A 144,179-nucleotide genomic window follows, 5' to 3' on the forward strand; every position below is an offset into this window, starting at 1 on the left:
AGCGTGCCTTGTTTTTTATTTCACTATGTCTGTAGTTGACAAATGTGGCTTCATCACAAAATCTTTTAAATGTTTCCACTTTGGGGTTCCATTGAGGAGCTTTCTAGAAAGTTGAGGGTGTTTTAAGCTTCCCTTTTATGCTAAGTTCCAGGGTGATACGTATCAGGGTAAGGAAAAGGAGACAGTCTTGGTGTCAGGCATTTAAAGTCAGCATCTGAATTCCAGCACACGTCATCGTGTGTTGAGAGGCGATGTTGGGAAAAGGGTCTGATTTCCTAAAATATGCAATGCATCAAGTGCATAAATTACAAATCAGAGCTGAGGGGTGAGATGCTTTAACAGGGGTGGTATCGATACTCTTTCCAATTGGAAGACACGGAAATTCTATCCACACATAGGAAGGCCAAGGGTGATCGACTTAACCTTGTTTTTGTAATTTTAAAGCTGGTTTTGGTAGCTGGGAAGCTTGCTGTGTATGTGTTTATCTTTTAATAGTGTCTGCTTTTACTCTGTTACTTCTCGCTGTTGGAAGCATGTTCAGGATCTTTGTGGTGTCTGATGTTGGCATTTGGGGAAAGCCGGCCTTAAAGGGAACACTGCCCTATGGAATGACCCCCGCCCCATGGTGGCTGAGGCATCCGGTGATGGGTGGCCTCTCTCCCCTCCTGGAGAAACCTGACATTTACAATGGGTTGTATTTGTTGGGCAAAAGGCGGATTCGTTCATAGAGCAGGAAAAACCTGTTGGCAAAAGGTCTTCCACTAGTTAGGTGGTTTCTTTGGGGGAAATGTTTCTATTTTGTAATTTCTAGAAAGCCAGAAAATGGGCTCTGGTTTCATAGCCAGCATTTTGTTAAAATGCCACAAAATAAGGGCTATCGAGAGATTTTTACCAGTTAGATTTTCGTTCCCCAAATCTTTTAAATGAAGCCAGTGATTCCCAGTTCTCAGCACGTGGCCCCACTCAGGGTGGAACGGCTCTGGAAAAGCCTCCCAAGCGCGATGGCGCTCTGAACCCCTCTGAAGGCACGTCCTCCGCAGACACTGTGGCAGGCAGGACGATGCAGACCTGCAGGTTTTTTTTTTTAAGAAGCTTTTAAACAGTCATACAGTTGATGTCGAGAGCGTCAGTTGCCTCGTTCTGAAGCTTCATGAGGCCGAGTGTGCACACTTGGACTTTAGTTTTGCTCGCATGCGAAGAATCGTGGACCGTAGCAACCTAAGGGGCACCATTACAAGTCACTGGGGACAGTCCCGGGGAGCAGTTCCTTTGGGCAGCAGAGAAGAGACTGAAGCCGTGCGCTGTCAGGCACTTGCGGTCACACCGTTGGCTGGAGTCACCAGTCCGCCTGGGACGCACATGTGACTCACGGTCACTGTTTGAAGATAGAATACAGCGGAAGCTCATTGTGTTCGTAACGTACTCCACAATGGCCAGTCTAATCGCTATCTATTTTTTTATCCAGGGGCTTAATTAAATGATGTGACGAAATGATGTATGAGAATTAAGACAATGAAATTCTTTATTTCCGGGTGGAAAGATGTATCGGATGAGATGTATCTGTTTAAAAAAGAAAAATTATCACCAGAACCCCCTTTCCCATCTTGCACTGTTTGTTTTCGATCGGGTTTAGGGGAAGAGATGTTTTTTCTTAACTGTCTACTTTGTTTGAACACTTTTTTTTTTTTTTTTTTTTTTTTTGTGATTCAAGTGCTGTTTTGTGTGTTGGGACCAAACAGTTGTCAATAAACTTTACAAGCAAGCATCTAGTCTGAGTGTGCAGGTGAGTGTTTTGTTGGGTGGAGGGGAAGGATCACAAACCAGTCCAGTTCTGTCATCTTCATTCGGGGTTCACCCAGCTTCTCACCCCTTTCTAGAAGCCGAGGCGTTGAGCACAAACTGGTCTGACGCTTCGGAGGCCCTTTTAACTTGGTGTCCACCTGGCAGGTGACCGGATATCGGCCCCTCCTGGTCAGGACCCTCCGAGGTTTCCAGCCTAGTTCCAGCTCATCATCACGCCTGGGGAAAATACTGTGACCACAAAACGCCCCCGTTTTAAGACGGATAAGTCCTAGGTCCCTGCACCCCGGGACCGAAATCCACTTTGCAGGCTGCTCGGGTCTCAAACACTGCCAGCTGCGCTCCTGGAATCAGCCCCTCAGGAAAAGACTTCTGTCACAGACCGCGTTGCGAAGCCCTTGCCGAGACGCCTTGCTGCTCAACCCCTCGTACAAACACGAAGGGGCCTAGAAGAGACTTGCACGTTTGGGGACATTGCTTCTTAATAAAGTGCAATTTTCCTACAGTTCGGCATTAAAAAGCTCTTTAAAACCCTGGGCAGTCCTTTCAACACATCCCTCACGGTGGCAAACGTTTGCAGAAAAGCTCCAGCTGCCACCGTGCCCGCACCCTTAGAGCAGCACGGAGTTTCCTGCGTCCGGACGGGCGTGAAGTGGGGCGTTTGCACGGGTCTTGGTGCGTTTCCCATCTGGTCCGCAGATGGTAGCTTAGAAGGTGGCTGGCTGAGCAAGAGCAGCCCTGTGCCCGGTTGTGCAGTCGCCTCGATCCGGCCCCTCTGTCACAAGGGGCAAGCTCGCGCTTCGGGTCTTCTCCGGTTCCCAGCTGCTTCATGGGCAAAGACCGAATCATCCCTGCTCCCTCCCTCCCACGGCAGCGACCTTCGATAGCCTCCATTTGCTCTGCGCTCTGGGGCTGAGGGAGGAGCAGGAACCCTGACTCACTGCCCCATACACCAGCAGTCAGGGGGCCCCCACCACTGCTGCACTTGACCTTGCACCCTCCCACGTAGCTTTACGTCAGGTTTGTACGGTAGCTGGCCCGTCTCCCAGCTGCTGATGTGATTATAGCATCAGCCTCATCCAACTGGACTATGGGGAGAGATACAGAGAAGACAGATCCAATTTGCTTGTTTGAATTAATACTTTCAAGGCCAAGTGCAGAGTCTTTCCCAGGAGAGTTCTAGTTTCTCCCTGGGAGGGAGGCAGCCCTGGAGAGCAGCTTCGGTTGGAACATTAAAAGAATCAGTTGCTTTTGGAATGAATTTGGTAAATTCTAGAACTGGTGAGGAGGAGAGAACCCTCACTTTTCAGGTGGGTAGGATGAGGAGGTCTCGGAGATGGAGGGCTAGAGCCTTCCTCAGCAAGATGCAGAGAAGAATTCAGGTTTTCTGGGAAGAAAGGACTTGGAAATGGGGACTTAAGACACAGAGGAGGAAAAGGGGGACAGACGACTGCAGGCGGAAGCCTAGGAACTGGCTCCCAGAGGCGCCCCAGGCTGGCAGGGCAGATCCTGGCCACACCTCTTCTGACCGCTGCAGGCGGCTCACATGAAGGCCTTTCCCCCTTCCACCTTTGCCCACAAGTCTTCCCAGATGCAGGGCCTGGAGCGGACTCTGAGCCCTGACCCCAGCCAATCCTCCCTCATCCTCCCCGCCCCCAACTGAGGGCCCCAGGTTTTTTTGGCTGTCAGCCGGAAGCCGCCTGCAAAGCCTGGAGGCCACCCACAGTTCCCCCAAAGCAGCAGCTTAGCCCATCAAGCCAGCAAGGAGAACCTCCTCCTGTCTTCAGAGAGGGAGCCTTACATGATGGAACCTAACCAAGGGGCTGACCTCCCATCATCTTCACCAACTTCCATTGGTTAGAAGAAAGTCCGGGCCCTGTATCCCAGGCCATTCGTATTTGGTGACTGAGTGAACGGCTGATGTAGAAGGCCTGGGTTAAAGGTTTTGAAGGCCAAGAACTAAACTTCAAAGCTGCAAGGGCCCTTACGACCAACTAGTCCAACCCGACATCTACCCCCAACTGAGGTTTACAGATGGGGAGAGCGAGGCTGGAGAGGCTGAGCCACTGCCCAAGTCACTGCCCATGGCACAACTAGGCTGGGGGCCCTATACAGCTCCCAAGTCCAGCTTTTACCGAGGCCCCCTCACAGAGTTGCCAGCACCGAGCCACGTGCGGGGACCCCGATGAGAGAGACGTGGGCCCTGCCTCCCCAGTAGCAGCGAGTCTCTGGGGCTGAGTCAGGAAGACCCCTTGGGGTAGTGGTTCTCCAACTGGAGAGGACATCGACTCACCAGAGCAGCGCATATAAAAGGCGGGCCGTCTGCCGAAACCACCTCCCTGGGCTCTTCAAAATTGTCAGGGTCGTGCAAGACAGAAACGCCCGAAGGAGGGTGAAGGGATGCGGCAATGGGGAGCAACCCCCGTCCCTGGACCAGATCTCAGACAGGGGAGGAGGAGACGCACCATGGTGGAAATGATGGGGACGAGGAGCGAAATGTAGATACTGGGTAACAGCCCTGTGTCTTTGGATGCCAGGGACTGGTCTGTGACCCAGAAGAACGAGCCCGTGTTCTCCACGCATGCCGAGATTTAAGGTGACGCCACATCATGTCCGCAATTAACATCATTCGAGAGAGAAAGGGAGCGAAACGCCAGCAATCAGTGACTCTGAGTGAGAGGGCGGATGCAGGGATTCTTCGTGCTATTTTAAAGACAACTCTTTGGTGAGTACAAAATCATTTCAAAAAAAAAAGAAATCACCTTAATACTGTTGAACAAACTCCTGGACTCTGGAGATTAAGATATGGGGCAATTGGGATGGGAGCTGGCTGGCCTGGTGCCCCCTCAATTCCTTTGCACACCATGAGGCCGGGCTGTAGGATGGAGAGAAAAGGGGGCCCAGAGCACTGAGTCACACCAGGGGTCTGAGTTCTGTCCTGGTTTGGGTGAGCTTAGCAAAGACCTGCCCTTCTCTGAAAGCCTGTTCTCATTCTCTAAAAACCAGTGGACCCTTCCCCCCGCGCCCCAACTTCCCAGCATCCATTCTCTCTTTTTTTCTGGCACAACTGGGCAGATAATCCACTCCAAACCCCTGGCCCTAGGGTCAGCCTTTGGCCCCCAGCTTGGCTAATTAGAGAACCACACCCATCTGCTCCAGCAAGCCATCCCAGGCTGGACGTGTGATTGTTTAAGAGAAGACCACAAGCCCCCGATAATGTCGCTTATGCTAAGCCCCATGTCACCAAACCCAGACTTAACTTCGGTGTTGCCTCTCCCGGGAATGACACTGAGCCATCGGCAGAGGGAGGGGACAGCCGTGGGAAGGGCTGCCAGAGGTGGGGAGAGCTGGCGGGGCGCGGTCAAGGTCGGGTGTGACTGTGGGACCGTAGCCCAGGGACGGTGCGGACGCCTTGAGGAAGCTCGTGGAATGCGAGTCACAACTTTCGTCACATGGCAGTGTGGTCACATGTCAGCCCACACTCAGCTTCATGAGCGCGGGACCCAGGAAGGCCTTCTTCACGCTTTCTTTCCCCTCCCAACCCCCAGCCCCAGGCCCTCCCAGACCCTCAGCAAACCTTGGGCAGCCTTTCGATTCCACGGCTTCTTTAGACTTAACCAATAATAACCGACTTTACTACACGCCTTGTTCTAAATGCTTCCCATGTGTTGTCTCCTTTAATCCCCCTGTTGCTCTCCCCATTTTACAGGTCTGGGCGCTGAGGTGCAGAGAGGTGAAGAAACTGCCCAGACGTACACAGGGAGGCATTCCACCAGGGTTTTAACCCAGGCAGGCTGCTCCAAGCCGAAGCCCTGGTCACTTTCTCGATTCCTTTCCCTCTTGCTGGTTTCGCTCAGACTTAACCCTGGCGAGAAGGCCTCCCCGTGCCCTCCTTTTTGTTGTCCATCTCCCTCACCAGAAGGCAGGACCAGCCCTGTCTGGTTCATTTCTGTGTTCCCTCGTGCTTGCCACTGGCAGAATTAACTAACTCAGTGGAAAAATGACCTGATGTGTGCTCCTCAAGCCAGGCTTCCTGAGGGTTTTGCTTCAGCCTCTGATGCCCACCCAGCTGTCCTGTTGCTGACAGGCATCCAAGTCTTGGGCAGGTTGTAACTGCTTCTTCTCAAGCTGCAGAGGAGCTGAGCTGGTGAGCTCCGGCAGCCCAGGGCTGCCCAGGCACCCCAAAATGGAAAGGCTTATAAGAGTCTCAGCGGGGGTGGCTCTGAGACACCTCTAACTGAGTACAGCTCAACAAGGAACGGGGCAGGGATGCTGCTGAGAAAGGAGAAAGGAGATGAGAAAGGAGAAATAAGCACCCTGGGCTTGGCTCTCACTCTGCTCTCGGACTCAAGTCCCAGCTCTACCACCTATATCCTGTGGGACCGTGGGCTACTCACTTCCCCTCTCAGAGCCTCAGTTTCCACATCTGCCAAGTGAGGGTGATGAGCCCTCTCTCCCTCCAATGGAACAGTGAGTGAGGGAATGTTCCCCTGCCTCATGCATCTGGCTTCCAGGCCAGCGCCTTGCTGAAACTCCAACCACATTCTACTGCAAAGTCCTGTGAGTCCTTTGCTTAAAGTTCTTAAAGTCGCATGACCACTGGGTCAGGTCGGATGCTGTGGAGCACACTCCTCCTTGACATGGACCCGTGTTCCTTCTTCCTCCCTCGATGCTCCTACTCAGTTTGTTCCCTTAACGCAAGATGACGGTGCAGGGGAATTGTAAACTAGGAAGCAACACACCTGGGAAGCTCTGCATTTTAGGAAGGTCGTTTTGGCTTCAGAGTGGTGCATACATAGACCAGAGAAAGGGCTCGCAGGGAATCTGAGTTCTTGGCACCGGGAATAATGTGGAAAGGTCCAGGAGAGAGGTCAACAGAGAACGTGGCAAGAAGAACCAAAGAACCCAAAGAAGCCTTTTGTGACCCCAGCACAAAAAGGGATCTGGGCAAGCAGGTGGGTGAGGCCAGGGGTGTAGGAAGGAGCCAGGTCTGAGAGAACCTTTAAGCCACATGAAAGAACATGGATTTTATCCTAAAGGCTGTGGGAAGGGTTTCGAAGAGAGCGACGATTGGGTTTGACTTATTCAGGAACTCACCTGGGCGCCGTGTGAATGACCAGCGCTAAGGAGGCCAGTTAAGACGCTACTGCGGTTGACCAAGCAAAAGGTGGTGGTGTGGACAGATTCTAGAGAAGTTGAGGAGGTAGACACTGAAGACTTAGCAATTGCGTGGATGTGAAGAGGAATAATCAAGGGCAAGTCCTAATCTTGGGCAACCGGGTGGTGGCATTTCCTGAGATGAAAAATACAGGGGAAACTGAGGCAGTTCGGGCCAACTTTTTCTTATAGGGCCAGAGAGTAAATATTTTAGGATTTGCAAGACACATGGTCTCTATTACAACTACCTCAACTCTGCTGTTGTAGCCCCAAAGCAGCCATAGATAGCACATGCACGAATGCACTTGGTTACGTCCCAAAAACTGGTGGTGGGCCAGTTTGCTGACCCTAAACTCAGGACATGTCCCATTTGATGTGCCTACTCTGGGTCCAAATGGAGGTCCTCAGGAAGCAGTCAGAGGCATGGATCTGAGTGTAAGAGAAAGGTCTAGGATAAATAGAGAACCCAGGATCAGCCAGACTGTAGATGGCCACCTGAGACCAGGATGGGAGAAGAGCAGAAAGCCGAGGGTCAGGTCCTAAGGACAAGGAAGAGGCCCAAAGACTGGAGAAATGTCCTTCCGAGCAGTGGGAAGTACACCTAGCTAGTGGAGCTTCTTAGAAGTCAAGTCAAGTGCGCGTGGTAACATGATGCAGAGAGCTAGGACAGCTGGGGGCTGATGTGTGTCAGCTGGATGTAAATGGAGGGAGCCACATATGCCACCCCAAAAGATGTCTCTCTGGCGCATGGATGATTTTGAGCCAAAGGCCATTAAGAACCAGCAGATGCAGGGAAATTTCTAAATAGGGGGCAAGAGCTTACCTTTTGCAAAGGAAATTTCCATTTACCAAGAAAATGTAAATTTCCAGTTGTGAAACACTTTTCCCTCTCCCGTATCAGGAAGAGGAGTTCTCTTACCAGTAGAGGAGGCAGGACTTGAATCTGCACAACAAACCTTACTAAACAACCCTTGTCCTCCAAACTTCTCCTGGTCACCTTCCCGTGACTTGCCTCCCCAGCCCAGAAATGCCGACTCCCTCCTCCTTTGTTTCAGCTTAAGACGGTGCACACACCCGAGCTCTAACCACCTGTCTGTGTAACTCATCGCTGGGTGCTTCCTCGTGTACACGTGCAGTGCACGAGTTATTAAACTTCTCTTTGTTTTCCTCTTGTTATTCTGTCTTTGGCCAGCCCATTTACAGGGCCCCGGCTAGAGAATTCAAGATGGGTAAAAAAATAAAATAAAATAAATAAAATAAAGATTTTTCCTCCCCTACATAATTAAATGGTGAGAGGGGTCTGATACAACAAGAGAGTGGCAGAAACCGGATTAAAATAGGTTGAGAAAGGAGCTAGAGATGAGAAAAACGGAGATAGCAAGATGATGGACGAGTCTCGAGAAGGCTGTAAAGATCTAGAGAAGGGAGTGGTGAGAAGGGAAGATGGGATGGAGGGCCGTGTGTTTTTTAATGGAAGAGTTTCGTTTAAATGCTGATGGGAAGAGCAAGAACGATGGTGGTTACAGGGGGCGGGGTGCTGAATGGTGGTGACCTTGCCTCACTCGCCCATGAGGCCTTGGACCGCCTCCTCATCTATGAATTGGGGTTGTGGAGTTAAGGTGAGAGCAAACAAGAAAATGTGCACGCGCGGCTCAGTGCACAGCACTGAGCTCTCGACGAACGCTACTCCTGTTGTTTTTCCGCCGCTCCCCTCTGCCCTTCCCTGGCTGCCAAGAAAAGCAAGTCTGGGTGTGAGGGTGCCTGAGGTGTGCAAGGTTTCCCAGCCTGCCGGCACCCCTGGTGACCTGGATGCATCTTGAATTATCACTTTCCTCTCCTCTTCTGTGAGAGTCTAAAAAAGCGTTGGTTATTGTCGTTTTATCTTTTAAAAAAATCAATAGCAGAAACATAAGTGAGGGCTACTCCGGCGCTCCACAGACGTACCGCGGGCAGGATTTTTAGGAGGCTTTTGATCTTCTGCCTCTGGGATCAGTGACTGCTCTGTAATTGGTCTGAGGTCAGGTCTTCCAGACCCACATTTTTCACAGGCAAGGGAGAGTGGTAGGCCCTCTGCACCCCAAGTTTTTATTGCAAGAGCAGGAAAGCATCTGTGTAGAGGGTCGAAACGCCTCCCCCCAAAATTCATATCACCTTGCTGTCTCAGAATTTGGCCCTATTGGAAATACAGTCTTTGCAAAAGTTTAAAAAAAAGAAAAGGATTACGATGAGATCATCCTGGATTACGGTGGGCCCTAAATCCAGTGTCTGGTATCCTTAGAAGAAGAGAAGACACAGACACACATACGGAGGAGAAGGCCCTGTGAAGACAGAGGTAGAGATTGAACCACTGAAGCCAACGATTGCCGGGAGCCCCCAGGAGATGGAGGAGGGAAGGAAGAATTCTTCCCTAGAGCCTTCGGAGGGGGCACGGCCCTGCTGACACTCTTATTTCAGACCGCGAATCTCCAGAACCGTGACGATAACTTTCGGCTACGCCATGCTGATGGAGACAGTATGTTATGGCAGCCTTAGACGTCTCTTACAGCCTGGCTTGGAGCTTGGTCTCGGGCACTGAAGGGCACAGTGTCCCCTGAGGCCAAGGCGGCAGCACAGGCGGTGGCCTGAGAGAGCATCTTCCGCTTCAGGATGGCAGAAGAGCAGGTGAGGCTGGGACGGAAGCAGAAACACGTCTGAGACCGAGTGGGAGGGGCCATCGAACCGAAGACCCCGGGGGCCTCGATTAGAGAGAGAGAGAGTGTGTCAGTTCTGAAGCTGCTGTGACTTGAGAGACATTCAGATTTACTTCTGACTTACAAAATTTTTTTTTTTTTTAATGTGACCCATTAGTGGCCTAAGAACTTTACTTTTAGGAGTTTCTCTTAAGGAAAAATCAGAAATTCAAACAAAGATTTATCCCCAGGATGTTTATCGTGATATTGTTTATAACACTGAAAAACTAGAAACAGCCTAAATGTCCAAGAATGAGGAAATAGTTAGATAAATCGCAGTATATCAAGAAGATGATTACTAAGCAGCCATTGTAAATATTTATGACGAGTGTTTAATGTTTACAAAGAGCTTTTAATGATGTGAGAGAATGATAATGATACGAAGCTAAGCGAAAAAAAAAATGAAAAGAAATCTGGTTATACAATGGTACAATATGATGCCAACCATGAAAAAAAAAATGTACAAAAAAGAGTGAAAGCAAATATGCCAAAATGTCAGTGCAGAGTGGTCTCTAGCCGGAGGAGTTATGAGAGTTTGTTTTTTTTTTAAACCCAAACCAAAAAAGTTCTTTATACTTTCCACACTTTTAAAATGATTTATCATGTCCATGGATTACTTCCATAGTCAAGGAACAAGTAAAAACTTTAAAAATGCCGTGTACATGGTTTCCACTTTTATTTTCTTCGATGGATGATTGCACATCAGCAAACCTTGCGTTATGCTAACTACTGACGCCAGTCACGACACACACACACACGCACAGAGAGGTCACATGGGCTGTGCCGAGCTGGCTGTAGCATATGTACATCATGTTACCCGGGTGGAATTGTTAGGCTGGTTGAAATACACCACCAAATGACGGGACACGGTAGGGTGAGGCCGCCTCTCCCGCCCGCCGCGGATGTTCACGGAGGTCTGTGCGTTAGGCTGGTGAGTGGGGTCCTGCTGGCATTCCTTCCGGTGGCCCCCGGTGGGTGAAGAGCATCTTGGGTCAGCATCTGCGCTGGGTCCCCTGCGTGTCTGTCTTTGCCTCGGCGTTGGAGCCTCCGGCTCTCCGGTACCTCTTCTGAGCAGTGGGTGTGCTCCAGCCCAGGCCCCCATCCCCTCTGCTCCGAACACCTGGGGCAGCCATCACAAAGGAAGGAAGAGCCAAAAGCAAATGGGCACGCTCCTGGTGTGACCCGTGCCCAGACACAGGAGGGGAGAAGTGGGAGATGTGACCACGACACCACATACAAGCTCAGTCTTTACAGATGGGCCCTCTGTGTCTCCAAGACATGTAGGCTATGTGGAGCCCTCCAGGGCACAGGCCCTGGGAAAGGACAGACGAGGGATGGGAGCTGTGCCCGTTGGGGGCAGGCCTGACGGCAGAGCTAGGAGAGTAGATGGGGATGTGTCCAACGTGGTGCTAGGTGGTTGAAAAGTCACGACTATACACACCTGGGGACCGTGCCCCTCTCCCAGATCATTCACACAGTGGGTTAGACACAGCTAGATAGAAGTGGAGATATACTTTTTCGAGGGAGGACCTTTTCCTGGTGGTTGGATAAACAGTGAGACAGACTCCTGGGTTCGGCATGCTCTGGGGAGGGCCATGCGACGGTGAGGGACTCCCTATTGCTACACTCTGTACAGGGCGACCGGGCCCGCCCGCCGCGCCCACGGCCCCTGGCGGCAGTCACAGGCTTGCCTTCAACCCCTTCCGCCTTTGAGAGCTCTTGGGCCCCAGTGAAAAGGGGGCTATGAAGACAAGTGGGTGGGAGGGGGGGTCCCCGTGGCCCCGGGGGGCACCCCAGGTGAGGGCTACATGATATTGCACTGGGTGGCCCCACAGCAATCCTTGATGAGTGCCAGCCCGGTCTTGGCCACTGTGGGCTTGCTAGGTGGGGGCTCTGCTTTCTTCTCGGCTCGGGAGCCTGCAGCAAGGTAGGAGAAGCACAGAGGAAGAGAAGGAAAAAGGGAAAGAGGGAGAGGTGAGGTAAGGAGAGCCCTGACCAGTTGCAGCCCCAGGCCCATCCCAACCCCTAGCCAGGCCTTGCTTCAACTCCACAGGTCAGGTGGCAAGGAGAGCTAGCGTGAACTACGTGTTAACTGTTCCCATTTTCCTGTGGGCCAACTGGCTTTCTCTCCTCAGCTTCCAGCCACAGCTTTTAGCTCTTATCCTATTCAGTTCTCCTTGGCATTGTATCGGCCAAGCCTATCACGGGGTCTGGCATTCAAGAAGTAGTTGGTGAATGAATAAATGGGAATTTTGTTCAAGTCACGTTAGTCTGAGGGCTCGTGTCTTTTAATTCTGGAAAACGCTCAAACGGTATCCTTTCAGATACCTCCACCTCTCATTCTGTGTTATCTCTTCTTCTGAAATGCCTTATTAGATGCAAATTGGACCTTCTTATTCTATCTTCCATATTTCATAACTTCTCTTTCATATATTGTCATCTTTTTGTCTCTGTGCTGTGTTCTGGGTAATCTCCTCAGCTCTGTCTTCCAATGTATGAATTCTCCCTTAGGCTGTGTCTCTGTGTTCAATCCATTGAGTTTTTACTTTAATAACAATTTTTTAGAAAGCTATTTGTTTGTTTTTAGAATTTTTAGAAATCTAATTCTTTCTTCACAGCTTCCTGCTATTTCATTTCATCTCTTTAATCATTTTAAATACACTTATTGTCTTTTAGATAGTCTGTTATTTCTGGTTCTTGGGAGGACAGACATTCTCTTTTCTTTTTGTTGTATCTTTTGACTTCTCGTATGATGGTTCAATTCTTCATGAGTTTTACATTTTTATTAAGAGCTCATCTTCACTGGGGTCATTTTATTTGTGGACCATGTATTATGAAATGCTGAAGGGCCCCTTTTGAACAATTCTGCATTTGCTTTGCTGGGGTCCCAGAGATTTTACTGATTTTAGATTGGTTTTAATTGTTCAACTTGGGATTCCAGTGCCAGATAAGTTGTATAAATTTGGATTCCACACCTGAACCCTTGCATGTGGTATAGATTGCTGTTTTGATTTCTTGCCAGAATTCTTTTTTCTATTTACACAAAATTCAAGTTTCCTTGCTCCTTCTCCATAGTGTTAGGTGGAGTTTCTAATTTGCCTTTTATGGAAGAGACAGTCCATCGAGGACACTGGATTTACACAGGGACCACATACCAGATGATTTTAGGGGCCTGCAGAAGGGACTATGGGTCTTCTCTTTATTCCTCCCCATACCATACGACTGTGCGTTTCATGTGATGTTAACGGATGATTAGGGAATACTGTGTTCACAGCTATAGTCAACGGTAGCAGCTCTTGGGTTTTGTCTGCCTAGCAAGATTTCTAGTCCCTTTTATTCTGATAACAGCCCCTGTCGCCGTGGTGACACAGATCTGGCCAGTCACAGCACCCCAGCCTCTTGGTAACAGTGCTGGGCCTCGGAGATGGGAACACGATCCAAGAAAGGCCAGTCAGAATCTTTCCGAGATTTGTATACTTAGATACCAGGAGAGAATCGATGGCGTTGCCTGGCTGCTGCGAAATGATGGTTCTGAGGTTCGGGCCCCGTAGGAGAAAACGAAGCTAACACACAAAGAAGGGCGGAAACGAGAACTAGAAGCGAGGGTTCTGGCGATGCCCAGCCTCAGGAGCCCTAGTTCTTTTTTTGCTCTTCTTCTGACCTCTTTCCCCCCACCCTTTTTTTTTTTTTTTTTTTTTTTTTTTTTTTTTTTTTTTGCTAGGGATAGTTTAAATTGGGCATCCATTTCTTGTAAGCAATAGCAGCCTCGCTAGGTTAACAAAGAGATGACAGCTCCTTGACACCAGGACCCATGATCAGTTTAACATGCTAATGAACTTTAGCGCCCTCCATAGAGAGGATTAAATATGAAACATTTCCCAAACTTATTTCACACAGAACTTTTTTTTTTGCTCTGAGTATCTCGTGAGGCTAATTTTCTGAGAAGCATCCTTCCGGTTCTACCCTCCCAGAACTTCCAGCTCCAACAGAGGCAAGAGCCTTCCTGAGCCTCAGTGGCCACCCAGCTCTTTCTATAACATGCACCAAACTGCATGATTAGAGAATAACAGCTGTTGCCAAAAACCAGCTACGTAGTTTGCAGAACCCAGGATTAAATGAAAAGGTGGGGCCTCTTGTTCCAAAATTCTTAAGAGCTTCAAGACAGTAAGAGCTGAACAGTACCCTCCCAGGTGTGGGGCCCTGGGCACCGGCACTGCCCGCACACTGATGAAGTCGGCCCTGCCGGCCGCCGCCCCGTGCTGGGGTTTGATCTCTAATAAGCGTTTTGTTGTGCTTTCTCTGGATCACAGGCCTCTTTTAAATTTCCTTTTTTGTCTTGGATGGGAGGAGGGGAAGAAATCATGTGCGCACTTACTGGCTGAAGATTTGGTTACTTTGTCTAGAGGTTTTAACTTGATTCTCAGGAAATCGGCCATTTCTTTGTCTTCTTCCTGCTCCCTGTGAAGACAGACGGGGGAAGACAAGAGGAAAGTACAGTTAACAAGAAGCGAATCAAGGAACCGAAGACATAAGTCAGGAGGTTAAGTGTGTGGGACCATGTAACAGACTTTGTGGATAATGCCTTATGTTGTATATTATGCATGGATGTGGCATGGATGTTAGCATGTGTGATACATGAGCGATGAGTGGATGTTGTATGTTATGTATGGGTGGTACGTGTGTGTGATGTGTATGTGGTATTTGTATGTTGTGTTTGATAAACCTGCTCTGTAGCAGAGAGAGACACATATCTCACCAACGGAGTAAATGCCTACCTGAGGTATGGGTGAGACCCCAGGGAAGAGGCAGGGACATTACAGGATTCTCGCTCCCTCCAGGGGGTTCAGTTAGCTGGGCAACACCTCTCCTGATGCTATATCCTAAAGTCACTCTAGATACCTGTGCTCCCGTAAGATAGGAGGCAGGTCTCAGAGCGCAGGTCACCTCAGCTCTTCCAAGGGCCACCAGGAGCAAAGACAGTGGGCCGAGCCTGGCTGAGTGAGGCACCGTGCACCCCGGGGGCCTCAGAGGACCCAGGGAGACAGACAGAATAAAGAAGAAGTAATCTTCTGGGTCAGAAGGGGCCTCGTGAGCCCCTCTCCTTGTGGAGGGCTCCCAAGGCTTTGCCAGGACAAAAATATTCAAGAATCAACATTCGCATCTTTCTCGTGCTCAGCCTCCTCCAGGGCCCCAAACACATGTGGCTCCAGTGCCTGTGGCTCTGCAGACAAGGAGGCAGGTGCATCTGCAAATAGGAGACCTCAGAGGGGCTTCAAAGCCACGAGAGAGAAGGAAAGAAAACACTGGGAGGCAGAGAGGGCAGGCAAGGAAACAAGTCAGTACAGGGGGCAGAGTTTCTATAAAAATCAGCAGAAGTTTCTAGAACTCAGGAGGATGTGTAGGAAGTGCTGCTGTGTGTTCTTTATTTTAATCTTTCCCTGGCCACCTCCTCAAATGACCTTCAATTAGACCCGCAGGCCTTTGCAAGGCTGGATTTGACTTTCTCTTGAATATGAAAAGGGTCCTCAGGCCAGAATGGGTCCTCAGGGTTCATCTGGCTCCAGCGTTGTGGGTGCGTGTGCCGAGGCCACGTCCCTTAGGCAAGGCTGTGAGTCCCAGGAGCAGACGATGGTTTAGGTAGGAAGCTGAGGGCGGTGCTCCAGGCGGTGTGTGGGCGCACGCCACCCACTCACCTTAACCGCTCGACCTCGGCGTCGTCCACCAGGAAGTCTCTCTTCTGCACCAGTTTGTGGATCTTCTGGATGAGCTCGTCCTCTCTCTGCTTCTGAAGCTTGGTTTTTTCTTTTTCTGGAAAGAAACAAACATCGGCAAAGAAACAGCTGAGTAGAGCTGTTGAAAGCACTTCAGTCCGTGGGGCCAGGGGGTTGGAATCCTGGCTCTACCATTTCTCTGGGTGGGTGAACTTGAAGAAGTCACTCGACCTCTTCGAGCTTTCGTTTCTTCCTCTGTAACACACACCTAGTGAGGCTAAAGCATGTTGACGTTAGTCGATGGCTTAGCATAGAGCTTGGCCATGCGTGGCAAGTGCTCACTAAACGGTAATGATGCTCGAGCAGAAGGCAGAGGGCTCAGAGGACTCTGGGGGCTCGGAGGAGGGTGCCAGGAGGGAAATACTCCACAGCACGGGTGAACCGATCCGTGAGATGAAAAGCATCCGCGTTGATGCCGCGAGTCCTGTCCCAAGTACCTGGGACTGACGTTGACAATTTCCTCTAGATCTGGAGGCAGAATCAGAGGTGAGGGGACTATAATATTTGAGTGAGAGAGAAAATAGGCTTTTCTCATTAACCACAAGGGGAAGCGGAAAAGGGGGCGGGATTTCTGGCAACGCTTGGGATTCCTGGCCATTGATGGTGGCGGAGGGGTATCCTGTGGGCCAGACTCCCCAAATCATTCATTGACACCACAGAGCACCTCCCAGCCCTCTGCAGGTGAGTCAACGCAGAGTCCCGACTCGCCAGGGTGCCTTGCTCCCCCAGCTCTCTCAGGCGGTCTGGTCCATAAGGACTCACAGGGCCAGCTTACAAGCTAGTTCCCTACCCAAGTGGCCACTCCACTGCCCAATACAGCTCACCTGCTTGTGAGCGTCACTTACTTTTCTGCCGGCGTCTCTCGCCCGCCTGTAGGCCCCACTCGCCTGCTTTCACGCCCCGCCCACCTGCCTAGAGCCGCTACCACTGGCTTGGTGATGTGACACTTTTCTTCCCATCATCACCCACCTACTCGCCGATGAGAACCGCCAGCTTACCCTCCACTTGCTGGCATCCCACACCTGATTCCTGCCATCTCCATGCACCTGTCAGTGTGACCCTCCACTTGCTTCTCATTTCCTCTAGCACACCTCCTCAATCCAGGCCACCATCACCTCTCCCTGGGCCACGCCATGGCCTCCTAACTTGTCTCCCTGAACTGGAGCCCCTATCCCAACTGGGAGAACTCCCTGAGGAATCAGACAGCCCTGCCTTGACACCCCAGCTCCTCCCCTTCCTAGCCGTGTGACTCTGGGTACAAATCATTAAATGCCCTCCAGATTAAATATTTACTGAACCAGGTACAAAAGAAACGACTCCTTATTTAATGAAGGAAAAGCAAATCTCACAGCATAAGTGTGCAAAGGCAAATGCTTAATAAATTGAAAGCTGTTATATTTATATTCTCATAAGCTTTACATTTTCACCTAATCTAGTTTCCTCAGCCTTGACGCTACTAGAATCTGTGTTAGGTAATTATTATGGGGAGTCGTCCTTTGCACCATAGGATAGTGAGCAGCATCCCTGGTCTCTATCCACTTGATGCCAGTGGCATTTCCTCCCCCAGTTGTGACAACCAAAAATGTCATCGGATTGCCCAAAGTCCCTTGCGGGGCAAAATTGCTCCTGGTTGAGAATCACGACCTTAAGCCTTTCAAATGAGGGAGATACGATTTCCATGCCCAACGAGAAGGTGCCGTGGCCACTACAGCCAGCTCTGAACATCTCTAGCTTGAAGACAATGGTGGCGGCGCTGGAGTAGGGGGTGAGGCATCTTGGCTTGTCCTGGAGAAGCGCTTGGTGCAGCAAGGGCCTTGGGTGTTCTTTCTGACCAGTCACCCACACCCACCTTCCAAGAACTGGTGAATTATTTTCCGACCTTGGCTGGCAAAACATGTTATTTTATTTTATTTTTTTTTTTTGGTCGTTCAGTGCTCTCTTTCCTTAATGCTTTTATTGATGTGCTGCCCAGAGCATCATTTCTTTCCCTCCTAAACTCAGCTACATCTATCTAGTGATCCAGGGAACACACAGAAAGACTCTTAACAAGGAATCAGGGGAGAAAGTGGGGAGAGGTTGAGCAGGAACGCAGGAGAGGAAAGGAAACGTTGTTGATATCTGACTTGCCGCACAAAAGCGACCGGGACGGTTCCGGAGGAATCCGTGGGACTGGCGTTCAGGGCCTGGGCTCCGTTGCTCACTGGCCCTATGACCTTGTAGCCCGCGTTTGTTGCCAGGGCAGCTGACGGCATTCCTCATGTGGGGCTGCCCCTACGCTGCAAGGTTCAGCATCCCTGGCCTCTACCCAATGAGTCAGTATCAGTACTGATCTCACCGTTATTTAAACTTTCAGTATTTTGCTCATTGGGAATTTTTGTATGAATTTTGATATTTTAACCCAAATACCTGTTGCACTGAAATATTATTTATCCTGATTACTGAGTGGTATTTTGTGTGTGTGTGCTCCAGTTGAGTGCCTTGTTCTTCTCAACCTAGTCCCAGTCCTGGTCATGAACCCCCATTTCCAAAGACCCCCGGCTCCCACCCATTTTCACATATACTTCAGAGGCTGCCATGTCCCCAAGGGGAGCCATTCTGGCCTGAGGTGGCCTTGGCTGGCCTGGTGGCCATGCACTCTTGTCTCCTTTGCCTCAGTTGCTGCCACAAGTCCTGCTGAGCCAACAACGGGCTCTGGGAATCCTTTTTCCTAAGTGGGAGGTGTCAACACATGCTGGGCCCATCAGAGTCTCCTGGAAAGTTGAAAATTGGGTCAAAGAGGCCCTGAGAGTTGAGGTCTTGTGTTAGCCCATGTGCTAAGGGGGGAGAGAGAGAGAGAGAGAGAGAGAGAGAGAGAGAGAGAGAGAGAGAGAGAGAGAGAAAGAGAGCCAAAGAACATTTCCACAGCATTCTTTTTCTTCCTCTGGACCCTTGTGAGGTTGGGGCGAACTTCATGCCTGCATGGGATAAATCGTATTACCCCCCTCCCCAGGTTTCACGTCTACCCTACTTGGAAATAGGATCTTCGCAGACGTCGTCAGTTCAGATGCGGTCATATTCATCAGGGTGCGTCCTTAATCCAATGACTGGTGTCCTTATAGGAAGAGGAGATGACAGACACATGGAGAGAACACCATGACGACCGAGGCGGAGTTTGGAGTGAGGCTTCTACAAGCCGAGGATGGATGGAAGCCCTCGGAAGCTGGAAGACGAAGGAAGGCTTCTCCTCTAGAAGCTGACACTTTGGTTTTGAACTCCCGGCCTCCAGAACTGGGAGAGAACCAGTTTCTGTCGTCTGAAGCCGCGAAGTTTGCGGGGATTTGTTACGGCCACCCCGGGATGCAAACCCAGTGCCCAGGGGTTGCAGGGGGTCTCCGCCGCCCTTCCTGTAATTGCCTGTTTGGTGCTTCCATCCACTTGGGTGGGTTTCATACCTTTCAACCAAACCGTTCTTCAAGGGCAGTGGGGGCTATCATATGACCGAGTTGAACTGGCCACAGCCACGTGAGGGGCTTTTATAAGTGACCAGTGCCAGTGCCCCACACGAATTGAATCGGAATTTCTAGTGGGCGCATCTGGACTTGACTATTTGTCCCCTATTTAGTTATCCTCTTATGTTTGACATTTTACTTTCCGTGGTACCAGTCTTATTAAACATAATTTACATATTGTACCGTTCGCCATTTCAAAGTGTTATTCACAGAGTTATGCAACCATCACCACAATCGAGTCTGGAACATTTTCGTCAACTCCAAAAGAAATTCCATACCCATTAGCCGCCGCCCCTTTCCAATTAGGGCTGTCCCCTCGCTGTGTCTTCCCGGGGCCTGCGCGGGGCCTGGCACATAGGACATGCTCACTAAAGCGGTGGCATCTGAAAGTTCTGCTGCCGTTGCACACACCGCCGTCGGCACGGGAATGCATGGCGGGGGGGGGGGGGCCTACGCTTTGCCTTCGCGATCTCGTGTTACGACACGGCACGGTCACAGCCACCACGGAAGAGGGGCATCGCTGGCGCCGTTTTACGAACGAGGTATTTCAGGCTCAGAGATGTTACGTCGTTCCACGAAGGTCATCCAGCGGCTTGTCACTGGACTCTCATTGAGATAGGGAGCGACTGGGCCACCCCGCCCCCCATCTTTGGCCAGAGGATATTTGGCAATATCTGGAAACTCTTTGGTTGTCACGACTGGGAGGGCGGGGGCGTACGACGGACATGCAGTGTGTCTAAGCCAGGGATGCTGCAAAATCCTATAACACACAGGACAGCCCTCCTGTGCCGACGGGATTGTCCGGCCCCAAATGTCCCTAGTGTTGAAGCGTTTAGCACAACGCCCTCTTCTAAAGGGCATTGTGCTGCGCTTCTGGCTCAATAATAGGTCTCCGTGGGGTGTCAGGCGATCTCTTTCTACCAACCTGTGAGAGCCTTAGAGTGGAGAATTACGTTCTGCTCATCACTGCATGCCTAGCACCTAGCAGCGGTGTAGCCTCTTGAGACATATACCCATTGAACTGACAGAATAGCAAAAATATTCAAGTAAACAACAACATGCGGGGGGTGCTCATCTGGCCTGTGCCGTTCTTTGCCAAGGCCAAAGGCGAGGTTCTCGAAACATGTTTGTGTTTGTTCACTCAATAAATCTTCCTCTTAGCACCTGCCAGGCCCTCATTCCTATCCTTAAGGAGCATGGGATTCTAGAGAGGGACAGATACGAGTTAAGAGGCAATAATTTGATAAGTACTTTGATAAGAGTAACCCCCTGGAGGGCACTGAACCCAGCCCGGATAAGCATGGAAGCCTTTCTTGGGAGAAGGAGCCAAATAAGCTTTGACCTGAAGGATGGGTAGAAATTTGTTTGGTTGATGATGATGATGATGATGATGGTGATAGCAATAATTTATTAAGCACTTTCTATAGGATGAGAAAGTAGGCACTTAACATATTTTTTCCTCCATCAATCCCATGACAACCCTATTAGGTAGAATCCACAATTATCTTAGTTGACAGATGAAGAAATCGAGTTTTAGTTAACTAACTCGCTCAAGGTCGTGTCATTAATAACTGACAGGTCTAGGTTTGACCCTAAAGTCAGAGCTTGTCATCACCAAACTCTACCTGTTCCCAAGCAGGATAATAATAGTGATAATTGCTAATATTTCCTGGGCTCTTACGTGAGCATGGATGTCACATTAAGCAAGTGGATCGCATTGTTTTCACTTACCACAATGGGACTTACATCCAACAAGTTAGGTACTATTACCACCCTGTTTCAGAGGAGGAGAAATTGAGTGTCAGAGAGATAAAGCCCAAGGTGAAGGACTTGACCTGGCTCTGCCTGCCACCAAGCTGGGTTTGAATCATGTGATCAGGGAGCTCTGCTCTGTGAGGACGAGGCCATGCTGAAGAGATCTCTGTCTGCCAGCGCCGAGGGGTACAGATGGAGCTGGCTGGGGCCTCTAAGCAGCTGCTTATCAGAGGCGAAGTCCCTAATGGTTACCTGGGATGGCGACCAAGTTCTGCAGCTCCTGCTTCAGGTCCATGATGTCATTGCAGAGCTGAATGTCATCCATCCTGGGGAAACAGGACACCGCGCGACAGCGGGTTACATTGGCAGAACATGCTACGTCCTCAGCACCACCCCAGTTTCAACAAAGAGAATGTAGGGGAGGGAGTTGGCCTTTGCAAAGGTCACGCAGGCTCTTTATAGAAAGTTTTTTCTCCCAAAAGAAGAAAAATAAAGACGGCCTGTTTTCTCATGGAGTGGAAATGGCCAGTCACTGTTAATACCTTGATCATGTCTCTCCCGGTCTTCACGCACCTCGCGTGTGTGTGCGTGTATTAGCGATTTGTTATTAAAAACATTCGAACATTACAGAAATTCACAGCACATATAGATTTGTTATTAAAAACATTCGAACATTACAGAAATTCACAGCACATATAGAGAAAATCTCCCTTTACTCCAGGTCGGCGCATGCAAATCTTCTCATTTTTAACGGCTGTATACTCCTCCATTATGTTGCTACACAGGGATTTATGTAACGGTTCCCCTATTCATGAATATACGAGTTGTTTCCTGATACAATTCTAGGATAAATTCCTGAAAATAAATAAATTCCCAGAAACACAATCGCTGGGTTGAGTACCACAAACACGTGCATTTTAATAGGAATTTTCAAATTGCCCTCCAGAGGGATCGTGCATGATATTTCTACCAACAGTGTGTGTGCTGCAATATTAACTCATCCTACTCAAAACGGCCATTGTGACAGCTGCCTGGAATCTCACCAAGTAGATTTATTGGGGTCATGTAATTATGCCTTCATCTTGATTACTTAGGTGGGTTTTTCAGGCTGTTTGTGCTGATTTAGCTGCTGTAGGATGAACAGGAATGCGCGTAGCCTTTTTCTTCAGGTTGGATTATTTTGGGTGGGGGCTGTAGATTCTCAGAAGTGGGTCCACTGAGTACAAAGAGCTCAGCATGCGTATGGCCGTTAAGACATGTTATCAGATCGCTTCCCCGTGGTGGGTGTGTGTGTGTGTGTGCGTGCGTGCGCGCCTTCATTATACACACCTTTATTGAGCATTTACTATGTCTGCCACCATCATAGGCTGCAGGGACTCAGTAGCCTCCCCTGACATCATGAGCTGAAATTTAGGCAAGGGAGACAGGGGAACACAAATACAATGGAAAGTCGGATGCTACAAAGGAGAAGAGTAAAGCAGGAGGGGGGGTGGCGTGGGCCGGTTTGGACACACTATGCCACTGTCCCCGGAAGAGACGGAAGGACATCTTAATATTCTCAAAAGGCTCATCTGTGTCCACACAGTGCATGGGGGTGGGACCAGGCCTAGGAATCGACTCGTCTGAGTACACTGATCCTTCTACTTCCTTCCATAGCGTCTCCATCAACAACTTGGTCTGCTGCCTCCACTCAGAAGCTTGGTGGCCCCTGCCCTTTGCTGGTCAGGAGCTGCCCACGTTGTTCATTTCAATCCCAGCGTCCCAGCTTCCAGGACCAGTGGCAAGGGTGTCTCACTTCAGCCTGCGTCTCCTTTGGCCCGAGGCACTCACACCATTTGTCAGGCCCTGTCCTGGAATGTCCTAGCAAGTGGCAGCTGCCTCGGATAAGCTTGGGGGTTTGCGAGAAGGGCACAAAGTGTTCCCGTGGGTTCCTGTCTGCAATTGTTCAACTCGAGGGGCTCCGGGACCATTTTCCGCAATTAGTACGGAGATCAGGCTGCGTCGGTGGTTTTTAATGAGGACAGTTTTGGTCCCCAGGGACACCGGGCAATGTCTGGAGACATATTTGGTTGTTACAACCGGGTGTGTGTAGGGGTCGCTACTGGCATCTTGTGGGTAGAATCCAGGGATGCGCAGCCCCCTCAAGAGAGAATTATCTGATCTGATCATGCTAAAGATGAGAAATCCAGGGTCATAGCCACAGAATTGACACAGGTACCCGACTAATGGTTTTTGAGAGATGAGAGAAAAAAAAAAAAAAAAGATGGCCAAAGAAACAAAAGAGAGACAGGTAGTGTGAGAAGCGAGAGTATAGACACTAAACGGTTCTGGTTCCAAAGGGCTGCACACCAGTGATGTAATGTCTCTCAGTCTCTTCCCTTGTCTTTCGAATAGGAATTTTAACAGTACTTCTTCCTAGAATTATTACGCATGTCAGGCGCGGAGCACGTGCCTGGGACACACATAGTAGTAAAATGCTTGGTAAACGGTATCTATTATTCATTGCTATTAGCTGTTAGAAAGAAACAGGGAGGAAAAGAGAGAAAACGCTGCCAGACGAGCAGTCTCTTTGACGAGCGGAGCTAACGTGTTCGACCTCGAAAATAAATAAATAAATAACCGTCGCCGATTATATTCTTTTCTGCGAAAGTTTTAAATGACACTCTAATCTGACCGTAGACCAGATCCTCGGTCGCTGGAGAAATTTTGGGAAATACGAACACGTTCGAAGAGGGAAGCTGAAATTGTGCATTGCCTCGGCCCACACGTACCCAGTCCCACGAGTGTTTGGCTGGGGGTTTACACCAGTCGTCCTCACACCTGTGGCCCAGGTGTAGTGGGCTCACCTTAGGCGGCCTTGGCCCCCTCGCCCCGTGTCTGTAAATAACCACACTCAGCACGATCTGCACCGTCCCAAACCCATGCGAAGCCACCACACGTGAACGAGTGAGGTGGCATCATTCTTCTGAAGCCATCATGGGGAATCATGCTGTGGCACCCTGCAGACGCCCCTGTGGTTTTGTTCAAGGTCCTCTCTCGCTGCCGGCTTCCCACCTCTTCTCCTTCTCTCTCTCTCCCTCTTCCAAACACCCGGCAGGCAAAGGAGGGCCTTCCGGTCCCAAATAATTCAGCTCTATTCTTCAACTTACAAACCCCGGATGGAAAAACCAAATCCTGGTGGGAAGGATGGGAAGAGGGAGGGAAGTCTGGTGGTAGAGATGCAGCTCTTGCCGGAGACGTGGAACCCGTATCTGAGTCCAAGCCCCTCACGAATCTCCTCTATGACTAAAAGAAAAACTCTGTTTTTCCATACACTCTACACATCTCACACCAAATATGTGGAGTTTTCCACACCAAGAAATTCTCCAGTCCTCAGTGGACACCATCTGGGTATCTATACTCTAACTCAGTCCTGACGCTCGCTGCCCGGAGTTAACGCAGACCCCACAGGTCAAGGGCTCAGTTCTACTTGAGACGCCGATCACAAATCCAGGCCACCAGGAGTACCCTGACCCACTCGCTATGAATCGGGGGTTTCCATGACCTTCTCTTAGGGCTCAATAGTGTGCTGGAACTACTCACCGAACTCGGGTAAACGTTTACACACGTTTATGAGTTCATTATAAAGGATGCTACAAAGGATAGAGGTGAACAGCCTGATGAACAGGAACACAGGGCAAAGTGTGGGGAAGAGTTGTGGAGCTTCTGTGTCCTCTCCGGATGTACCACCTTTCCGGCACCACCATGTGTCACCAACGCGAAGACCTCCAAACATCAGACTGCAGGCATTGTCACGAGGCTCCGTCACGTAGGCACCATAGATTATTAACAGTCTCCAGTCCCTTCTCTCTCCCCGAGAATGGGGGATGACTTTGGAAGTTCCAAGCTTCCGATCACATCTTGGTCTTTCTGGTGACCAGACACCATCCTGTAGCTATTCAGAGGTCCCGGTTCCTTGTCATCTCATTAGCATACGACATTTACACACCCTTATCACTCTGAAAATTCCCCGGGTCTTAGAAGCTCTTGGGTCAGGAACCAGAGTCAAAGAACAAATAGAACAAAAAAGATGCTCCTAGCACTGCGATCACTCAGGAAATCACAAGAGTTTCAGGAGCTCGGTGCCAGAAACGGAGGGTAAAGATTAAATATATTTCTTGTTATACCACAATGACTTTGGGCAAGACACTGCCCTCCCCAGACCTCTGTTTCCTGGTGTATTAAATGAGGGGTTTCGGTAATCCCTGGAGTCCTGTTCTGTTAGCGCGCAGTGGCATTAATGTGCTTTAGACCCAGTCGAAGCTGAGCGTGGATCTCAGCTCCACCATTTATGGGCTTTATAACTCGGGCAAGTCCCTTCACTGCTGTGGGTCTCACCGTGGAAAGGAACAATACGTTTGCCTTGGGGTCGTATGAGAATAAAATAAGCTGACGTGTGGGGAGCGGGCAGCCCTCTGCTTTGTCCATACATAGTCGGCACATAGGAAAGGGTGCTTCCATCCCCCCTCCACCCGGGGCAAGGAGGTGACAGCTGGGCTGTCAGCTGGCAGTCACTCTTGAGAAATCTCAGCCAACATGTCTGCGTCAAAGAATGAGTCTCGCTTTCGTGCGCTCTTTCGATTTCCTCACACCTCATGGCACTGAGATGATGAATGTGCACATCCGTTTCGCGTTCTTGGATTAATGAGCCGCAGTGCTCTCCTTGGGGGAGAGTAAGTGTTGAGACATCTCCAGGGAGCCCGTGAGCTCAGCCATCTCTCCGCATCACGCTGGGGACCAGGGGACCCGGGGGATGTCTGCCACGAGCTCAGGTGACACGTCTCGGAAAGGGGCGCCTTCGGGAGGCATCGCTGATGACCATGCTGTCTGTTTTCTCCCTGTGACACAACCATGGTCTGTCTGTGTGTCAACTGGCTTCTCCCTTGGTTATGAGCCGGACCTCACTCCTGGGTGTGACGCTGTTCTCAAAAGGTCGTCACCTCCTTCGAGCACGAATTATCCTCCTCTTAGCCCGGGGTTTTCCAGATTGACTGTTTTGATTCGTCTTAGAGAAAAAAATTACTGACAATACAAAACTCATCACGCTGAACACTTGGGGTTTCTGCCCTGTTCTGTGTGTATTATCAATTAAAAATTTACCTGAAAAAAAAAAAAAACCTCACCAACAATATTGTTTAGTGTTGCTTTAGATCTAAAAGGGTACTTTTGGTCTTTGAAAAAATTATATAAATATTCTATAAACATGGCCTCCCTGTAAAAAGGCCGAACAATACAGAAGTATAATCACAGCTGGCACTTGTTAATGTTTTTGTAATATCGGCACTAGGCTCTGGGCCAAGTATTTGACACGAATCATCTCAATTAACTCTCACAGCAAACCTTGTGAGGTGAGGCTATTATGATCATTCTCTGGACGGTGTTAGGAGCTGGCTCAGGGCACAGCGTAAGTGACAGGAACTTGAACTCACACCGGGAAAATGAGAGTCCCATGTCATGGCTGGAGATGAGAGCGGTTTGGGGGAAGGCATCTCTGCTCAAGGTGCCAGTTATGGGAGGGGCATGGTCTGGATGGTCAGGGAGGAGGGTACCAGGCACCCAAGTGGAGCAGTGCGATCCCATGTTGCGAACTGTAACAGCAGAGTTAAGTAACTGAGACAGAGATCATGTGGCCTGCAAAGTCTAAACTTTCTACTAGCTGGCCCGTTAAAGAAAAATCTTGCTGGGCCCTGACCATCAGAAAGAACCATGGAAAGTTCTTCTATGGGTGAAGAAAGTGGAATATCGATCATCGATTCATTAATCTGCTGACTCATCCCACAAATCAATCACCCGCAGAACACTGAGCACCTAGTGTGTGCCGGGCTTCCTGACTTGAGTTTCACTTCCAAGAGACACCACGAGTTGAGGCCTGTGACCAAGGCCACACGGCGAGGCCGCAGGGCTCTCACGGGCCCTGCCGCTGTGACCGAGCCTACACCCTCCTTCTTCCCTGGACTCCAGCAGGGAGTTGGGCTGTGCCCAGAGCACACGAGGTCGGGCACCAGATTTCCTGCAAGCACCTGCCAAGGCGACCTGGTAGGTTCTGCGGCAGCATTTGTCTTTCTTTGCATCCTTTACTTCACCGAAGGAGATATTTTGTGATTTTTTTAGTCCTCTAGAGAGAAGTGTCTGTTCAGGTCCTCTGACCATTTTTTGATTGGATCATTTGTCTTTTTGTTGTTATTAAGTCGTAAGAGTTCTTTTTATATTTTGGATATTAGGCTCTTATCAGAGGCATTGCTTGCAAATATATTTTCCCATTTGGATGGTTGTCTCTTTACCTTGTTGACGATTTCTTTCGCTGAGCAGAAGCTTTTTAGTTTGATGTTCCATTCACTTATTTTTGCTTTTACTTCCCTTGATTTTGAGGTCAAATTCATAAAATCCTCTTTAAGTCCAAGGTCCGTCAAGTCATTTTTAGTGTAAGGATGCCCCATGCAATATTTGGAACATACGTACACTACAAGATGACCCATTGTTCATCTGAAATCCAGATCTGTGTTTTCTCTGGCAATCCTATAAGAAGAGAGAGGCCAGACTTTCAAAATCAGCCTCATTTTTCTAAGCAAGTGTTAGCCAAGAGGCCTGCTCTGTGCTGGCAAAGGAGGGGAGCCTTCTGCAAGCCAGAGTGTTTAGAACAATGCCCAGTCTCTTAGCTTTGTTCCTCTCCATTCCTACTGAAGAGCTCTCTGTTGACACGTTTCTAGTGATGTGGGAGTTTGAGAAGACCGCAGTGAGAAGCTCCATGGAGAATTAATAAAAATGGCCAGTGGGCTAATGGGAGTAGAAAGTAGGGGACAATTTGGGAATATATATCAAGAGGCTTGAAAACATTTAAATGCTTTAGTGATCTCATTTCCTAGATTTCATCCTAAGGAGATAATTAAGGGTACCACAACGATTTAGCTATGTATGATATAGCCTAGTTTGCAATAGCAAAAAACTGGAAGTAACCTAAATGTCCAACAGCAATAAAGGATTGTTTAAATAAATTATGATATATATGCACAACAAAATTCTACACAGACATTTAAAAAGATGCTCAGAAAAGATGTTATTGATATAAGAGAATAAAGCATATTTTAAGAACCTGGTTAAGAAATATTGATCCAATTTTGCAAAGGATATATGCATAGGAAAAAGACAGCAAAACTCCACTCAAACTACTACAATGAGAATTGTGAAGGAATTTGTATTTCTTCCATTTACTTCTATTTTATTTTATTTTTTACAATATTTATGCATTATCTGGATAAATTTTTTTAAGTGTTTTTGTTTTAAATTACCATGGGACACCTCTTTACTTAGAGGAGAACACGGCCAGTCTTGAGTCAGTGTGGCCACAGCAGAAGCCCCTCCTTGCCTGTGGCTTGTCAGCCTCATCTCTAGCCACAGAGCTCACATCAGGGCTAGCAGCCCATCTGCAAGCTCATGTGAGTCCTCCTCTGCATCGTTCAAGCCTTTGCTCCCTTCAACTCCCTCTCCCACCCCAGAACATCTTCATCTCAAGACAACCCTAGCATTCCCTTCTGGAGCCTTCCCGATGTTCCCAGACTAGATCGGATCAGCTCCTCTCCATTCATGCCCAGCCTCCCGATAATCATCTAGATGCTTGTGTTTCTCCCTAAACTGACTGTGCATTGTTTAAAGGACTTCACTTCTTCCCTCCGTGGTCCTAGCACGTCACTCGTGCCTGACACATCACAGTAAATATGCAATGAAGAAAGGGAGGCGAGCTGGCAGCTGGGCATGGAGTACACACAGTCCTGGATTGTTGTTGAAACAACGTCTCAAGACTACAAGTGGAGGTGGAAATTTTTCAAACCCCATGATAGAGACTCCATGAGGGCAATAGCATCTATCAAAGCAATGAGTCACCACCCCCACCTCCCAAGAAATCCAATTAAATGCTGTAATTCAAGTGATCGTGCTTTGCATGCTGCTATCAATACGGTTTCTATTCTGAGCTCTCTCAGCATTCGGGCCCTCCTGTGCCTTCCATTCTCCAATACCTGCTGAGTTCCTGCCGGTACTCTGTCTCCTCTCCCAAACCTTCCCTCCCTGCTCCCACATCCATCTCTCGCTCATGCCGACACTAACAAAAGCTACCATTCACCTGAGCAGTGGGCCTCATGCTATCTCGTTTAATGCTCACACTTGATAGGGAAGGTATTATATTCTCAAAATGTTACAGAAGGTTCAGAGAGGTTAAGTGAATCGCCCAAGATCACACAGCTGGCAAGGAATGAAGGCAAGATGTGAAAAAAGACAGTTTGACTGCAGAGCCCCAACAATTGCCACGACAACAAACTGACTACAGGTGCCACCCAGATACACCAAGTTGCCCACTTCCGCCCCAGTATCCCCATCCTTTGCCCCATCGTCACTATCAGGAGCCTTTTTAAATGCTTCAACCTAGGCGGTTCCAAGGTGTGGGCTTTCTTGGGGGATGGCTTTGGCCCCGTCCCATAATTTCCATTAGCCCTCAAAACATCTCTATGTTTTAAAGATAAGCAATGGCATTTCCCTTAATTTTGCATGAAGTACAAGTAAAAGACCTGGTAGAAAACCATGCTATTCATATTGATCTGCACCACCCAATCTCAGTAAAAAAACCTTGGGCCTGCTACTGCAAAAGCAGCTTTCGGATCAATCCCCTGATTCTTCCTTGTGACCAGATTGCTGGCCCTAAGCCCCTCCTATACAGGAATTATAGTGCTGTCATTCCTTACAATGGAGCATCTAGACATGAAGGGGAAAAAAAGCTTAGAAATGCAATCTGTAAGCCCCAAACCCCAGGAAAGGCTACCCAGCCCCTCTCTCTACTCCTTCTGACACAGACCATGGATTGAGCCATCCAGGGGTTTAGCCCAGCTCCTACCAAGGCCCTAAGTATGAGCTATCTACACTCTCCACCCACGATTCCCATTAGACTCAGTGCACCATCAGAATCAGATCTGCTTTTGATGATAAGTAAATTAATTTAAATCCATCTCATGTTTACTCAGCACCGCTGATTAGTGTCCTTCTTTGTATGGGAACAGGATCCTAGGGTTTGGTGAGCCATAAAGAAACAAGAATCCTCTAGAGGATACCCCAAAGCTAGAACAGGATTATAATTAGTGGTGCTGCTGGAAAATATTTCACAACTGGCTGGAAGTGGGGAAGGACGTAAAAGCCTTGGTTTGTATCATCTGACAAATTCCATGGTGTAAATACTCCCAGCACGGCAGGTTTTGAACCACCAACATTTTAACAATGGGCCGGCAAGATTCCCGAAAATTTAATATCACTAACTGGAGTCGATAGGTGGGCAAATTTGGGGGTGCCTCTTCAATATCCTTTAAGTGTTTATTAAACATTTATTTAGAAGAGAAGCTGAACACTGTGAGAAAAAGATGACCAGTGGTGGTGATGATAATGATGATGATGATGGTAATGATGGTGATGATGATGATGATGATGATGATATAGCTACTATTTATTCAGAATTTACCATGTGCTAGGCGTTAAGTGCTTTATACAGATTATCTAAATCTATCCTTATAAGGATTATAACAACTCTTCAAGGTAAGAATCATGTGATCATCTCTTTTACAGATGAAAATCCTACAGAATCACACAGCTAGTTCAATGGTGAAGCCTAGCTGCTAATCCAAGTAGTCTGACTTGGGCGCCCAAACTAAGGCAGCATGATGCCTCTCCCTCATTGTTCCACGAAATTCAGCACTGATACCAATTCAGTATAACCTGCAGATAGCAGGACACGCCCTCCTTTAGAAGGCTGTTTAGAGACCACCTGTTATCATCCACACATGACCCTTGGTGGAAGGAAGAGGCATCTTGCTCCTATAATGGATGAAAGTTGGGATTTTCCATGGCTCAGTATCGAAAACTCTAGTCTTGGGGGAACCATTCATTGTGTCAGTCATCATTAGAGAAGTTTAAAAAGGGAGCACCCCTCCTTCTCCAGGATCGGCCCGCTAGAAGCTCCTGCCCAAGACCTTGACCACTGAGTGAATGACACAGAGCTGTGGTGCCCGTGACAATGGCAGTGATGTCCTGTGGCCAGACTCTGGAGCCCTCTTGATTCCTACCCATTTTCCACACCTGGCCCTTCAGACTCTCTTTGGTTCTGTGAGCTCCGATCCCAACCTACCCAACCTCTAGCCTTCCCACAAGTCCTCTTTTGTGCCTTAGTCAGGTAGAGTTGATTTCTGTTGCTTTCATCCAAGCACTCTGATCAAAACAAGCTTCTCTTACAAATGGCACCTGCCAACCACACAAATCCCCCCTCTGAGGAAAAAAAAAATCGCTGATGGGGACAATTTTCTCCATCTTATGTCACTTTAGTGAATCTGAAGTACTATCTATGGATTGGTACTTGGCTAGCTTGCCCCTCAATTTAGTTCCAGACAGAAAAATATCAGTAAGAGGGTATTAGAAAGGATGTACTATAGGATTTGGGCTTGTGTTGTGTGCTTTTGGGGATAGTTTAGAGAAAGAGGGCATTTACTCTGGAATGGATATTGTTGGGAAGTAGAGTGGTCCTCTGATGGGGCATCTTAATAATTCTCACCTATTAAGTGAAGGTGAAGAAGCAGCAGTCACTCATATAGACCAAGATACAGAGATGCTCGGTTGTCTTTTGTGGTTTGGACAATGTTCACATCTTTATTTGCCTTCGGACACACTTGTGAAGCAGTCTTTTTGTTATCTTGATTGATCACAGTCTCAGAGCCTTCTATGATGCAGGCAATAGGCAAAATTGTTGATGTTTAACAGGAAAACACTTGGGCCTCTCTGTGAGTGCCGGGCCAGCTCCTGGCTGCCGGGGGCTGCTTTTCTCTTTCTCATAGTGGAAGAACTAACTTACATACTTCCTATCTCCCCATAAGTAATTATAAAATCTTTGATTCCAGGGACCAGTCCTACCTATTCTCATCTTCCCTGCAGTGCCCAGTGCGATGTCTGGCACACAGAAGTTCTCTGCGAATGCTCACTGAACTAAATTATGGGCACAGGGAACTCTCTGGGACCTAGTGCTATGATGATCATGCTGAAGCATATTTTCAAAATTTAAAAAGGTGACTCATACGAATTGGGAATTTAAGCCATTCAGGAGGGAACCAGTAAGATGATAAAACCTCACTCCCAGAACATTTAAGGAACTGGATTCATGGCACTTTTTAATAACAATCTTAGAATAAAAGTGCTGGAGTAGGTAGAAAGCTGGTTAACAGCCTCTCAGCAATAAAACCATCACCTTTAGGGTTAGCTTTTCTAGTGGACAAATATATACAATTCATGGAAATCCCAAATCTGTAGTTGGCTCGGCGGAAGTGCGGATGGCCCAGGAGTTGAGACTGGTATCTGAAGGGAGGGCAGTCTTGTGGGAGTGAGCCCTGAAACGTATAGGATGAAGCCCTAACTCCAGATAGATAGTGTCAGGATTGAACTGAATTACTGGATATCCAGTTGGTATCGGAGAATCAGAGAATTGGTGTTGAAAAACGACACATATTTGGTGTAGGAAGAAAACCACCTTTGGTGTCAGAATGGTGATAAAGTTCATTTCTATATCGGGACCCACAAAACGGGGGGCACCTCGGGGGCCTGGCCCATGTCGCAGATCTAAAACTGTCACCCCGCTCTCACACCTGTCAAGGAAACTTAACTCGCACCGATCGCAACCCTCCAGCTCAGCTGTGGCTTCCACTCCACATAGGGCCTGCGAGCCTCATAAGGAGAGTCTCAGCCTCCTAGCCAATCGCGCCCTGTTTCCGTGCAGTTGCTCTGTAAAACTCGCTCTTGCCCAAAATCCTTCACGAAGGGTGCTGCACTGCTTGTGAAACACTGCACTCCTCCAACCCACGGGTTGTTGCCCCTTGGATAAAGGACATCAAACTCATTACTAAATTGTTTCGGTTTTTTGTCATTTGATGGTGGTGTCAGAAAACACCACGCAAAGTTTCAGAGAATTTAAGTACTATATCCAAGAGCACACAGCTGGCCAAACATTTCAGCCGAGACACTGACTCTTATGCAGGCGAAGCCCTGGCTTTTGATCACTGTATGTGCTGCCTCTGGCTGCACTGATTTGATTCCTTCCTACCACCTGCCAAAGGGGAAGTCACATGTCCCTTGCAAGACAGAAGGCTCAGTGTGGCTAGGTGAGTGTTTCCTAACCATCAGCATTTGCATATTGCCAAAGCATTGTCTGCCATGTCTCATGCCCTCTCCGCTGTTATTTACTCAATATTTTCCTTTACATTGATTCTTTATATAAAAAATTTTAATATGAAACTTTTCATAGCACTAGAAGTAAAAAAAAAAAAAAAAACAATATTATTTCCTTAAAAGACATGAAAATAAGTTATTAATTAATGTTTTCCCAAATACTACCTAAAATCAACCTGGTGTGTACCCCAGGGTAGGGAAAACTGGACCAACTGACTCTCACCAGGTCACAGAGCCAAGATCTCAACCCAGGTCCCATTTCCGAGTCTAATTCTCTTTCCGCCACAGCGGGGATCCTTTGGTCGGGCTGTGTTTCTGGTCTGGTATGTTCAGGGCACAAGTGGAGGGGAGGGGTACTGGAGGTTTCTCAGGATGGCTCGTGTGACTGAAGGGAAAACCAAACAAAGCGATGGCAGACAACAGATGGCCAGAGGGCTGACTCCTCCAGGCAGGTAATAATGCCTCGAGCAAGTCCCCCTGAATTCAATCACCAGAGCAGCACGGACTCAAGTAGACCTACTGTAAATTGTTCTAGGAACAGATGGGATTCCCCCTGCCAGAACAGCTCAAGGCCAGTTACGGCAGGCCTAAGAGACCACGAGATCCTTGGAAACCTGGGGTAGCAGTGGATGATCGCCATCTTCAAGGAGGAAGGAGGATGCCAAGTTCCCTTTTCATGATATGGTACAGCTCACTGAACTCCACGTGGGGGAACCTCAGGTCAAGCCAAAACATCGGGTTATTCAGAGGTTTTTTCTAAAGTGCTGCTTTCAAAGTGAAATTTAGATCTCATTTTATAAGTGAACAATTTTTGTCTTGGCTCAAATTCTAGCTCCAAAACTTTTTCATAGGTTGAGGGCTTACCCAAGAATTCTCACGGCTCATACATAAGGAGGGGTACTTAAAGGTAGAGCTGGTCTCTAAGTTCTTTTCCTGCATTATCTCATTGAATCTTCACTCCATCTCTACGAAGTATGAACTGTGATTGCAGTACTTGTACAGATGAGGGGCCCGAGGTTTAAAGTTTGTACTATTGTTTAGTGGTAGAGCTGGGAATACATTTGGCACCACCTGGATCCAGAAACCACCTTTATTATTATTACACTTTAATCCCAAGACCACTCAGGGAAGAAGCTCAGAAATTCCATGTCTTCCAACTCTTGGCTTCCTCCCTTGATTGCCTTAAAAAAAAAAAAAAAAAAGACCACGTGTTGGGTTTTAGAGGTCAAGAATAGGCGGTCAACGAAGTGAACTGAAAGTGATAATTGCCGAGTGATTATAAATTCTGCTTCTGGTTATGAGCTTTCAAAAAGCTCATCATTATAATTTTCTTAGGAAACATAGCACCAGGTTCAATTAAAGACTTAATCAATGGATTTCGATAATGGATGTGATGACGAAGACAACAGATGGCATCTATCGCCATGGGAGACCACAGACATATATTTCATTCTGATTCTGATTGTGATTCTAAGCTACAGGAGGGAAAGGCACCTATTGCTATGCAAGGCATCGGGCCAACACAGGGCAGATTTTATATCTTCTATCTGAGGCCAATTTTAATCAAGAAAAAAGTGTGAAAAGTAAGATGAATCCTCTGTAAGTAGCTGATGGACACCAGGGAAGAGGCAAGGGGATGTCTGTGCAATGGGAGGTGAGACGGGGGGATCATCCCAACTGCTCTGAAAACTCCCAGTGGCCGGGCCATACCCTGGACCAATTAAATCAGACTCCGAGAGTAAGACCCAGGCATCAGCATTTTCTTTTAAAGCTCTCCAGGTGATTCCAGTTAGGATTCCTTGACTCCCGGTGAGTCAAAATTAAGAACCAGTGGTCTTGGGGGAATGCCAGCTTGGTGCAAAATGGACACGTTTCACTGCCTCTGGCTGCTGTCCATCAGGACTCAGTCAGGGAAGCAGAACCACCTGAGCTATGGGGCGAAGGATGTGTTACAGCAATCAGCACTTCCACAACCATGGGAGGAGCTGGTGTGGTGAGGAGCAGCACAGTCACCAGCAGGCTGCTCAGACCAGTCGGGCACGTGCAGCTGGCATGACGGGGCTCCAGACGGGGAGCAGGTGGGCGGGTCTATAGGAGGCTGTTGCCTTGTCTGCCAAGTGTCTAGAAGATGTGGCGCTGCCAGGTTAGTCAGCAGGGCTAGTGGGTCAAGAAGTCAGGGCTGGATGGAAAGTAGAGGAGAGTGAGGACCAGCTGGAACCTCTGTGACCCTCTCCAGTTACCTCCACATCTAACCATGGTAGTCCTCAAAGAATAAATACTGCTGCTTCCCCTCTGCCTCTCAGACCGCTCACCTTTAACCTGGAAGCAGGCAGAGAAAGGGATTCTGGGAAACAGAATTCTCAGAGCAGCTAAGTTTTCCATAGAACATTCCTGCACAGACTAGATGAAATAGAAAGTTACTCAAGCTCGCTCGATAAGAAGGTAGTTTAATAAAGGTGCAAGGAAACGAGGGGAAATGTTATTACCTTAACAGCTAGCACTCAAATTTATCTTGGGGAAGAAACAGTTTTTTTGCTCAGACTCGTACCTTGACAAATACCTGGGGTAGTGGACCCTGAAGGCACACCACGGCTTCTTAGAAGAGGGTGAACCTGCTATGCATAAAACAGGGAGAGGAATGTGTCTTCTTGGAATGGAGGGAGTTGAGATAAAGGAGAATAGCGAGGAAGGTGATGAGACTGGGCCCTGTGTGTGGAAAAAGGCAAAGAAAAAAGGAACCGCCTGGCACAGGGTGGTAGAAAGGACCCTGTTCGCCTGATGTGTCAAGTGTGGATTTTAACATTGTTTGCTGTGAAGGGCTCAGTGCGACCCTTGTCCATGTTCCTTAGTTCTATGACTCCTCCAATGACCTGTGGGAACAACAGAGGGCTTTTTGTTTTGTTTTGTTGCTATGGAAACTGGTGAAGCGTATGAGTTTCATATGCGCATGGCTTGGGGATACAGGACCCAGGAAATCAAGCCTAGGTGCCAAGGGGACCTGAGAATGGACATCTCTGGAAATTCCGCAGGGCGGATTTTAGATTTCTCCAGGCTGTGGCAACATGGGTGGGGGGCATTTATTTCTCCAAGGGTCTGGAGAGGGTCCGATACTTAGATACAGTGTCTTATGGACAGGCTCAGGTCAGCTGGACTGCCTGGGACTGGAATAGGAATGCCAAGGCCAGGTTCATTCTCTGCTTTTGGGGTCCACGGTTTCCTTTGTTTGCTACTCTTGAGGCATCTGTGCTGTCTGCCTTCCCTCCAAAGACACCCACTGTTTTGGTTTACAAATCTCCCAGCACCTAACTGGCCAGTCTCCCTGTAGCCCAGGAGACAGACTCTGGTTGGCCCAGACTAAGCCAATCTGGACCAATCAGCTCTGGCCTCAAGGAGGGGCTTGAGAGAAGTGGGAATCCTCCCCACTCCCTCCCCTCCCCCACCATGACTGGGGCTGGTTCTCTAAGGAGGGGAAGTGGGTGGGGAGGTAATGATTGGCACTGGGTGAACACAGCAGAGTCAGGCCCTGAGGTCACCTGCGGGAGTTAGAATCCCAGCCTTACTAATTCATAGCTAGGTGATGTGGGGCAAGTCTCTTAACGTCATTGAAACTCAGTTTCCTCATCTGTAAAATGTGGCTCATAATAGTGTCTGCCTCATTATAGTATCTGCCTCATCAGATCGCTATGAAGATGAGATCATATAATAAAAAGTATAGCACTGTACCTGGCACATACGAGTTCTCGAGAGACGTCAGATACACTAAACGGTTGACCACAGCATCTCAGCACCTGCTCTCCCACCCATCGCCCATCTGTAGCTTCCGTCTACCCTGCATGAGTCACCCAGCTTTTGTCTCCTCTCCTGGACTTCAATGGGGCAGAGCCCTCATCTGTAATGTTCATTGCCGCATTCCCCGGACCCGGCACATGGTAATTATGTCACAGATGCTCGTCGAATGAATGAACGAATTCATAAATGCTTGAATGCTCTCAGGTATGGAAACTCATGACATCTCAAGATTCCAACTTTTTATAGCTCCAAGTCTTTGGAAAGGCCTCCCTCATGCTGAGATGGGAATCTGATTCACTGCGGCATCTGTGCATTGCTTCTAGTGGCACATGAAAGAAAAATAAAAACTCCCTCCTCCACAGGACGGTCCTTCACGTGTTTCAAGACAGATCTCCTTGGGCCCCTTGGGCCTTCTCATCTCCTGACTTACCTCCTTGTCATGGCTGAGACCTTCGCTCCACTCTCCAATCTCCTCCCTTCGCCTGTGCCCCTCTTCAAAATAACCTACTACCAAAATCCAAGAGCCTGGGCCCAATGTCCGCTTTTACAAATGCATCTGTTAACTTCCAAACTCGATTTCTTTCTGAAGGAAAGCAATGTTTAATGAGCACTTTACATTGTGGTAGGCACTGGGCTGGGCGCTTAAGATACATGATCTCTTTTACTCCACATAACTTCTCTTTGAGATATTGGATGCTCTCTCATTTGAAAGATGAGGCAATTGAGGCTCAGAGAGGTTTAGGTATTTGTCTGAGATTACACAGCCTGGATATGGCAGAGCTAGAATTCAAATCTAAGTGTAATCTAATGTGGAGCAAGTGAAGGTTTCTCTTTTTATCAGAAAGTAACCCCATCAAAGACTAGGACATCTTTTGGCAGAACCCCAGTCAGGAGTGTCTTAGATTGACCTAATCTAATTCAAAACCCCTGAGGATTATAGGGAGCTGAGGACAGAGGATCAAGAGTGGGCCAGAATTCCAGGAAGAAAAGATCTATGTAACTGATCACTCAGCGAATAGCAGCCTATTCAATACAGTTAAAGGGGTAAATAAAGGTATTGTCCTAATGAGCGACTAGGGCCAGCCATGTTTGTATAAAACCAAAACCCCAAGGCATATCTGGCAAAACTGTTTGGATTTTTCCCCCCTTCCATTTCTCTTTGAGCACCCTGTCCCAGAAATATCCAGAGAGAGCTGGGTCTTATCTGAAGAGGAATGTGGAAATGAAGGCCTGGCAAGCTTTATCTGATTCTGGACTAGACTAGACGCAGAGCAAAGAGCTGAGCCATCAAGTGAGACCAGCAAGCGATAAGGACAAGCTCTTCTCAACCTCTGCTGCCACTCAAATCGGCAATTTTCCGGAAACAAAAAATATATATATATGGGAAAACCCTTCACTGTCAGGCCAATGTACAAAGAATAATGACAACTCAACTCAGCGGAAGATGAAGCAATGCATGTTCTCCACACAGGATGCGTTGCCTTCCCCTCTGCTCAGCCTTGCGGTGGCCATCTCTGTCACTTGTCACCAGGAGTCCGTCTCTAGGCTTAGTGCTTCAGCGAATTGCCATAGTCACCTAATGTGGTCGGCTGAATAACGTTTCTCAAAAATATCTACATCTCGTCCCTTACATGGCATGAGGGACTTTGCAGATGTGATTAAATTAAGGATCTTGAGGATGGGTGGTTATCCTGGGTTATCCAGGTGGGCCCTGACTGAGACATTTCAGTGAAGGCATCAGAAAATCATACTCTCTACCCACTGCTACTTCTTAGCATTTTTCCCTTTAAAATATGTTTGTGTTCAACAAGACAGATACTGTATGAATGCCTGGATATTGTATTTGTTAGTTTTACAAATTTTGACCTTCACATAAATCTTTTGCGCAACATCTTGTTTTTGAGATTTACTGGTGTTAATGCTCGTGGCCTATTCTTTTTTCGCTGTTGTATAGTACTCCAGAGTGTGATTAGAGCACAGCTGGTTTGTCCTTTTCTATTGCTGATAAACCTTTGAGTTTCCAGTTTTTTGGTCTTACAAACAAGGCTGTTACGAACATTTTGGAATGTGCCTCCTGATGTGTGAAAATTTTGGGAGCAGTGCTGCCCAATAGAACTTTCTGTGATGGTGGATATGTCCTACCAAAACGTTTGCTTTCCAGTGGATCCCCACTAACCACAGCTGACTAATGAGCATTAGAAATGTGGCTAGGCCTGCATTTTAAATTTTATTTAATTTTAATTAATTGAAATTGAAATAGCCACATGAGGCTGGTACCTACCCAATTATATAGACCAGCTTGAGGAAAAATGCCCAGGAGAAAAAGCGTTGGTTGAATAGGAAGTGCATGTTCATCGTTACTAGGTAATAAAGTGCCCAACTGTTTTTCCAAAGCAGTGAGCCAATTCCCTGCCCTCTTTATCAGTCTCCTTCAACCCCCTAGGTCTGTGCTAGCCAGATAAAGTATTCAGACAGAAATTTCTGGGAATAAACAGGGCTGTATTAGTCAGAGTTCTCCGGAGAAACAGAACTAAGAGGATTCCTAAATATATGAAGAGATTTATTATCAGGAGCTGACTCATAGGATTAAGGAGACATCCCAAGATCTACAGTTGGCAAGCTAGAGATGCAGGAGGGAGTGCGGTGTACATTCCGGACCAAAAGCCGGCAGGCTCGAGACTCAAGAAGAGTTTGATTTTTCAGTTCAAGTCCAAAGGCAGGAAAAGATCGATGCCCCTGCTCATGCAGTTAAGCAGGCAAAGTTCCCTCTCACTCAGCCCTTTTGTTCTATTCAGGCTTTCAACTGATCGGATGAGGCCCAGCTACAGTGGGGAGAGAAATCTGCTCTTCTCAGTCTACAGACCCGAGTGTTAATCCCATCCAGAAACACCCTCACGGACTCACCCAGAATAATGGTTGGCCAAATGTCTGAGCACCTCATGGCCCAGTCAAGTTGACACATAACATTAACCATCACAAGAGTTCATATGATGATTTCCCTTCCAGCTCACTGGAATGCAACAGTTTCAGAGCAGATCCTTGGAGCCAAGAGAATGAAATAAATTTATGGTAAGACAGAGCTCCGGGGAGAAGATTTTCTCTCCTGAAGCTTGCTCTGATTGAGAAAGGCATCTTGGAGCAGCAGATGCTGGTCCAGTGGGAGACATGTCTTTCTTCAACATTTATTTGATCACCCCAAATCCTCACCCTCATCCCAGTATGCTTAGGAATTCAGGAGGGTCCTCGCAGCCAGAGGCCTCACCGGGAACATTCTCCATCCTCTCTGCTCTCTCTAGTCTCTCCACCCCTTTCCTCTTCCCTTGAGGCCTCCTCCCTCCCTTCCACCCCTCCTCCCCAATTCTTCAAATACGTTGCATATTTTGTCCAAGACAAAGCGCTTTTTACATTTTCTTCAAATGAAGGCATCTCTTCCCACCTCATATGTGCAGTGGCTCTGGTGACAATGACCTGTTCTTAGGAGATGCTATTTAAAACCCAGAGTACAACCGGAGTGACGCCGAACTCCCGAATACCGCTGAGATGTGTCAAGTTACATAAACACACTTGCTTCGTTTTGCCCTGGGCTTGAAGCTTTTCCTAACAGGCTTCAGAATTATCACCTCGTTGGAGGGAAAAGAAAAATGCAGGTATATAAATTTTTTTATAATAATAATTAACAATAGTAAAAGTCAAGGCCCCAGGGTAGAGCCAGACTTGATGGTTGAGAGCCACTCCCCAGCTTCTCATGGAGAGGAGCACCTTCTGGGCTTTCTCTGGAGGTGACCAAGCCTTCCTGATTCCCTCCTCTCCCGCACAGCACACTGTTAACAGTTAAAGGAGGGAAGTGGATTTCGATTTTGCTTACTTCCTCGAAAGAGCCGCCCACTTTCACATATGTCCTCTCTTTTCATCCCTTGCTACGACACTCCCAGGGAAACGTCGCTGTCCCATCATACAGGTGGGGGAAACTGAGGATAGAACAGGACGAAAGACCCCCTGCAGGCCACACAGTTGGTATGAAGTAGGGTTGGGCTTTGAAACGAATTGACAGACCCTGTCGCATGACGGCTGACATCATGGACTCTGGACCCAGAATACCTGGTTTACATCACTGCCTGCTATTTAACGGGACCTGTTCAACCCTGGGCAAGTTACTTGACCTCTCTCTGCCTCTGTTTCCTCATCTGTAAGTGTATTGGCTGCCTACGTGGTTGTCGTATTCGATGAATCACTGTACGTAAAACACTTAGGCCACTGCCCAGCATAGCAAGTATTCAAAATGCTGCTTTTGACGGCTCAGGCACTTTCAACCACTCCACCCAGAATCTCTGTCAGGTTCAAGGGCCTGACCTCTTCACCACATATGGTACTTCTTAATAAAATGAGGTCACCATGGTCCGGACCCAGGGCCTGGGAACGTTAGAACTCAAGGGTTGTGCTCCTGAAAGCTATCCTCCTCACACCCGCCTCCCCTGCCTGCTCGTTCCAACTCTCGCTCATTAAAAGCCACCACTGCCCAGAGCAAACTGAGAGACAGAGCACGCTATCTCTTTTATGAAAATCTGGCAAGCGGGTGTTAAATGAAGATAACCAACCTCCCCCCACCCCCACCCCCATCACCGTTCAGATCTCTAATTATCTGAAACCCAGATGAACAGCAGGACCGGGGTGTACAGAGGGTGCGGAAGAGCTGAGGCCGGCAACTGCAGGAGGAGTTAGGAAGAGCTTAACGGTGTGATTCACTGCTGGAATTAGGGTGAGAAAATGAGTCTGAGGTTGTTGACAGCCTCCAAAGGACAGGATGGGGCGGCAGCAGGAGGGACCAGGAGGTGGGCATCGGGGAGGGTCAAGGATAGAACAAAGGAGCTGGTAAGCTTTATCTCACGGACATTTGATGCCTATTGCAGAGGCGGCTTCGTGACACTGAGGGGGGGTAATGACTCGTTCAAATGAAGCTCATAAAATTACCACAGTTCAAGAGGGAGATCTCTATATGCCAGGGGTAGACAATGAGAGCGGGTGCACTGGGTGTGCACAGCGGGGACGTGTGTCTTCCAGGGTCCCTCGTCATCCTTCTCTGAACCTGACCTCGTGGCCTCATTCAGGGCAGGTATGCTGGGGGCGCTCCTGATTCATCCTTTCGTTAGTAAGCACTGTTGGTACATTATATAATCATGTGCGTGATGGGCTTAGCACAAGGCTGGGCCCGCGGTAAGGGCTCAGGACCACTGACTGTCATGGTCCCTAAGGACTCTTACAGAAATTGGACACTAGAGCAAATTCTCAGCAGGTTGACTTGCAAACCTTAACTTTCCAAGATGGAGCTCAGCATTTTAGGCTCCAGATAAATCATTTATCTCTAGAGAAAGAAGACAGAAAACCCCAAGACCCAACCCAGCAGAACCTTTTCTGTTTCTACTACATTTAATTCGAGATGGTCTACAAGACGAAATCCAACGTGGGACCACGGGAATCCAACCAGGAGTTTGTCTTTACAATCTAGAAGAGCTGAGAAAACAGGTCCTTGTTTTGGGAACAAAGATAGTAAACTAGCTTAGGGTGAAAGACGCTGCCTCCAGGACAGACACCTCCGTTTTAAATCCTGGCTCTGCCTCATACCAGTTGGTGACCCCGAACAAGTTCTTCTGCCTCTCTAATGTCAGTTTTCTCATCCGTAACGTAGAAGGGATAGAACCCACACATCAGGCTTCTTCTGATGATTTAATAAACTAAGTGAGCCAATGCACACAATTCCTGTGTCATGTGTGTGTGGCATCTCGGTGCCCTTGGTAAACAGCAGTTCGTAGCGCTCTGCCATGTGTCCAAGGTCACAGACCGAGCACAGGGGAGAGCTAAGATGACCCCTGGGTCTACTTCTCATGCGTTCACACTAGTTGCCTGTGAATGGGAAAATCACTCTCTTCTGCTCCCTCACCATCTTGTCAAGAGGACAGGGCGAACTAGCAGAAAGGTCAAGATGAGAAAAGGAAACCCATGAAAGAATAATGCTCCCCGTTGGGGGTGTTGGGGCCGCAGCCATCACACCTGCTCTTAGAAGAGTCAACGCAGCAGGAGACCGTGAATATGAGAAGACACCCTGGACCATGAAATACCGTCTGACTCACACGATCTCCGTGGGAGCTGATGGGTATTAACTTGATTACTTCAGAGCAGGTGTGACAAAACCAATCTTATCCCGATTATTACAGCTATAGTTGCTGGGATTGTTTCAGCCAAGGGCTGCCACATTCCTGTCACTCAGAGTTTCCTCGCCTGAGCCAGTGAATGCTTAGCATGGTCTGAAAATCTGTTTCCTTCTTACCCTATGCCAAGGGTCTCGTGTGTGTGTGTGTGTGTGTGTGTGTGTGTGTGTGTGTGTGTGTGTAGAGAGAGAGAGGGAGACAGAAAGAGAGAGAGAGAAGAGAAGTTGTTGGGTAAGAATGGAGTGTGAAAGAATAATTTATTGCACACAACAAATATTAATTACCTAAGATATGCCAGGCACTGTTTAAGGTGCTGGGGTATGGATGATTCCTGCCATTATGAAGCTTATACTCTTTAAGAAATTGTCTTGATAGATATATTCAGAGCTTCCTTCCTTCTCCTCCTTCCTTCCATCTTCCTCCCCTCCCCCCTTCCTTCCATTTTTTTCTTCCTCCTCTCATCTACTCATTTAATAAATACTCAAGCCAAACTGCATCCTAGCTTGGCTACTTGTTAGCTATGGCAATCTCGGGCAAATTTCTTAACCTCTAATCTCCTCTTTTTTAAAATATAAGCAAGAATAGGACACACCTGCACAATAAGCTCTACAGCCATGCGAGGGCCTGGCTCTGAGAAATAGCCAGGAACCTGAATTCAAGAATAGTCCACACATGGCCTGCTGCCTGAGAGGCCAAGGATGGCGGATGAGGCTTTTGTCCAGGTCTGAATGGGCCGTGATCTCTACCCTGGCCATCTCAGAGCCCATCATGCACCTCTGAGATTGACAAGGTGGGTGCACCTTGGGGCAAGGCTTCTTTCTGTACCAAGCTGGGCCTGGGAGAACTGTCATCATCAACCACTGCTGTCTGCAGGCTGCTGGTGAGGCTCCCGGGGGCCTAGAAGCTGTCTCCTTCCATGGAACACGTCTCTGAGCCCCACTCTGTATCCTGACGACACTGACATCCTTCTGTATCCTTCAGATAATTTTATTTATTCCAGTGTTTACTGTTGGCATTTTCCCCTAAGCGGTCAGACTCACGGCGTGACAAGGAAATTCAGGGAGGTCACAAGTCAAGAGCTTAGTGAAGTGCTTGCCCAAGAGCTAGAGCGAACATGTTGCACATCCTTGTCAATCAGTGAGCACTTGCTATGTGCCAGATGCTGAGGATAATGCATGCATGCCCATATGCACACACGCACGCACGTGATGCAAAGGTCAGCGCATGCAAAGAGACAGCCTTTGTTCCTGTGGCAGAAAAAGCAACCTCTGGCCCCTCTCGAGCCCACAGTCTTCTGTGCCTTAAAGCAGAACTCATGTTCTCTCTCTGTCTTCCTTCCTTTCAAAACACAGGGAGGGTATTGTAAATGCCACTGATGTGTTCTTAATGTTAGAAATAAGCTACGGATAAGAACGGTAGCTCAATAATAGTTTTAGAACTGAATACGATACGTGCTATACTCTTTGAGAACACAGACAGTGAAAAGTGGAAATAGAAAAATAGAAAACAGATGCAAAAGTAAGACCCAGGCACTGATTTAATCATCTTTAATAAGGGGGAGTTAAGACATCTGACTAACGTTTATATGTTAAGACACAGAAGAATAGCCAGAAAACTATCCACCAGACTTAATCAAAACTAATACTATTAACGGAAGCCACTTCTACGAATTAGAACAAAAGGCAGAATGGAGGAGGAAGACACTTGATTTTCATGTATATAGCGGGTATTATTTATAAACCGTGATAATCCCAAGCCTTCTTGTTGCCACTGAACTCTTAGTTATTCCATGTTTTTTTACCAAAACTTTGAGAGTTGGCTTTCCCATTTCACCCGACTCCATCCATAAATCCATACAGAGGAGCAGCATGGAGATTTTGGCATTCTCCGGATCCTATGCTGAGGCGCTGCTGTTTTTGTCTGCTCACTTATGTGGGAGGATTGTACCTATTGACTGTACCTATTCCTTGTACCCAATATGCAATGAGCCCCAAGTCTCTATGTCTGGGGCAGCGGCTTCCCCTACACTTCGCATTCAGACACAGAACTTCCTGCCGCTCCTCTCAACCTGGGCGACCCTGAGACATCTCAGAGTCAACCTGTCCAATCCTGAGCTGACGCTTCTCCCACAAAACTAATCCTTGGAGTTCTTTGGAAAAACGAAAACAAAATAAAACAAAAAAACATGGGGAGGGAGGGATTGCTTCCAAACACTCACATTTTAGTCTCTCTGATTCCCCGGTGAACAGGAGAACGTTTCTTATCTGTAAAGTGAGGATGTTCTAGAACCTTCCTCTGAGGGCTCCTGCGAGAAGGGATTGTGCATGTGCCTTTAGCACAGGGTCCATCCAGCCCATGCAGAAAGCTACACACAGGGCAGCTATTAATATTGTAGTCCATCTCATGGGGCAAGAGAGAAGGTCATGTGTACAATGTCGTCATGAGAATAGGGGTTCTGAAAGCTGGAAGAGCAAGATCTGAAGCCTAACTCACCTATTTAGTAGCTGGGAGGCCCTGAGCTTGCCTATCTGTGTTATCTGAGCTTCTCTGAGCCTCCGGCTCCTCATCTGCATAATGGGATTATCCCAGGACCAGCCTATGGAGTTAAGAGAATGGGCGAGAGGCGCTTAGCAGCTCACAGAAGGTGGGATGTTGTTGCTGCTGTGTGGAGGAGGTTGTATCAGGCGCCGACAGGCAGTGTAGGGAATTCCCAGAAAAGCTGCCTCTTAACCCTCTGTTTTTCGTTCTGCTTCTAAACTCTCGATATTACTCTGCCAGAGCTCAAATTTTAAAATTAAAGTTTCTCTCGAAAGACTGCCTATAATTCCTCAGATATGCTGCACTCTGTAGACAATGGACTTTTACATCACGTGACTCGGAAGCTGCTCATGATCCCAGGACAGATGTATTATTATTATTTTCCCCCATTTTACAAACAAAGAGACCCGAAGCTCAGAAAGACTAAGTAACCTGCTCAAGGTCATCTAGCTTTTTTCTTTTTTTTATTTCAGGCCTATCTGAACCCAGAGTGCGTGCCATTAATGACGCCAGCACAGGGCACCACCTCTGGCCCGTCTCTCTCTCTCTCTCTCTCTCTCTCTCTCTCTCTCTCTCTCTCGTTTCATTTCTCTTTTCAACAAATAACATAGAAGGAGCTTGGGCTTTGGAGTCGGACTGTCCTGAATTTAATCCCAACTTCAGGGTCTTGTTTAAAACACAAGATTATGATATCTACTTCTCTGGCAGTAGTGAGAATCAAATGAGATTTTGTTTTTTTTATTGTACCTAATACTTTTATCCCGGCATGCGGTAATAAACAGTGAATGTTAGGGTCTCTAGCACCCTTCCCTTGAACACCCCTTCCTTTTCTCAGCTGCTTCCCCCAGACACTCACATAAACCTGAGCTCGGACTCCCGTCGCACCAAAACTTCACGGAGACGCTGGATTTTCGCCATCTCCAGCTCGATCTCCTCGGGCATCATGGTTGTCTCCGCCATGGAGATGATGTCCAGCTGATCTGTGTGGGAGAGAGGAAACGTAGGTGTCAAGAATCCGGTGCCGCACCGGTGTGCACTCCTCTCGTTCCAGGACGGACTTGATCCAGCGACCTTCGCACGTGGCAAAGGCGCACGGATCTCAGTCTGCACTGCAAGCGACTGTTTGTGAGACGGTCCTGTGGAGACTGGAAAGCACGTTCCCCATGGGAACCCTGTTGTGAGGGCAAGAGGAGGCTCAGGTGGGCTCAGCAAACCTGTTCAAGGTCATAGATGTGGCCTGGACAGGCCCTGCTTGGTCCGGGTTCCTGAGCTTCTGCTCCCCTGGACCACAATCGTTTTGCCCTGTCCCAGCCTCCAAGACCAAGTCCAACTTTAGGCAGCAGAAAGTTTTATAATAATGACTTTACAGTAGTACTACCGATTATCATCTTATAGGAATACCAAGTAATGTAATAGTAATATGAAATAATATAAGTGTGTTGTAGAAAATCCAGATAATACAGAGAAGCAAAAAAGGACAAAAGGTCATCCGTGACCACACTGCTCAGAGAGAACCACTATACACATTTTGACAGGCATTCTTCTGGTCTTATATTTGTAGATAGAGTTATATATGTTGCTGTGCATACAGAACCATATATTAAAAAACTATATAGACTACTACACATACGTTATCATATGTATATAAAGACACTACATATCTTTGAACATATGTATGTATATATGCATGTGCTTTAGTTCACTTGGGCCACCATAACAAAATACCAGAGGCTCAGCGGCTTAAACAACAGACATTTATTTTCGCACAGTTCTGGAGACCGAAAGGCTCAGATAAGATCGGACGGGGTCCGTTCCTGGTAAGAGCTCTCCTCCTGGCTTGTTGACAGCAAACTTTTGTCCTGTGATCACACGGCCTCTTCTTTGTACACACACACACACACACACACACACACAGGGGGAAAGAGAGAGAGAGATTAAGAGACAGTGAGTATGCAAGCGAGCTAGCTCTCCAGTATCTCCTGTAAGAACACTAATTCTATAAAGTCTCACCCTTAGGTTCTCATTTAACCTCGATTACTTCCTTAAAGTCCCTATTTCCAAGTCAGCCATATAGGGTGTTAGGGCTTTAACATATAAATGTGGGAGGAACATAAACATGCAATCCGTTAACAGTATGCATGTACGTATATATTTGTGTGTGTACATATTACCACATATGCTCCATTAACATTTTGGTGTGCATTCTTCATATATATATAAATTTACGTAATTATATATTATATATATGGTGTGCATATATAGGGTAATACATGTTTATTATCCACATATATGCACATACACAAACATTTTTAATATATTTGACATGGCATTGTAAATATATGCATTCCCATGTTTATTACAGCATTATTCACGATAGCCAAGATATGGAAACAACCTAAACGCACATAAGTGCATCAATAGATTTTTAAATTGTGATATATATACACACATACACACACGCACACACACACACGAATATTATTTAGCCATGAGAAGGGAAGATATCCTGCCATTTGTGACAACATGCATAGACCTTGATCACATTATGCTAAACCAGACGAAGAAAGACAAGTACTGTGTGATCTCACTTATATGTGGATTCAAAAAAAAGTCAACCTCATACAAAACAGAGATGGTTACCAGGGGAGGGATTGCAGATAAAACTGATGTTGTTTAAGGGTACAAACTTGCAACAAGCAGTGAATACACACAGATACTTTTTTAGGGTCTGAAAACATGGATGCCGAAACACAAGTAGCTAAAAAAGTTAATATATGCATAATCCGTGCATATATCTATACACGCACATACACACATATACAATTACATACATATAAGTTCGCCATTATATAGGTCTGGTTTTATGACAGTAACCCAACTGTATAAAGTTATACCCTACTGTATAAAGTTAGGGTGTCATACTTCATTACCTGCTTCTTTCGCTTAACAACATACCGTGAGCATTTTCACACGACCTTGGATGTTCTTCTCTGGCAGCAGTGTGAAGGGCTGTGTAGTGTTCTATTCGTGGCTGTCCTATGAATCATTTCATCAGCCCCCCGACATTTAGATTGTTTTCCACGTCCCCCACAATGAACAGCTCTGCGATGAGCATTCTCAAAGCGAGATCTCTGCGTGCATGTAAATCTTTGGGCCACATTTGCAGAGGGAATGCCCGCGTTGAAAAGGATGCGATATTCTAAGTCCTTTCCCAGCAGGAGAAGGAGATGCAGAGGCGGAGATGTTCTTGTTCTGCCGTGAGGCCGACATCATATCACCTACGTCCGCTAACGCTTTTCACGCCCAGCCCCTGGGTTCTGCTACCTGGCATGTCTTTTTCCTTACTTCCAAGCCCATGATTTGGAAAGCTGCCTTCTCTCTACCTGCCTCCCTTCTACAACCTGGAGCCCAGGCCCAGCACACCTGCCCAGGTACTGTGATTTGCAGACTTCCCTTAAGTCAGGTCCTACCTGCTGGGATCTCGAAATAGTGCCCACTCCCAGGAGCCCACACGATGGCTTTATTATTTGTGGGAAGCTCCTGACCCCGAGTTCTTCACTAGGAGTTGGATTTTTGGTAAATTGCCATACCCTTCAATCTCCAACCCTCTAATACATCCATTCCATAAGCCAAAATTACCTGCCTCCTCTTCACCAATCAAAGGCCTGACTTGAGGAAGGAGGGAAGGAAGGAGAAACAAGATTAAAATATTAATATTAATTGAGCGTTACTGCGTGCTTGGCTCCAACCAGGCTAGAGGACTGACTTCAATGAGCACCAATTCTGGCCACAAGGCCATAGAGGGTTGTGGTGACCTGGGGTTGGGAGGTGTGGGGGGGGATAGTCTGTAAACAAATGCTGGGGTTTGAGGAGCAGCTCTGCCCCTCACTAGCTGTCTGGCCTTGGAGACTTAGTTAGTCTCTCATGACTCAGTTTCCTCCTCTGTAATGTGAGGGTACTCAGAGACCCAGCCACCTGGGGCAGCTCTGAGGACTGAATTTAACCAAGGCACATCAGGTTCAATGCATGCCTACGACTGCCCGCGTTACCACCACTGAGCCTTCTCTGCCATGACATCTCTTTGTCCTCACCACAAGCCAGCAGGAAGCAGGATTGCAATATTCCCATTCTCTCTCTCTCTCTCTCTCTCTCTCTCTCTTCCCCCCCCCTCCGCCCCCCAAATAAAGAAACAAAAACTCAAAGCCGAGCCCACGTGTGCCTCCACAATGCACACTCTTTGCCTCGGATGCCTGCGCCTTGAGTCCAACAACCCTATTCACTAATATCTTAGAGTCAAGGACACTGTCTGTGTTTCCTGGGGCTGCAGTAACAAATCGCCACAAACCGATGGCTTAAAACAACAGGAATTTCTTCTTTCACACTTCTGGAGGCCAGACGTCCCAAATCGAGGTGTCAGCAGGGCTTCGCTCTCTGCAAAAGCTCTGGGGGAGGACCCTCCCATGCCTCGCCCAGATCCTGGGGGCTCTTGGCAACCCTCGGCTTATGGCAGCATGGCTCCAACCTCTGCCTCCTTTTCCCCGTGGCCTTCTTCCCTGTGGCTCTGTTCTTTTCCATCTTGTTGGATTTAGGGCCAACCCTAATCCAAAATGATCTTGTTCTGATCTTTATGTTAATTACCTCTGCGAAGACCCTATTTCCAAATGAGGTCGTGTTCTGAGGTTCTGGGAGGATCCGAACCTTAGGAGAACACGATTTAAGCTGCTACAGTGATGAATGGTCACAGGCTTGCAAACTCCCTGACCACAATGTCAGACTCTCTGAGACTTTTAGTCCCTGGACATGGAGAACAGCCCTGGCCGGAAGCAGCAAAAGTCCCATGAAGCCGCCAGCGGCTAGGACATGGTGACAATCAGCTTGGTCCGAGGCCAATCACCAGCTGTATGACCCTGAATAAACCCCTTATCACTTAGCATCACTTTTTTGTTTGCAAAATGGAGTTCAATAGCTACCATGCGTTACACCGTGCTAGGGGCTTTATATGTGTTACCTCATTTAATCTCTCTATTCTACACATGGTGAATCTGAGGCCGAGAGAAGGAAAATGACTTACCCAACATCACATAACTGGAACATTGCAGAGACAGAATTCAAACCCAGGTTTCTCTCCCTCTCTCTGTCCCCATCCCTGCCTCCTCTCCCAGACATTCTATCGCCTCGAGGTGAGGGTTAAACGCCTGTGTGGATGCGAAAGCTCATAGTTACTCACCCTGCAGATATAAATGAGTTTCTCACATAAAGGTTCAGATGGGCAACCTGATTTCCATGAGACAGATGCTGAACATGGCAGAACACCCTAGGGCGAACTGTGCGGTAAAGAGAATTAATCACATCTCATGGGTTGGCATGCTAAGATGAACATTTAGCTTGGATTTTAGGCCGAGAAAGGGGCTGATACCCCCGTCAAAAAGTCTTGCTCACAAATGCTTTCCTTACCCTTGGAGAAAAGAATGAAGACTAGACCTCAGATCTGATATGAATTAATTAGAATCCATTCTTGTAGTGAGCTCTCTGTGCCAGGCACTGTGCTAGGCTCGTTATAAGCTGCATCTCACTTAATCTTTATAATACCCAAGGTCAGGGGTTAGCAAGCTACAGCCAGGAGACAAATCTGGCCCCAATGCCTGATTTCGTAAGTGAAGTTTTACTGGAACACTGGCCATGCTCATTCATTCATAGGTTATTTATGGCTGTTTTCGTACTATAGCAGCCGAATTGAGGAGACCATATGGTCCACAAAACCTCAAATATTTACCCCGTGGCCCTTTACAGAAAAAGTTTGCCAACCCCTGCCCTAGATGGTGGATGCTATGATTTCTCCAGTTTAAAGGTAGAAAAAATAAAAATGAGAAAAGGTTTACTCAGTAACAATAATAGCTAACATTTATTGAGCATTTATCACATGCCAGGATTTCATCTCAAAACAGCCCTGAGTGGTAAATACTGGTAGCAACCCCGTTGGACAGATGAGCAAATCGAGGTTCAGGAATAGGAGTAAGTGATGAGGTTGAGATTTAACACCCAGATCCGTCCCACTCCAAAGCCCTCGTTGTCATCAACCATCGGCAGGTAAGCATCATGACCTCCCATCATCATCTCACCAACACAGAGAACTGAGTATATTCTCTTGTAATAGGTACATGGAGAGCAGTAGCTGCCCTCAAGCATTGGTGGGTATGGTGATTATCAGGGGAGCATGTCAAAAAGGTAGATTCTCTGTCTCTGCCCGTGTGGACCTCTGTGCGGGATGTCTTCAGACCAGACTCTGAGAAACATTGGCACGGGACGTGCATAAATGATTAATACACACGGTGGGTTTCTTTTCAGTGTGAATTTGTGTGATAGAAGTAGCATGATGGGAACCTTCACAACAACATTTTCCAGCTGGAAGGCAAGTATCCACCAGCTGACAATGAATGTGTCTGTGAGGGGGACAAATCCTGGAAGGAGACAGACAGCATTTCAGGCTGGCTAGACAGGGCAGTCTCTATGAGGTTTTACTGCATATTCTAGGCAGAGACAGAGTGAAGCGCTAAGGCACAGAAGTCCCCGGGGCTCCGACTGCCATGGCAGTCACTGAGCTTCCAGGAGCTGAGTCACCTCTGGGGGAAGAAGCAGCTAAATCCATCTTTTTATCCCCAAATGCCAGACTGGAACGATGCACGCCTCATGAGCACCAGAGCACCAGCAAACAGGAGCCGAGCACCGGGTATGACTGGGATGTGCCGACAGCATTAGTCACTTATCTCTAAAATTTAAAGCTGCCCAGGGACAAGGGTGGTGGCAGCAGTGATGTGAATGAGGGCTGGCAATCGCCTAGAAACTCGTAATTTAAGTGAGCAGGGTAAAACTGCTGGGACCAGAGATGAGCAAGCCTTCTCTAATCTGTCTTCTCCAACCATGGGTCACAGTAGGGATTTAAGCCCAGGGTCCCCTAGGAAAATTCCTACTTTTTTTTCTGCTTTATAACTTTATACACCTTGTATACACTCCAGATCTCACCCATATTAGGCATTTACTGCGAGCCGAGCACTGTCTCATACGCTGAAAGTACCTCGGCAGGTAAGCATCATTAATATCACCCTTTATAGATGGAGTTCTGAGAGATCATAAGTGATGACTGGCCAAAAGCGTTCAACCAACGAGTGGCAGAGCTGGGGCTCAGACTCAAGTCTACACTATTCCAGAGTCCATGCTAGAGGTCAAAGGGCTACAGAACAGCATCTCCAGAACTCCAGTCGCTGCAGCCACAGGCCAAGCATCATGGACTGCGTGCTGCTGTGCCCCCACCTCACATTCATAAGTTGAAACGCTATCCCCCAATGTGATGGTACTTAGAAGCGGGGCCCTGGAGAGGTAATTAGGGTTAGACGAGGTCATGAGGGTGGAGGTCCCCAAAAGGAGGAAGGGACTTAAGAGTCTGCTTCCTCTCTCTGCCCTCCACCACGTAAGAACACACAAGAAAGGGGCATCTACAAACCAGGAAGAGGGTGCTCATCAAACACTGGGTCCGCCAGCACTTTGGTCGTGAACTTCTCAGCCTCTAGAGCTGTGAGATATAAATGTCTGTTGTTTAAATCAGGCTATGGTATTTTGTTGCAGCCGGTTGACTTTAAAAAAAAAAAAATTCAAATAAACTCCTTGAAGGAAATTTTATTTCATATCCATAAATAATGAGTCACTATCACTTGGCACAATTAGAAAATAGCCATAAAAATAAATACAATGGAAACAAAGTGATGTTATCAAATTCTGGCTAAATACTGTAGCCTGCTCAAATCTCAGACTGAAGCCTAATTTTTCTTTCTTGACGAGGTAGGTTAGCAAGTACTAGACAGTTAGCAAGTACTAGAGAGACATTAAAGACAAACCAAGTTGAGGCTTTCTTCTTTAATAATCATAAAGGTTGATAATTGGCTATCATCAATAAATCAAAGAACAGCAAGTGTTGGCAAGGATGTGGAGAAAAGGGAATGCTCATACATCGTTGGTAGGATTACGAATTGGTACAGCCACTATGGAGAACAGGCTGGAGGTTGCTCGAAAATTTAAAAATGGAGCCACCCTTTGACCCAGCAATTGCACTTATGGGTATTTATCCAAAGAAAACCAAAACAATAATTCCTAAAGATCTATGCACCCCTATATTCATGGCAGCTCAATTCACAATAGCCAAGATATAGAAGCAACCTAAATTCCCATCAACAGACAACTGGATAAAGAAGTTATGGTTCATACATACAATAGAATATTACTCAGCCATTACAAAAAAAAAATGAAATCCTACCATTTGCAACGACATGGATGGACCTAGAGGTTATTATGCTGAGTGAAATGAGTTAGACAGACAATGATAAACACCATATGATTTCACTTATATGTGGGATCTAAGGAACAAAAAGAACAAACTAATCAAAAACAGACTCACAAATATAGAGGACAATCTGGTGACAGCCAGAGGACAGGGGGTTTGGGAGGCTAGGAGAATGGGGTGACAGGTTAAAGAAGTACAAATAAGGGTTGATAGATGGTCACAGAATGGCATAGGGAATGCAGTCAGCATTAATGTAATGGCTAGGTATAGAGACAGAGGAGAGAAAGAGCAACAGGGGGGTTGTTTTATAAACTATATAAATGTCTAACCAATGTACTGTATACTTGAAACTAATAAAATGAATTTTTTGAAAAAAAAAATGTTGATAATTGGTAAAAGAGAAAATGGAATTCTAGCCATTTGGGTTAGAAGGGTCTTAGAGGTTCTTTAGGTCAGCCTCATATGCATGTGGGACAGGACGTGGAATGACATGACAGGATGTAGGTCCGAGGTCCCTGGGCAAACAGCAGTGGACCCGAACTCTTGAGTTCTCATTGGAAACGAAATGAGAACTCAGGCCTGAAGGACAGTTCTCAACCATTTGTTAAGTTCTTCACCCAAAATTGAATCAGCCATTCTGAGTCATCATTTCAATCCCACTCACATCACAGAGGCAATTAATCAAAGATGGACCTATTCACTTCAGTCTCACAAACATTTATTAGGTGTCCAGCATCCTTAGAGATAAAGGGCATCGTGGGTGCCTTGGAGCATGTGGAGAACTGGGGGCATCGGTGTTGGGAAGAATCACCTTCCACCTCTATGTCCTTTTCGATTGTTTAAATTCTTTAATAAACTTTTTATTTTGGAATAATCTTAGAGTCATAGAAAAGTTCCAAAGGTTCTACAGAGATCTCCCATACACCCTTTGCTTACTCCCTACCATTGCCGCCATCACCGAGATGCTGATGTTGATGCAGTACTACTAGCTATATCGTCTGACATTTTACCATGGCAGGTGTTACCTATTCAAGACAGATTTCCAATAAAGGGGGAAAAAAAGATAAAAGGAAAAGAGTTGGTGTGTGCGGGCACCACGGGAACCAGGTCAGCCCTTAAAGAGGACAAATGAAGGGGATGGTTACGGGCATGGATTTTGGGGTCTCAGGGGTTGGCTCTCATGCTGACCTGGGTCTCATAAGTTGATGACTCTGGGCCTCAGTTTCTTCATCTGCATCATGGTGCAACATGGGATGATCATACACATTTCTCAGGTAATTTATGTAAGTGCCAGGCACGCAGAAAGTTCTCTCCATCTCTCTCTCTCTCTCTCTGTAATGTTTGCTCTTATTTGTTTGATAATTATGCTCTGAAAACCTGCTTCATACCAGACAGTGCTCTAAGCAATGGAGATGGAACAAAACAGACAAAATCTTTGCCCTTGTCAAGTTGACCTTCTGGCAAGGGGCTTACATGTCGGAGGGTAAGATTGCTTCATATGCTCTGTGGTAGTCACTGGCTCACCAGCAGCTTACCCTTGATGCTAGATTTGGACAGATTCCAGTTCAAGTCCAGGCTCTACCACCAACTGTGTGATGAGAACAACAGACCTCTGGTCATTTGGGCCATTCCTCTGTCCCTCTCAGTAAGATGGCAGTCTTCCAACTCTGACAGACCCATGCCTGCCCTGAACGGAGGGTCCAAGTGGGCCTTAGCAGCCCTCCGTCAGGGAACTAGGCCCTTGGTCCACCACCCTGAGTGGGCACATGTGTGTCTTTCTGGTATCAACCCAACTGTTTGTTTAAATTACTAGGGAAATAGACCTGAACTCCAGTTACTTTTGGGGGCGGGGGGCGGATATTCTGATGCATTTCAAAGGTTCCTGGTGACACCCCAGCCTTTTATTGTCATCAATCATTCACGCAGTAAAGAGGCTCATTTCAACCCCCAAACATCTTATTATGGGATATATCACACACTTCGCCTTCTCTCTATAACTTGAATATAATGGGAAACGGCCGGTTGCTTTTAATGAGTCATCATTTCCCCCAAGAAGATGAAGGAACTGCTTTTAATTTAGCGGCTCCTGGCTGCTCTGTTCCCCTGGCCCGCCTCGTGAAGGTGGGTGCCACTGGGCCCTGTGAGTAATCACACCTCCTGCAGCCCAGCGTTTCCCCATATGTAATGTCTCTTTATTTTCACAATCAACCCCGTAAGGTTTTGCACCTGAGGAAACTGACTTGCCTCCAAATCTTGGCCACGGTCATTATTCTCTAATGTGACTTTGGGCACATCGTCTAGCTTCTCTGAGTTCCTGTTTTCTCTGCCACACCTGACTTGTCCAAGGTCACAAAAGGAATTAGGAGAATGCACAATCGGCATCAGGGTTAAGACAGGTGCTGGAGTAGGGCCGACTTGGGTTTAAATCCTGGCTCTTCTAACGGCTGACCTTGGACAAATGACTTGACTTCTCTAAACCTCAATTTCCTTATCTATAAATTGGTGGTGGTGGGGGGGGGGCGGGTAAGGAAGTAGGATGTGAGACCATCTAAAGGCTCATTCTCAGAGCTCAAGAACCAAAGCTGAAGCAAGAAGTTTTATTTCTCTTCTGCTCAGCAGCCTCTGAGCACTTCATTCCAACCTGAGTTTCTCACCCTGGGCACTGCTGACATTTGGGGCCAGCTCATTCTTTCCTGTAGGGGCTGTCCTGTGCATTGCAAGATGTTTAGCAACACTCACTAGATGTTGGTAGCATCCTCTCACCAACCCCAAATGACTTCACACATTTGCATGTATATCCTGGAGGACAAAATTCCCTGGTTGAGAATCACGGGTTTAGACCCACTTTTCCCGGTGTGCTTCTGGAACACCTTAATTCTTGTTTGCCGTATAGGGTACCATAGTCACAGGACCCATGGATTAAGGTGTGGACATCTTTTGGGAGTGGGGGCATTATTCAGCCTATCACAGTCCACGTAATAGAGAAGGCCAAATAGACCTACTGTGAAGGGTCCTATTGTGGAGTCGTTATCACCCTCGAGGGCAGTATCTATAGTCCATAAGGAGGGACCTAGATCCCTGAAGGACGTGGGACAACCAGGCATTGTGACTGCTGTCCTGCTCACTGGGCACTGCCCCCACCACCCAGCTCCGCCAGGCTGACAGCATGACTCAGGTTGGAATGTTGGCTCTGCCCTCCGATGGCTTGTGCCCCCAGAAGTTGTCGAAATCCTCCAAGCGTCTCTTTTCTCACTTATAAAGTAGGTCTGCTAATCCTCATTTGCCATATTTCTTCACTCCATGATAACTATTTGTATAGTTGGTAAGTGGGTTATGAAACCTTCGCCTCCCTCAGTATCTATCAACTATTACGTGGGGATAATAATAGAAACTACTCATTGGTTGTGGTGAGAGATTGTATGTAAGGCTGTTACATAAAGACAGAGTGAAACCTTGGTGAGTGTCGATTATCATCCTCGCCATCGCCATCATCACCACCACCCTCATTACCATCACCCACACAATCATCGTCACCATCACCGCAACCATCGAAAGTGAAAGCAGCCAAACCTCAGACCTCCACCACGAGTGGAGAGTGGAGGACAGTATGGACCCGCCCCTGGTGAGCCCCTGCCCTAACGTTACCTCCCTCCCCAGGATACCCGACCTCATACACCGTCCCACCCCACGCCTTCTCCAGGAGAATGGGAAGCACCAAGATCATCTGGCCCACCCCCACCACTCACAAAACCAACATAGGTCTGATGGGGAGGGAAGCAAAGGAGGAGGTTTGCTATTAAGGTAATGGTAATAACATTTTTAAACAAATATTCTAGAATATTATCCTTGAAGGAGTCGTCTTGAAATGCTTTATACTTCTAATAATACCTACATTCCTCGAGGGTTTTAAAACTTTTCTTAGACTCTTATATGACTATTAAATCCTTTCTGAAATAAGCCTAGGTATTAATAAACAAACTCTTCTTTGACAAATGTTTTCAAAACAGTTTATGAGCCATTCGGGAAAAGCAGTGTAGCATGTCGATATTCCCTTTTTTGTATATTCGCATAATTTGATTTGCTGTATTTGCACACCTTGGCTCAAAATGACCTTTGGCGATTTCGAAAAACCTACCCAAGGTTCATCCCCGCTGGGGATGTTCCCACGACTGCAGCACAGACTGGGACTGCATCCCCGTGGGGGTCCCCAGAAAGGTTTTCATTGACTCGTGTGTGTGACCTCCAAGCTGGGGCTTCGAAGGGGGGTGACACGTGAGTTCCGGCAATTTGTTTAACAATCTGCAATGTCATTTTTCATTACTTGGCATCCTCACTCCAACACTTCTAAGCGACCGTCAGTGAGTCACCAAACCTCTGTCATATTTCTCCCAAACCCCAAGCGGAAGGGCTCAGATTGGTTGATGAGGCCCTTTGAGACCATACCAGACAATAAAGTATTCTTCCTAACTTGGAGGCAATTGTTAGAGATGCTGAATTAAAACTGCGGAAATTGATAACCCTGTAATAACAATATGGTAATCTTCCAATTTAAACTGCATAAGCAACAAAGGATTTTCAGTACTCCTGCGGGTTCATTCTATTATTCAAGGTTCTTTTTTTAAAAAAAAAAAAAAATATCCTCTAGCCCTGCAATCTCAGGCTTCATGAATATAGACAATTATGAATCTATCCTGAGCTGTGATTCATGCATTTTTACTAAGACTCTCTAACACTTCCAATTCACAAACCAATTCAGAATTAAGCAAAGGACCCAGGTCATGCAAGAGTGGACAGAGAACCAGATGGTGCTGCTCAAAACCACGCTTGGTGGGGCTAAAATGATTGGAATCTAAAGGAAAATAAATTGGGACTGTCTGAAGTAATATTTCAGTTTTTAGAAACTGCTTAGCATGGAAATCATGTGGCTCATTTCATCCCTTACTGGCTGGAAACTTAACTGAGGAGATAAACTGCTTGGAGAATATTGTTTTTATTCAGGAAGTTTGAGACTGGGAAATAGCATGGGATAAACGGGGCTGGTTTGGGGTGTGCTTTGGGATGCTTATGGGTCAGAGAAAAACCTGCCAGGGAAGCCTGGGCATGGGCTATCTGCAAGCATGGGTGGGGTCACGTTCAATGTTCGCCAACAAAGACTGCAAGCTAGGAAGCCAGATCATGGCCCGAGAAGAAAGACAAAAGTAGAAATGAAGATGCTGAATTGAAAGTCCATCGTGAGAGCCCCAAACAGAGAGATCAATCACAAAGTTAAAACTGTTAGGACTAGAAATACTCAGAGATTTTGTTAAGTTAACTAAAGTCCACACTTTGTGCACATTTCCTTGGTTTCTACTTAAAGTCTTTTGTTCTGGGATCCCATCCAGACATTTAGTCATCATGTCTCCTTAGGCTCCTGTTGGAGATGAGTTTCTCAGACTGTCCTTGTGTTTGATGATGACCTTGACAGTTTTGAGGAGTGCTCGTCAGGTTTCTTTTCTTTTCTTTTTCTTTTTTTTTTTTTTTTGGAGTGCCCTTTAATTGGGATTTGTCTGATGCTTTTCTGATGATTACACTGGGGTTGTGGGTTTTCGGGAGGACGACCACAGAGGGAGAGTGTCCTCCTCATCATTTACTTTCTATCAAGGGCGCATACAGTAAAGATGACCTGTCACTGTTGGTGTTGATCTGGATCACCTGGCTGAGCACTGTTTGTCAAGTTTCCCCCCTGAAGAGTCGGTCACTCTCCCCGCTCTGCCTTCCCATTTTGTCCTCGTGGGAAGGAAGTCACTGAGCAGAGCCCACACTTACAGAGTGGGAAGTTAACGAATACTGTCTTCAGGGCAGAGCATGGTATTTTTTTTACAATTAGAAAAATATATATACTCCCACACTAAAAGATGAAGGGGATCCCATGCCCGTGGAGCAAAAACCCAGAACTTCAGTGTGTGTCCAAGCTAGAAGTGAGCACGTGGCTCGGACCCGGTCCCCAGCAATCCTGCAAGAGATGCAGAATCGGAGTGCTCAAGTCCCAAGGTCAACCTGGCTTCAAAAAAGCTGAAGATGCCAAAGAACAAACACAAACAGACAAACAAAAAAAAAACTGGGCACAAATGCTCGGCAAAGATTCAGACAGCTGGGATCCTTTTTGTAGGCACTGATTCACAGTCTTTCCTCATCTCTTCTGAATGCTCAGGGCTCTGGCCCGTTGGATGGTCATTTCTCTGTGGGGCCCTGGGCAAATAAATGAAAAGGACTCTTCGTTTATTCGACATAACTACCATATGTCAGGCAATGTTCTAGGAGCTGGGCATACAGGCATGAAACAGCTATCTTAGTGGGGAAGATGGGAGGCAGGTAAAAAGATAAACGAATCGTGTCCTTTAATTCGAAAGGCTGAGCAGAGAGTAAAATGTGCTTATGGGTTGGAAAGGAATTGATAGGTGACTCCTTCAGACAGTGGGTCAGGGAAGACAGCTCTCTGGGAAAGTGACGTTTGAGCTGACACCGAATGACCCAAAGGAGCAGGCTTGGGAAAAAAGGAAGGAGAGAATGCTACAGGCAGGTGGAATTGCAAAGGCAGTTGAGATGGTACAAGCGTCACGTTCAAGAACAGAAAGAAGGTTGCCGTGGGTGGAAGGAACAGAGAAAAGAGGAGTGTCACAGGACAGAGACAGGAAGGGGCCAAATGATAGAAAGCCCATAGGCTGTGGCGAAAAAAACTGGAAAATCCCAGTGGTTGACCCACGTAAGAATTTTAGGCACTGGTGCAATGAGGTCTGATGGTGTTTTTAAGTCCCTGTCTCCCATGCGAGGGTGCACTCTTATGGGAGCAAGTAGAGCAGTAGGAAGACCAGCCTCTTGCTACTGCTCCAGAAAGTTGTTGAAGGATTAAATGCATCCTAATGTGTCCAAAGTGCTTAGTTCGGGGCATGGTCATAGCAAGCGATCAATAAATGCAATGAAATAAAATAAATGCAATCAGTATATGCACTATCGCAGTAATGCAGATGCTTGCCACTTCTTCCGACTTAGGCACAGCTGTCTCTGAAGCTCCCACTCTCCGTGGATCTTTGCACAGGGTGGGACAGTCCTGAGGTGGGCGGCCTTCCTGTTCCCACAGACGGGGCCAAAGGGCCTGGGGTGTCACAAGGAGGCATATGCACCCAGGCACACAAGGCTGGGGGGGTCTGAAATACCAGCCCAGACCTCATTAAACCCGAGAGAATGTCCTGGGGCTACCCAGTCAAGGATAACAGAATATGCTACCCCCAAATATGCCACTTTGGCATAGGAATTATTTTGAGCTGAAGGCAACTGAAAAAAAATACAGCGAAAGCTCTGTACACTCTCCCGATTTGCCTAAAAGCAAGGCATAAACTTATAAAGCTGTCTCCCTTCCCCTCTCTACCAGGAAGACGTTAGTTAATCACCAGAAACAAGAGAGGTCCTTAACCTGAAGAGAGCACCGGAGGAATCCACACAACAAATTTACTAACTAGCCCTTCCATTAGTTTCCCCTCATATATTTTCCTTCCCATAAGAAACCCAATGTCCTTTTCCTTTGTCCTGTCACGTCTCTGAAAATTTATTGTTCTTTTGTTAAGATGCTATGCAAGCCCAAGTTCTAAACACCTTACGAGTTACTCATCGCTGAATGCTCCCACCTACAGGTGCGAAGCACAAGTTAATAAACTTTCTCTCTTTCTCTCTTCCTCTCTCTCTCTCTCTCTCTCTCTCTCTCTCTCTCTCTCTCTCTCTCTCTCTCTCCCCCTTATTACTCTCTCTTATTAATCCGTCTTTTGTTAGTCTAGTTTACAGAGCCCCAGCCAGAGAGCCTAAGGTAGGTAGAAGAAAAAGATTATTTTTCCTCCCCCGCACCTGCTTGACAACTCTTAAAGTGAGGGCAGGTAACTGAGGGCCACTGTCTTGGTTTGGCAGAGGATGGGGCAGGTCGGGGAAGATACTAAATCTGGAAAGGGTCACTGAAAATAAAAGGAAAACAGAATCGGAATGAAGCATACCATGGGACAAACTTAAGGTGGACGATTATATTTTGGGAAAGGTAGAAAAAGCTAGATTCTGTGGTATGGGAAGGAGCAGAGTAAACTGTCGACAATACTCACTGAGCTTAGAGAACTCCACTAGAAATCATGGAAAGCCCACATTTGGAATCAGCTATTTCGAACCCAGCTGGAAGGTTGGGCTCTGTCTGCCTTTACCCAGGGGGTGAATGGCTGAGCCAGGCCGTTAGCTATTCAAGTCACAGCTTCCCTTAAACAGAATTTCAATCAATGGAGTGCTCTGAGTCCAAGCCACCTAATTGCATGGAAAAAGAAAAAAACAATAAAACATTCTGCAGCTCTGGGTTTGCCAAGCCCGGGTCTGCTCCAAGAGAACCTGGAACCTGCAAAGAGAATTTTGCCAAAGGGAAGGTAAGCGATTCCTTCCAGAACAGGGGGTGTGAGTGGCAATTTCCTGCTCCTGGCAGCTCCTCCACTCATTTCTTTCAGGGCATTTAGATTCTAAATGGCACAGTGTGATGTCCTCCACATGGAGTGGACACTTGCCGATTCTGCCTCCCAGAATCTATTCACCCTTCTTTGGTAATAAGACCCCTATTTCTACTGGGGCACCAATGTGGGCACCACTCCCAGGTCTTGGGGATCATGGGGCTGACCTCGCCGAGGTGCGGCATTCCGTTTCCCCAGCCGCTGGGGCTGGTTCAGGTGGGTATGGGGCCCGATGATAAAACACAAGTAATCAGGCCCAGAACTTTTGTGTGAACTCTTAGGGGAATAGAAACCCTTCCAGATGTTCAGCTGCACTTGAACCTGCCATCGTGTGGATCCTGAGAGCAAATCTTCCTGAAGCAGGGAAGAGCCAAGAGATAAAAGAGAAACAAATGAGGTACTTTGAGCACCTGGATCAACCACCCCTAGAGTAATATCTTCCAGTGTATTTTCTTTTTGCTTAAGCGGCTTGAGTTTTCTGTGACATATCACCAAGAGTCACACAAATATTCTACATCTTCTAAGAGAAATATGTAAGGAGGAGCAGAAGGGGATGAACGTGCCTCTGGGGAAACAGGACTGTGGGGCCAGGCTAGTCCCATTGTCTCTCCCTTGCCTACGGTTGGAACGCCAACACAACCATCTCCTAAAGCAGGTTTGCAAACTACACCCCTAGGGCCAAATCCAGCCCACCACCGGTGTTTGTATACAGCCTGTAAGCTAAAAATGACTTCTACATTTTTTTTAACGGTTGGGGGAGGGGGGGAATCAGAAGGAAAATAATAGATCATGACGTGAAAATTACGCAAAATCTAAATTTCAGTGCCCATAAATAAAACTTTTTTAGAACGCAGCCACGCCCATTTGTCTACATATTGCCTAGGGCCGTTTCATACTACAATAGAGTTGAAGAGTTGGAAAAGGGACCTATGGCCACAAAGACAAAACTATTTGCTATCAGTTCTTTAAGAAAAGGTTTCGGACCCTTGTCCTTAATGATCCTTTAGACAACCAGGAAAAGAGATTCTATAACCTGCCTTTTTATAAAAGAGTATTAAGGGCTTTAAGTTCCAAACTTATTCTGCTGATAAACTCAGTAAAATGATTGGTTTTTCTTGCCAGGGAAAATGAGCAGAACTGCTAATTATTTGCATAAGCTTGTTTAGAGAAACCCTTATCTAAGCTTGTAAGGTTATAAACCAAAATACCATCCAGAATTCAAATAATAACCCCAAAGGCAACGGCAATGATATCTTCAATTTTAGTAATAGTTATTTAGCCCTTTTTTTGCTATAATCATCAAACTTTTCTTTCGAGCATCTTCTATATTTTGTATAATCTGAGAAATAATCTAAGCCATAATTGAGATGAACTTTACAGTAAGAATAATAACAGCTATTATTTACTAAACTTTTAATGTTTGGGGGCAGAGTTCTGAGCACTTTTATTTATGTTAACACATTAAATGATCCCAACCACCATATCAAGTAGATGCTATTATTAGATCTATCTGTTACATGAGAAAACTAAGGCAGAGGCGAGTTAAGTAATTTACCTAAAGTCACACAGCCAGCAAATACTGAGGCCCGGATTCAAACCCCAGTAACCTGACCCCCTAAATCAGACTATGCCCTGGAGTAGCCCATCTCAGCTTTACTTAAAAGAGGTAAAGGTAACAAGATTTCACTGCAGTTCAAATTTTAATTAGTAGCACAATGCAACATACACTTGAAAGAAAAAAAAACTTAGAATGCCACCTTTTCTGGCTTTTCTCTGAACCATCCACAGGGTCATGTTCATATAGCATAATTCCCACCCCTTTCCCGCCCCCACATCTGATTGGATGGAGTATACACATCTGACCAATAGGCTTCTCTCCAGAGACTTTGATACTGAGATTAAGATTCCAGTCTCCATCTAACTGCCGTCTGAAAACATAAACCTGGTAGCTGTTTGCCACAAACAGAGAAAAGCAGAGAAAGCCACTCTTCCATGAGACAGAAGAATGAAAGAGACATAAAGAGGAAAGCACAGACAAGGAACGGAGGTGGAGGAAGAGAACTTCCTTGGTTCATAACGTACTCTGATCCCTTCTTGAACTCCAATGTCACTCCAAGCCTGGGTTTGTGAAACACTCCTGTGATGGTTAATTTTACATTTCGCAGATTAAACATGGTTTCTGGGGTATCTGTGCGTTTCCAGATGAGATTTGCCCTTGAATGGGTGGACTCTTGTGAAATAGACGGACCTTCCCCAATGTGGGTAGGCAGGTCCAATTTGTTGAGGGCCTGAAAACAGCAACAGGCAGAAGAAGGAGGAATTCATCCCTTTTATTTCCTCCCTCACTGATTGAACTGAGACAACTCAATTTCACATTCTCCTGCCCTCGTACTGGTATTTATATCGTCAGCCCACCTGGTTCTCAGGCCTTCCTCCAGACTCAGACTGAATTACCCCACAGGCTCTCCTGGGTCTCCAGCTTGCAGATGGCAGATCATGAGAATTCTCAGCCTCCAAAATTGCATGAGCCAATTCTCTCTCTCTCTCTCTCTCTCTCTCTCTCTCTCTCTCTTTCTCTCTCTCTCTTTCTCTCTCTTCCCACATGTATATATACCCCACTGCGTTTCTCTAGAGAACCCTAACTAATACAGCCCCAGAATCCTTAAGCAATATCACCTTTCAGTTACCTACAACCAAAAGAATCCTTGAAGGTAGCCCAATTAAGGCAAAATCATAATCCAATTTTCATAGTCTCTAAATCATCAGCAGGGCCTCTTGAATAATGGATTTGCCAGATTTCTAATTATTCCCTTAGTTGCTCACGAACTAGGCCAGCGCCCAAGAATTACTCGTTTGCAGGTGGGGGAACTAGATGAATAGGAAGGACTAAAAGGGCACATGGGGCAATCTGGGTGTCATTGAATTGGTTTCAGGCTTCAGTTTAGTGTGTATTGTTATTTGCTTGCTTCCCTTTCTTTTTGTGAAAAGAAAGCAAATACCTTTCCCCATTTCCCTCTGATGAAACAGATGGAAATGGCAGTTTATGCGTGGGACGGGCCTGGGGGAGATAAACAGTGTCTCAGAACCTATTACCGAAGTGACCAGAACGTACATAAAATGCAGTCGCATAGTTGCCTCATAAGTCACATTTCTCAAGGTGGAAATGGTTCGGAGACCCTCCAAGTGCTTCTCTGAAGAAACTAAGCAACTGGGATGGAAAAAAGAAAGTAAGCTTCTCAGAGTCGGTAGTAATTGGGATTTAAATAAATAGAGAGGCAGTGTGACTACCTGGATGGTCGGGAAATTTACTAACTGATGGCAAGGTCAAGATCAGGCCTCTGGCCTCAAAATCCAGCTCCTCAAACCCAGGGACCTTGAATTATATCTGTTCTTTTGCCCTAGCCAGCATCCATTTCCTGATGTCCCTTTGAGAGACTTGGCATATAACCCAGAACCTGGCCAATAAAATTATTCCGCCACCACCTCTTCCTATGTCTCCCGCCATAGTAATTGGTTCTGGTCTGGGCAAATTACCCAAGTAGGAGCAATGAGAGCCAGTCTCAAGACTTTTACTGAAACTACTGCGGACGAGCACTCTCTCTTGTGGGATTGCCAGCGGATGGCTAATGTAAGCTCGGAGCTGTTGAGATCACCACGTGGAAAGCACTTGTCTGAGAGGGAAGCCAACACTGGTGGGTGCGGAATACAGAGAAGAAGATGGAGAAACCGAGTCCTGCTTATCTAGAACTGGACTCATCCATGCCTGAATTAGATCAGTCTGTTCAGGGACATAAGCTGTTAACTTCTTTCTTTAGCTCGAGCCAGTTGAATAAGCTTTGTCACCTGAATCTGAGAGCTCTGAGTAGTGCAACTGTCATCTCATAGCCTATAGGGCTGCATATTCCAAATACTTGGCACTGACCAGCAGGCTGAATGTGACAATGGCCCTTCCTGCATGCACTGTTTATTGAGTGCCTAGTATGTGCCATGCATGGGGCCCAGCACCGCAGACACAGAGGTGAACAAGATACACCCATTCCCCATCCTCAAAGAGTTCAAAGACAGACAATCAAGTCAGCTGTAACAATAAAATGGACACATGTTTTGGCAGGAGGGAGCATCAAGCTAGTTTGGGTATCAGAAAGCTGTCTCTGAGAAAGTGACCTTTAAACTGATACCCAAAGAATGAGTCGGCTGTGCCAGAGGAAAGGAGGATGTGAGGAGAGTGCGAAAAGAGAAAAGGAGTAGACGAGACAGAGGGGAAGCATACACAAAGACCTGGCAGGGAGAGGCAGGGAGGACAGTCACGGATGGCTACTGCATCATATTTGAGTTAGGAGTTGCCAAGAGACGAGGCTGGAGCTTCCTCTCTCTTTTTCCCATCTGCGGATCTGTTCACTACACTGCGAAAGCATTCCCCAAATCCATCCCCTTCACATCACCTCATTGTCCATCACCTGAACAATTGCTAGAGCTACTATGGTTCCACCTGGGGACCCCCACCATCCACTCTTCATGCAGCAGCCAGGGCGAGCACAGGAGGGACCCACTAAAAAAGCATAGGGATGAGAGGGCGTGCTCTTCTTAGGACAAGGGTCTCTACTGTGCCCACAGAAAAGATCATCTTTATCCATCAATAGCGCTAAGTAAAAAAGGCTGGCCATGGAAAGGTAAATAGCTGAATATTAGTTATTTAAGAAAAAAATATATGGAAAGAATTACTGGAAGAACATACATTGGGATGTTGATTAACTTTGGAGAGTAGAATTGTAGGTAATTTTTTCCTAAGTGCTTCATATTTATTTATTTTTTGCCTCAGTTTTCATGTCTGTAAAGTGAAGATAATAATAGGACCTCTCTCATCAAATTTTTATAAAGACCAAGTGTCATAATGCATATAAAGTTTAAAGCACAATGTCTGACATAGGATAAATGCTTGATAAAATAATTTTAATGATAATTATTATTAAAATGCACATGTTAATTTTGTAATTAGGTATACACAACATATACTATTTTTAAATCCTGTAGAATCTTTTTTTTTTCTGTTTTGTGTTTCTTTTTAAACACAGGAGACTCTTACGCAACAGCCCCCAGAGGTCACCTCCTTTTGCAACCTGTCAGTGATATCTTCCTCCAGGTGTGGAACTGGATGTAGCAGTGAGTCATGGACTGCTTTCGCAGGTGCCCTTGAAATGTGAGCTTGACTTGGCTCTATGCTGCTCTGCTTGGAAAGTAACCAGCTTTCACTAGGCTCAGCCTCTCCAGCGGGCTCTCTTCCAGAGGCCACCAACAAGTAGATAGAGGGTGACCAGGTTCAAAGCCACCCACTGGATGGTTCTGGTGGCCACCAAGACATTTTCTCACTGACATCTAGGCACCCAATTACATCTATATGCTGCCCATAGATTATTTCCCTTAGAAATAGAGGGAATATTGCCTCATCCTCCCACACCTCTGGGCAGTGCTCATGATTCAGGCCTAGCTCCCTTTTCCCCTTCTCCCAAGGCTGATTCTGACTCAAGGTCACTCCGCTACTTGGGATAGGCTGGGGAGCTGCAGGCATCTTGCCAGTATCGGTGGCAATGGATTCTATCCCGCAAGGAAACATCTCTGTCTTTCACAGAGATCTGGTTCAGGGTCCTGACGATGTTTCACAATTACACAAGCAACACATGAATTAATTCTCATTGTAAAAAATTCGAATGATCTAGAAATGTGTTAAAAGGAAAGACTTTCCTTGACACCTCTCCTCCAGTCTCACTCTTTTCCCTAGAGATAAACCAATCACTGGTAATAGTTGGGTGTGCAGCATACACCTACACACACATGTTTGTTTGTTTACAGAAATGAGAACATACTCTACATATTCCATGACTTGTTTTTCACTTAATAACATTTCTTAAAGACCTTTTCATAACCATCTAGATAGATCAACTGTATTCTTTCCTAAATAGCTACATAGCATTTCTCTCTAAGGCTCTACCACAGTTTAACCACTTCTCTATTGATGGACACTTGGATTGTCTCTAATTTTTTATTACTGGGCACAGCACTCTAATGAAATTTCATCATAAAGATCTGTGTGCATTTGTGCAAATAATTGTGTCACACAGATTCCTAAAAGTAAAATTCTTGGGTCAGAGAGCAGGTTCACTTAAAATACTGTTAAAAATTTCCAAAGTGTCTTTCCAAAAGGCCAAACAAATTTCCAAGTTCAATATTTCAACTTGATGCTGACTTCTCAAGATTTAGCAAACCACTATAGTGTGTGTTTGGGAAAAAGTATTTAAGTTTGCTTTACCTTAATATTTTTCTTCCTTTCAAGGAGCCTTTACAAAGAAATTAATATTTATAGTGTAGGCACACTCACTATCATGAACTTCAACATAAGATCAAAGAGATAACTGTAGGGTTGACCTGAAGGAAAGAACAGTGTAATGCACTCTGTTGCTTTGACAAAATCCACCACTGCCCAGGTAAGAAGTCGGTAATGGTCCAATTACCCTAGATGGCCTCAAAAGAAAAGTTAATGTTTGTTTCATATAATCTACATGACAACACTGTAAGTCCCTACTATTTTTAATTCTGATTTTGCAGATGTAGTAACTAAGGCTGTAAGAAGTTAAGTGATTGACAAGGTCACAAGTTAGAAAAAAATAGAACTATGATGGGAACTCAGATTATCTGACTCCAAAAGCCATGTTCTTAACCACTATCCTAGACCACATTACCCACCACATTAGACAACCTCAAGCCTATAACTGGTACCCTTCTCCATCGTCAGAAATTCTAATTCAGTAAGTCATAGCATTCGATGAAATGCAGCATTACCACTATTGCCATTATATTTGAGGGCTGACCCAGTGTAATAAGATGAGAAAAAAAAATAAGTATAGGAAATAGAAACAGAATAGTGTTAATGTGCAGGTTGTGTGATTGTCCACATAGAAAACTCAGGAGCATCTATAAACTATTAAAGTTGATGAAAGAGTTTAGTTAAATTTCTGGCTACAAGATTAATACCAAAGAAACCAATAAGATTCCTATACCAGGGTAACAATTAATTAAAACTTTTAATTAAAAAAATCACAATAGCAAATAAAACTATAAAGTTCTTATAAGAATGAATTTTATAAAATATATTTAAAAATTGAGGAGAAAATGGGGGTGGGGGATATGTATTCAAAGACATAAAGAGAAGATCCAAATAAATGGAAATAGATACCATGGTCCTAGATGGGAGGCCATATCATGAATGTCAGTTCTCCCCAGATAGCAATATAATATTGTGCAATAATAATTAAGACACACGTGTATGGACAAATAGGAAAATGTAACAGAAAGCATCTAGCCAAGACCCACATGCATATGGAAACGTGCTAACAGCAGGAATTCACCTTGCAAATCAGTAGAGGCAGAGCAGACTATCTGGGAATACCTCAAGAGTGGGGAAACTGGTGATCCACATGAAAAAAATAAAATAAGATTCCGATTTCATGCCGTATAGTAATGGTCATAATCATTTTTGAAAAATTGAGGACCCAAAGAGCTTTTGTTTATATATATTTACTATATAATAAATTAAAACCGAGAAATTTGAGAAATTTGCTAATTCATTTAAAAATAATTGCCATAAACTCATCACATGTTAACATAAATATTTTTAATAAAAAAATCTCTATTTTACGAAACAAAAGTATTCAGCAAGTGGAATTATATTGCATTTTTGCAAATCTCTTTAATGTCTGGCTGGATTCTCATATCTGCTTCTACATTTAGTCCATTGTGATACACTGGCTTAGTTAGAGTACATAAAGAAAATATAGCCTCGTGAAGATATGTGGTTAGCAAAGCGACAAGTATTTTAACAGCCTTTTCAGATTATTGTGGATATTCTTATTTTCTACTACACCAAAACTCAAGAAGTGATCATTGTTTTCAAGGTTAGTGGCAATGTGGAATCTGAAACTATATCAACGACCTGTTTTATACTCCGTTATATGAAAATCCTGTATCTTACCCTTTGAAAAGATCTTAACCAACCATGTTCTTATAATATCATGTTCTGGTCATTTAGAAAACATATTGCTCCATTGAGTTATGTTACTCTTCCAAATGTTGACACATTTCATCACACAAATTACATTACTGCCAATCTAACCAGAAGGGTCTTGTACTGGGAAGCTGTCAAGTTCATTGGTAATAGATGCAAGTTTTCCAAAATTCTAATTTTCTGTTGAAAGCTCAAGTTTTGTCACTGGCAACAAATACTGTCAGTTGTTTTCCTTTAAGTGACAAGTACACGTCAGTAATTTTTGAGAAACTGTCTGACAAACACCCAAGCCTGAAAAACCATAGTTTGTCAGTTATTCTTTCAAGTAAAAATAACATTTATGCAAAAAAAAAAAAAACAATAAAAAAACAAACAAATAAAACAAAGAAAAGTGTTTTATGTATATTTACCATCCCATCATTCGGAATATTTAAAAGACATGTACTCAAGGGTCAAGAGTCAAAAAAATAATAATAATTCTTATTGCTTCATCAAGAACATTTTAAGATGAAACTGGTGCTTCTTTATTTTTAACTATGAATGCATGGCAGTGAAGAATATAATGATTACTAGTAGAGTTATGTGTAGATTTAAGCCTTAATACATCAATAATTATCTAAAATGTAAATGGTCTAATTACATCAACCAAAAGACAAAGATTAGCAGAGTAAATACAAAACATGATCCAACAACATGTTACCCACAAGAACTTAATTCAAATGAAACAATACAGGCCGATTGAAAGGTGATTAAAAAAAAAAAAAGACATACAAATATCAATCGAAAGAAAGGAGTGGCTATAATAATATCAGATAGTCTTCAGATCAAGTAAAATTACAAAGGGGACATTATATAATCATAATAGGGTCAATCCATCAAGAAGACATAGCAATCCTATTTATGCACTAATCAACGGAGCCTCAAGGTACATGAAGCCAATGGATAGAACTGAAAAAATAAAAAGACAAATCCACAATTATAGCTAGGCACTTCAACACTCCAGTGTCGGCAACTGATATTACTATTAGACAGAAAATCAGCATGGGTATGGAATAAGTGAATAGCACTATTCAGTAACTCAACATAACTAACATTTATGGACCATTCCACCCAACAACAGTAGAATATTCATTTTTTTAAGTGCCCATAGAATATTAATCAAAATAGATCATATCCTGGCCCCAAAATCAAATCTTAACAAATTTAAAAGATTTGAAAGCATAATTATACAAATTATGTTCTCTGACCATAATAAAAACTAAACTGAAATCAAAAACAAACAAACAAAAAATCTCCTGACACTTAGAAATTAAATATCATACTTCTAAATGATTCTTGGGTCAAAGAAGTCTCAATAGAAATTAAGGGGGGAAAAAAGAACAAAATAGAATGAAAATACAACATATCTAAATCCATGGAATGAAGCTAAGGCAATACTGAGAAGGACATTTCTAGCACTAAATATTTCCATTAGAAAAGAGGAAAGGTCTCAAAGCAATAATCTAAGTCCCTACCTCAAGAAACAAACAAATAAAGCAAAATAAACCAAAAATACAAAAGGAAGGAAATAATAAAGAGCAGAAATTGTGCAACCAAAAACATCAAAACAATAGGGAAAAATCAATGAAACAAAAATCTAATTCTTAAAAAAAAAAATTGAATTGATAAACCTCTAGCAAGACTGACAAAGAGCAAAGAGAGAAGATACAAATCACAATATCAGGAATGAAACAGGGAATATCTCTATAGATTCTGCAACCATTGAAAGGATAATAAAGGAATAACTGCAAACGACTTTACGCTCAGAGATTTTACAATTAGAAGAAGCATAAAATAGTTTGGCAGTTTCTTACAAAGCCAAATATGTACTTCTTTGTGACACTCTTGGGTATTTAGCCCAGAGAAATTAAAACTTATGTTGACACACACACAAAAATCCTATGAGTGTTCCTAGGAACTTTATTCATAATAATAATAGCCCCAAACTAGAAACAGTCAAAATATCCTTCAGTAGGTAAAACAAACCATGATACATCCACACTGTGGAATACTACTCAGTAATAAACAGGAACAAACTACTGATACATGCATGCAACAACCTGAAAAGATGTCAAGAGAACTACGGTGACTGAAAAAAGACAATCTCAGGAGATGACATACTGTCCGATTGCATTTATGTAAGATTCTTGAGATAACAAAACTATGGGAATGGAAAACCGATTCGAAGTTGCCAGGGACTGAGTGGTAGAAGGTGATGTGGTTATTAGAGTGGCATGAGGGACCCCGTGATGAAACTGTTGCTCTGTATCTTGACTGTGGTGTGGTCATACAAATCCAAACGTATGATAAAATTTTGCAGAAATAAACACACACGAGTGCACATAAATCTGGGGGCATCTGAATAATGTCCATTATTCAGGAATCAGTTTTCGGCTTGTGGCGTTGTACTATAGTCATGGGAAATGTTACCAGTGCCTTGAAAAAAAAAGATCTATACTAGTCCTATGCCTGAAATTAAAAATATATGAACACATAAAAGGACACACAGAAAGAACCCCGAGTGTGCCCCGTGAGGCTGGGGCATACCCGCACTTGGAAGACACGGCTCTAGGATGAAACAGTCTCACTGCTAAGTCAGTTGCATCACTAGGCATAGGAGCAGAAGTGGAGGTGAGGGTGGGAGAGGCGGGTGTGGAAGGGGAAGGGGTGCGGCGGCCTTCCCTATGCACAGTAGCCCCCCTTCTCCATGGAGGACGCCTTCCGAGGCTCCCCAGTGGACCCCCGAAATGGAGGAGAGGACAAAACCCTATAGGTCCTATGTTTTTCCCTGGACATCCATGCCTATATAAAGTTTTATTTATAAATTAGGCGCAGCGAGAGATTAACAACAATAACCGATAGTAAAATAGGACAATTCTAGTAACAGACTGAATCCAGGTTGAGTGAACGTTGTCTCGCTCACAGCATCTAATTGCGCCGAACTCACCTTTTCACTGAAATTCTTTTCAGGAAGGACTTCAGGGCTCCTCTTTGGTTGTATCCAAATCGTTGGCATTTCTTCTCTTGCTTTGGGGCCGTTATTCGGTAAAATCCGGTGACTTGAACACAAGCACTGCGATACCGTGACTGGTTTGATAACCGAGATGGCTAGGCGGTGCCAAACGGTCGGGGAGCAGCGCGGAGACGTGAGTCACGTCGCGGGTGAGAGAGCGCCAGATTTCATCAGGCTACGCAGAGCCGCCCGTGACTGCACACGGGCCCGGGTCATCTATGTCCGGAATTTTCCACTTCGTATTTTCGGACCGCGGTTGGCCGTGGGTAACGGAAGCGGCAGAACAATGAAACCTCGGATAAGGAGAGACTTAGAAGTGCCATCTTTTAGGGAATGTTGAAGGTGACATCGCTGTGATCTGGGTGAAGGCTACGATGGAAATACATTAGAGGAGGCTGTATGATAGCGAAGGTCCGGCTGTGTAGTGATTCAATGACGAGGCGAGAAAAGATGGTTAAAGCACCTTTTCATGCGCCCTGCCCAGCCTTGTGCAGCCTCCTGATGGGCTTCCAGCCTCATGCTTCCTGCTCACACCTACTTCGCTTCTGCCATAATCGTGGCTTGCAGGATGCCTTCAAGGGTGTTCCAAAGGCCCTGCTGCCCATTATACTATTGCAAGCATAGGACCTTGTTCCTGTCACTGTGTTCAGAATGACATTTCCCCTCTACCCCAGGATTTCTCACCCTGGACACTATTGGTATTTGGGGCCAAATAAATCTTTGTTGGGAAGAAAGAAGGGTTTCCTATGTACTCTAGGAGGTTTAGCAGTATCCTTGTCTGTGCCCACTAGATGCCAGGAGTGACCTCTTAAACGCAGCTGTGATAGTTAAGAATGTCTACTGATGTTTCTAAATGTCCCCTGGGAGCCAAATCACCCCTGATTGAGAACCACTGCTCCAGGTAACCGGCCTGATGATGCACGGTCACCGGGGTTTCGGTCCAGGTAGCCTGACGTCCTTTGGTTTCAGCAGCAGGTCCTGTCCTCTTCACCACGCCTTTCCATTCACGTCACAAGCAAAGCTTCTGTAGTTTACTGAAAGATTCCCCAAGGGTTCCTCTCCAACAGATTAGTTATTCTGCACTTTATATTTAAAAGGAAACAAACTGGCCTCCCAGATTCCTTCCCAGTTTTTGAAACTCTCTGCAGTTTCCTGTTTACAGGGAAAGTCAGACTCATCTGGGGATGACTGTGTGTGGTTTAAGCGTCTTGTGCGGCCCAGTGTACCGGCCTCCATGTCTGAATTACTTGACATCCGGCAACAGAAGGCCTGAGTGAGTCCAGCGCACATCTCCCCTGACTAATCTTTTAGAATCAATAACCTGAGTCACTGTACCTGACATTTACTTGTACAGCACCCTCCTCAAAAACGTGATATGTTTATTCATTTTCTAATTGCCTCTCCTGTCTCCGCGTCCCAGTGAATTAAATGTCTGTGCTCAAGCCCCAAGGCGCCTTCTCTCCAATGACCTGTCCAAGCTGCTTTCTGCTTCTATTCATGCCGTTTCCTCCTCCTGGAACACCTTCCTCTCCCCAGCTCCTCTCCCAGGCAAAGCCTTCTGTTTTATAGATCTCATAGTTTCTCCAAACACCCTCCCCTCCTGTCCCCCAGACCAGGCACCTCCTCCATGTGATCTCATGGCAACTTGGACTTACAGTTACCAGGCTGAACAAATGAAAATACAGGAAATCCAGCTAACTTTCATTTCAGACAAACAAAAATTTTAGTATAAGTATGTCCCAAATATTCAATGGGACATACTTAAACTTAAAATAGTTGTTTGTTGCTTATCTGAAACTCAGGCATTTTTATCTGGCAACCTCACCTTGACTTCTTTAGAGCACTTGCCACAGGTGGAAATTAAATTTTTATTTGTGTGATTAGCTCTATGAGGGCAATGAATAGTTTTGTTTCTGGCCCGTTTTATTCTCGAGCTTTGGGCACAGAGGGTATGAAATGAATTCTGATAGATGAATTATGGATAAGGGTGAGAAGGAAGGAGAGCACTGGTATTTATATCATCAAAATTTTGTATTACAGAATCTAATCACTATTTGGCAGAGCAATTGTTATGTTCCACAAAGATCTATCAAACATCTACCTGTGTTACACTGTGGTAGATTCTGGAGACTCAGTGAAGAACAAAAGGTCATGGCTTCTGCCCTGGAAAAAGGGGAGTGGCCCAGACAAGAAAAGTCAGCTGTCATCGTGCAGTGTGATTAGTGCTACATGACAGAGGACATGTGGGGTGACATGTTATGTTCACAGCAGCCAGAAGGAGAGGTATCCACTCAACCTGTAGGGGTCAGGAAATGCTTCCAAGAAAGCGAGAAGCCTGAGCTATTTCTTGAAGAACAAGTAGGAGTCGGCTGGTCATAGAAGTGGTGACAGGAGTTCCAGAAGGTGATAAAAACCTGAACCAAAGCCGAGAGGCATGACACACTGTGAGCCTTAAGGCAAGGAGTGAGGGCAGCTGGGTCAAATGTCCTATTGGGCATGTGAAGGTAGAGGAAGCTAGCAAGATAGGCTACGTGATCGGCTAAGGAATTTTAGCTTTGTCCTAGAGGCAACAGTGAACTCCTGATGGATTTAAGCAGGGGGTCATATTTGAATTGTGGGAAATGACTGGCAATTATTTAGAAGATCCAGAAAACAAGATACAACTGGAGGCAAGAGTTGCAAAGGTTAAGGGGATCGCCGAAGACCAAATAGTTTAGGGATGAACAAACAGTAGAACCAAGATGTACTGATTCCTGGTCTGCCGCAGCTCTTTCTGCTACACAATGGAGTCGTCAAAAAAATGATATTTTCTTTCTGACCAAAGTTTAGAAGGTTTAATTTCGTCTCGAAATGAACCCCATAAAGTAAATTCAGATTTATGTTTCTCCCATATTCCAAACCTTGCTGCATGCCTTTAACTCAGCAATTCTGCGTTAAAGAATTAACCCAGAGGAAATAATGAAACAGATGTGCAAAAATGAAAAGATATTTATGGTAGCATTATTTATAAGAACGAAAATGTTCAATGACCAAAATGTCCACCCATAGGAAATTGGTTGAGTATAGTGTGAGAAGTCGGAAAATTATGTAATCCTCAAAAAGGATGAGGTAGTTTTCTGTATTATTGACATAGAAAGATGGCCATGATATATTATTATTTGAATGAAGAAATAGGCTATGTTTAGTACACATAATATAATCCCCTTTATTAAACAATACATATTAATATATGCCTAATAAAAGACTGGAAAGATATACACTCAATCTGATGACATTTTGAGGATGGGAAATGAGTTTTACTTTCTACTATCTACATGTCTGTATTGTTTGACTATTTATAATGAGTATGGCTTTAAGAAGACTTTTTTAAAAGCTTACTGACAGTATCTATGCAATAAATGCTAATACATCATTACTTCAGTCTCTTAAGTCTCAGCCACCTAAAGAGAAAGGAAAATGTCAACTTGATTAGCCAGAAATTGCTACAAAGAATGGTCAGACATTAACCGTATCCCTTTCAGAGCACACGGTGGCAAAGTCAGGCCAGAGACTTCCTGGCTTCATTATACAAGTTAAATGCCTTGATGGCGAATACCGTTTCAAAGGTGCATTCCTTAAATCAAAGCTGTTTCTTGTCTTAATGTCTAGTTAATATCAGCACTGCTTCGTTGATTTGGTTATCATGTATCCAATACAGCAACTCACTCCACACAAATATTTTTTTCTCTTCTGGGGCCATATTCTTGCAATGGTCACTCCCACCATCACAATCCCTGGGCATGGAAAATGAGGGGCCAACCAGTGGTATCATTCATCATCGGGTAGCAAATGCCTTCTCGATCCTTGCAATCTCCATGAAATAAGTAATGGGTGGTTTCCTGGGACATGGAACGTTTCAATGCTAAACTCGAGACAGTCCCAGGCAAACCAGGATGGCTGGATACCCTGGTAGTGGCCATTCTTACATATTTTTTTCTGATGACATTTTTCTACTCTTTCCTGTTTGTGGTCGCAAGGGATCATTAGTGTTACAGAGCACACGTGAGTGATTTCAACAAAATACTCGTTATCACCAAATTCCACCAACTGAACTGTTTCTACGTGCAAAGGAGGTCTCTGAAATGAGATCGCCACTTCCCCCTGCTCAGTCCTTCGGCAAGTTTGCAGTGTGACCTTGACCTTGTAGCTTAACACAAAGTCATGTACAGTAATGCCTATCCCCAGGGATTACAATTGCTAATTGGATTGGGGTGGTGTCCAAGCACAGGTAATTTTAATATGGGCCAGGGGAAAGACACTGACCCAATGGAGACAGGTAGGGCTGGTTCAGTTCTTCTTGGTCTTTTGCAAAGTCTGGTTCAAGAAATGATTGTTAGCACTTTGGGGCTTCAGTGCTCTGTACCCAAGCAGTTTATATTTAATCATAGGCTGTGGCCAGGCTTATAATGATTACAAGGTAGAAAATAGAAGGAAAAATGTCAGATATTAGCAGAATGAGACATAAGTTTTGATACTGGTCTGATTTTGGTATAGCTTGACTTTGCAAAATACATTTAAACATGCCTTAATTATTTCAACAAAAAGGAGTGGAAATTCGTTTTGAAAGCCATCCCCCTTTTTTTCCTGAGATTTTTAAAACACTGTTAAGATCACGAAAGATCTTCTTCCAGGAGACTGAAGGTTTTTTGATCCTAGGTGCAAGATTTCATGTTATTTTAGACTACCTCCATTGTTGTTGGAACTGCACCATACACCCAGCAGAAGGTTAGTCAATATCTTAGACTGAATTAAGCTACTCTGAGAGTGTTGAGGAAACGAGGTTAGCCATTAAGTCAATGAATATCAAGTCAGGCTTCAGGAGTTAGAGAATTTCATATTTCTTTCTTTGTTTTTTTTTTTTTGAAATTGTGATTTAAAATGGGAGGAGGGCTGATATTTCTCTTGAAAATACAAAATACGCTTGAGTTGAATCAAGTAATGGAACTCGGCAGGTGAGAGGGGAAAAAAAAAATCTTTTAGTGGTTTTCCTCTTGTTTTTGGATGGGGAGAACTTTTTCATTCATTCATTCCCAGCCATGAAAGTGAGTGACACCTCATATTGGACGGCCTGAGAGGGAACAGAATGTTCACTGTGCTACCTCTGGCTTCTTGACGAAGTGTTACATACGCCACACCGACAAAACATGAATGAGTCTACTATCCACAGAAAAGCCTTTCTGGATCGAAGATCATAGAGCCAAAAAGAAAAAGAAAAAGGCAGAAAGGGAGGAAAAGAAAGCAAGCAAGTCACAAGCTATAATAGCATTCTGGAAGGCATTCTAAACAAAGGTTGGAAAAGAGTTTAATAGTCACATTTTTGATCAAAGAGCTTCGGCACTGACTGGGTCCGCTAGCTGAGTTGTTAGTCTTTTCTCATTTCCCTCCTTTTTAAAAATAAAATTTTTATTTTGGGGTCATTTCAGATTTACAGAAAAGTTACAAAATGGTACAGAGTTCCCATGTACCCTCCACCCAATTTCCCCCAAAGTTACCATCTTACAAAAACCATGGTATGTTTGTCAAAATTAATTATTTAGTGTTGGTAGGGTACTGTTCACAAACCACAGGTTTAATGTGAATTCACCAGTTTTCCCCATTAATATCCTTTTTTTCTCCCAGGATCCTGTCCAACATCCCACATTGCTGTTAGCATTTCCCTTTGTTAAGTAGCCAGTGCCTAACCTATCGTAATTGGAATAACCAGCCTTGGCTCCCTTTTCTCATTAGAGTGTGTTTTAAACGTGACAACAGGCCTGAAATGTAGTCACTTATGCTAAGCTCCACTTCAGCAAGCCCAGATGTAACTTAATCATAGTATCGTCTCCAGAAATGGAACCTTGAACCAGTGAATCAGGAATCACCTTAGTTAAGTCACCTGTCTAATAAATGCCAGCCACTCCCTGTAAGGAAGGAACCTTGCAACAACCAAACCACTTCTCTGCAGAGCAAAACTTCTTTGTTCCAGCTCCCTTCCACCTGTAAAATCTCTTGCCCTGTACAGCTATTTAGAGCTCCTTTCTATCTGCTAAATTGGATCCTGCCTGATTCATGGATTATTAAATAAAGCCAGTAACAGCTTTAAAATGTACTCAGTTGATTTTTTTCTTTTTAACAAATATAGCCTCTCATTGAACACATTTACTTTTTCATTCATTCAACGGATATTAATTGAGCACTTGCCAAATGCTGGGCAAATAAAACAGCCGTGATCTCTACTCCAAAGGAATTGAGGGAAAACAGGCAGTCATGATGGAACGGGAAAGAGAATAGTGTGCTAAGACACCTGGGCGTTGAGCCTGGGGGAAGAGATCAGGGGACGTCTTTTTGAGGCATGGGCATTTGAGACCTAAAAGTGTGAGAAGGAGGAGTTCACCAGCTGAGCAAGGTGAGAATCCAGCAAAAGGACCCAGAAGAATAGCTCCCCCACCCTAAGAACACAAAGCAAAGCAAGCCAGTGGGTGGGGACCCAGGCGAGGCTCGGATGGAAGAGCGACAAGATGCCCTCTTATTTGTGAAACGAAAATGCATTAGAACACACTGATCGATAACTGCGCGTTAACTGCTTTTTCCTCTGTGTCTCCAATGCACTTGGTTCATGCGTTTACCAGTTAGATCTCTTTTGTAACTCTCTCCCCGACTAGACAGCGAGCTCCTTGAGGAAAGCACCTCTGCCTCATTCATCTCAGTTTCCTTCCCTTCCTCAGTGCCTAGCAGAGCCTTTCGCACAAAATGAATCAAAACGTGTGTTTGTTGAATCAGATTAGACTTTCCCTTACGTCCCATCGTCATAACTGGGACTTATAGGAGTTACATCTCGTTTGGCAAGCTTTCTCCATTCAAACTCTAAAAGAACTCTTTCTTCAGTTCATAGCGAGGGAGGTAGACCCTAAGATGGTGGAGACCTGTGAGAAAAGGAACCAGATTCCAGAGTGTGTTTTGTCTCTTGTTGGTCAGCATGATTCAGAGGAGAAGGAGGAGAGGGGAGGAGAAAAAAACAGGGAGAGTAGAGGAGAGGAAGAAGGACAAAGGAACATCGGAAAGGATGTTCTCAGTGGTTGTCTAGCTTGGCAGGATGCTTTTACATGACATTTGCTCTCTTTTGTAATCTGGAGCATTAAAAATTATGAGCACTAATTCTCTTATTATCAGAACACTAGTTAGTTTTATGGGAGAGGGAAAACCAATTTCACGCCTTCACGGTCACCTGCAGAGGGATTTCTCGGGTCACAGCACCCCCACTGTATTTCCATGGGAGACTACACCCAGCCAAGAGTTGGGTGCTGATCTCGCTGGACCAACGTACACTTGCTACGTTTTGCTTATGTCTGGCTTTGTGTTTATGTTTATGTTTGGCTCCCTCCAACCACCATTCAGCCACTCTTTTGCTCACAGAGCTTGTCCTGGGACTGAGAGAGTCTACTACCCAAGAGTAGTCAGTCGCAAAGGTCAGTCCTGGGAGAAGGCACCAGGATGTGGGAAGAGCTTGTAGGGTTCAGCTTGCCTTTCACAGGTTCTCATCTGGGGCGGTTTTACACATAAGAAGTAGGATTTGTCTACACGAAGGAAGCAAGCAACAGAAACGGACTCTGATTAACTCAGATTTTCATTCTGTCCCCTCCTGGGTATTTTAATCTTGAGCACAGTATCCCAGGGGAGCCGATTGAGTTTGTGACAACCCCTGGACTCTCTCTCTGTCACATGGAACTCTATAGGTTACATAGTTCCTCTTCTTTTTAAGGCCTGGCTGTGTAGAGTTTTTGCTTGATTCTGGAAGGATTCCCACATGCTTCCAGTAAATTCCTTTTCTCTCCTTAAGCTCCTGTGCTTTGCAAACTCATTTACATGTGACCTACAGTAAGACATACACAGAGTGGCCTGGTATCTACAATCACACACAGGCTTAAGTGAAATAAAACTCGTACAAAATAATACAAACCCTCAGTACCTTAGCTGCATCTTCTAATTTTCCATTCTCTTCTGTTTCATTTTTCACATTCTGGTTGCAACCAACCCCTTAAACTGACTTGAAGTCTCAGCAAAGGGTTGCCTCACACTTGGAAAGTATCCAAGCTATCCAGAGTCAACTTCTGTTTCTTGCAAGTAATCCTATCTCTTACGTGAGAAAACCCCCAAAACAAGGACCTACGAACCCTACAAACTTTCCTCCTGGCCAGTGCCTTCTCCCCTAGCTACAGGACAAGCTCTATAAGCAAAATGCCAGCAAGTGGTGATTGGGAGGAGCCAAGCATCAGAGCAAAGCCAGACACAGACAGAATGTTCTCCTCCTACCGCGATCCAAAAGTCAGTTGTGACCTGACCACCTTTTACGTGCCTGTCATTTGTCTAGGCCAGGGACCGACAAGCCTGTAGGCCGAACCTGCCTAGCTCCAGTTTTTATAGGGCCCATGAGCTAAGAATGGCCTCTACATTTCTAAATGGTTAGGGGGTGAAAATTAAAAGAAACAAAATATTTCATGATGCAGAATTATGTGAAGTTTGAATTTCGGCATCCTTAAATAAAATTAAAACAGACCGATTCTTTCAGGTATTCATCTATGGCAGCTCTGGGGCTACTGTGGTAGATTGTGTAGTTTCAACAGGGACCATACGGCCTGAAAAGCCTAAAATATTTACACTCTAGCCCTGTGTAGAAAAAAATTTGCCGACCAACCTCTGCCTAAGCTCAAGAGGGAGATTGGAAACAAAGGCTTGGTCTTCACTCCAAAGGAACTTAAAATCAACTGCGGGATGAGACAGGCCTCCGTGTGACCGAAACAAATCACAGACAACCAAGCATGACACCGCACAAGAGGAGGAGAAGGAGGAGGAGGAGGAGGAGGAGGAGGAGGAGGAGGAGGAGGAGGAGAAGGAGAAGAAGGAGAAGAAGAAGAAGAAAAGAAAAAAAGAAAGAGGTGCAGTGGAAGGCATTGGGCTTCCCGGGCTTCCCGAGGAAGTGAGGCGAAACCCTTTGCCAATAACTGAGTTTCTACGGACAAAGAGCTGGGGGACAGCAATCTGGCTGGGCACTTGAGGCTACATGTGCACTTTCCTTTACATTGGGGGGAGGGGGGCGGGGGCAGGGGATCAATCCCGCACATCAAATTAAGCGAGTTAGGGAAGCAAGGAGATGAATGGACCTGCCACAGAGGAGAGGTCGGATCAAGTTTAAGCAGGAAGGAAGAAAGAAGGGCGGAATGGCACGGGAAAGGAATGAAAATAATGACATCTAATGATAGCAGCTAACATTTACCAGGCCCTTGTCGTGCACTGGGCACTGAGTTCCAAGCCCTGTCGATGTTAACTCATCAAATGCCCTCAATAACTGCATGGGGTATGTGCGCGTTATCCGTACTCTCCCCATTCTGCGAATGAGGATGTGAAGAACAGCAATCTAACTGCACCGGGGGTGCATTTTAGAGCATGGAGGGAAATAAGGTTCCGCTGGGAGGGAAGGAAGGTGTGGGATTACGGAGAGCGGGGAAGTCCAGGCAGAGTATGTTCTACTCCAACTAAAAACAAACAACCAGAGGCATACAGCAGAGGAGTCGGTCATTGGTATCAGAGTGAAAGGCAGTGATGGGCAAAAAGGAGAGAGAAATACACTGGTCAACAGCAGGCAGAGGTGAGGCAGGAGGCAGGTGTCATGTACCTGTGGAGATTCATGATATGCATCAGCCTATTAAAGACTCCTACTACGCTCGAGAAATCCGCATCACTAATTTTCACCTAGTAATTTCCAGATTTACTGACCACAGCCCTCCCTCTTTCTTAGAAAACCTATTAACAGCTGCTATTCCTCAGAACATGACTTAGAAAACACTGCCTTCGAGAAAAGGCCTGCTAGGCATAGGAGAGATCATTTTATTGGACACCGAGCATCCAGATGGCTGATTTTATAAATGCGCAAAAAGGCAAATGACTGCATGGATTTCTATCTTTAAATTCTGACTCTGGTGCGCTCCTTCTTGGAGTTGCCAGATCTTTAAACACCGAGCGGCAGCATGCACCAAGCTCGGAAGGACGCAAACACCGGAGGGGTTCAGACTCACGAGTCAACTTCAAGCTGCTTTGCTTTATTTTTAGATAATAGAAATGGCAGCTGAGCAAATAACTGTAAATCGAGATATCTGATCCAATCCCACAGAGGCCAAAGTAATTTCTCTTTCAAGACCATTTTCAGAAGCTCGTTAGCAGCTTGCCCTGTATCCTTACCTGCCTAGGAAGCGAAACAATGTTCTTCAGTTGCTTGGAAATCAAATGCCTTTATGTGACTGGCAAATATGTGTTGAATTTCTAGTGTGAACCAGCCATTCTGAGTGTTAACAGCTCATTCTTTGAAAGGCAGATCGGTCAAAGAGGTAGGGTTGGTAGCTATTAGCCATGGGATGATATTATGACCTTACCTTAAAATATACATATACACATAATACAAATATTATAAAAGTATATTATATAAATAGATAGGGTAGATAATGATATTTTTCGTTTGCAGAGCAGCTACATGGGTAACCAGCAAATGCTGGATTTACCCGCTCTTGGTTTCAATCAAGCTGAACATCTGTTAAAAAGTCAATAAAGTATTTGACATTTGGCATCAAGACACAAACATCTGAATAATTAATGAGCTGAGTTTTCTGTCATTTTTCAGTCTCCTCTGAGTTCCATGTTTTCAAGCTCAGGATTTCTTTCAGTGGGCCAGGTTTCACGTGAAGTCATTTTTCTTCCCTAAGAGGTAATTTTCTTAACTGCAACTTTTGAAAACGTGGTCGCTTTGTGTTTGAAAATTCTTCGGAAGACCAGGTAGGTAACGTAGGGAGGAAAAGTGCTTCAAGGGAACTTTATAGTTTAGACAGTGCATAGTCTAGAGGCCTCCTCAGCTTATCTGATTCTGTCTGTGGTGTTTTTTAACTCTGTAAGAGCAGGTACGTGACGATGGAAAAATAATTCTTATACACGTGCAAATCATCTCCTATCTAACAGAGATCCAATCGACTTCACTCTCCTTTATGAAAAACACCATTCTATTTTCATTTGCCCCTTTATTTCAATAACCCTGATCTATAAATCAGTCTATTCTTCAGATTCTTTTGAATCGGTTATATCTACCTTGCTCCTTCATTGAGTAGAATAAAATTTTTAACACGCATTCATTGTTATATCTCTGTGAGTCATAGTTTTGCCTTTTATATGAAAATTATCTTTAAATAGCAACATAGGAAGATACAGTATTTCTTTTCCCATATTCCCTCAAATATGCCTTTGTTTCCTGCCCCTGCCCCATTAGAATTATAGGTGAAATTCTACTTCAGCTGACACATCGTCATATAGTAGTACGCTGTTTCTTTGAAAAACGCATTAGCTAATGGATCATTATCTTTTCTAAATACAGTGCATTGTGTTTCCTTTCTTCCGTAAAGGAGCTAAATTAATGGAGCAGCTGGTCCACCGAATACAGGTTATTTATGCATCTCCACATCCATGACAAATTTTTAAATAATGGTTGCTAATAACAATAGCAATAGTGTCTTTTGTATTCAGAAATGGGTGACTGATCTAAGGCTATAGGACTCACGGGTTGAATTGATTTCCCAAGAGCAATGACAGATTTACAATTGAGGATTTAATAATTTATTTTTACTGAGAGCTTTCAGGTGTTGGCCATCATGGCCTGGTAGAGAGAATTCTTTATTAGGATGGTGCTCTATTTACTTAGCGGCTTTTGAATACACAGGATAAATGGGTTCAAGTTCTACTTTCGCTATTGCCCAACTTGAGCACTTGGGAAAATCAACTTCCCTCTGGGCGAAGGGTTCAGAATCCATACAGAAGGGAGATGGGGTGGGTGCGCTAATGGTGTTAAAAGCTCTTTAGGGGATTCTAATGTGCAGCCGAAGCTGGAAATTGCACAAGACGAGACCAACCCCAGCAATAATAATTTTTTTATCCTATGCTCTATAGCTGCGATAGAATTAACTGAACATAAACACAGATGTACACACACACGCACAGGAAGAGGAGGAAGAGGCACCTGAATCATCAGGAACACCTGATTTCTTAAGCACATGTTTATACTAAAAAAATTCATCTGAGAACATTAAAAGAACTAGGCATTCTACCCCGCTATACACACACCTAAAAACGCTCACTTTGGTTTGCAAAAATTGAGATGTCATCTGACACCCGGTGTGCTCTACTTTCTTGGTCCCTTTCGTTATTGTCTGTGCACTCTTCGAGTTGGCAATAAAGCAGAAATGGTCAGCCCCTGGACACAGGTGTCAATGTTCTTTGGGCCAGCATAGACCCCTCTTGTTGTGGTAGAAGAGTTAAGTAAGGGCTATTGTTGGAAAAGTATTTCTAGTCATCCACCTGAAGCATTTGCTTTGCTATGAGGGAAAGCGACAATTTCTTCTTCACTTTAGTTCGTACTTAAGTAGAAATCTTCCCAGGCAGGAAGGCCTTACGGAAAACCAAGTACATTTTGCATGGGGAGATTTCTTTATGCTTCAGGAAACTCACAATTGTGTTTCTCTTGGTTTACTCCTGAGCCCTCCCAACATGGTTTTTATTGCTGGGGCTGTGTGTGTGTGTGTGTGTGTGAGTGTGTGTGTGTGTGTGTGCAAGAGAGAGAGAGAGAGAGAGAAAGAGAAACAGACAGACAGACAGAGACAGAGACAGACAGAGAGAGAAGAAACCTAGGGACCAAAATAAAGAGGTGAAATAAGAAAATTCTTTGGACTCATCCATATCATAAAACTAGAGTCTCTGTATGAAAATAGAATTAGACCTGATCAGTGGTTCTCAAATGTGGACAATTTCGCCCCTCTAGGGGACATTTGGCAATGTCTGGAGACAATTTTGGTTGTCACTATTGGGCAGGGGCAGCAGGCGAGGTGGTGGTGCTATTGTCATCCAGTGGGGAGGGGCCAGAGACGCTGCTAAACACCCTACAGTGCACAAGACAGCCCCTCCCCCTCCAACACAGAACGATCCAACCCCAAATGCCAATGTCGGTAGTGCCAAGGTTGAGACGATCTCCAAACTTCCTTCCAGCCCCACAGGTGCTAAATGCCACTAAACTGCGCACGTTAAAATTTTATGGTGGGTGAATTTTACCTCAATCACCACCAAGCTGTGCTCTGGGGATGCCTTCTCTATGTCTCTTTGAACAGGTTGAAGATGGACGGATCCTGCAGCAGCGGGTGGCACATCCCCAGCGTTCACACACGCTGCAAACCCAGTGTGGGTGAAATGGTCTCGCCTGGCCTGCTGAGTGTGAAGAACCAAATGGAACCAAAAGGGACATAAATAGGCGCTTTTTGTGTCTTGTCAAAATAATGGCCACTTTTAAGAGCCACCTGCTGAAAAAGCATTTCACCCCTGGAGTAGGGACTGGGCAAATCCCCAGCCTGCAGCTGTCTTTGATGCCTTCCTGGATTGAGGAGGGGGCTAAAGAGTCAATGTTTATATTCCCTCCCTAAGTTCATACATTAAAATCTAATCCCCGATGTGATGGCATTAGGAGGCGGGGCCTTTAGGAAGTGAATAGGTCATAAGGGTAGAGCCCTCGTGAATGGAGTTAGTGCCCTTAAAACACAGACCCCTCCCCCCCAAAAAAAGCTCCGTCACACTTTCCTCCAGGTGAGGACTGAGGACACAGCTGCCAGACAGAGTTCACGAACCAGGAAACCTTCGCCAGGCACCGGATGTGGCGGCACACCCAGCCTTCAGAACTGTGAGAAATAAATTCCTGCCCTTTACAAGCCACCCAGTCTGTGGGCTTCTGCTATCGCAGCTTGAACTGACTAAAGCAAAGGGGTACAAACACGGGGAGAAAAACATGAGTTAAGAAAAGACTGGTTTGTCCCTTCCTCTGCTCTTTTGTTTGACTATTTCCCAAATGTATCTCTGGTTCTCAGGTTATGGAGGCTACGTTGTTCCATTCTTCTACCCTGGAGACCACCAGAAAAAAGCTGTCAGGCGGGAACCGCAATGAGACAAAGTCTAAATGAGAATGGTCAGCACTGTGATCACCGAGATCTTTAAAACAGGGCTCCACTATTTCAGACGTCTTTCCCTTTGAAACATACGGAATGCCAATGGGATTGAATATAGTTGGGAGCTTACAAATAATTCTAGAGGGAAAGATATGAACTTTTTAACCAGACTGTCCTAGATTTAAACCCTTTCTCTATTGATTAATGGGGCAAGATTTTCATCTTTCTGCTCCTGGATTTACACACACACACACACACACACACACACACACACACACTCATTGATATATGCACTAGAGAGACAGAGAGAATTTTGTTTTACAAAAATGAGACCTTGCTACATACACTTTCCTGGATCTCATTTTCCTCCCTCAATAATACCTCTAAGAAGACTGTTCTTGTTCTAATTTATCCTTTTTCAATGACTCCATAACATTTCATAGTAGATGAACAATAATTCATCCAACTGTTCTTCTACTGATGGGCCTTCACTTTGTGTCTATTTTTTCTTTCTTTTTTTTCTGGCACATATGTGCATATGAGTATTTTAAATTTTAATAGATGCTCTCTAATTTTTTTTCCCCAAAGGGTGGAACACTCAACAGTTCCACCAGCAGTGTCTGAGATGACTCTGTTCTCTGCATGAAATTAAAAAGCTTTTTTAAATGAACCGGTACATTTAATGTGGTCGTGCTGTTTTTTGTTTCTGTTGTTTCGGAAAGGTGTGATCGACCGTGGACGGTTCACCCCAGCTTGGCTGACATCGTAGAAGCGAGGGGGTACGGTGGAGATAAAGCACCTAGCCCAGCCTACACCCATCACGCCATTCTCAGTGCACTGCCAAGTTCACGATAATTGTACCTATTCCCGTTGCTTCGTATCTGATCTGAAAATCTCAAGTCCTTTCCCCAAAGCAGGAAAGCAAGAATGCTAATCAAACGGCAGCATCAGGAACCAACAGTCTAAACCAAGAGATGGGCAGGCAATTGAGACCAAGACTCCCGCTAACTGTATGGTTTAGTTTGACGATTTCAAAGGTTTATGAAACACGATTAAATCATCTGCGCTGTGGTCTTCGTGGATGTACAGCTGCTGCCTTCGGCAACTACAGATCGAATGAGAGGCTTCTAAGTGCTGGGCAGTGTGGTAGACACCAGGCCTCCAGCATTCGTTGGTGAATATGATCTACAGGGTTTCTGTGGTCATGGCACTCGCAAGAACACAGAATCAAATCACTGCCCCCCAGTTACTCATTAATACTTGGTTTGACCCTATTAGAAGGACTCATCTAAGCGGCCAGCAAAAACACACCTGTAGCCAAATAACTGAGTTAATTTCTGGACAATATTTAGCTGAGAGGGCATTAAGGTCAGCAAACTGACTTGGATTCTGTTTCCGAAGAGCTGGGAGGGGCAACATCCTCTCTTGGTTCTTTGGTTTTGCATTATTGGAAATAGGACTTCTCCCAGGAGATCTTTTTTTTTTTTTTTTAAGCTTTATTGATATATAATTGACAAATAAAATTGTGAGATATTTAAAGTGTACATTGTGATGATTTGACACGTGTATTGTGAAAGGTTTCCCCTATCTAGTTAATTAACACACCCATCACCTCACCTATTTATCTTTTTTTGTGGGTGACAATGACATTTATGTCCTACTCTTTTAGCAGATTTCAATTATACAACACGGTGTTATCAACTATAGTGTTATCAGCTATATCAACACAGTGTTATCATGTCATATATTAGCTCCTCGGACCTTATTCATCTGGTAACTGATAGTTTGTACCTGTTTTACCAAACTCTCCTTATAGCCCTCGTCCTCCAGACCCTGGCAATCACTTCTCTATTCTGTTCCTATGAGTTCAACTTTTTACTTTTTTTTTTTTTTAGATTCCACATGTAAGTAATACTATGCGGTATCTGTCTTTATGTCACTGAGCATAGTAGCTTTAAGATCCATCTATGTTGTCGCAACTGGCAATAGCCGGATTTCCTTCTTTTTCATGATTGAATAATATTCCATTTTATGTAAGTAGCCCATGTTTATCCGCTCATCCATCGGTGAACACTTAGGCTGTTTCCATGTCTTCCCTATTGTGAATAATGCTGCAATGAATATGAGGGCACAGATGTCTCGTCGATGTTCTCTTTTTATTTCCTTTGGATGTACACCCACAAGTGGACTGCTAGATCATACGATAGTTCTAATTTTACTAGTAGACCTTAAACCCCCTGAAGGCAGGTACTGGATACATCTTACTCAAAGTGACCCTGTATTCTCAAGTGCTTAGCATATCAGAGCTCCTCAGTAAATACATATTGAAAGGATGATCCATGCGCAGTTCCCAGGTCAAATGTGCTGCATCATGTCTGTCTTCACAGGTGCTGTTCCCTCTGCCTGGCATGCTGTTCCCCTCAATCAGGGATGAACTGCCAGGCGACTTCTAGGCCACTTTCTCTCCCGGACCTCAGAACCATCCCTCAGTGCTACCACTTGGCCTTAGTATAGGTTTGTGTTATTATAGGAATTATACCTATATTTTAAAGACTTATTTTTTTTTATTCTACCTTTTAAAAATAATTCAACAATGCACTCTTTTTATGGTCAAATACACGTATCATAAAATTTGCCATCTTGGCCATCTCTAAGAGTAAAGTTCAGCAGTATTAAGTGTATTTCCATTTTCCAGATGAGGAAACTGAGGTCTAAGGATATTAGGCACCTGGCTAGGAAGTAGCAGAGGGAAGACTGGAACATAGACAGAGAACCCTTCAAGGGTGGGGTCTGGGTCTTTTTAAGACATCCCTGTACCTCCGAAGCTGGCACATAGCAGGGGCTCGAGCATGTTGCATAAATGAATAGCGAAGAAATGAATGGTCGGACTGGATGGAATGTATCTTTGGAGGAGCTTGGTGAGGGGCGCTTCCCAAAGGGCAACACTAAAAGAGCCCCCACTTGTGCTGATCTCCAACCTGCAGGCTCACCCAGGTAACGGGTGACCCATACGAGTGAACCAAACAGACTCCAATTCCCCTGACGTGAGAGCCGAGGGGAAAGACACAGAGGGGTAAAAATCTAGTCCACGGACCCTGGCCTTCGGGCTGGCAGCTCACGTGAAATGCCCTGCATTCCTGTCTTCACCTGTTGAAATCTGCATATCCTTCAGGACCCCAGCAAACACTCCTCCTTGCTGTCCCACTGGAGTCCCCCAGGAAAAACCAATCTCTTCTTTTCATTGCCCACCTGTACCTTCATTTAGTGTTTGTTTCATTGCACTGGTATTATAAATTACGGTGCCCTTTACATCTGTGTCCCCAAATCTGTAAACTCCTTGAGAACAGGGGCCGTGTCTTATTTCCTCTCTAATCTCTGCAGCATCCAGCACTGTGCCAGGAGGAGCAGGCACTGTTAAGGGACGTTTCAAGTCTGAGAGGGCCAGGGTCAGGCTCCAGCTCTGTCACTCACTCTAGCTTTGTGACCTTCAGAAAGGTTCTTAACCTCCCTCAGCCTCAGCTTCCCCATCCATAAAAGGAGAATAAGAATTCCGCTGACCTAATCGACTTGTTATGAGAATTTAATAAGCTCAAGCTCACAGCCAGAAGTCATTAGTTACTATTATTATTAATAAGTGTTTAATAATTAATCAGAGACCAAGAATACACACAATGGATTTTCCCTTCAATTAACCCATAAGAAGGAAATGCTTGCAAAAATGAAATGATTTAAAAAAAAAAAAAATGAACCTTAAAGTTGTGAACAAGCACAGAGAAACGTAAACATTTGGGTTTGTTCAAAGCACATAGTAGATACTATCACATTCATCATCTTCATATTTCTGCTATTATAATTCCCACAATAAGTCACACGTTCGGTGCCTACCCAGGCCCAGTGCAGAGACTGTCACATCTCCTACATCACATCTCAGTGCTTGGTCTCCCAGAAGATAGCCCACACCACCTCTCCTCCTTGTCACACCTTTTACACGTGAGGAAATTCCTATCACCAATCCAAAATGAGATCAATTAGGAAGGAACCAGTAACTATAGTGAAGGGTCAGTTACAATGATCACCGCTTGCCCTCCACGGCCTTATTCTTCATTCCAATAGCCCATATGACCTTTTTAAAACAAACAAACAAACAAAAAAAACAGCTCATGTTAGTCTTGAGCTTAACAATCGTCAGCAGCTTCTCCTGAAATGTTAATAAAACATATACATTTGTTTGTTTGTTTGTTTGTTTAACCATGACCTATAAGACCCTACCCAGTCTGGGTCCTCTGTGATTCATCTCCTTTCTCTTCCTTGACTCTCTGGGTCCCAATCACCCTGGCCTTCTGTCTTGTCTTCTGATATACCAAGAAAGAGCCTTTGTATTTGCTGCCTAGATCCCTGACATTTACATGGCAAAATGTCACCTCCTTAGAAAAGCATTTCTTTACCACTGGATGGGAAATAGCCCTCCCCTATTAATGTCCATGTAACACTTATTATCTGAACTACATTATTTGTTTGCTTATGCGATACTTTCACTCCCAACCAATTCCCACTTTCTCCATGGGGACAGGAACCTTGTCTGTCTTGCTTCATACCCTGCAGCCTCTAGAATACTGCCTGGTACTTAGAAAGCACTCAATATCTATTTATTGGATGAATAAATAGGGGTAGGGGAGCAGATTATAGGTATTTTTCATGTTTTATATTTATATTTCAGATGAATTTGAATTTTTTATAAAGTGCATGTACTACTTCGGTAACAAGAGAAATAATGCCAAAACGAAATAAAACCGAAATAAAATTAGCATATTTAATCAAACAGATGAAAATAACACAAAACCTTTCCTAAGAATCTATTATATAGATTGGCAGCAATTCATATTAATTCAGTCTCCACGCTGTTTATTAAAACTGAAACACTGGCCAGTTTAATGACCTGCTTGCAAATCAGTACACAACCCGGGACTTTTAAGTACTAGTCCATAGTAAGATTGCTGCTTGAACTTTCCACTTTATAACAACCTCATACTCGCAGCACATATATTTCTACCTCTGTGCCTTTGCCAATGCTGTGACCTCTCATGGCACTGATAGGAGTGACCCACCTCACATCCCTTGTCCAAAATCTTGAGCATCCTTTAAGGCACATTCAAATCCATCAAGAAATGGCCATGACCACTGACAACTATGCTTTTTAAAAGCTCTGTGCTTTGTCAAAAGGCACCTCGTCTTTGTGTCTCCCTCAATTAATTACAGTTGGTTGGAAGCGATATTTTTATATATCTAACCACACGGAAATGTCACTATACATTTTCCAACTGAGAAAAAAAAAAAAAAATCACTGCTAGCCGAAAAATGTAGTCAACGGCAGATGGGAGCAATTGCTTAGCATCTTTCTCAAATGAGAAAATACCAGGTAGTTTTCGAGGGTTCAAAAACTCATCCCCCACACACTCCCATGAGGAAGACAAGGGTATATATGCACATCATTATCTGGAATTTACCAAAAAAAAAAAAAAATGGATGCAAGGAAAACCTGACTGGCAAGCTTGGAATAATCTAATTCTGTTGGGTACCATCCATGTATGTCCTATTATGACAGCCATTCGGCACTGATGGAGTGCTTACATTGTGCCAGGCACTGTGCTGAATGCATTATATACATTATCTCCTTTAATACTCCCAATGGCCCAAAGTGATCATTATTATTATTATCCTGTTGGAAGAGGTCATGGAGAAGACGTGACCACTGGCTGACCAGAGAGCTGGACCCAGACTATCAGAGGCTCCTCGCCCCGCGCCTGTCCTTGCAATGTGCACTCTGCCCGCTCTTCCTGGACTAGAGTGGTTTCAAGGACGCAGCCTTGACAGAGTAAGGTGTTGTTCTACGAACTGGATGGTATAAGTGACTAAACTCCATTAAGGCCTCTATACACACTTTTAAGGTACTGACGGGCGGGTACAGAGGTCTACTCATCTTGTGGCCCCCAAGACAAGCCCTGACTGTAAGCTCCCTTGCTTATTAAACCTGTCACCTACCAATCTGGAGTGGTCTGCCTTTTTCTTCGGTCTCTTCTCATCCTCTGTGTACTGGGGCCAGTTTCAGATTTCACCTAGAAATTTAACCAAGGTTTCAAAACAACATATTCCCATTTTACAGATGATGTTACTGTTACACAGAGAGGTTCATCCATTTTCCCAGGGTGACAAAGTGTTAGAGCTGGTTTGGACCCATTTTCACCTGATTTCAAAACTCCCATTCTTCGCTACTCTTCTATACATATCTTCTATCTAAAAACTAGTTAAAGATAGCAGTTAATACAACCTCAACTAAAAATGACCAGTTCCACAATCTTTTTCCCCTTTTCAATTCTTTTTAAGTAATGCTTAGTTGGTGCTAAACATAAAATATTTAAAAATGTGTAGAAGTTAAACAGAGCATGTCATCTTTTTAATGGCCTCTCTTTTCTCCACCATTTCATGCATTGCGACATTGACTTGACAATTGTCATGCCATGGAATCAATAGTCCTAATATTCACACTTCATTAATAAATTAATGGAGGCCCCAGATGGTATGAATTGGATCCCCAGACCCTCTGGGAGTCGAGAAGGAGTTCCAATAAAGCCACTCTCTTCAAAGAATGCCAAGTTGCAGAAGAAAGTCTAGAGAGAAAAGCATGTTCGTGTTCGTTAGAGGTAACAATCCCAGATTTGAAATTCAAAAGTGGGACTCTAGATCAGTGCTTTAAGAAGATTTCGAGTTTGAATATGTAAAAAGGAATAAAGAAAGAAAGAAAGAAAGAAAGAAAGAAAGAAAGAAAGAAAGAAAGAAAGAAAGAAAGAAAAAAAAAAAAAAAGCAGATTGGGGAATCCGTGGAAAAGCAGATCAGAAACTGTAGTCCTGCATTTGAATAGGAAGCAGGAGTCAGAGTCATTGATGGTTTGGAACATAGAGGATGAGAAAACCTTTTCGTCAGGCTTATAACAGTTTGCAGCCTAAGACTTAGAAGTACAAAAATTTCAGGAGCTCAAATGCTATAAATTGGGTGTTGGCTGAAATTTTTCTGTATGTTTGAAAATTTTCCTAATAAAATGGTAACAGACAGAATAAGAAGCTCTAAGGAAAATTATTAGGGGACTGACCGACATTGCAGTTTTAGTCCAGGGTGTTGCTTTATGTAATTCCTTGCAAAGGATAAAAGCAGGTTCCTTCTACAGATGCAGTAACGAAATAATGGAAGCGGCCAATAAGTACTGAGCACTTACCTTGAGCTGTGCATACATCATCTTATTGCATATTCACAATTAAGGTATAAGGTAGGTATCTATTATTATCTCCATTTCAGAGAATGGAGGCAGAGTGAGGTTTAGAAATGCGCCTAAAGTCATCACACAGGCACCAAGGGACAGAGCCAGGATTCGAACCCAGGGCTTATCAGAATATAGCTCTCACACTGCATGGACCCCAAATTCTTGCAGGGCCACTGTGAGCCCCAGGGACCAACAGACCTGCCATATACTTACGAGATCACTGAATGTGTTGTGGGACTCTCACAATAGACTTAGAAAGCTCCCCCAAAACACGAAAGCAATAAATCTTCATGTTAAAAGCAGAAAGGGGCTCTGGGGTCCAATGAACTGGGGTTCAAATCCTGGCTCTGCCACTTCGGCCCCATCACCTAGCAAGCCCTAGTTCTTCAATCTATTTCTGTCTATGTAAGGCAGTCATAATAGTCACCTCAGGAGGTTGCGTGTGGGATTGAATGAGATGATTTATTTAAAGTTCATGACAATCTATCAATAAAAGGCAGCCATTGTGAGTATTATTTTGAGCTCGTAGGAAGCAGAGCCCCTCAGCCATGCTGTCATGCCAAAGTACCATAAGCCAAAGGGTTTTTGAAAGGATGAAAGAGGAGGAAGGACCCAGGTTTGAAAAGGAGAAAGAAAAGAAAAGAAGGAGAGAGGTTGGGAGCCCTACGGGATCCAGGTGCAGAACTAAGACAGTTGATTGTGGTTTCAACTGGAACCCGTGAGAACCAGAATGTAGCTGAGCCATTCTAGGAAGATTTTCTGAATTTTTAATTACAGGTATGGAGAAAGCGTGCACCCGCGTGCACGCGCGCGCACACACACGCACACGCACACACACACACAATATCTTCTACCAGGCAAAGACAGGAAAAGAGCACATTTGCAATACTTTAGTCCAGCACAGCTCTGAGATTGGTGCTGAGCATGGTTACCCAGCACCAAGGCAGGAAGCTGAGGGTCCCCAAGAAGGGCCAGAGGGTCTTTCCCAGCCCAGCAGGAGGCCTGGGTCTAGAGTCGGCGACGCAAAGGCAGGGAAAAGGCAGGGACGCTGGGAGGCGCCCAGATTTGCAGAGGACGGCTGATGACCCTGGGACCCCTGAGGCTGTCTCTATAATCCGAGAACAGGAGTTTCAACTACTGTGTCCTATCAATGAAAAACAAAAACCTTCGGTTTATTTGGAAATGTCGTTGACCCCAAAATATGTAGAGAGCGCCGGCAGACACAGTCGGTCGGTTTCAGAGCCGCCTACGAGGATTGCACCGAAACCAGACTTTGACTGGGTCAAGGGAGAAGGGAGAGGGCGTGCACAGAGTGAACCTTCCCCTAACCCTTTCCCTCCCACCTGCGCCCCAGAAGAAGGCAGGGAAGAAACGCTGGCCATTTCAGGTGTGCCCTGAACCTCGTGCAGGGGGAGAGACACAGCGGACGCCCAGTGGACACTCCCCCCTCTCCAGGGACGTGCGTGCTTTCCAGGATGGTCCAGCGGCCCCAGAGTCCTAGCCCACCACGGGCGGAGAACGGACCCTCCTCTCCCCGCCGCTGAGAGAAAGACCCTACTTTCTTCCAGCATCAGCTGCCGGCATGCGGATCCGGTCTTCCGAGTCCACCCAGGCTCCCGGCCTGAGGTTTCCGGAGCCTCCGGCTGCAGCCCAGCCCGAAGTCCCCCTTTTGTTCGCGGGAGAGCGCGGCGCGGCGCTGCGCATCCCCCCGCGCTGGAAGCCCCGGCGCGGGGGCGCTTCCCTCGGTCCGCTCTCTAGGATCACCCGCTCCCGAGACTACCGGCTCCAGCGCACCGATCCCCGACTGCATCCTCCCTCCTCGGAAGTACTCACTTCTCCCCAGTCCCTCCGCTTTCCACGCCGTCTCCTCCACCGCCCCATAGCGCCTCAGCGGCTTCTCGGCTTCCAGATGGGTAGACAAAGATTGCTTCAACTCCATCGCTGGTCCTCGCGGGCAGGTCTACAGGTCTCCCCTTACTCCATCCCCGCCGCGGGCTGCAGGGAGGGAGGCGGCTCCAGCCAGCAGTGTTTTAAAGGGCTGGGCGCTCGTGACGCTGCTCCATCTCTTCCGCCGCCAGGGCCAGGGAGTACCAACTGGTACCCAGGAGTGGGGGAAGGATGCAGAACGCATGCGCAAAGGAGGCGTTGGGGGGGGCTGGGTAGAGAGAATAGAGGGCAGATGATAACTCTAAGAAAAACAACAAAAACAACAACTAAAATAGGACCAACCCAAAGGAAGTAAGAACAAGGTCCCTGCCCATACCAGAATTGGTGTCGCTACTGTGCATGGCAGTGGCACTGTGTGTAGCTTGTGATATGTCAACGGGCTGCTAGGTTTTGAGTAGGATCTGTGAGTGCATCTCTATCTGTGGGCGATGGATCCATCTTTGTGCGGAGTATGCAAAAGCATGAATGTGGACCCCGGAACTCTAGGTTCTATGCTTGGCCGAGTGCTTTCTGTGTGAAAAGCTCTGTCATTTGCGTCTATCTGTAAACTTTAAATATGAAACGGAACAGCCTTGTTTGTGGTTGCCTGTGTCAACACTGTATGTGTTTGCAAGAACTTAAGAGAAACATGAAAATATTTTGGACACGAGTATAACGAAGTTGTTTGGAACATAGGTCTTTACTGTCCAGGAACCCAGGGGGTTATCTTACTAACGAAGCATGGCAGCATTAAAAATACAAAGTAAAATCAGAAGCTTAATTGATAAAAATTAGTAACATTTATTGCATGACAGCTAGGCACTGAACACTTTTGAATAACTCTGTGAAATAGGTACTGTTTTGTTGGCCTTGTTTTACAGAGGCACAAAATAATTAGTTACCCAAATTTCCACAGTCACCAAGTGGCCTGTTCAGCATTTGAATCCAGACTCAATCTCTTTATTATATTGACTCCCTAGACTGGACAGGTATGGTATTTTGTATGGAGGGGAGGAGGTTCTATGGGTCATGGGTTGTTCATTTGTTGTCGGTTTTAAGATGTCAGCTGGGGCAATTTTTGGTATCTACATGGCTTGCGAAGTGTAAAATGGTCCAGCACTCAATAAATTAGTAAGTGATTTAGCAACTGGTAGCAAAGGTCTTAAAAGTTATTATCAATAATGAACTTCTAAGTAGCCCATGAGAGAAAAAGGAAATAACAATGAAAATTATAAAATATTTAGGCCTGGAGAACCATGAGAGTATTACATACCAAACCTTGTAAGTTTTGATGTAAGTAAATGTATAGTGTTAAACGCATGTGTTAAAAAAAATATTGTAAGACAATATAAATGGGCTAGGATAAATGGATAAGAAAAATGTGGTCTATCCATACAATGGAATACTATTCAGCCTTTAAAAAGAAGGAAATTCTGCAATATGCTACCGCATGAATGAAACTTGAAGATAACATGCTAAGCGAAATAAGCCAGTCATAAAAGAATAAATACTGTATGATTCCACTTATATGAGGTATTTAGAGTAGTTAAATTCATAGAGACAGAAAGTGGGATGTTGGTTGCCAGGGACTGGCGGGGTGGCCAGGGAGAGGAGAATGGGAAGCTATTTTTTATAGTTTTACAAGATGAAAAGGGCTATAGGGATGCATGATGGTGATGGCTGCACAACAATGTGAATTTATACTCAAAAGGTGTATTTAAAAATGGTTAGAATCGTTTAAAATGGGTTCAGTGTTCGACTCAAAAGACTTTAAGAAAAAAAATAAAACCTAAGTAGAAAAAAACAATAACGTTAAAAGCACAAATTAAGAAAATAAAAAAAAAAAAAACAAGAAGCAACAGAGAAGATCAACGAAACCAAAAGCTGATGGCTTGGTGGGGGAAAAACTACTAAAGAAGGGAAACCTCTCAAAACTCACCAAAATAGGCAATCATGGGTGAAACTGAGAATGAAAAAGGGACAATACAAATACAGGAAGATTTTAAAAATTTAGTTGAACTGAACATTTTCTTTTAAGAGTAAACTATTAAAAATATATTCAGGAAATAAAAAAGTAAACAAAATAACTATTACGAAAACTGAACTGTTAATATAGAAGTTTATTTTCCTTTTCAGTCCCACAGAGGTAACAGGCCCAAACAGTTTTATAGGTGAGTCTCACCAAAAAACAGATAATTCTTATTTTATAAATATTGTTTCAGAGCTCATTTTATAACAGTGTGACCTCGATATCAAAACTAGATTTAAATAGTACATTATTAATTAAATTTAAAATATAATTGTAATGACAAAAAAAAAACTTGGAGGAGAAATTTACTATTTTCTGTCATCTGGGACAATTAATTTTTTTTATGTTGCATAATAGTGCAACATAACTGTGAGACTCAATTATATTTTTTATTTCGGTAACTCCTAATAAATAATAAATTTGAATAAAAAATATCTGAAATACAAAAACCGAACTGAAAAATGGAGAGATAAATATGCCACATTCAAGGGTAAAAAGAATCAGTATCATAAAGATTACAGAGCTTTTTGGTGCAATTTCAGTTGAAATCTCAGTAGAGGACAGGATTTTCAAATAAACTTTGCTTTCTAGACTGTCTACAGTCCTCTAAAATCAATACAATGAAAAAATTGTTTTATTTTAACCCCTATCACTTTGTAATTTTGACCCAATCCTTTTCTGGACCATTTTTGTTAATAAATATCAAAATGTAAAAAAACTTAATTTTTTTTTTTTTTTTAATGAACTGACCCTAAAATTATGTGGAAGAATAAAGGCTAGGAATAGACAAGACAGTGGTGAAGAAAATAAACAATATAGGGAGAACTTAACTAATAGATATTAAAACCTTAAGACATAAGGAAAAACTGAGAGGCCCAAAATAAGACCCACACACATTTGGAAAGTTGATGTATGACAAAGGAAGCCTTGCAAATCAGTACAGAAAGGATGGACTAGTCAATAAATGGTGCTAAGATATTTGCCTAACCAAATGGAAAATGAAAATAAAAATCACACCTTTATACTTACACACACACACACACACACACACACACACACACACACACACTCCAGGAGGATTAAAGATGTAAATGAGAAAAGCAAAATTTAAAACATTTGTACGATAGTATGGAAGAACGCCTTTATTGTTTTGCAGTGGAAGGTTAAGACCCAGAAAAGACAAAATCTTCAAGAAAAATATTAATGTTTGACCGCATTAAATTTTTTTATTGAGGTGAAATTTGTACAACATCAAGTGAACTATTTTTAAAGCAAACGGCTTGGTGGCACTATACTTTTCACAAAGTTGTACCCCCATCACCTCTATCTAGCTCCAAAACACTTCCTCACCCATTAAGGAAACCCCAGACCCATGAAGCACTTCTCCCACATTCCCCACTCCCTCCAACCCCTGGCAATCATCCATCTTTTCTTTCCCTATGGAGTTACCTAGTCTGGCTATTTCACATAAATGGAATCATACAGTATGTGACCTTTTGTGTCTGGCTTCTTTGACCCAGCATGCTGTTTTCAGGGTTCTCCCACGCCGTAGCATGTATCAGTACTTCATTCCTTTTCAAGGCTGAATATGATTCCATTGTGTAAATACACTACATTTTGTTTATTTATTTATCCACTTATGGACATTTGGGTCATTTCTACCTTTTAGCTATTGTGAAGAGCGCCGCTATGAACATTTGTATGCAAGTATTAGTTTGAGTGCCTGTTTTAAATTCTTTGGATACACACCTAAGTATGAAGTTGCTGGGTCATAGGGCAATTCTATGGTGGGAACTCACCAAACTGTTTTCCATTTTACATTCCTATCAGCAATGTACAAGAGATCCAATTTCTCCACAACCTTGCTAACACTTACTGTATTTTGTTTCTGGGATTACAGCCACAGCAATGGAAAAGACCGACAAAAGGGATGAATCTTACAGACAGTCTTAAACAGAAGAAGCCAGATGCAGAAGAGTAAGTAATAATTCTGTTCATATAAAGTTCGCAAACAGGTAAAATTAATCTGAATTGATAAATGTCAGAATAATTGTTACTTTTATGGGGTTACTGAATGCAAAACAGCATAGGAGTTGCTTATTGAAATGCTAGAAATGTACAGTCTGATTGATGACATACTAGGATATGTGTTTGTATAGATATATATTATATATAAACATATACATGGAGACATATAAGTATGTATGTGTGTGTGTGTGTGTATAGCTATTCATTGAGATAGCCACTTAAGATGTATGCTTTTTACTGTATAGAAATATTTAAAAAACTAAATAAAATTGTGTATAACCCATAAAATAAAAGATGGTTGGTGGGTTCAGGGATCTTTGCCATGTTATTCTCTTACTTTCCTATATATTTGAAATATTTGGTGATTTCAAAATAAGGAATAAAAGAAAAAATAGCCTGATCTATTAGATGTAATAATTCAACTCCTGGGAATCTACCCTAAGATATATTTGAAAGACTAAAAAATACCTACACACAAAGAATTTCCTATAATTTACGTAAAGTGTGGGACAACTAGAAAAAGTCTAAGATCCTGCAAAAGGCAAATGGCTAGTTAAATTATGGCGTGCATACAATATAACATTGTATGATTTAAAATGTTTCCAAAGAGTTGGAAATGCCATGGGAAAAACATTACAACACAATGTTAATCAAAACATAAGAAAGAAAGTAGGATACAAATTGTAATATAAAGTATGAGCTATTGTTCTTGATCTTTTGGTTAAGGTCAAGTGTACACTGTAACTTCAGTCATATTAATGACTTCGCAGAATGATAATGAAATTAAATAAAAAAACACTGATCCATTTTTCATTGTATGTTTACACATGTACACATATCCAATAAGAGAAAACACGGAAGGACATACACCAAAATATTGATATTGACTATCTATGAATATTGAGATAATATGTAATATTTTATTTGAATTCTCCAATGTTCCTACAAGGTATATGTATTACATTTGTAATTGGGGGGAAAAAATCAACAATGTTTTTAATGCATGGAAAAGGCTAGGAAGGAGTAGGTACAGGAAAATATTAACTGGTTGTTTCTAAGAGTTGAGATTTGAGGGGGAACTTTTAAAGTTTTCTACGCTTTCCAACATCTGTACCAAGCGCATGTTGCATTATCTTTCAAAAATGAATAAATCTGGTTTCTAAAAATGATGTGTGAGTAATAATAGAATTCTGTCCTGGAGGAATGCCTGCCACAGCGGTGCCAAGAACCCTGCCTGCTTGCATTAGTTGAGGGTGAAAATGCTTCACGTTCAATAATTGGCTAAAGTAACCGTCTGTGTGGAATGATTAAGTGGCTCTTCCAACCCAAGCTTCTCATTTTGGCTCAGTGCCTCGCTCTGCTGGGAATGCCAAGGACTCAGAGGGATGCTGGATGATCACAAAGAGCCAGGACAGCAGGAACCAACAACGTAAGACACGTTTATAACTGTCATTTTGGGTGACTGAAACGGAAAACAATGCAATAACGTCTTGATAATTTCATACTTCATCCAGCATGTTGACAATTTCAAATATACAGGCTTTGAAATCTGGAGGACCTGAGTTTGAGTCCTGACTCTGCTACCTGTCAGCTGTGTGACCTGTCACTACCTCTCTAAGCCTCACTTTCTTTGTCGGGAGCCATTATGAGGTACTGAAGAAGTCATGTAGCTGATAGCCATGAAGCAGCTGCTGAGACTGCTAAACAATGGTTCTAGGAAGCAGAGTGTGGAGTTAAAACGTTACTGACCCTGGAGGGGAGGTTTGCCTCCTAAAGAAATCCTTTTAAGATAGTGGAATGTTTTACAGAAGAGAAGGATGTTCGTAGCCTGAGGGAAGGATATTTAGGAACTTATGTAAATGCCAGTATTCCTATGGTATTGTACTCTGTGCTTCGCTATTGTATCCAAAAACGTATATAAAGGCTGTGCTAAATCAACTCGGGGCTGCAGCATTGACTGTATGCCCTCCCGAAGCGCTTTCCTGTCTTCTTTTTTCTTAGGCTTTGCCCCCCCTCTTTTAGGTGCTTTTTGATCTCTGCCGGTGGGCTCCGGCATTTCTTCAACTTTAAAATTTGAATGGCACTACCTATCCCAGAGGAATGTTGATTAAATGAGATGATGTATCATGGCACATAAAAGGCCTCAACAGAAGGATATACAAGATGATGATGATGACGATGATGATGATGATGATGATGATGATGATGACGATGACGACGATGATGATGATGATGTTATTCTGGCTGATGTTTTATGAGTTCTGACCTTTTAGAAATATACCAAATGAAGTCTCCAAACCAAAAACAGAAGCCTATGGAAATAACATTGCGTAGAGAAACTGGAACCCTCAATACTCTGCTGATGGAAATGTATAAGGAATGGTTCACCCACTCTGGGAGACAGTCAAGCAATTCCACTCCTGGGTATCTACCCAAGAGAAATGAAAAAGATGTCCACACAAAATGTTTGTAGCAGCATTATTCACAATAGCCAGATAAGGGAAAACAACCCAAATGTCCATTAACTGATGAATGAACAAATAAAATGCGGTGCATCCTTACAAAGAAATGATATTTAGTAATAAAAAGGAATGATGTACCAGTACATGCTACAACATGGATAAATCTTGAAAATGCTACAAGTGAAAGATGTTGGTCATAGACCACATATGATATGATTCCATTCATATGAAATGCCTAGAATCTGTATCTACGAAGGTTAGTGGTTGGGGTGATGGAAGGTATGGGAAAGGGGGCGACAGGCATGGGGTTTCTTTTGGAGATGGTGAAAATGTTCTAAAATTAATTGCAATGATGGTTGTCTAAGCTCTAGGAATATACTAAAAAACATTGAATTGTACCCTTTAAAAGGGTGATTTGTATGGCATGTAAATTATATCTCAATAAAGCTCTTACCAAAAAAAGAAAAAATACAATGACATTGAGTGGAGTTTAAAGATTTAAAGCACAACACATTATCATGAGGTGAACGAAATGACTGGGGCCAACCAATTCAGCTAGCCCATAGGAAATCTCAGGGGTCTGGCCACGTAATCCAAACTTGTCTTGGTCTTGGCCGTGGTCTGGTGTCACCTGATGCTGGTGGTCCATTCAAGCTTGTGTGTTAATGTGGATCATTCAAGGTCCATGGCTGACTGGAATTTCCGGAAAAGTGACAGAGATTCCAGGAATCCCCCAGTGAGTTGCTCCATTGCATTGTCCCGATTCAGAAAAAAAATTTAGGCTGGGAGAACACCTTCTACCCATCACCCCACCTCACCCACTCTCTGTCTCCCACCGAATATGTACTTTGTCCAGCATTATCATGGAGTTTTACTGAATTAGCCATTTTGCAACTAGCAAATAGACTATTTGTTGTAGGGCTATATTTATACTTCTGTATCTGGCAGTGATAGTAGAGATTTAAATTGTACAAATGTACTCATGAAAAAAATATCAGAAAGACCATTTCCTGTTCCCATGGTGTGTCTTTTGTTCTGTTTTAAATCATGGAAAAAGGAAAAAATGAGGACATAGATATGCGTTCGTATTGTTCAAACTCTTTTTATGCTCATAAAATGGGCTTCTCTCCTAATAACCCCAATTTCTCCTAATAGATCATTCATTTATAAAAGCATACCAATTATCACTTTTGTCACTCTTTGATTCCTGGGAAACATTTAGAAACTCAGAAACGTCTGAGGGAACGAAGTTGCTAGCCATGTAAATGAACTGTCCCCCCCCCCCGCCCCCCCATAATCGGTATAGTGCTATGCCTTGCATTCTGGCTGAATCACAGCCTGGCAGTCAGGCACTGTGATTACAAGAAATGTGGAGCCACCGGAGAGGAATTTATCTGCGTTGCAATGAAAATTTATCTGCGTTTCTTCCGGTGACTCAAAAGAAATATGAGATGTATTGCTGTTAGAAAAAGAGAATTCTGGAAACCATGATTTGTATAAGCAGAAATATTAATTTTAAGATGTGGAAGATAAAGTTCTGGAGGGTAGGACTGGCCAGACTGCCTCAGGGAAGGTCCTGACTCCATGTTCAGGAGCTCCAGCACTGAGCCCTCCATGGAGCAATATTCTTCCCTGTGAAACAGGGTCATCCATATGTAACATGCTTAGCACAGAACACATGTTCAACAAATGTCATTTATTATTATAATTGTCACCAAAACTTGAATTCAAAATTCAGCTTAAGTGCTGTGCTGTAATCACCAAAATATCAAGATCATCCTTATATAAATTCTAAAATATTTAACTCTGTGTAGTCATGGCATTTGTCATGATAATATTCCTATTTTTCCAGGCCCCTTGCTGGAGACGGAGGTCATTCAGCATTAACACTTTCCTAAGCTGATGGTTAGCAGCTGTCTTGTAGTTTTACAGATGACGAGTTTCTGGAGGCAGTGAAGGAGACTCACAAAGGACTAGAAAACTCAAGAATTAGACCAGGTTGCATGGGTCGTGCATGGTCCAGGAGCCTACCCCATGTGAATCGACTGTTTTGCAGAGCAGCTGTCCTTTATGTAAGCAAGGCAGAGCTGAAGCAGAACCGTACACCATTATCATGCAGAGCTGGGATTTCCACAGCTCTCTCCTCCCATCAAAACTGGGGTATGTTTTTCATCTGCTCTGTTTGTAAAGCTTGTGATCAGTGTCTTAGGGAGGACCCACCTTTCATAAAACAAATATGGGTGGGTTTCTTAAGCATCTCAAATAGAGACAGACGGGTACAATAGACCAAATGTGTCAATAAACCTCCTGCGTGCGGGAGACTTGAACATGGAATGTAGCATGTTAAGTGTGAGTTTGGGTTTTAATGTTTCATTTCTGTTAACAGTGAAATAATTTAGCATTTGTTTCCAACCCCACAAACACACAAGACACACTACTAACATTTTAAAGGCATGCAAATACTACCTGTAGACCAGAGTGACGGAGGACAGGGGCTCTCTAGCTTTGTAGCCCTAGCTCTACCGCTTACGTTAGTGGCACGACCTCGGTGTCCAGAGCCATTAAGAGACACTGAAGAAGTCACATAGCTGATAGCCATGAGGCAGCTGCTGAGACTGCTTAACAATGGTTCAAGGAAGCAAGATGTTAACTTAAACATTACTGACCCTGGTGGGGAGCTTGCATCATAAAGAAACCCTTTTAAGATAGTGGAATGTTTAACAGCCCGGAAAAGGATGTTTTACCCTGAGGGAAGGATATATAGGAACTTATGTAAATGTCAGCATTCCTATGGTAATGCACTTTGTGCTTTGCCATTGTACTCTGTGCTTTGCTATCCTGCTCTGCTATTGTATCCAAAAACTTATATAAAGGCTATGCTAAATAAACTCGGGGCTGCAGCAGTGACTGTATGCCCTCCCCAAGCGCTTTCCTGTCTTCTTTTTTCTTAGGCTTCACCCCCCTCTTTCAGGTACTGTTCGATCTCTGCTGGCGGGCTCTGGCACCTCGGGCCAGTCATTTCTTCCCATTCTACGGAAACTGCTCTCAGGTCGCTGATAGCCTATTTATTGCCATATCCTCTAGCTTCCTTTCAGTTGGCATCTTATTTAATTTTTCCAAAGTGATATAACACTGTGGGCCAGACCCTCCTCTAAACTCCTGTCCCAGCTCGACTCCGGGGCAATGCGCCCTCCTCTGGTTCTGCTGGTCTGGACACCCGTTGTTCCAGCCCTCCCTCCCTCATCTCCTCCGGGAGCTCTGTCTCCATCGCTCGCTCCCCTTTCAGCTGTGTTTCTCTAGTGTTTATACCCTTTCCTCTTCTCTTCTCATGTGCCACCCCTTCTTAGCGAAGACTATCTTTTGTGGTGGCCTCAGTATCAACGGTTTATGTTCTTCATCTCCAGCTCCAGTCCCTCTCCTGTGTATGTCCACCTACCTCTTGGAAATATCCAGCGGCCTTGGGAAAACCGACAAAAGAGGGAAATGGATTAAGAGGAAAAAATAAAGAGAGTTTCAGAAAGCACGCTGCATATTCCTCCTCAAGAAGGCTTAGGAGAGAGAAAAGAACCTGAGAAAATACATGCTCAAGGCTTAGGACCTGAAATCCTGCATCTGTAAGAGCGGGGAGCTGGTACTTCTGCAGAAAGTACTCAAGGAGTGGGAGCAGGTGTTATTTTGAGGGGAGCCAAGCCTATGTGCCTGTACAGGATGGGGAGGGAGTCTGAGAAAAATCCCCAAAGCATGTGGGGATCTCTCTGTATTATGGTGCTTTCTGTTTCTTAAAGCTGATATTTAGTGAGTGCCTGGTCACTATGTACCAGGCACTTTACAAGACTCATCCTATTTAACTCTATACTCTAAATAATATCCTATGAGATCTGGGCTTGTAGCTGAGAGAGGTTGAGTAAATCGTTTGCTCCTAAGCGGCAGAACCTGCACTCTGTCTCAACCAGCGAGTCTTAGCCCAAACACTTAACCACAACCCACATCTCTTCTCAAAGCTTTCCTTTCTTCACGGGATCACCGTGGCAATAGCCATGAGGATTCATAACCTCAGCCAGAACAGGCTCAAAATCAGACTCCTTATATTTCTCCCCAAATCTGCTCCTCTTAAGTTCAAAATCTCAGATTTATCCTCCATACCTTACTCTCCGATATTTCACATTCTCCCCTACACAGAGTCAGTCAGCACATCCTATTGATTCTACCTTGGAAATCTCTTCCAAGTGCAACAGTCCTCTGCATTCCCACTGCCTTGCTCTAGCTAGATTACGTCATCTTTGTTCTAGAGTATTGCAAAAACCATCTTTTCTAGTTTTTACCCCACTAGAGACAATTCTCCACACTATTTCTAAAATTACACACACAAGCACATCCAATGCCACTTTTGTGCTAAAAAAAAAAAAAAAAAAAAAATCCTCTACTGGCTTCCTGCTGCCTGTAGAATAATTTACATAACCAATCTTCTTGGTTCCAGGGACAATCAGATTACCACCACCTTGTTGAGATTATCAACAACAACAACAAAAACAACAGTGAGGAGAGTCTTGCAGTTAAAGCTTTGGAGATGTCCTTTATTTCCCTAGGATAAATTCCTTAGTAGAGCTGAATCAAAGGTTATACGTATTGCTAAAGGCATTTGGTGCCTATTACTAAGCCATTCTCCAGAAATGTCATGCCAAGTTATACTCACCAGAAGTGTGCACCACAATTTATTACTATAATTTACATATTGACTGGAGTATACTCATGGAGTAGAAATGTGTTCTATCCACTTTCAAATCATCAGAGCTCGAATATCAAATGGCACACGGTAGAGATTCAGTAATGTTTGTTGAATGAATGAATGAATGAATGAATGAACCGAGAAAACAGAAGTTCAGTAAATGCTCCCTGATTTGCGCCTGACTTAAATACTCACATAGCGCAACTGCTATATGCTATGTCTATATCACCCGACTGTTTCATGTGGAATTGATTTAACAGAATCCCTTTTCGCACAGGGCAAGATTTCTGGATGCTCCATCCAGGGAGCAAAACCCTCCCATCTTATCCAGATTTACTATGTACAAACAGACCAAAGCTTAGACTCTTCAATTTTCTACCATCACCTGTACAGGTCAGGGCCTCTCTGTAAAAGGGTTGACCAAACTAAATAGTAAAATGAGCAAAGAGGTGTTAAATGTTCACAAATCTCTATTTCCAGATGTGTATATGCTGCTCTCTGTTGGATAGCTCCACAAAAATAAATGTTTCTCAGAAGTACCTCAGATTCAACATCTTCCCTCAAAACCTGTCTTCTGTATTCCATACAATGGCTGTCGACAATTTTGCTTCAGTCGGCCATTCAAGACAGAAAACTTGTTTTTCAACTTACAAATCTTGCTGATATCACCTAGGTAAATCTAAATTTATTAACCTATCCTCTATCCCTCTCTCTATTTCTACTACCATTGAACTAACTGGGGCTTAAATGATCTCTCCCCTAGACTCATTTGACATATACTCTTTCAACAGATATTTGTTAGCACCTATTCTGTTCCAGATACGTATGAGTTATCTGTGCTAGATGCCAGGTCTCAGCCATGACGAAGTATGTTCAGTAGCTGGCAGAAACTGTGGGCTGACGCAGGTGGTCACTGCATAATATATCACCCTCTTGGAGATTCGTTATGAATAGTAGCATCTTAGAAGCTCTGAGGACTGTTCAGTTTTGCGTAACCCTGTGTTTCCCGCACTTCTTTGAACAAAGAACCATCTTGTCAGATAATAGCTACTAGGTTCTCAAAACTATATCTCACGAAGCACATGCTGGGAAATCCTCATGAGAAGGAATATAAAGCTTTCAACCAATAACTTGTTCTACTTATTTCCCCAGGAGCCCCTGTTTTGCTAGGTTCTGTCTATAAAGAAGCCACATTTGTTAATATGTGATTTTCACATTTTATTAATCAAATATATATGTAAGTCAACATCAGCTGTGATTGAGTCAAGCAACAAATGCCAAGAAGCACTGATTTAGATGAAGAGGTGACAAATGAGGCTTCTTGAAGGAGGTGACATCTAGGCTAAGTTTTGAGGGATAAATAAGAAATAATCAGGTGAAGCATGAAAGGTTTCCAGGCAGGTGGCACGGCAGGTGCAAAGGCACAAATGTGTGAGTTTAATAAGTTTGGGGAAATCCAGTAAAAATGGCTATTACATTGAGAGCTTGCTCCATGCCAAGTTCTGTGCTAAGGTCTCTGCACATTACAAGCCTATGAGACAGCTTCTATTATCCACTTCCTCATGCACAAACCCTTTTTTTTTTTTTTTCTTAACAGGTGAAGATACACAGCCTCAGAGAGGTTAAGTAAAATTTTCAAAGTCATCTTGGTGCTGGATGCTGAACACAAGTCTATAGGACACTAAGGCCCACCATTGAGTATTCTACAATTAAGCTGCAATACAGGTGCAAGTCAAAGGCCAGCAAGAGATAAGGCAGGCCAGGCAGAAAGAGCTACACACGCCTTTTAGGTCAAAGGAATTTGGACATTATCCAGAATGCCATAGGGAACCACTGAAGGAGCCATTGATTTTAAACATTGATTTTTAAGCAGGGAAGAGATACAGTCAGTAATTCTGAAAGATCATATGATGGATGGGAGAGAACAGAGTGGAGGGGTGGAAGTGACATAAAACTAGAGGCAGGGACATCTGTTGGGAGGCTCTAGTGGTGAAATACGGGATTCTTAAAGTTTAATGTGCTAAAGAGACATTCTGATCCAGATGATCTGGGGAAAGAGGGTCTGAGGTCCTTAGATGTTCCCAAGTGATGCCCAGGCCTCTGGTCCACGGACCACATTTGAGTAGTAAGGCTTTTGCATGAGAATCAATGAAGGCTTGAAATAAGCAATGGCAATGGAATCGAAATGAGGGGACAGACTAAAGAGATATTAAAGAAACAGACTTTATTGATCGATCGTGCATCATGACATAGTCGCGTTGAGTTGACACCGGTCCTGTGAATGCTGAAGATGGGATGTTTGAATTAATCTGTGCAACTCTGCTTTGGAATGATAGTTTCTTCTCTTAGCTACAGAAAGCAGATTAATGGTTGCCAAAGGTGGGGGGGCGAAGGGTAAGGACATCGATAAAGGGGGTCACAAGGTACAAACTTCCAGTTCTAAAATAAATAAGTCCTGGGGATATAATGATGACTCTAGTTAATACTGTTTTTTTTTTATGTTTGAAAGCTGCTAAGAGAGTAGATCTTAAAAATCCTCAACACAAGAAAAAAAATTATAACTGTAGTGATGGATGTTAACTACACTTAACGTGATCATTTCCCAATATATACAAATCTCAAATCATTATGTTGTACGCTTGAAACTAATACAATGTTACATGTCAATTATATCTTAATTTTAAAAAAGGCAATGCAAACAAAGTGCTGAAATACAGTAGGGAAAGAAAAGAATGGTAGCTTTTGAAAGTAACTCCAGTCTCCTACGTTATTTTCAAGGACCCAGAGAATTATTGAGAATTTCTGATTAAGATTCTGTGACAATATGAATTTTATGGAAGCATAAAGTAAAATAAAATAGAAAACATTTATTTGGCACATACCATGAGCCTGTCACTCCAAGCCTCTGTACATGTTATTCCTTCTCCTGGAATATCTCCGTGCCCACACCGCACGCACTCCTTCCTTTGAGTCACTACTGTATCTTTCATATACCTCTTATCATACTGCATTGGAACTGCTGGAAGCTCAGTCATAGAAAGAGTGTGGGGTTTGGAGTCAACTGAACTTTGGTTCAAATCATAGCTCTGCCATGTAGTGTCTTGATGATAAGGGGCTAGTACCTTTGTTTCCACTGCTATGAAAATGAGCTGGACATCTACTGTAAGGTTACTTGTATCCTTTAAGATGCTTTCCTTCAAGTAACAGGAAAACTAACTCACAGTAATTTAAGCAATAACCTACCAGCTACTGTAACAAAAAAAGCCCAGAGGTAAGGCAGGCTTTGGGCAAAGCCTGGTCACCCCAAACAGAAAATGAGAGAATGCCTTTGTTCTGGTTTGCTCACTCTGATTGGACCACCACATGTCACATGGCCATCTCCGAACCAATCACTGCAGCCAGGGGCTGGAAACGCACCGATTGGATTAACCTTGGTCATGTGCTCCCGCACTTGAGGGAGGAGTGGAATCCCTTCCCTGAGGTTCCCCAAACAGAAACTGAGAGTCCTAGGGAAGAAGGGAGGAATGGATGCCAGAAAGGCATCCAACAGCTATTCACTACACCATGCCCATTAGTGCATCACATGATGTAAAGGGCATAGCCCAGACCTGGCATACGTAGTGCAAACCTTGTCTGCTGTTTGTGGGTGCACAATACTTGACAGCTGAAATTTGCTTATAAGTCGGCCCACCTGTCTACAAGACTATAAACCAACAGAGAGCAGGGTCCTTCTCTTACTCACCCCCCCGGGCATTCTTTGCGCCTAGCATAGCACCCGGGACAAAGCTGAAGTGTTCATTGAATTAATGTTAATAATTAGAATGAAAAATACAGTGATAAAGTTATAGAAATTATTTTGACAAGAAAAAAAAGGATTGCATGACATAAGGGAACATGAAAACAAACTGTTGGTGGTCCACAGCATTAATATGATAAACAAGCTGGAAATAGCTGAATTACAGACTGGGGTTAAAATTAGGATGTAATCCAGGACATATTTAGGGGTCCGCTATATTTGGTCAATTCAGAAAAGAAATGCTAAATAAAGCGCCATGGTCTGCTTTGTCTGGCTTCAGAGTGGAAGGGAAGATGATCTATCTTCCCCCACCCTTAAATTTATTCAAGAAGCATCAGCTGTATATACACTATGTGATCCCTTATCATATGGGAAAATAAATTCCAAGAGAAAGGCTGATCTATCATCTTGTGGATCTTAAGAATCAACCTCAATTAAAAAAGATACTAACATTGATTGATCTCACTAAGTGCCAGGCACTGTCTTTCACACTCACACATATATGATCCTTTAATCCTGAATAAATGAGGTCGTGAAAGGTTAAGCTCTTTACCCGGGATCACAGAGCTAGTAAATAAAAACAGAGATGCTGAGCGGCATATGCCTCAGAATCACTCTTCTTGTTATTAGAAAAGATTTCCTTGTATAAACCTCAGCGACTTCACAAGGGAAATATTGGGTTACTGTAATATGACTCATCAGCCCAGTTTAATATTACCTATTCATTACAATGTAATGATTCTTGCATACAAAGAATATGCTGTTGTGTTTCCCCCTCGGGCTCTGTAGCAGCCACACACAGATCGCTGTGGAGCAGCGATCACAGAACTAAAAACATGGGCTAATTATATGGCCTACCTACGCGATCGATACTAAGAAAAATTTTAACTGCTCATATTCATGGGGTCGAAAATACATGGTCTAATTTTGCTCAGCGGTAGCATCTAGGTAATGCTGACTCAGAAGAACATTTGTTGTCACCACGAGGAGTGGAACAGAAAGGCTGAATCACACTGTACCACATGAAATGTTACCGCTATTAACGTAACAAGCTAAATAGTGAGCAGGATGGAATTAGACCACCTCTGACCAACAGAGTCATCATCACACCAATAGGCAGACGCAAGAAATTTTTTTCACGGTGCTATGTTACTTCATTGTATTATTTTCATTATCAGCTAAGCTTATAATTAAAGTGTGGCCACCTGGTCAATGTCACAAGCATAGTATACCATCGGAAACAGGGGTTGCAAATTCAAATGCCTATGGAAGCCAGACAAGTAATGGAAATGAGTACACTGGGCAGATTGTAAAATGGCAGGGAGTGAAGCCCATAGTGACCATCTGATGGAGGCACATAACTGCAGGATGCTACGTAATGGGTAGCAACCATGTGACCAGACCATCTGCCTTTTCAATAGAGGCCGGAAATTTCCCAAGTCTTCAAACCTTGTAGATGCCATCAAAAGCACTCTGTGGGCAAGATTTGGCCATTAGTTTGCAACTGCCAATCCAGAAAGTCAAAGCAATTTCATCATTTTTGTCATTGGGGTTGGGGGCTGAGGGGAGGATGTGATTTAAAAAAGGAAGGAACTACACCTACTTTATTGTTGAATAAGCAACTGTTAACTTCATCTGGATACCGAGATCTTCATTCTAACTAGCATCTAAAATTATATCCAGAACACTAGACTTTATGAAAGAGTTTATCCTCACACTGCTTACAGCCTCACAGCTAGCATGGTAGAGAAAAACACTTTTTAAATAGCACCTGTTCCTTGAGTCTATATGGAAGAAAATAAACTTGACGTCTTAAAAAAAGTTAAGTTAATTTGAGTAGCATCTTCTTAGCCCAGGAGTTTCCAAACCTTGGACTGCTTTTGCCATTTCACCCAATGAAAGGCCTGTTTTGAAAGACTTGTCTCCAAATTGCATGTGTTAAGTAATACTTACCTAATACTTAAATAATCAAACTAAGGCAAGAAATACTATCTGAGTTTCTTTGGCTGAAAGCTTGTGTGGGCATGTAATAAATGTTTACTATGCAATGCGCATGACTATTTCTTTAAAAACCTCCTAAAAGCCTGGAAACGTCATGCATTTACTTCTTTAACACAAATTTTGGGAGCGCTTATTATTTAATAAGCGCTATTCAACAAATATTTAGTCCAAGCCACTATCACCTCTCACTTGTTCTTTGACTGTATAGACCTTTTTTTTCCAATTTATGAACATTCTTTACTATCTTTGTTTTGTACTTTTCACTGTACAAAACTTTGATTAGATTTACTCCTAAGTATTTGATATTTTTAATGTAAAATGGTAAATGATATCTGAGGGTTGGTTTTTTCTTTTTTTTCCTGATAACACTTCTGATATCAAATGAGAAGGGTTTTTTTTTTTCTTCCTGAAACCATTTCTTCAACTCAGACACCAACTGAGTGTTCAACAATTCAATTCAATTCTGACACTGACTACCTGGAGTTAGCACAGACCCCACAGGCTCAGTCCTATAAGCCACCCTCACTTCAGATTCTAATAACAAGTCACTGTCCACCTGTATTTCTGGCCAACTGGCTATCAATCAAGGGTACCCATGACTTCCTCCTCAGATTTGATAATTTGTTAGAACGGCTCATGGAACTCAGGAAGGCACTTTACTTACTGTTACCACTTCATTATAAAAGCTACAGCTCAGGAACAGCCAGATGGAAGAGAGGAATAGGCAAAGGCATGCGGTCAGGGGCGTGGAGCTTCCATGTTCTCTCTAGACACCTCACCCTCCCAGCACCTTGATGTGTTCACCAGCTCGGAATCTCCCTGGCTACTGTCATTTGTGTAGACTTTTAACTCTCTGCCTCCGCCCCTACCACATTTCTCTGATGTTTATACTTAAGGTAAAACTTGCCAATGTGACCTCTCTGGAAGATACAGAATCTGGAAGACAGTCGACAGGTTCTCAAAGGCTACCCTGCCAACACAACCTATGGTGAAAGCACAGACATCACGATTATGGCGAATGATTGCTTCATGTCCAAAATTTTACTTCACAACTGGGATTCCCCAGATGTGTTGCCTATATCAACCAGTTTAACTTGGCAATGACAAAAACGTCCATCTCGCTTTATGCTGCAATATTCTGGAGTCTTACTTAAAAAAAAAAAAAAATTTTACACGTCATAGAGAGGCCCAAGGTGGCAGCAGCATACGAGGATGGTGAATGCGCCTCCTCCCATGAGGAAACTCAAATATACACGTATGCGAAGGGCAATTACTCCTGTGAGACAACTGAGCCCAGTGAACAGCGTATGACAACTGACAAGAATAAGAGACTGCAGAGAGAAGGCTGGGGAGTCAGGGAAGCCCTCTGGGAGCTGCAGGGACTCTCCAGGCCGGAGGAGGGGGCGACCGCCTTGGTTCACAGCTCCCTTCACTTCCACAGGGCGCGCGGGAGCTTCACTGGGGGGCTTTGGCCTACCTGCGGGCTCACTGCTGCACATCCCCGGCTATAATTCCTGCAGCCTTTTGCTTCTGAATGAAGGGAGCAAGCAAGAACAGCAGAGCAGGAACAGCAGCTGGCCACCACACACACCTGCACACCCTGGCCGGAGCACCTGCTCCCAGCAGGCAGTGCGCCAGGTGCCTTGAGCGCATGCTCGGCCTTCCCCAAACCACTCTGCACACAGAGCCTGCACAGAGGTCGCTTCTGCACGGGACCACTTTCTGCACAACAAACTAGAGAGAGACTGGACTACAGAGAAGGCTGGGGAAGCCGTGGGAGCTCGCCGGGGACTGCGGGAAATCCCCAGGAAGGGAGCAGCGGGTGAGCATCATTGTTCATGTCTCCCTCCACCTCCATAGGGTGGGCGGGTACTCCACCCAGGTGCACAGCAAAACTCAAGGGAAGAGATCAAGAGAAGAAAAAAAGGAGAGGACGGCTATAAAAACAACAAAATGTCAATAAGCACATACTTATCAATAATTACCTTAAATATAAGTGGATTAAATGCTCCAATAAAAGACAAAGGGTGGCGAAATGGATTAAAAAACATGACCCACCTATAGGCTCCTTACGAGAAACTTACTTCAAATCAAAAGACACATACAGACTGAAAGTGAAGGTATAGGAAAAGATATACCATGCAAATGGAAATGAAAAGAAAGCTGGAGTAGCAATACACATATCAAACAAAATAGACTCCTAAACAAAAAAATATTAAAAAAAGACAAGGACATTATATAATTATAAAGGGGTCAATCCAATTACGAATACCTATGCACCCAACATCGGAGCACCTAAATATATAAAGCAGTTACTAATGGACATAAAGGAAAAATTCCACAGTAATACAATAATAGGGGATTTTTAATACCCCACCTACATCAATGGATAGAACATCCAGACAAAATTAATAAGGAAATAATGCCCTTAAATATCACGTTAGACAAGATTTACTTAACAGATATTTATATGCTATTGCAACTAATGAGAAAGCCTACTAAGGAGGCAGGCACAATATCGATACACCAGAAAAAAATAATAAAATACACATTTATGGAACATTTCATTCGGAAACTGCAGAATACACATTTTTTTTCAAGTGCACATGGAACATTCTCCAGAATAGATCATACATTAGGCCACACAACAAGCCTCAATAAATTCAAGAGATTAAAATTTTATCAAGCATCTTTTCCCACCACAATTGCATGAAACTATGGAAAAGAAAAAAAAAAGCCAAAGATAACCCAAATCAAAGACTACTGCAATGAAAGATGAACACACCCCTTTCTGCTACTCAACAACTTCTTTCCAGGTCCTGGTGTCCCACCCCACCTCTCCCACATGCCCAAATAATTCCTACTGGAGAAGAATTGGGCATAGGGCACTGGACGTCCTACAGTTGGGGACAGAAAGGGACAAAGCTCCCTTCTCATTCCTAGGTCTGGGTCTAGTTTGGCAACAGTTTGTATGGCCAGGTAGGCTTTCCCTCCCACAGTTCTTTAATCCTTCCTACTCGTCATTTTCTATGGGACATGACATTTCATTAGGTTAATGTACCATTTGCCTAGATCTGGACGTGTTATCTTCATATTTTCATTGTTATAACATAATGAACTTCTCTTTGTGCCTCGTTTTCTTTTTATTTCTTTGTAATAAATTCCCAGACTGATTACTGTGCTAGAAGCTATGCTCGCTTTATAGCTGGTGACATATACTACTTTCCCAAAAGGGGATGATTCAATTTATTCGCCCATCAGCAGCATGTAAGTATATTAGTCTCACCACATTCTCACCCGCATGCATCTGTTAAAGCCTTCTGCTTTGTCTCTTTTTTCTATCTACCTTCCATCCTGTGGAAGCCTGAACTTGCTTAGTTTAGATTCCAGTTTTCCTTTTGAGAGAAGAGCCTCTGATACATGCTATAGTTGTCTATTTGAGATGTCAGAAATTTTTCAATCAATTTTTAAATAAACTCGTTTTGCTTCACGGTCTTCATTCCTTCCTTCCTTCATTCGATCAATCAAAAATACCTATTGACTACCCATTAGATGCCAGATGCTTTTCTGGGAGTTTGGGATATATCAGTGAGCAAAACAAAGACTCATGCTCTCCTGGAGCGTGGGGGAAGAGAATGGTGGAGACATAAAATAAGCACTTAATATAATAAGTAAACTGGGATAGTAAAAGATGTTATGTGTTATAGAAAAATAAAGTAGAGCAAAGAGGCTCAGTGGAGTTTACAGGGAATGGGAGCTGAAAACAATGCTAGCCGTAGGGGTCAACCTGACTGAGAAGATACATTCGGACGAAGAATTGAAGGAGATAATAAATGTTGAGGGAGTTGGCCATGAGGGTATCACAGGGAAGAACCAGTGCAAAGATCCTGTGGTATCCAGCCTCTAAGATGGCCCCTAATGATCCCACCTCCTGGAATTCATGCCTTTGAAGGCTGGCTTCAGAAGAGAATAGAATAAAATGTGACAGAAGCGAAAATGTGTGACTCGAAGACTAGGGCAAAAAAGGCATGTGTTGGTATTCTCTCGAGTGCTCTTTCTCCCTCTTGGATCTCTCATCTGGGGAAGCCATGCTGAGAGCTGCCCTATGGCGCAGTTCAACGTGCTGAAAAACTGAGGCCGCCAGCCAACAGCCACGTAGGTGAGTCTGGAAGCAGATCCTCCCCAGCTGCCATCTTGACTGTAACCTCTTGAGAGATCCCAAGACAGAACCACCCAGCTAAGCTGCTCTGGGATTTCTGACCTATAGAAACTCTTGTGAGATGATAAATGTTTGCTTTTTTAATAACATTTTGAAATAACTTGTTATCCAGCAATAGATAACTAAGACAGACCCTAAAGCAGGAGTGTGCCTGGAGAGAAAAGTGGTAGGAACTCAGGGCCAAGGGTCAAGGCAGTAGATGGGACCTTCAGACCATCGTGAAAATCTTGGCTTTTCCTTGGAGTGAGATGGAGACCTATTGCAAGAGTTTATTCTCAGAGCACTGACATGAGATGACTTACGGATCTGACAAGTGAAAAAGAAGGGAAGATTTTTAGCACTTTATAACAAATTATTTTGTATTCATGATCATTCAAAAAAAAAACTTTCTTTTTTTCTCCCTCACCTCTAATTTCTGTCCTCAGTTACCCTGTTAGCCTTGTGTTTCTGCCCAAGTCTTCCTTGGATATTTCAACTATGATCTTTGAGAGGTTTTTACATTCTAGCATCCTCCATATCTTGAAACGTCACACTCTCTCTCCATGCACTAATCCAGAAACAATACTTCAGATGCTAACTGACTTCAGCAGGACTATTTTTAAACCTTTGCAAAATCCAGACACTCTTTTGAAGGATTACCCTACATAGTATCAAACATTAAAATGCACCCGCATCCCACATTTAATATAGATGATGTAATTATATGCATTGAGCTGTAGATGACTGTTCTAAAGACATTTAACTTATTCATTTTGATTTCCTGAGATTTTTTTTTTTTTTTTGTATTTTGAAGCCATACCTCTGTGTGTGTATGTGAGTATAAACACTTAAAGCTTCAAATGATTTTATAAATCCGTAGAAAGGTCACTGTAAGCAGTGTGCTCATAGTGCCTGAAATGTAAGATATCCTAGAACTAGGTTCTTTAGATCTTATAGAACAGAGTTTCTTAACTTGGTATGATTGACATTTTGGGACAGATCATTCCCGTTGTGGGGGCTGTCCTATGCACTGTAGGGTGTTTAGCAGAATCCACAGCCTCTACCCACTAGTTGCCAGTAGCACCTCCCCGCAAGGTTGTGACAACCAAAACTGTCTCCAGACACTGCTGAATATCCCCTGGGTGTAGGGCTGTTAGAAAAAATATAGAACCTCCAGTTAAATTTGAATTGCATATAAACCACGAATGAATTTTATTTGCATGCTCCAAATGCAATATTTGGAATGGACTTATACTAAGAAGTTACTCATTGTTGGTGTCCTGTATTTTTATTTGCTGAATCGGCAACCCTACCCAGAGGGCAAAATCATCTCAGTGGAGAACCTCTGCCCTCAATCTTAGTCACTCCTCTACCTCTCCTCCCCTTTCCCTCTCCACAAGCTTGAAGTTTAATGGCATATCACTTATTTCACTAGCTAGCGAAGTCAAAGAAACCTACTGTCTTCAGTTTCTAGAGGCTTCTGTGCATGAATGCAATTTATGCCAATGTCAATAGTCATTTTACAGAGAAATCAACCGACAAGTATTTCTTGAATTCCTTTGAGTAAGGCGTTGGGTAGGAGGGATACAGAAGAAACATAAAACGTAGTCCTTAATTTCAACGACCTTAGATTTAGCAGGAGGAAAGATAACATACATGAGATGGCTTACAATGCAAAATAATATAGAATTAACGGCTAAATTGTGTGGTACAGACTACAAATTGTCTAAGAATCAGGAAGAAAGAACTGTAATAAAAACCAGAGCAGGCAGGAATGGCTTTATGGCAAGGGGGCTGAGGCTGGGTTTTGCAAATCAACTTTAAAATACAGAGTAGGTACTCGATTCAATAAATATTTGTTGAATAAATGGGTAAATGAATGAACAAGCAGTATGGTCCTATGGTGAATTATTAACTTGAGTTTCCCACCAACATCTATTGGATACATGGCCCTTTCCCAGCCCCAGTGGCTCATGGTAAGTAAGATACAGTTAAAAAGAAAAAAAAAAAAAAAAACACAAGATAACCCAGAAGTCAATTATTAGCTTTTAGATTTCAAAACATTTTCCTTAACCCCTGGGGGAAGGTTGGAGCCCATACAACCTGGAGCCAGCGCAAGGATGAAATACTAACCTAGCCCTAGATCTCCAACAAAAGCTGAAAGAGTAAAATTTGAAAAAAAAGGAGGGAAGTACACAATATCATCTTAGAAGGGGTCACACACTGGCAAATGTCAGACTCTGAGGGGACAACGAAGAAACCAGTCTATGGCAGAAGCAGCATAGTGAGGAGCAATAAATAAATTGTTGAGTTTCACTCTTACCATTTGTCTGTACCTTTCATCATTCTTTCTACACTTTCACATTTAAAAATTGCCTCCTCTAGCCTTAACATTTCTTCAGGTAAAAGCATAAATGCTCCAAACTGTTGAGAAATTACTCAAGATATTATATATATATTGTTCTTTATAATTTCTCCCAGAGGGTAAAATAAACTGCTCGCAATCAATAACTCGACACAAAAATTTCACACATCACCTGCAGGAAATTCTCTAATGCAATTCATTATTGGCCAAAAGCTTAGAAATCGTGATTTGCTTTATTATTATTATTTATCACTAAGGAGCGAAATGGTCTGTCTGCAAAAATTTGACAGATCATAATTTCTACCTGGTGAGTTTATATCTTTGCAGAATATTAAATACTTTGTGTCCCTTTACTAAGTCCTCTAAATATTATTAAGCATTCTCACTGGCATTCAACCCACGCACAAACTAATTTTTCCCACTTTTAGTAGCAATAAAATAAGATGGCCCAAATATACAAGAACCTTTACTGACACTCATTTTTCCCCTAAAAGCATTCTCCTAATCTTCAATTTAGAGGCATGCCATTGAAGAAATCGTGTGAACAGAGAATATTTTCACTTTAGTTTAGTAGTTTTTATTTTAATTTTCTAATGTGCAACCCTTACACAGAAGACACTAGGAATGATGCGTGGAAATTTAACGAACTTGAAACCTGAGCCCTACATATAACTTATTTCATTTGTTCCATCCCTGTTAAATTGTAAAACTAAAAACAAAGCGTTCTGTACAAGGAAGGGAATCCCATTTCCCACACTCCAAATTAACTTTCTGACAGCTACTTACTATTCCAATTACTTGCACAATAGTTTGATTATAATATTGAAACAACAGAAAAGGACCTAACATGAAGATGCTGTAGAGACAAGATAACCACGGAAAGATCTAGGGTGATCTTGAGGCACGTGGATACATACATTCATAAACAGGATAAATGTATAAATGTTTGCTGAATTCAACTCCAGAACAATCCACCATGCTTTTCAAGTATGTAAGCTCAGTTCCTTCATTGCATACATTTGGGAAAATCTATTCTAGTCTATAGAGTAGGAAAGAATTTAAATTATGAATGAAGAAATTAGTGGACTCCAGACCAAAGGGCCATGTGAACTTAAGACGGTGGAAAGAGCAGATTCTGTGATTTGAAGCTGAATTTCAAATTTGCTTCTTCGGTATTAATAAGAGGATCTTAATGCTGCATCTTTTTCCTGTTTATGTTCAAAAAGAATGTTTTTGTTTTGTTTTGTTTTTGAGAAATCACTTGGGAACAATTTCAATTCTAAATTTTCAGCTCTCTGAGTACATACAGACATAAGAAATAAGCCAAACACTTGGAAGAATTCAATAAGTAACAAAGAACACGTATAAACAGATAAGGACAACTTTTATCTCAATCCAAAGTAAAGGCATAAATCTTGTACTTGCAATAAAGATGATTAGGAAAGATTACAAGATGCAAAACTCATTTCCTTTACACATTTCCCAGAATATTGATACCTCCAATGACACAAACAGGCAGTCATTTGCTGTACTTAACTAAAACTCATTTATTTTTCATATACACTTAGTCACATTTTACCACAAATTTGATAGACATATTTTATGCATAAAATTTAAACTTGAAAATGAACCAACGGGTGTTGCTCTTACAACACTTTCCACCCCCAAATATGAAAAGATCATTTGGGACCCATGGCTCCAAAAAATAGAACCTTGACATAAATATTAGAAAATGAACCAATACGGCTTTTCGTCACTAAAAAGGCAACATTTAACATGGCAGCTGTCTAACCAACTATTTGACCTCTGTATAGAGGTTGAGTATCACATGGACCATATCCTTCACGAAGAAGCATCATCAAGCGCTGTAATATCTCGGCTCCAAAAGGGCTTGCAGTCTAAATGGAATCAATCCTCAACCCCTAACATGTACAGAATTCACAACATATACCCCCATCTACTGTCAACCTAAAGTGAGAATGTAGCCACTTTTGTTATTCGCCAGTTATCTGGCTACCTGGCTAAATTTCCATTTTCCAGTCAGATAGATTTGTGGTCCCGCAGAGAGGCTGTGGGGTAGGAGTGGGTGACAGCCTACATATTATGATTTCAGGGGTCCTAGAAAGTAATGATCTGTTGATGGTGGTGAGCTGGTGGTCATTACCCACAGACAACCACAGTGCATGAACCACAAACTATGAAATATTAATATACGTGAATGAACAAGGGTTTATTAGTTCTCCAGAGAAACAGAACCAAGAGGATGCATATACAAGAGATTTACAGTAAGGAATTGGTTCACGTGACGATGAAGGCAAGTCCCAAGATCTGCAGGGTGAATTGCAAGCTAGAGACCCAGGAGAGCCAATGGTTTATTTCCAGCCTGTATCTGAAGGCCTGAGGTCCGGGGGAGGTGACAGTGTAGTTCCCATCTGAGACCCAGAAAAAGCCGATGTTTTACTTCGAGTATGAAGGTAGGAAAAAAGCCAATATCCCAGTTTGAGGACTGGAAGAATCCTCTTCCTTGGGAGGTCAGCCTTTTTGTTCTATTTAAGCCTTCACCTGATTGGATGCGGCCCACCCAGAGTAGGGAGAGCAATCTGCTCGACTCGGTCTAGCCATTCAAATGTTAATCTCATCCAAAAACAACTTCTGAGAAATACCTACAATGTCTGACTGAATATCTAGGCACCTCATGGCCCAGTTAGGCTGACACATAAAATTAACCGTCAAAGGGTGCAACTACCATGATTTTACCCAGTTCTCAAAGACAAACAATCCAGTCTTGTAGAGCTGGGGAGAGGTATGAACAGATGGTTTTCTGAAGGATATTTGCAAGTTGGGCCAGGGGAATCAAAGCTCATAGATCATAACCACCCCCAAGAAAACATAATTTTCTGAGCCTGAGGCTGGAATAGGTGAAGTTCTGGACTGCGCCCAGGACGGCTGTCTGCATGTGGGCATGAAAATGGAAGAGTAATCAGTCCAGACTTCTCAGCACCGGTCAATAGGCAAAAACCAATAGATAAAAAATCCACTCACTACGTAATTCATTCAACAGTGCTACAGAGTTTCTGCCATGCGTTGGACAAAGTGGTGGCTGTTTCAGGTACAAATATAAATTAGAAATATATTCTTCCCTCTAAAAGGTCACAGTGTGGTAGGAAATAAAAATATGCAAACAGATAATGACCACTCATGGTGGAAAGTTCACAATACCTGGCAATGATCTTTGCCAAGCTGGGTTGAATCCCAAGGAGTGTGAAGTATAACAGAGTCTTCTCCCAAAAATACACCCTGTTCTCTCAACCCCCTCCCACAATAGCAAGAGTTCCTGACATGCCATCCAGATTTGCGTTATTAAAAAAAAAAAAAAAAAAAAAAACAGCTAGAAAGGTTGTCATCCACATCTCAGTAAATTAGCTTAATAAACTTACTTTTCTACACCTCGTAAAAAGCACCCACATGGAGAGAACGGGAGTTTTAAGAGGCGAGGAAAAAAGACAAGGACTAACTTGGAAGACAGCACATTATATATAACCAGAGGAATGCAGGAAAAGGGCAAGTATAGAAAGGAGAGGGTCTCTGAAAAGAAAGAGAAAAAAGAAACTCGAAATTTTCCAGCACAGGAATCCATTAAAATTTTAGTACTTCCAAATGAACCTAATTTCAAATGGAAACTGCCTCCAGAATGTTTACTCACTTCAGAATTCTCTGATCCTTCCTCCTTTTCTCTCCAATGAGGGATCTCTGCCACCATCTCTGTAAGCATGGCTGTCACGTCACTTAAATGTTCCGGTTCGTAACCCCACCACAATTATTCTGCTTTCCTGGAGTGTTTGGGTGCTCATGGTTGTGGGGGGAGGGATAAAAAACAGGAGAAGGGGGTTTGATATAGCTATTCGACGGAAAAAGAAGAAGGAAGATATGGATGAATAAAGATTAATTTAAGGAAAAACAGAGTTATGAAGGCAAACAGAACTAGAAAAGGATAAATTATAATTGATATATGCCCAAAATGTTACTCAGTTACTATTCTCTTCTATATACTTGGTTGGTCACTGTTCACAGATTTTTATCTGTTCTTTATCTTTAAACATCGGGTTTCTCCTTTCTATTATTGGCCATTGAGAGTATTAAAAGAAAAAATTTTTCGATTGTTTAATTACATTTTGAGTGATTTAGTTTCTTTAAATTCTAAACATTATGGGTAAAACTGGATTAAATGTAGCCAATGCAAAGCTAAAATCTTCAAGCACAAAAATTCATTAACTTTCTAATACTTTCAGAAGACGAACTTAATTTCAAATAAAAGCTGCCTGCAGAATACATTAAGCATGTTCTGGATACAATCTGTTTTGGCAAACATGCTGTAAAAAGTCACACAAAATTCCACTGAACTAAAAGTAAATTTCCCACAGAGCAAAAAATATTTTCAATAGCTTCAAATCCTAAACAATGACACTCCTTGGAAGAAAAACATTGTTAAGAACATATATAATAATGATGGATGAGGTAGAAATTGTGGTTCTGTAATTTACTTCAATTGAAGAGATTGTCTACATTTAATTTGATTAATGTAGTTGATCTGGAGGCCCTATTTATACAACCTGAAATACTAAAATTAAATATCTTTATAGATTTTATTATGAAATAATAAAACAAATTTTTCTTCAAAGCATTACGAACCAAAATTACAACTGTTAATGAAGTACCAGAATGTAAAAATGTTTTCCTCTGTGAACTATATCTTTTAGTAGTTGAAATTACTTTCATTCAGTAGTTTTCTTATTCTGGCCCACGGAATATCAATACTTTATAAGATAAAGTTTTCCTAAATCGTTCTTCATTCGTAGGAACCCCTAAATGTCAAATTTCACTGACTGCATAGTGGGCAAATAATCGATTACTTTGTACACTGAATCACCTCACTCAACAAATTTTGATGACAATATTTTCACATGCCACTCTCAAAGTTGGAATGAGAAAATTTTAAACAGATGCAAACTCTCGCATTGTTTTAATTCTCTTACCAAACCAACTATGATATAGATAAAAGAGAATAGCTTTTATTAACTTTCCTACAAGTGAAAAAGACAGATAGGTTGCAAATTATGCATTTTTAATTACAACTAAGCTGAATAGAAGCATCTCCATTATTTAAAGTTGAGGAATGGGCTATACAAATTCCCCCTTATGTGAAAACTTAAATGCCTTTCTTTTCTCTTTGCTCTCTTCTCAAGATCTCATCTCATCTGATCTGATCCTACCGTAACGCATTATTTTAGAATTAAACTATCTAAAAATTTCCTTACCATTGTCCCAATAATGTAAAATAAAATTCAAATTGTGTACTTAGAAGTTATATACTATGATTTATATAAATTTATATTTCAAATTATATAAAGTATATGCTTTAAATTTTTAAAAAATAAATTCTGAATCTTAAATATAAATTCTCAAGATAAATTTATTAACATTTCAGTGCTTCACATCTTTAAACGTGCGCAGTACTCCACTGGAAGCAACGGAATTGTGGAAAATTCTTAGGTGAAATTTGCTGAAACTTCTTGACTCATATAATTTTTAAACCCGCTGACTTTGAGACAAACTGAATAAATGTGAATGACTGGATCAAGTTTCTCATGTTTACCTTAACGACTGCCTATAAAAATTTAGTTTAAACATGGATGGATCTCGAGATAATCATGCTAAGCAAAATAAGCTAGACAGAAAAAAGTTGAAAAATCACATGATATCACTTATATGTGGGATATAAACCTAAAAGCAACAAATGAACAGGATAAACAGAGACTCATGGATATGAACTATAGACTACTGGTTACCAGAGGGTAGGGGGAGGGTTGAGGTAGACGGGGTACAGGGGAGTCAAATACGTGCTGACAGAAAGAATTCTAACTGTTTACACTGTTCACACAGTGTAAACATACATATGCTTTACTGTTAAAGTGTACAGTTGAAACTTATTGGATTTCGTTAACCAATGTTACTATAAAAAATTAAAAATAAAAAATTTAGTTTAAAGCACTGATTTTTAAAAATATGACATTAGTGTGAAATTTGCAATAACTATTTTCCCTGCAAACCTGTGGAATAGAGTTCTTCCTTCCAAAGGAATAAAACTGTTCTTTTTTTCCCCCAAAACTTCACTCAATATATTTCTTTAAGAAGTCAAATACTTTGTATATTTCCTATGTCTGGGAAATGGGGTATTGAATATGCCCAAAGCTAAAAAACATTAAAAAGTACTAACTTAGAAACTAAGAAAATAGAAGACATCAATAAAATATATTCTATACAGGACATGCCGATCACATACCATTTTTTTTAATATAAAATATACTTACAGAACTTTAATATCAGCATAAAATGATTGTAGAGAATTTTTTTTGGTGTGTGTTGGGGGGAATCTGGTTATTCAATCTTGTTCTTGATTGAGTAAACAGAAATTCACTATAAGAACTATTTTTGGTATGAACGGTAATCTGATTCAAAAGTGTTTAGGAATCATCTGAGATATTAGAAGAGAGATGTATACAATCAAAACAGGTTACTTAATGGTGTTGATATTTAAGTGCATTAAATATAATTCAATGGCATCAAAATGAGGATAGAAATGGTAATAATCATAAAATGCCATTTTGGCACTGTTATTGGTATTAATCAAAGTATTAAAGTGAAAATATTAGAGAGGTAATACTTTCCTCTTATTTTACTTATTGATAATTAAGAAGCAAATGAGTCTATGGAATAGTAATTCTCTCAAGTGGAGCACATAACTTCATTTAAGAAAAAAAACATTGTCATTTTCAGGGAGTCCTTGACATCTCACTTTTCCCGGTGCCTTTCAACTGCATTGGCCTCTTTTGAATGAAGAAAGGTGAAAACTGACTTCAGCGTGCCATCGCCACTCTGTTGTGAGTAGCAAAGGAAGGTGGCCCACAGAAAAGCAGAGAGTCCAGAGCAAGTAGTTCTCCACTGAATAGGAACAAGGCTAAAGTTGACCAGCTGTAATGGAAAGAGAATACGTTAGGGCTCCACGTCAACCAAAGCCAGGAGGGAGCATTCTGAGTAGTTTGAAACTCACCTGTACAAAAGGCCAGTACATCAGAGCAGCCTGGAATTAGAAAACAAAACAAAACAAAACACGAAAGCTTTATTAGAATGCTTTTCTAATCACACAATGCAAGCCCTCGGTTTATTCTATAAAAGATTGCAAGATACCACGCAGAAAGAATGCGGATGTGGTATGATATTTCAGACTAAGCCGATTAAATTAGACCACTTACGGAATCTTGAGGTGGTTGTGGAGTTGTGACAAAACCTTTCAGGTTCAAGACATTTTTAGTAGTTACATTCACAGATCCAGACTTTGCATTCATATATCGATCACAATTTTCCTGTTTACCCCAAGCAAACGATACAGGAACATATTGATAAAAGGATAATCAATAAGTTTTTTGGTTTTTTTTTGGTTTTGCTACTTGTTTAATATCCACAACAAATGAGGACAGAAAATGCCCTGTACAAAACAACACAGAGGTTCAAGATCAAGGTGTTCCCTTCAGACGAGGCCGAAGAATTCGGTCTCTGATATTTGGAATTTAGGCTGCAGTCCTTGTTTTTGGATGGATCACAAATCTGTTTTTAACTAGATTTGAACAGAAGGAAGGCCATTTGCCCCAGGTAGGAGATGAAGTGTTCCCTTTCATGGGTCACATAACTCACTACTGAAGTTCCTCCCCATAAAGCAGCATCAGGTGTACTTCTTGTCAAATTCCTTCTTAAGAATGGGACCCAATGTCCTTCTTTGTTATATTTCCCCAACACCTGGGCAGCCACCCCCAGCTCCTGGGTCCTGTTGCCTCTTCTCCGACATGTGGGTATTTTTGAGCACGGCTTCTCCGTGGCATGTGGTTACCGCCCGGCAGGGGCTGGCCGACAGCACCAGTGTCGGGGGGGGGGGGGGAGCTGGCATGGCCCCAACCTAGTAGGAGATGCAGCAGCTAATCAAAACCTGGTGTATCTCAGTAAAAATTGGAAACTATATACTAAACTATTCTCTGTGAAATGACTTGCTAATGATATAGTCTACTATTTCATACTATAGAATTGAGTTTAGCTGGCATTTTGGTGAGTTACAAAATATTTCAAGATAGATTTATTTTAACAGGCTTTAACCTGTACATTTGGACAAACAGGTCATCATTATGGATTTTTTTCCTCAAAAGATGGAGGCCTTGGAATATAAATTATATCTCCCCTACCTCACCCCCAAAAAAACCTGACAGTTGTGTCCAGAACACCCAAAAAAGGTAGCCTGTATATCTTCGTTGAGGACAATTTCAAAATAGTCCTTAAAAGTATTACACTAGTAATATAAAGGTGGTATGATTTTTTTTTTTACTAATATTTATTTTCTAAAGTTTCTGCAATAAACTGGTGCAATAAAAGCTATTTAAAGTATATACTCATTTAAGAAATTACCACTTTAGCAAAAACAATCAGGAGAGTAAACTCAGGCAAACATGGCTTTCCTTCTCATGGCAATTTTTTCCTTTCAAAATATCATTACATCATGCACGGGTCCTGGTTTCCTCTACTACTCTCCACTAAAAGGAAAAAGGACTCCTCAGAAAATGGCTGATTCCAGCCCTGGGGAAGGCAAATACAAGGTGTAAGATGAGCCTGGAACCTCTTGTTGTGAAAGAGTGATTTTTAAAATAACGGGGGATGTCACAAGGACATGGGAGCTCGCTCAAAGGGACCCTCAGCCGGGACACTTAAGCATCAAAAGTAATTCTCCACAGTAATGAATGGTAAACCATTGAAAAAAATGGGAACCCCTGAGTTCATACTGATAATAAACAGAGAAATAAGTATATAAATGACTGGGAGAGAAGAGCGGGCTCTTGTTGGCAGAACACTGAGAGCCATCCAATAAACGTGGCACCAGTGCTGGAGCTGGAAACCTGGCTTTTGGCAACCATCGCAAGCGCAAAGGCTGGTTCAGGCAGAATTGTCAGTGAGTGGCAAATCCAGGGTTGGGGGAGATATTCTGATGGGGAGCAGGGTATTTATTTGCATGGTCTTAAAGAGCCTCTCTACAGACTGCTTATTAGTAGTCAAGAGAAAAAATAGTAACTACATAGTGGAAAAAAATCAGACACCTTGACCAGGTGGTGAAAACTGACGTCACCCATGAGAGGCAGAAGGATGTCCTACACCAGCCCCTCTGCTGTGATGACCTTGAGGAGGACACATCGCCACAGATGGTGTGTTCCTGCCTGGAAAGTATAACCTGCACCTAATCATGAGGAAACAACAAACTCTCTCCCCCTGGCCCCTCCCCCCGAAAAGAGAATGCTTTTGTTTTTTGTTTTTGTTTTTGTTTTTTAAAGGGAGGACTATGTTTCTCAAAAATATCAGTGTGCAATAGATTTTTTAAAAGGGCTAAGAAAATGTTCCCACTTAATGGGGACTAAAGAGACATGAGAACTACATGCACTGCCTGATCCTGAACGGGATCCTGTACTGGAAGGAGAAGAAATGCTATAAAGGCCATGAGATGATCAAATGACAAAAATGAAACATGGGTAGTAGATGAGAAAAAAGGATTATCGTCACTGTTAAATTTTTCGAAGTTGATAACTATTCTCTGGTTATATGAGAACATCTTTATTCTTAAAAAAGAGATTGCTAAGAATCTAAGTGTAAAGTGTAATTCTGTGTGTAACTAACTCCCCAATTATTTAGAAAAACATTAGAAAGATGGAGGGATGACATATAGAGCAAGCAAATAATAAAACAAATAGGGCAAAATGTTAATAATAGGTGAACTTGGGCAAAAGGTATAAGGGTATTTTTGAAATGTTCTTGTTATTTTTCTGTAAGTTTGAAATTATTTCCATATTAAAGTTTTTAAAAACTATATAAAAGGATGTAATATTAGATATATTTTGAAGAAATAATATATCCGAGTTGCCATATTGCAAAAATTACTGTGACACTGACTAAAATTCAGAGACATGTATAGACACTCTAAAGCTTCTTTTCATTCATCTATCAAAACAAATTTAAGATCTCTCTGTCAAAATATTGTACCCTTGTGCCAACCACCTGAAGCCCTTATTTGAAAATATTTTTATTAAAATGTTTTTAATGTTAAAAACGTACAAAAAGGTCTTGGTCGCATTTGCAAAAGTCTGTCTTACCATGTATGTATTCCAGAATTTCTTTTTCAGGTCCCCAAATATGTCATCCTTTCCCTGGAGAACACTCATACCTATTTGCAAAAACACATGCCAAAACAATTTTAAAAGATTCAGTAAGAAAAATACTGTATAATAGTTCATGTTCGAGTTTTCTACTTCAATATGAAACCACTGTCACTTATTATGTCTGTCCCTTCTGACCTAACAGTGAAAATAGAATATAACCTCTGTTCTACAAGTAGATAAATTTTAAAGGAAAAATAAATATGAAGTGAGACCAGCAGGGTATAAAAATTAAAGTTGAATGATCATTTCTTTAAAAACTAAGAAAATTCACAAAAACAGCAGTGTTGGGATAGTGAGACTGTTGGTGACGTAACCTTCTCCCACTTCTAAACTTATTGTGACGTGCTTAAAATTTCTTCAATTTAATTACCTTTGTAATAAAGGCTGACGGCCTGGGTATTCTGGCAACTACAAGTTTCCCATCAGAGAAAGAGGCTTTCTAACCAGAATTGAAAAGCAGAACACCAATTCAGCCTATTGTTCAACAACCCTGAAAGGATATTCAGGGAGCAAGGACAGAACCCTCCTATTTTAGGAAGAATGTAAGAACGAGTGCTTTAAAAATGCTATCCTAACTCCGACTAAGGAGAAGGGGAAATAAGATTCTCTCAACCAACTGAAAGGGATTTTTAGAACAGGACTCAGAATAAAACTCAGCCAGAATACTGGTATCCAGGTCCACATACCCAGCACTAATTAAGTGCAAATTTACATGCATTATTCCATTTGATCCTCCTAACCATCGGCTGAGGATGTTAAGAGTTTCAGAGGAGGAAAGAGCTCAGGGAGATTAGTATCAGTCCAAGACCAACCCAGGTGTGGATTCTGAGCCAGACCTCTTATTCACAACTATTCTAACCCCCCAAGGTAGCCAGGCACAAAGCATCATCTGATATTGGCAATTTCCAAATGGAACACAACACCCAACCCACCCCTTCCCTCTTCCCCCTTCATTCTAACAGGAGGAGAAAGAGACTGGGCCAGAAATATGAAAAGCAAAACTTAAAAGAACAACTGGGCAGGCCTCTGTTTCATAGGCCTCCTCTATGAAACATCTTTCTGGTTTCAGGCATATCGACAAAACTCACTAAGACTGAGAACATGGCATAAGTTGTGTTGTCTTGCGGCAAATCACTTAAACCTCTCTGAGCCTCAGTTGTCTCATCTGTAACATGGGAATAATAAGAGTGCCTGCCTCACTGAGTTGTTTGGGAATTAAACGGGAATCTGATTCCCAAACTCCCAGCCCCCAGCTCCCAGCCTCTGCCCCACTGTACAAGACTACTTGTAGTAACAGGCCTTGTTGAACCAGTTTGCAAATCTGGCCGGGAAGTCATGCCCAAGGGACCAGACACAGATCTGATAAAGCAGAAAGCCCTGCTCTCTGGTCCGTCATTATCCCTATCTCACTGACCTCTGCCACAGGGCCTCTTCCATTGGTTTTGATATTTGGGGCTCAAAGTCATGCCCTCAGCCTCTAGGGTGGATTGTCTGAGGAGGGGCTCCAGAGACCCTCACAGGTTAGGGTCCTCTACAGCAGGGGTCTGAGGTCTCCTCACATTTGCTGAAAAGCTGGTTACACTAAAGCAGCTCTAGGACCCTGAGTGTGAATTTTCACAGGAACCTGGCCTGACCTCAGGTTCCATCAGCTCTGTCCTCACATCCCAGGTCCCTCACATTTTGGAAAGTGTGTTGGAAAGTAATGTCGCTAGGGGAAAAGAGGCCCCCCTTTTCTCCAGGTGTAGATTTTCCCAGAAGCAAGATGTCACAACTAGGTTACAGGGGTCATAGCTTCTATGGCAAAGAGCTGGGGTCTCTTAGCATCCTTGTGCACCTTTTATTGAGGGAAATAGATCCTCAGCCCTGCTCTTCCCTCCCAAGTTCTGGCTTATGCCCCGAACGCACCCCCCCACCACCACCACTGAATCACGAATCACTAGCCCCAGAGTCCCCAACTCCGATTCTGCCCCCCCGCCCCGCCCCCGCCTCCCAGATCCCTGACCTGCTTGACTTTGGCCTCCTAATCCCTGGACTCTCCAGCTACTCTCTCTCAACTTCTCTCCCTCAATTCCCTTAATCTCAGGTCCCCAGACTTCTCAGCCCTTGCATCTGCAGCGCCCTCTCCAGCCCTGAATCCTGCCCCTCCCCTCATGAATACCAAGCCCGCTCCCCGGCTCCTGCCTGCAGTCCCCCAATCTTGAACCCTGGCCTCCTCACCGTGCCCTGCCCCGGACCCCCACCTCTGGCCCCCTGGACCCTGCCCTGGCCCCTCACCGGTGTAGAAGATCGTGAGAGCCACGGGCCCGCCGACCATCTGGTCGCACACCACCTTGGCCAGGATGGCGCGCGGCGTGCGGCCGGGCAGCGCGCGCTCCAGCAGGCGCAGCCACATATAGCTGAAGTTGGCTTGGAAGGTCACAGCCAGGGTAGCCACGCGCCCCGTCTGCCGCCAGTCGGCAGGGCCGCCCCGCAGCCGCTGCTGCAGCACGTCGCCAGCAGAGAAGAGCGTGGTGTAGAGTACCACGTTTGTGGGCCACGGGTGGCGCTGGGCCGCGCGCACCAGCGCCCGCCACCAGCCGGCCATGCCGCGCCGTGGGTGCCCGCCTGTAACCGCACAATGCCCCGCGCTCCCGGCGCCTCCTCCCTACACCTGCACCTGCTTCCTCCAAATGCTCCAGAGCGATTGGGCGCCTCTTGCACACCCAAGCCGCGCCGTCCAATCCTGTAGCCACCAGCAACTGTGCGGGCTGAGCATTTGAAATGCGGCTGGTCTTCAGAATGGATAATCCGTTTACAAGCAACGTCCTACATAGAAAAAGCCCTGGAGACAGAAAGCAGACTAGTGGTTGCGGAGGCTGGGCGATGGGAAGTCGGGTGGGGGTGGGGGGCGGGATACAGAGTGACTGCTAATTGGGTAGGGATTCTTTTTTATGGGGCGGGCGGCGTGGGGGGGAGGTGAACGAAATGTTCTGTAATTAGAAAGTCGCGATGGTTGCACCGGAAACCACTAAATACACTTTTAAACGGCGACTTTTATGGTACCTGAATTATATCTCCTAAAAAAGGTTAAGAGGGAGGGGGCTCAATGGGCTTGCCGCCTTCTCTTCAGAGGTTATGACTCGGTGACTATTGCCTCACTATATGTGCTGAGTTCCAGGCGGTGTCCCGGGGGCAGGTCACTGGGGATCCAGACAGCAGACTTCTGACCTCACGGAACTCAGTTTCTCCTTGCTCGTTTTCCCTCCCTCACTGTAACTTCCAATTCCATTCTCATTCTGTCTCTCCTGTTTGTTTCCTTATTTTACCTAATTTTTTTTTTTTAATTTTAACTTTTCATTTTGAAGTAATTCCAGGCTTAGAAAAAAAGTTGCAAAAATAGTACGGAGTTCTTAAATTCTCTTTACCCAAGCGTTCTCAAGTCCTGACCTCTTACGTAACCACAGTACAATGATCAAAACAAGGAAATGAGCACTGACATAACATTATTACCTAACCTACACACCTTATTCAAACTATTGCCAATTGTCCCACTAAAGTCTTTTTTTTTTTCTTCCAATTTTGCATCCAATTCTGGGTCACTTTTGATTGCATTGAATTGTCATATAGCGCCTCAATCTCCAATCTGGGTCACTCACTAACCAGTTATTTTGTAGAATGCTTCTCCATTTGTCAAACCCATTGTTGTGGGCTGAAATGTCCCCACAAAATTCCTATATTGAGGCCCTAATCCCCGGTACCTCAGAATGTGACTATTTGGAGATGAGGCCTTTTAAAGAGGTGACTGAATTAAAAACTAAGCCTTTAGGATGGACCCTAATCCAACCTGACTGGGGTCCTTTTAACAGAGGAAATTTGGACACAGAGACACCCGGGCAGAGCATGCCCAGAGAAAAGGTCATGGGAGGACACAGTGAGAAGGTGGCCATCTGCAAGCCAACGAGAAAGGCCTCAGAAGAAACCGGCCCAGGTGACATCTTGACTTTGGACTTCTAGCCTCCAGGACTGTGAGAAAATAAATGTTTTCCAACCCACCTAATCTGTGGTATTTTGTTCTGGCAGCTGTAGCCGACAAATACGCCCATTCTCAATTCTTGAGAATCCACCAATTTCTGTGTTCTTTGACCCTTTTCTACTTCTATCCCTCTCCTCTCCTTGTCCTTGTTTCTGGTTCCATGCAAATCTATCAGACTTCTCCCAGCTAGGCAGGCTCCTAGCTCACCAAAACATCTTTCTTTGTTTATTATTTATAACCCCCTTATCATTTTCCTATTGCTGCTATAACCGCTTACCACAAATTTAGTGACTTAAAACAACATGAATTTGTTTTCTTAGACTTTCAGAGGTCAGAAATCTAAAATGAGTCTGCAGAGCTGCTAATCGCAAAGTGACCGCTAATTGGGTAGGGATTCTCTCTAGAAGTCCTAGAATAGAATCTAATTCATTGTCTTTTCCAGCTTCTAGAGGCTCCCTGAATCCCATGATGATCCCTGTCAACTGAAAAATATTGACCAGGTGTTTTGTCCCCAAAAGGATTTGTTCAGGAAAAAGATAAAGTTGCAACCCAGTGCAAATATGGTGAGCCATCTGCACACACCGCAGTGTGCTGAGATAAAGCACATATAGAATAGAAAAGGAAGTTAAGCGGAGGGACAGTTACAACCATAGAGCTTTACTGTAAGTGTAGAGTTCTTCCTATATAGTGACATAGGGTGTGAGAACTCCTTCCACAAGCCCTGGCTCCTCCCATGGACCTGTGTTAGCTTAAAGTCTCAGTTATAATCTTTATGAAAAAAAGAACAATGAATAGCTTTTCAGCATACGTATGTCTCGTCCCTTTCTCCATCTTCAAAGTCAGCAGCATAGCATCTTGCAATCTCTCTCTCTCTCTGTCATTCCATTGTCGCAAAGTTTTTTCAGACTCTGACTCCACTGTGTCCCTCTTAGAAGGACCCAATTTGGCCTACCTGGATAATCCAGGATAATGTCCACATATCAAGGTCCTTACCTTGAGGGTCATCTACAAAGTCTCTTTTATCATCTACAGAACCCCCTTTGCTATGTAAAATAGCATAGTCATGGGTTCTGGTCATTAAGATGTGGACATCTGCAGAGGGCCGTTACTCAGCCTACTATGCCACCTCCTTCTGTGTCTTCCTTCCTTGCAATCCTTTTGATCTCCTCTAACTGCAATTGATCATGTTAGCTGAAATCAAACTACCCATTTCTCAACACCTCGAAGGGGAGCTGAGTTTGCCACGCAAATCGTGCCTCTTTGGGGACACTGATTATTTTAAGTGGGTTAATTTTAAGAAGCTGGAGACATGGGAGAAGCTGTGAAATCCAAGGAGAAGTCACCCTGTGTAAAAGGACATTTACATTTGTAAGGAGAATGTTCATCCCTAAGGGTGTTTCCCTCTCTGTACCCAGCCTGCCAACACTACCAATGAGAAGGCCAGGACAAATCTGCATAACTACCTTGGCCTTGTTTACAGTGCTTTTCCTGGTAACCTCCCATAATTGACTCTCCCCATCCCCTAGCATCTTCTTCTGTCCTTAGCTGAAGGTGGTATTTAAAGTGATAGCGTCTGCCCATTTTCCCAGGTCTCTCCATGTATACAGGGGGTACACGTGTTAATAAATTTTCATTTGTTTTTCTCTTGCTAATCTGTCTCATGTCAATTTGATTATTGGACCAGCCAGGAGAACCTAGAAATGTAGAAGAAAATATTTTCTCTCCGGCAACACAGATTAGAACTATCTGTTTGTCCAGGGCACTCTTTCATTCATTTATCTGATTGATCATTCGGATGAATGATGAATATGTTTTTGGCGTGTGTCTCATGCAATGTTTGGGACATGCTTATACTAAAAACCTTTCACTGTTCATCTGAAATTCAAAGTTAACTGGACACCTTGTATTTTTAACATTTATTTTGCTAAACCTGGCAACCCCGAAGGCATGGGACTGACATTCACGGAGAACACACTGCATGTTTCTGTTCTCTCCCAGGCACTCTAACTCATATACTCTTCACAGAAACCCAAGGAGGCGAAGGATTGGAAACAACCTGTAGAGGCGTGTGTTCTCCAGAATCTATAGGAATCTTTACCAAGCAGCTAGATCTGTTCATTTAATGGGAGTTGAAAGGAAGAGAAACAAACACTTAGGAAGGTTGGGTGGATTTATATGTATTGCTGTTGACGAGAGGAAATTGCAATTTGTCCTAAATTAAATTATAGCAGGTGGAGGAGAGGAGAGATGAGAGTAATTAACCATTTAATAGCTATGGGCCAGATGGAATGCTCGCATCCCTGAACGTTATGTTGGAGCTTCGAAGCAACTTCTGTTGTGACCACCAGAGGCCACCGCATCCTGCCTCCGCATGAACTTTCAGGACTGTCACCCACAACCGGTCAAAAGTAGGAAATATCTCTCTTACGGACTGTGTCCCTATCCTAGAACTGCCCTCCCTTCGCCTTCCCCTTGTCTGTAGCCCGTGTGAATTCTTTCAGAACAATTTTCATCTTTCTTCCCCAAACATAATGCACAAAAGAGCCCGTCAGCTCCAACACAGCAGACCCGTTGTCTCCTCCGCCCGGCCCTGCTGCTGGAGGTTCAGGCCGCAGGTGCCAGGACCTGGTCCTCTGCTGGCCAGCACGTGGCTCCACAAACCCTTTCTTTCAGATATGCTTCCAGCCATGAAAGTTTCTATTTCACACTGTATACTGGTCTTTTCTTAAAAGTAATAAAAAGAACGAAAACGAACAAACACAAAACAATCTATCACTCAAGCAAACATAAGAACCCACATGGCCTTCAAACGAGATGCTCTGAGATAAATGAATTCATTACATGGATTTTTCATCATCTGTGCAAGCCGTGATTTAGAGCCTCCCCCCAGCAATAATGAGGCGACACATGTGTGTGACATTAATATCCTTGAACAGTGGGGTATAACTAGAGAACTGAATGCTGTGTTAAATCATAAAAGAGATTTGTTAGAAACTCTCTCTGCAGGGTATAAGTACTGATGTGGGCACTGAGCTTCAATATACAGTGAAGGATCACATTAAAAATACATTAAGATGATTACAATGAAGCTTATTATAACTGTTATTATTTCATCTTATCTAAATGAATTGGGGCTTAAGAACCACCAAGGGGGCCGCAGTGTCTAAAACCTTCTAATTTCTCTTGATAATCCTGAAATTTCAACTGACAAACAAAAGGCCACTATGCTTCAAAGCTCCAAGACCAACAGGTGTGTTTTCCAATGAATGGATGAAGCGGATCGGCTGAGGCCACCACCTCAAAAAAGGTCGTCGAAGTTCCTCAAACTTCCCCAATATCACTTCGGAGACATGGGCTGGATTTGTGGGTGTGGGCACAGAGCAAGGATTCAAAGCAACTGTTTTCTTCCTTGTCACCTGAAATGAGGCTCGAGGGAGGCTGGCAAAGAAACCTCATCTAGTCCTCTTTCATGCTATCCTCACCTACCAGCGCCTACATGCCGGAGCTCTCCATTCTTAATTTCTCCAGCAGCGATCTAATGAAGAGGAATGCTTTGATTTGAGGCTGGGGAAGCAGAAGGCCTTGGCTTAAACTGTGCACACATGTCAATAAACATAGCTATGCTTCGTGTAAATGTTGATACGATTTTATTATTTTTATTTGGATGGCGGTGGGTAGTTGGGGTAGGAGTATGGGGTACCACCACTGCTTGCCCACTATCTGAAAGTGCACACAGAGAGGAAACAGAAGGCGCTCTAGCTGGGGAAGATGGTCAGAAGAGCAGGTTAGAAGGAAGAGGGATAGAAGCCTGCTTCTCACCAGAACCTTCATTTCTTCTTTGAGCAAAAATGCTATTGATCGGCTCTGATGTGGAAAAACCACGCCCAAGAAGTCTGGGTCCTCTAGGACCCAGGCAAGTCTTAAACCCTTGGCATCAACACCAAACTTAAGGTGGTTGGATCAATATGATCATTTTCAGACCATTTTAATGTTGGCTGAGGCCAAAATAAAGTACTGAGGCTAACATTTTATCTGTCCTTCACTCTTAGTGGTTTGGAAGAATTCTCTATACTTCCATGTTGCCCCCCAATAGAATATTAAAATGTGGCAACAACTTTCTTAACAGGAATAGGGGACCTTTAGATTCTACCTGCAAAGTGGTATTTTAAAATTGTGTCATTGGGAAGAAATATGTGAAATAGAGTTTTTCTCTGGTTCAGGAACTCTGTTTTCACCAACTTTAAGTAACTAGTCTGCTCACAATTGCTGTGGGATAATAGAGCAGTCAGATAAATTCATTTCATTCATTTTCCATTGTTAAGCTTTGGGAAAAGAAATATCTTTGTAAATTCTCCTAAAATACATAAAGAAGATATAAAATTCTTAAATCTGAAGTTACGAAAAACCCAACATTAGAGGTAGCTTTAAAGATAGTGCATATTCAAATATGCAAATGTTAAGAACACTTCCACATAAAAAGTGAATTAATCACAGAGGTGTTTTTTTTTTCTTTTTCCATTTATGCTTCTTTGAAACAGGCTAAGTTTTAATACAATTGATTCTTATTATTCTGAATAGTCCTGTTCTATATAGTCACTGTGAACATTGAGTTAGCAAATATTGAACCATTACTTTTAGGGGAAATTCAGGGTTAAATTCCTGTGAGCTTTCGTCACAACACTTTCATTAACTGTTCAATGCATAAGCTTATTTGATGTTTCTGGGGAAGTGGAGCCATGGAGCCAGCTCAGAATGGTTCTATCCTGCTTGACGAGGTACCGAGCAGTTTTTCAAGGATAGCAAATCAGGGCTGTGGGTAATGACGCTGAAGCATGCCCAGGAGTGAACTCTGGCCTACAGCTGTACTAGGAAACAAAACCTACCCCACCCCCACTCCCAAAGAACCGAAGGTCAGGATGCACTGGACTGTGAACACTGGAATCCTTTCAGAAGCCAACGGTCCATTGTCCAGGAAGATCCAGAGTTGATCTCTCTTTACCACAAATGGCCAAGTTCCAAAGTCCTGCAATTTAAACTTGCCCCAGCGGCACTTTGGCATGAATGTCCCTCCACCCCGTAAAAACCCTTAACCTAGTCCAGAGAGCAAGATGACACCTTCTCGACAAATAAACCTTCCCTTACTCCAAACTCTGCTCTTTTGAGTTTTGGCCTTTTGAAGTGTCAAGCACACAGACTTTGGTTTGCTAAAAGAAGGATACCTTATCAAATATATACTGTCGATTCATTAACATTTCATTTGTAACTACACACAGACGTCCTCAAAATAGGTTTTTCTCTGATTCAAGCCAGCTTTGCCTAATATAATGGCATTGTGACTCACTTGCTTTTTTTTAGCTTTATCCTTACCTCTTTGTATGCCTACGCCCCTTAATCACTAAGCCTTAGGACATAAGGTTCCAGCCAGAGTCAACTCTTTTACCAATAAAGCCTCAGGGCTATCAATCATGAGGACAAGTTTCAGTTACACTAAGGACAACATCTTGGCTTTCGGTGTTTCAGTCCCAGCCGCATCGAGGCAGAACAGCCTGAACAGCCTGTTGGACCACAGGACCAGATGCAATGATGGCCATGGCTGACTCCAGAACCGAACCCAATGACCAGTTTTCCCACTCCCATCCAATCAGCAGCACCCATGCCTCCAAATCCTTTAGTTTGCATGGCTAATCATTTTTCCTTGTACAATGTATCCCGTTGAGCAGTATCTCACCTGTGTCTCCGAGACCTGCAATTCCCTATAATAAACATTTACTTCCTTTGCTGCAAAACTGGTACGTAGCTCATGCCACTGAAGCAGGCACAGAGGAGAGACACGTGGGTAGATGGACTCCTTTGCTCTGGTACCACATTTTTAGCCAACAACATTGTAACTTATGCCCAACGCTTATCCAACACAGGTATTTTCTACATAAGGCACATCACGATCTTTATGCATGTGGGAAGCACTCCAGGACGATGCTTGAGGGCCATTTTGCACAGTGATATCACTAAAAAAAATTTTTAAAAAAGCACAAAAGTGTGGAAAATGGGGGGCAGCACATAGACTGTGAAACAGACACTTACTTTGTTTACAGTATGAAAGCTGAAACAAGAGGACAGAATGTTGCCTTGTCCAACTGCAGATGGGACCACCTGAGTTGCGTGTATTAAAAAAAAAACAAAATTCAACCGAGGAAAGTCGAAGATCTAATTGGGTTTATTAAGTGATCATGAATAGGGCAGTATCCTATCCAGCAACTATAAGGGCCCTCCCAGGGTCTGCACCAAATGGAAGGTTTTATAGGAAGAAAAGTGGGGCGTGGAAGCTATTGAAAGAAAAGAATTGTTTTCAGACCAGGACATCGTGTTTTGGGGGGAAGGGAATGGCAAGGGTTTCTATCATGCAAATTGCCCCTTCTTCTATGGTGGGGGGAGGGGGTGAATAGAAAGGGCCCAGATTACTTTACTGGTGTTTGACCATAAAATTCCAGACTGGTTGATTAACATTATGTTTCTCGGGGAGGTGGAAACAGCAATTAGGTCAGGTATTCAATCTAGGTTTTGTTATCACGGTATCTCAAGTGCCACAGAATTGCTTGATGAGTGGAAAACCCACACATCTGGTGTCAGAAATGAAGTAGTGTGGTAGGAGAAGAGACAGACGCACAGGAAATGTGAGCTTTTCTTTACATCCTGGGGAGGCTTCCAGAGCTGGGCACTTGAGAAACCCAACCAGCAAGAAGCTGGAAGCAAAATCCTTTCTTTCCAAAATCTCTCTCTCGCCCTCTACTGACGAAACGTTGTCATTACCCAGCAAAAGAAAAATACTTAAAAGGCTCAGATCCATTTTCACAGAGCAGGCGAAAAGAATGGTTTTGGAGCCAGAAGAGGATAAATAACTAGCACAAGTACTACTAAATGTTCGTTTATTTATTTTTTTGACATCTTATTATTTTGTTACCAGGATATACCTGTCAAATAAAAAAATGGACTTAGAATATTTCATTTTTAAGGTACGATGAAGTGTGGATTATTATCAAATTAGATGGCAAAGCATTATGTTTTTATGCAATGAACCTGTATCTGTGCCATAAGAATACATATCACATTACCAGACCAAGAAGTCCGATGATAATCTAATGAGTTTTCCTTTATAAAGGTTACCGTCTTCTTTTCCCTGGCTGCCCTGAGAATTCTTTGTCATTGATTGTTGATAATTTTAATATAATGTATCTTGGAGAAAACCTTTTTTGAGTTGAGATAATTGGGTGTTCTGTTGACTTCTTGAATACCAAGCTCTAGCTCATTCCTTAGATTTGGGAAATTCCTGTCAACTATTTGTCTGAAAATGCTTTCTAATCCCTGCTTTTTCCTTGTCTTCAAGAATGCCCATTATTCTTATGTTTCTTCTCCTGGAGGAATCAGCTAGTTCTTGTATTTCGCTTTCATTATCTTTCATTCTTTGGTTTCTCTCTTCTTCCTTCTGTTTTATTTCTAGATTTCTGTCTTTAATATCACTGATGTTTTCCTCCTTTTGGTTGACTTCATTTCCCAAGCTTGCTATTTCATTTTTCTACTCTTGCAGGTTTTTTTTTTTAATCTCCAGAAGTTCTATTTGATTCTTTTTGAGGGTTTCAATCTCCTTGCTCTGCTCATTTAATCGTTTTTTTCAATTCCTGAAATTGTTGCTATGACTTGTTTTGGAACTCACTGAGTTTTGTCAGAAGTACCATCCTGAATTCTCTGACATTTAAGTCGCATATTTCTATGTGTGTAAGCTTATTTCCTGAAGATTTTCCTCTTTCTTTCTGAGCTTCCCTGTCACCTTGGTTGTTCTTGGTGTTTAATGGCCTATTTCTCCACCTGGGCATTAATGGAAGTGTTTTCTGCTTTTTTCCCAGAACCAAGATTTATTATATAAAGGTCTCTCTTTAGCCTGTTGCAAAGAAGGCATTTTTCTTTTGGTTTCCAGTAGGTGGCATCTAAGCCTTTTGGAGCCCTGCTGTGGTAGTTCTTAAACGCAGATTCCATACTCAGAAGTGATGGTGTGCAGTTTGGGTATATTTTGTTGAGTTTTAGATGTTCAGCTTATTGTTTCAAGGGGAGACATCTAAGAACACCTCTCACTCCTCCATATTTCTGACGTCACTCTAAATGTTCTTTTTAAAAAAATGATTCTACAATAAGTATGGAAAACAAAAAAAGTAGAATTAAAAAGGTTAACATTTCTACAGTTAGCCAGTTACCATTTTTCGTTAACTTTTAATACTCTTTTCCATGTCTTCATACACTTTTTCCTAAAAAAAAATTAGGCTTATATTACACATGATATTTTCTTACCTACATTTTTAACAACATATCTTTCCATGTCAATAAGTAGGCATCTACATCACAATTTTTAAAGATATGTCTTATCCAATTTTACCATAATTTAACCAATTTATTATATAGTTGGGTATATAGGTGGTTTAAAATTTTTTCACCATTATAAACAATGCTGTTATTGACATTCTTATAGTTAAATTTTTAACTTAATTCTTAAATTTCTGGAGCAGAATGTTAGGGATGAAAAACATGTATATATTAAGTTTTTACTGTTACTGAATGTCAAATTGCATCAATTGAAACCTATAAAAGGTTTCATAATTATTTGAAATTCTGTCAGTAATGCATGAGAGTATGTATTTTCTTCTAATTTAATAGTGGTTGTCATTATTAGAAGCAAATAACTTTGTTAATTTTATAGGCAAAAATGCTACCTCACTTGGTTTTTGCATTTTGATCCTTAGTAATGTTGACTTTTTTTCATGTTTATGACCATTCGCACATTTTTCTTTTTTATGTTGTCTTTTAACATCTTCATTCATTTTCCTTTTGGGGCACGCAGTTTTGAGAAGGCTGGATTGTTTCATAAAACAAATCAATCTGAAACAAATACCCTCTAAAATTCTTCTTAGGGTAAGAAAGTCTTACACATAAATCATAGTTTAAAATGTTAATAAAATTTGTTTTCGTATGACCTTAACAGCCTTAACATATGTTTCAGATTTTGCAAGACTGCTTGACTCAGCTCACATGGTAATTAGATGGTGGTACAATGTGAATGACCAGAATTGCTGTAACATCAAGGAAAGGTCTTCTGGGTAAGAGAAAAGTCAACAGGAGGGCTTCTCTCAGTTCTTGCTTAAAAATAAATCAATGATAGTAGTTGTTGGTTTTGTTTAATTTTCTTCTAGTTTCGGCTAAGTATTACCGAACAAAATTTTTCACTGTTTTAGAACAGAGATTTCAAATTTACAGTCTGAGGGATGAATTCATTCATAATTTACGGTCTATTCTGTTATCTTGCTCTGTTTTCCACATGGTGCTTACCACTGATTAATAGTGTATTCTGTAGCTATTGGTTATGACTCCATTCCAATTGTGTGTAAGATCCGCAAACACTGAGGCTTAATTTCTTTTTTAAAAACTTATTATTCAATTACAGTTGATATATAATATTATATTAGTTTCAGGTGCATAACATAGTGATTATT

The 144,179-nt window shown here is 43.6% G+C and overlaps 2 protein-coding genes across 2 annotated transcripts; both read right to left on the reverse strand.

Annotated features, from left to right (window-relative positions):
* Nucleotides 1-9,813: 9,813 nt before the first annotated feature.
* Nucleotides 9,814-96,891, reverse strand: BMERB1 (bMERB domain containing 1). Its single transcript, XM_016159680.2, has 6 exons — nucleotides 96,636-96,891; nucleotides 46,366-46,489; nucleotides 20,953-21,026; nucleotides 15,380-15,494; nucleotides 14,062-14,144; nucleotides 9,814-11,603 (listed from the first exon to the last, which is right to left on the reverse strand). Exons 1-6 carry the CDS (start codon nucleotides 96,739-96,741, stop codon nucleotides 11,491-11,493), a joined length of 615 nt encoding a protein of 204 aa, XP_016015166.1. The 5' UTR covers nucleotides 96,742-96,891; the 3' UTR covers nucleotides 9,814-11,490.
* A 29,599-nt stretch (nucleotides 96,892-126,490) lies between these two features.
* MPV17L (MPV17 mitochondrial inner membrane protein like) lies at nucleotides 126,491-133,250 on the reverse strand. The gene is made up of 4 exons (XM_016159681.2): nucleotides 132,909-133,250; nucleotides 130,569-130,639; nucleotides 127,442-127,471; nucleotides 126,491-127,362 (listed from the first exon to the last, which is right to left on the reverse strand). The coding sequence occupies exons 1-4, from the start codon at nucleotides 133,216-133,218 to the stop codon at nucleotides 127,183-127,185; spliced, it is 591 nt and encodes a 196-aa protein (XP_016015167.1). The 5' UTR covers nucleotides 133,219-133,250; the 3' UTR covers nucleotides 126,491-127,182.
* Between the last annotated feature and the right edge of the window lie 10,929 nt (nucleotides 133,251-144,179).

This window comes from Rousettus aegyptiacus, unplaced genomic scaffold (assembly GCF_014176215.1).
Source record: "Rousettus aegyptiacus isolate mRouAeg1 unplaced genomic scaffold, mRouAeg1.p scaffold_m13_p_8, whole genome shotgun sequence".
Lineage (NCBI taxonomy): Eukaryota > Metazoa > Chordata > Mammalia > Chiroptera > Pteropodidae > Rousettus > Rousettus aegyptiacus.

Bases quoted from the DNA above. Each gene is read 5' to 3' on its own strand.
- MPV17L (XM_016159681.2), bottom strand. From the start codon at position 133,218: ATGGCCGGCTGGTGGCGGGCGCTGGTGCGCGCGGCCCAGCGCCACCCG. The intron at 130,640-132,908 runs GTGAGGGGCCAG...TTTTGCAAATAG, and splicing joins TCTCACGATCTTCTACACCG to GTATGAGTGTTCTCCAGGGA. The intron at 127,363-127,441 runs GTGAGTTTCAAA...TTTCCATTACAG, and splicing joins TGTACTGGCCTTTTGTACAG to CTGGTCAACTTTAGCCTTGT.
- BMERB1 (XM_016159680.2), bottom strand. From the start codon at position 96,741: ATGGAGTTGAAGCAATCTTTGTCTACCCATCTGGAAGCCGAGAAGCCG. The intron at 46,490-96,635 runs GTGAGTACTTCC...TCTCCCACACAG, and splicing joins AGCGGAGGGACTGGGGAGAA to ATCAGCTGGACATCATCTCC. The intron at 14,145-15,379 runs GTGAGTGGGTGG...CTGTCTTCACAG, and splicing joins GCCGAGGTCGAGCGGTTAAG to GGAGCAGGAAGAAGACAAAG.